Below are 144,179 nucleotides of genomic sequence, written 5' to 3' on the forward strand. Positions count from 1 at the left end.
TTCCACTATCACCTTGGAACTTAAAAACCCGACCGATGGCAGGATAACCATCCAACTGCTGGCTTTGAATTACGCAGGCTGAAGACGGGCAGCAGCGTTTTCAGTGCGACAAAGCCAGAACTGCGGTCATCAACCCGCCTGCCCAGCGTGGTGACTATGGGCAACACACATGAGTTCACGCCATTTTTGGAACAAACTTGTGGAAGTCTATGTCCACTAGTGGACTGCGATAGGCATAGGTGTGTGGGTGTGTGTGTGGGTGTGTGTGTGTGGGTGTGTGTGTGTGGGTGTGGGTGTGTGTGTGGGTGTGGGTGTGGGTGTGTGTGTGTGTGTGTGTGTGTGTGTGTAAAACTTTTTAAATATAGCGTATAACCGGTTTTAAAAGTAACAAAAATTTCAATTTTAAAATTAGAACATCAAACAGTAAAAGTCGCAGTACGCAACGTTAAAGATAAATCAAACACTACTCATCAGATCTTACTCAAGTTTAAATGAAACCACATGATAAGCACCGGCTTTAACTGATTATATTATATATAGAACCATCAAATTAGTACACCCAGTAAAAAGTTACGAGATCGCACATATAAAAAGAACTACAGTCGAATTGAAAAACTCCTCGATTAGACGAGATAGACGTGAGACAACCAAAGTTTTGAACTTTATTATAACTTATAAATCATGGTATTATAGAGTGGAGTAATAATTTGGCATAAATTTCGCATTACTTACAAAGTTTACAATCCACATTAAACGTATTTGCACATCAAATGCTTTCCCCTCCGGCAATCGTAAAGCTAATACGAAAACCAATAAACGATTGAGGTTTTGGTTTGTTTATTTCTTTGATCTCTTACAGATTGCCAATATTAAAATTGCACTTATATATATATATATATAAATATATATACACTGGCTGCATCGCATACGCGCTGCCGAGCCTATCGCCAATCCCCCAGGAGCTCTGGTCGTCTTACTCACGAGAGCTTCTGGGAGGAGTTGGGGACCTAGTTATATAAAAAAAGGTAGACGAAAAAATAATCAAGTAAATACGCGTTATCAAAGATTACTCCAAAATAATCATAAGATTTCGATCAAAAAAGGGACCACAAGACAAACATAAGGTGTCGATCGAAATAATAATCATCAAAATCGGTATACTCAGTAAAAACTTCTGAGTTAACATACATTAAAAGAACACAATTGAATTAAGAACCTCCTTCTAAAGAGTAAAAAGTAATAAATTCATTTATTTTTATGCGCGTAGTAATTTTCCACAGGCCATACCTTGGTCGTGTTGACTTTGAAACAAAAAAAAAAATTCTTTGAAACCCCAAAGACATACGATACATATTAAATACCATAAACTAAAGATACCGTTCGAAAATATGACCTTTGTTGTTATCCATTAAAAATACCCAATAAAATAACCATATTTGTATTTTTTTAAACATTAAATGTGTTTAATTTAAGACTATTTTACTACCCAATTAAATACAAAATAACTATAAAAAATTGTATCTTGATCCAAACGAGCGTTATAACATTGGAACAGTTAAAAAAAACTAAAATAGTCTCAAAAGAAACCAGTTTTAAATATAGCGATTTGAATACAATGCCGTTGGTTATATTTAGAACTCGCACCTTAACCTTGCTAACCTAATATAGTATATGATTAAGAAAATGAGACGTCACTATTAAATGGTTCATGACGCACACGGCAGAGGTACTTTGTGTTCCAGGTTTATAGATTTAGTTCCCACTTCGTGTTAGGTGCATATGAGAAATTATTTTTATTTGTATAATTTTAAAGTATTTAGATATGAATGAGTAATATCTGTCGGCTGTTACCTAAAATACAGGAAATTAAAGTTGTGATTTTTAAAGTGATTTTATGATTTTTATCTTTATTTATTATTGCTATCGTCGCCGATTTTAAATTTGAATCTATTTATCTAAATTTATAAATGAATTAGTTAATATTAACACTAAAATAAATATTTTAAGCTATTCTTTATTTTTGCTGGTGACCGGTTACTTTGGTACCTACTGTTACTTATATTTTTACCAATTTAATAAAAAATAGGTTTATGCTAATGTTTGTTGAGATGATGTAATAAAATATAACCAAACCAACCAAAAAATATTATATTCTAGGTATTTATCTGGTGACGGATTGAATTTATTTATTTATTTATTTTAAACCAGTATATTTAGAAAAGCTATAAAGAATAATACTATATTTTTTTAATCGAATTTTATACGTGAGTTTTGACTGCAGTAGTTGAACAATAGACGATTTCTGTTGAACTATAAATTCTAAAATTAAGATTATTAACACTTATGCCGTCGTGAGCTAGATAAATATAAAGCTCTAACCTAGTTACAACTTTTTTTAAAACCGTATTTTTAATACAATAGTTCATTCTAATTGTAATGATTGATTATGTAACTAGAGACAATTATAATTATCGAATGTTAAATACAGTAAGTGCCTTTGAATTATTTAAACCGACGCACGACAGAGTAGAAACTATTTTGTTTTATATTTATATTAGACGAAAAAAAAAAGAAACAGATGAAAAGAGATAGATTGAGAAGTAGATAAAAAGGGAGAATAGATAAAGAGAAAGAGATTAGTATATTTCGTAGATGACGAACTAAATTTGCGGAAGCGATTTAACTTAAAATATTACATAAGTAAGTCATTACAGTGACATTATTAATAGCGGAACGATAACCTTAAATATCAACACGGGTGAAATAACGAAGGACGTCTTGTTGACTACACAGGACATAGTCTAGTATTTTTTGCATAAAACATGTCGTAACAAATCAATTCTAATGGACACAGATCTTATGAATATCTCGAAAAATATAGATTCGTATAACTAAGGATGGATAATTCCAAGGCTAAATGAACTATGTAGGTTTATTGATTATGCAAAGCTATTGGAAATATACAATAGGTGAGACTAAATGTTACAAGATTTAATAATACAAGACGAACTATTTTTTTTTATTCATAACTAGTTCGACAAACAAGCGTACGGCTCACCTGATAGCAAGCGAATACCGTAGCTTATAAACGCATGCAACACCAGCAGCATCGCAAGCGCGTTGCCCACCCTATTAACAATTCCCCCTATGAACTCTGGTCACCTTAATCACGAACAGGAACAAAACACTGCTTGAAAACAGAATTATTTAGCTGTGATCTTCTGTAAGGTCGAGGTATTACCCCAGTCGGGCTGATCCATATTTTGAGCAGGAAATTTCATGCTGTGCAATTAACATTCATTCCTACCTCAGTTAAATAAAACTCTCGTCGTAATAAAAGTATCTTCACAACAAGTCTAATCTCAAAGATAAGTTTACGAAAAAGAGTATATCTAATGATTAGTCTAATGGTATTAAAAACGCACAATAAAAACAGCGACGAAAACAGCAACACTACATTATTTTATTTATAATTTTTTTTTAATCTATTGAGTTCTTTATGTAGTAATAAAAAAGGTATTTTCGGCTATGAAACAAGTTTAGACTAATAAAAAAACTGCTTCTATAAAAAGAAAGAGACACGAGGTACGCCACTCCGAATCAATCATAAATATTGTATAGATGTATTTCGGACATCGAACCGTTAATGGTACATGATCGTATTTTCGTCCGTGTTCCGCTACCGAATCGCTTAATCTTTTAGAATAAATCTAATGTAACTTTTTAATGTATCTTTATAAATTATAAGAGAAACATTGAAATTTGGTTTAAAGTACTGTGAAATAAATTGTTGAAAACAAGCAAATCTATTAATTTTAATAAGTTCTTAAGCTTACACGGTCACATTCTTAGTTTCACACGAGTTTCAAAGGTAAAATCATTAAGTTTTTATCGGCTTCTTTTAGCGAAAGCTGAATTTTGAATTCTCTGGTAGCTTCACATTACTAGGCGATGCGTATAATTTCACTCGTGTCATATAAACATAATACACACAAAATTATCGCTTCAGCAAACTATGATCTAATACATAAAATTCTCGTGTCGTGGTGATTGTAGTTAAACTCCTCCGAAACGGCTTGACCGATTCTCATGAAATTTTGTGTGCACATCGGGTAGGTCTGAGAATGGAACAACATCTATCTTTCATCCTCCTAAATATTAAGGGTAGATTACCCCAAATTTTTTTTTCATTTGAAGATAAATTATTTTTTTATGATACAACATTAAAAAATACATACAACCCTAAATTTTCAACGCTCTACGATCAACCCCTATTTTAAATACTGTTTAGCGGCAAGACAACGTTTGCCGAGGCAGCTAGTAAGTTTATAAAAAAGAGTATACATCGACAGCTTTTTGCTTAAATGTAAGTAGTAATAAGTAACAAATTAAGTAGGAACGCCTTTAAGAAATAAAAACATGAGTTCACCCGACGGATCATCAATAAGTTAACAAATAACTAAATATGTTTTTAGTTTACTTACAAATTAATTAATAGCGGGTCAAGCGTCAAGTTCATCTGTAGTGCAGCACTTCTGATGAAACCACACCTCACCTCATATGAAAAATTTTGATCCGTACTATGATTGATCCGTTGGCGCAGTTGGCTGTAATGACCCACCTTTCTACTCCATCGTGTTGTAAGTTCGATTTCTGCTCCAATTATTTGTGTAATTTTTGTAATTATTTACCTATGTATTATGTATATGTACATTTATTTTAAAAGATACATACATAAATATGTATATTAGTCAACGGTTACATATAAGACAACCATTAAGTTGTCTACATACTATAATAAGAATGTCAGATCAGGAAACAAATTATTTTTATTTGTATTTTCTTAAAACTCATCAGCCTGGGGGTTTGGATTCACTTCTAATTAGGATGCTCTTAAATAAACACAATACACAAGTACAAAAGTCCAGAACACCACAAACACGTATGTATGGTGTAGGTATGGCCCATACAAATGTATGATATGTGATCGAACCCGCAACAGCCATAAACCAGTAATTGACTATTGCGTGAGCGCGTCGTCGAAATAAGACGACCATGTGAATATGTTAAATATATAAAAAATACATTATTTATACAATTGAAGATTTATTGACTTTATGAAAAAATGCAAGTCTCGTACTCCTAGCACTATTTTTGAGATAATCGAAATCATATTGACTGTATCAAAACGCTCATGTATCATAAAATTATAATTAAACAGCGTAACTATAATCTCTAATAAGCGTCAATAACATAGTGACTCATTGCTGTCACTTAACTTAGCCATGCCCCGTGACGAATTAAACTATCTGTGTTTAAATTAACTAATTGAAGTAAGCTAATCAGATTTAATTGTTGACTTTTTAGACTTAGATTCAGATTTCATTGGCGACTCACTATTTTCTAAATTATAATTGACTTTTTTATCTGAAACACGCACAATAAAACCTGATGAAAAATATATACCTAGGTAACAATTTTAGAATAACATTTCCTTAACATCAAATGATTCGATGATTTTATAATATAAGTAATAAAACTCATCGTGTTTGATTTATGCTTTTGTAATAAAATTGGAGACTTCGAACCGTAAACATCGCTTTTTTTTAATGATGTGTTATTGCATATTACAAGAGAGCTATTTATAAAATCTTTTTTATGATTTACGTATCAAAATAATATTTTTAGTTTTAAATTTTTAAACAATAATTTGTATGATAAAAAATATAAAGCGCATATGGCGCTATTTTTTAAATAATATTTCATAATTTACATGAGAACAATTTTGTTGAATATATATATATATATATATATATATATATATATGGTCAGGGTCAGCTCGACTGCACTTTTGGGCACAGGCTGTACGTTAGCTTGCAACCAGGCTTTCGGCACATGTCCTGTCGCTAGAGAAAGACGAAACAGACGCGTCAGGATTAGAGACACACACACACACATATATATATATATATATATATATATATATATATTTATAATAATTTCCTGATGATTTTGGCCGATTAAAAATGTGCATTTCTATTTTGAATAGTAGTACACGAAAGTGCTTACTACAAAATTCTAAATTGTTTATGTGTAAATGTCGTCATGATGCTGAATGGGAAAATGTGTGTCAATATATAATTTCTCATACACAAGTGCAATATGACACCACTGGTGTCATTGTACAAACAATATTGCGCAGTATTTTCTATACTTTACTAGGTTGTCAATGTACATATGTCATAACGCTAGGTAAATAAATATACTAAAAGAGATAATTTGGACTATTATACGCTTTGTAGCTTTGTTACTGTCAAATTTGAGAATTAAAGTACACGGTGTTATTGTTTGTAGTCAAATATCCCAAGTTTCATTTAAATTTATTAAGAACTCACAGAAATGACACTCATAAACAATGTTTATATTTATTAAGCATTTACTTTAACTAGTCGTCGCCCAATGGTGGAAAATTGACCATAAATATTTTAAATTGTAAGTTTGAACATTATTAAGGTTTTAGTGAATTTATTATGATTATGTATGACATTTAGTAAAGACTTTAATAAGAAACAAAAGAGTATATGTGTGTATGTGTCAAATACATGGTGGTGTTTTTAAATAAAAAAAAAATATATTAGCACTCTGCACTCTTTCTCTATATAAACTTTAAGTGTGCGAAATTTCATACTCCTCTGTCCGCGCTATTTCCGTAAAAAGAGATACAAAGTTTTTGCTTCACGTATTACTATATAGACATATATAGATATAAATTATTATTAAAAATAAAACACTATAAATCATATAAGATGATTATCTTGTACTTTTAAAAATCATAAAGCGGAATAAACTAACATTTTATCACTATATTGTCACATTTCTATCTAAGAAATGTGTCGCTCTGCATTTCAATTACTGTGCGAGCTGCTACTATATACCTACACAGCCTTATAAAAGAGTATTACTGGACTTCTTCTAGACTTTTGAGTGATATAAAATGTACTACATCTCATACTAGTATATTAAAATTGGCATTATATTCACATTCACATTCTTTACCACTGTAAAATTTAAATCTAGCAATATAGCCTATAACTAAAGCTAGATTACCTTTCCTATTTTCAGAAAACTATTCGTTTTGATTTAATAATAATAATAACAATAATAATAATATTTATTTAGATGAAGATTACATTATGAGGAAAATAAATTATAAGTAATTTTTACACAAAGTTTCTTATTAAAATTATTATGTTATTTAAACGTTATATAGTGTTAAATATTTAACACGTATGAAATTTAACGTTTTGTAACAAGACGAACGTTTTCTGAATAAAGGGACCGAGTTTTTGGGATGAGGGCTTCTGGATTTTACACTGAGAAAAAAACCAGTAGTATACTTAAACACGTTGAAAAACTTTCCGTAAATTCAAACAAAAATAATCAAAACAGAGAAGAAAAAATCTAATTTGTAGAATCTAAGGTAGTATCAACCTTATCGACAACAAAATTGTACGAAACCCAATAAGGAATCTCATTAGGACTTTCTTTAAGTTGATAATATTTGCTCTTAAAACGAGACATCGCCGCTTGAGAAGGAGGCTCTTGGGCGTTATCACTTGTCTTTATGAAGGGGGAATTTCCAGAAAATAAAGTTCTATATATATTTTACAAATAAATAATAATTTACTAATCGAGATTACGTGGCATAAGGAAGTTAGCAAATATATGTACATACCTATATGATTATTTTCATAATATCACTTAATAACTTATCGCTCAAATCGCCCTATGCTGCTGTTTATTTATGCGTGAGATATTTATGAAATACTGGACAAACGTTACTAATTAAATTCTTAAAAAAAAACGACTTTGGTAAAAAAATTAATAAATAACATTGTGTACATTTTTCTTTTCTATAATATGAGTTATTATCTAAAACACTCAATCAATTTTAAAAAATCTTTTTATGTGACTTGATCGGCAAATAAGCGTACGGCTCACCTGATGGTTACCGTAGACTAAAGCCACCAGCAACAGCAGCCAGAAGTTGAGGTTTTCTTATGTTTACGCAAATTCACTCATTATAATAAAATAACTTTTTCCGCTTTTATCGCGGATTATTAAGTTTTTTAAAAGCCCGATGTTTCGGATACTTTACAGTAACCATGGTCACGAGAGATTCTCCCGTTATGTCTGTTCTCTCTGTTCCTATGCTTGTGTCAGTGAGTTTTGTTTAATCGCACACTACACTCAATGCATTTTAGTACGATTATAGATTAAGTACAACATAGACAATACACTTCCAAGGATTGAACAATTAAGTACCGTCAAATTTTTAAAACACTGAATTTTTAAAACTTAATTATCTGTGATGTATGTTTTCTTGCCTCGAAGTATTTTTAACATTTTTCGTACACATCAAATACACTACCAATAGTTGTTATAAAGTGGCGGTGAGTACATTATGAATATCTGTATTTGTAAGACTGTGTTTTTCTATACAATATAATATACACAGTTTTACACCAGCTGACCCGTGCCCACTTCGTTGGCCGTTAATTAATATTTATGATGCAAATATATAGTAAAGTATTTATCTCGCTCGCATTTCTCCGTCTTGATTTACATATACCATTATTTTTCACTGAATTTTTTTGTTCAATAACAATAAAATAGCCTATATCACTCCTGAGGAGTGTAGCTTTCTGTTAGTGAAAGAATTTTCATGATCGAATCAGTATTTGCGAAGATTACCCCCTACATACAAACAAAGTTAGAAACTTTTCCTCTTTATAATGACTTTTAAATTAGTATAGATATCAAAAAGACAATTTTTTCCAGATTAATAACATAAAATTAACAATTAATAATACTAATAAATTTATGTGTACAAACTTTGTCGACAACATGTTTGCTCTTAATCGTGCAAGCTACTTAAAAGACAGAAAAATTTAGATGTTATTTTTTTCAAACTTACGAGCTCTACATTAAATTTAACTGAGTGATTATTATTTTATTAATATTTAATATTGTTGAAGTGCATTTGTAAATATGCCATACCGTATATATTTATTAATATCCATTTGTAATATTTATTTTTAATTGATAACAGCGAAGTCAATAAGGTGAATTTTTTGAACTGTGAGTAAATATAAATGTGTAACGGTACATACAACCGTGTAATTACTATAAACAACACGATTGCAATAAATTATAAACAAATTAGTCATGATAAACTAAAAGTAATTAAAACTTAACGTCGATATTAAAATAAATTCTATTATCTATATTTAAAAATAATATGTAATGATCTTGACTCTATGGCTGTGTTTTTTTAAAAAAAATATAAAAAAGTTTAACGCTTGAGCCTGTAATATCCCATTACTGGGCATAGGCCTCTTTCCCCATGTAGGAGAAGAATCAGAGCTTAATCCACCACGCTGCTCCAATGCGGGTTGGCAGATATATTCCCTACTATGAGTAACAATCGCTATCAGGTGTACATGATAATAACCGGGACCGACGGCTTAACGTGCTCTCCGAGGCACGGTGGGGAGACCCACAAGGAATGCACATACACCCAGATGACGGCAAACACCTGTATGGCCAACACAAATGTTTGTCATGTGCGGGGATCGAACCCGCAACCGCCAGCGCAACCGGCACAATCCATGGCTGTGACCGTTGCGCCAACGCGGCGTCATCGTCTTAGTCTTAAATTAAAAATAAAAAAGTTTGAAAACTTAAAACTTTTTTTATAACAACATTCTTTGCTAAAATAAAAAGCAAGCAGCAAGTAAATGCACGCGTGTAGAAAAATGACTGTAATGTATCTAACAGAACCTAAGCCACACCATTCAACTAGGCCGAAATAACTTCGAGAAGGAAGGTAATAGGATCACTTCGAAGATTTCGCAATGCTTGAAGACAAAACTCTTCGGGCAACTCATTCTGCCTATGTTAACATACGGTACCGAGACGTGAACACTGACAAGGGACTGGTCCACAAGTTTAAAGTCGCTCAACGTGCAATAGAACGGGCTAGGGGTTTCTTTCAAAGATAGGATCAGAAATGAGTCAATCCGCGAGAGAACAAAACTAACCGACATAGCCCACAGAATTAGCAAGTTGAAGTGGCAGTGGACTGGTCACCTGTGTCGCAGGACTGATGGCCGCTGGAGCACATTGTGGGACGCCTCCGACCCTCTGGAATGACGATTTACGCCAGATTGCCAAGATTGGTGGTGGCTGGTTGAGGATTGCGGAAAACCGGGATGTTCGGGGCGAACTTGGCCTATGTCAAGCAGTGGACTAGGCTGAAGTGAAGAGAACAGGAACTTACAGAAACTTAAGAGAAATATATTACGTACTTAATTATGAAATATAAACGATAAAATTAGTTCCTCCTGTATCCAACGTCTGTTATATCTACGTATTAATTATTTTTAACGTATTTGATTGTCTTTATTACAAAAATTAATATCGGTTTTTAATTACAGTCGCATTTCCTATTTATATAAAATATTTATTTATTTTTTTTTATTTTCATACTGAACAGTAAACAATTAAATTAAATACAAAAAAATATACTTTATTGTTAAACCAGAAACAATACATGTAACATAAAATATGTAAGAAAAAAAAAACAAAAAAGAAATGTTTAAAAAGGCGGTCTTATCGCTAGAGAGCGATCTCTTCCAGATACCCTTTAGAAAAAAGATATGAAAAAAGAATAAAACGGCATAGAGGTATACTTTAAAATAATATATATATAAACACAATATATAAGATACAGACACTAAAATAGATTTACTTGCAGGCATGAAACTACATATACATACATATAAAAATATATATTATATAAAATACATATTTTGTTATTGTAATTACTTTTTTTTACGTAATTTGTGCCGACTTTCGCTATTTCGTAAGCTTTGAAATTCTCATCTCATTTTGAATAAGCCCTTGTAAGCTCTGTGAAAGGGATTTATTGAAATTGGTTTAGTAGTTTCAGATTAAATCGATTACAAACAAATAAAAAAAAATACTGTAAGCCTTACACATTTGTTAAAATCAGTCATGTTTAGGATTTAAAACAATATACCACATATATCGACTCTACCGTCCTAGACTACAAACAACTACGCCTGTAGTTATTCAGCGTTGAGCATGAGCTCCAAATTTATATTGCCTCTAATTCTATATGTCTTATATACATTATTAATTCCTGATTTTTAAAGTGTTAGAAATCGGATGTAGACACATTTAATTTTCAAATACATATATAACAGTACTTATTTATTTCATTTAGCTATATGTTATGTAAATATAAGGAGCCGTCGAATTTCACTTCTTTGTTTGATTATTTGGAAAGAGTTAATACCGTAATCTATAGCATAACTAGGATTATATTTGATTCCTACTATTAGTTACTATTACATACTTATATGTGTATATATTTATATTTCTTGTTAAAATTTTCAAAAGATAATAAAACTTAACCAAAATCAAGTTCGAAAACATTTATTTTTTTAATTGAAACGGATTACGCTTGATGTTCATACAGTTTTTTTTTCTTTTCAATATTCATTTATTAATTAAATTAAATTTAAAGTTTTTTAAATTAGGAATTGACTTTACTTTTTTATATTACATGTTTCATAAAACAAACACTTGTTCAACGAATATATCATTATTTGTCAAATGTATTGTCATTATACATTGTCATATTTGTCTATATTATTATCATCGCTATTATATAACTTTGTAAGTAAACTGAAAAAAGAATCAAATTTAACTTTGTTGTTATAAAAAACTGTTCGTATTTTAATGCGTATTTAAATATACAATATTTCTTTAAATTAAATATAAAATAAAGCGGCTTAACGTAAAAGTTTTTTTGCTCGTGGACGTAAATACACACATAATAGATTTATTGTACCACGTTTAGGTAATTGAATAGGGTTCTTTTTAGTTATTGTTGGTTTATTTAAAAGATCATAAGTTGTGATTTAGGTTTTTTACTAACAGATGTATAAATTTAATTCTATTAAAGATAACTAGATACTTGTTTCATTCAGTCTGAAGGATCGCACTGCTGCAGGACATAAGCGCTCTCTTATCCACGTGGGAGAAATATATAATATAATATATATAAATATCTTCTGACATTCACACACGGTCGTCTGTTCCTAAAGTAAGCATATTAATGCTTGTGTTATAGGTAACAGTTGATCGATACAGCAAAATATTGTTTTTGAAACAATACATAATTATTTAAACTAGTTTAAAATTGATATTAAAGAAAACCAAAAATAATGAAAATAAGAAAACATTTTTTAAAATTTTCAATTTGACTACAGACTTTGACGATCGACAAAAAAGTATAATAAGCGTGTGTGTGTCAAATATTATGTAGTAGTAGGTAGTAGGTAGTATGTCTAATATATATTTTTTATTGATTTAATGTACTTTTTATGCATATTTTTTTTTTGTTTTTTCATACTCCTTCATACTTCTCCGTCCGCGTAATTTTCATAAAAAGGGGTACAAACTTTTTGCTTCACGTATTATTATATAGATATAAATGCAAATATTATACCCAGACTCAAGCGGTAGTTGAACATACAACCCGCGGAGCAAAAATCAGGGCCACTACAAACTGCGCCAACGGCTAATCGAAACGTCGGGAGAAGGGTGGGATAACATATTTATATTTACATATAGGTATATATATTTTATACTGATGTTCCGAATCAGATAACATTAATGAATGTCACATTTTTTATAAAAAATACAAGCTGCCCGGACAGACTTCGTTCTGTCAAAAGTTAATAGTAAAAAAAAAATATTTTTTTTTTTTTTAGTATAAACCCTTCCGTGGGCCTTAAGGAATATACAAAAAAAAAATAGCCGTATTGGTCGAGCTGTTCTCGAGTTATGCGCTTAGCAACGTTAATTTTTATTTATATAGATGTCAGTCACTCAGTTCAGCCTATTACAAACACAGTCCACTGCTGGACATATGCCTCCCCAAGGTCGCACCTGATATCTCGGTTTTCTGTAATCCTCATCCAGCCTACACCGGCAATCTTATGTAGATCATCAGTCCAACGGGTCGGAGGACGTCCCACACTGCGTTTGCTAAGACGCGGTCTCCACTCCGGGACCCGTAGTGGAGTAGAGTAAATGTATACGGGTATATATTATATATATAAATATATTATATATACCCGTATATAGATTACCATGATAAATTTACAATATGCACGTGTCACGTGTTTGTTACGGCGTGTGTGTAAATCTTATGCTTTAGTGTGTATCTCTAAAATATATTATTTAACGAATAAAAATAGTTTTTATTATATTCGTGTATAAGATTAATATGTAAATACTAGCATTTCAGACATATTGTTTTTTTATGAATATAGAACTAAAGTGTAGAATAAATTAATTACAATTGAATTTAAATAATTAAAATAAAAACAGCTATTAAAATGTTGATACTAAATATATAATTATACATGACTCGTTATTTTGCAGCAATAATGATGACTTCACGTTTGTTTTAACTGTTGTCAATTTTGTTTTTTTTTTTGTTTTTTTATTATTTTAAACTGTCAAAAAGTTTGACGTATTATGTTATTTTATTTCTTGTATGATGGTAGTTAAAAGTGCATATTTTTCTGTAATCTAATTTTCACTAATAATAATCACACAAATATATTTTTTCCTTGAAACGTCAATAATTATAAAAGTACGGTTACTGTGATTAGAATTCGGATAAAAATGGATTATAGCAACGTCAAGAGAGTTTTGTATTATAGTGCAACATAAATTGTACTTTCAATGTCGGTTTAATATACCTTATCTAAAAATAGAAGAAATTTAAATACATCGACTGTGTGAATTTACATTATAATCGACAAGGCAGCCGCCGTTGAAACACATGAATTTTATTCAAACCCGGTAAAAAATACCAACGATAATCGCTTTAGGTGTACTTCTAAGTATAATTTTTCTTTTTTTAGATTCCTCGAAAAACAATCTTCACTCACAACACACAAAATCAACACGTTTTCACTGTATCAAACACAAGCAATATTTTTTTGTGTCTTTTGCACAATATTTTTTCGCATCCAAATCTTCCCGCGTAAAAGAACGAGCAGCGCGTGCACTCTCTCCGACGGCGGAATGATAACTAGCATTCTGTTAGCATCGGACACGTTAAGTATGACATAAAGTTCAGATTCCAAAACTCTGTAAGCTATATGATTAATTGCACTATTAGCGATAGGTGTTTTGAGGTAATGCATACATTTAGAGGTATTTAATATATCGAATTGCTTAGACGTAACTGCATCGAACTCGTTATATTGTGTGTGTATCGTTTATCATAGCATTCCTTGCATGGTTTTTTTACTTGCTTCGATTTTAAACGCTCGTTATACCTACGAATAGTTAGAAGTGTTGTGTTTATTATAATTGTGAGCAAAGAATAATTATTCAATAAATAATTATTTTGCGCTTCAGCCTGTAATATCCCACTACTGGGCATAGGCCTCTTTCCCCATGTAGGAGAAGGATCAGAGCTTAATCCACCACGCTGCTCCAATGCGGGTTGGCGGATATATTCCCTACTATGAGTAACGATCGCTATCAGGTGTATATGATAACAACCGGGACCGACGGCTTAACGTGCTCTCTGAGGCACGGTGGGGAGACCCACAAGGACTGCACAAACACCCAGACCACGGCAAACACCTGTATGGCCAATACAAATGTTTGTCATGTGTGGGGATCGAACCCGCAACCGCCAGCGCAACAGGTACAATCCATGGCTGTGACCGTTGCACCAACGCGGCGTCATAATTATTCAATAAATAATTATTTAGGGGGCTAAATAATTATTTATTGAATAATTATTATTTGATAAGTAAGATTGCCGGTGTAGGCTGGATGAGGATTGCGGAAAACCGGGATGTCTGGCGCGAACTTGGGGAGGCCTATGTCCAGCAATAGGCTGAACTGACTGACTGACTGACTAAATAATTATTTTATTGATTGTTTAATTTATTCTGCTTACAACATCCCACTTATAGGGCTCTTTCTCCTCGTAGGAGAAAGGTAGGAGTTTAATTCACCACACTGCTTCACTGCGCGTTGGCGGATATATTCGTATTGCCTACTATGAAAAGCGATCACAATCAGGTGTCTTTCATAACAACTAAGACCGACAGTTTTAGGTCCTTTACGAGGCACAGTGGCGAGCCTGACCTCGAAAACTACATTTAAGCAAATGACCGAAGCTAGCTTCAGCCTGTATTACCTATATTCCACTACTGGGCATAGGACTCTTTCCCCGTCTAGGAAAGGGATCAAAGCTTAATCTTACCGAAGTCAATTGGTAAAGCAGAGAAAAGAAATAAGAAGAACATATTTAGAGGGTTCAAATCCAACTTTTCGATAACTCGGAATCACTGTATTCTACACAAAATTATGAGAATAATGTAGTGTCATTTCTAGTAAATTATTTTTATCAATGTTAACTGTGAGGAATAAATAAATAAAAAAACAGCATATGTAGGTGAATGAACGAACACGATTTTATATGAAATTTAAAATAACTGAATTAAAATATTACACATGAATATATGGATAAAATTTTCTATTGTAGTGCAGTATTACATGAATATGAAAAAGAGTAACTTGTTTTTTTTTATTTTCTGAGCTCAATCAGATCTTAAAATTAAGTTTTTTTTTCGTTTGAATTCAACTTCAGTAGTCGTTAAATATAAATTAAAGTTTTAATTTATTTATTTATTTACTCATATTAATTAATCATTACATAGTATAAAACAAAAGTCGCTTCCCGCTGTCTGTATGCTTAGATCTTCAAAACTACGCAACGACTTTTGATGTGGTTTTCTTAATAAATAGAGTGATCCCAGAGGAAGGTTTATATGTATAATACATGCATAATATAATGAGTAATACTGATAGTTAGTTGCTATCGTGCGAAGCCGGGGCGGGTCACTGGTAATTTAATAATATATTCGTACTACATCGCTCTGTTTTTGAGTTGATGATATTTCCCTATATAGCGTGACGATTGTTATCAGTTGTTTATGATAATAAAGGAAACCATGATGCTATATGCCCTCTAAAGCATAGTGAGGAGATCTACTGGAGCCAATACCAATCATTTATTTAAATATAAATAAAAACAAGTGGACAGAATTAAAGTACTGCTATAAATAAGATAATATATAATTAGACTAATTAATTTCATTTGTCATCACTACGCCAAAACGTTCAGCAGTTCTTCTTTTGTAATCTACCATTTTTAGAGAACTAAAAGTCATTAATCTCAATTACACGTAACTGTCACGGGGCGATACATCTTACTTAATAATTTGTTACACAAATGTATATAAATATATAAATTTTATAAGTACTACAGTTGACTTGATTTCATCTTTATTAGATATTAGAAAGTTTTTTTTTTTCATTTTCACACTTAATCTACTAGATTGTTCTAAGATAAAAACTATTTATATACCTAATAATATACTTTTTTATTTCCTGAATTTTGAGAAACATTTATAAATAAATTTAATTTTATATTTATATCAATATTAACTCCATAACACAAAAACCTGATACAAAATGCATCCTTGCATTTATCCATCCACCAGAGAATCTTGTTTAAAAACTTCCCGATAAATTGAGCATTTATTTCATATTTACAAAATCGTATTTTAATTAAATATATAATCTATAATATGTAAATTGTATGTAATTATTTATGCAGCTTTGTTTATTATAAGTTACGCAAATATTATGATAAAGCTGCATTTATAAATTGAGCGTTTATATATTTTTACAAATACGTATCTTAATTAAATATATTATCTATACATACAATGTAATTGTTTATGCAGCTATATTTATTATAAATTAAGCAAATATTATGATAAAGCTGCATTTTGATAGAGAACGACTACGCTTGTTTTTAACCGACTTCAAAAAAAGGAGGAGGTTCTCAATTCGACTGTATTTTTTTTTTTTTTTTTTTTTTTATGTATGTTACATCAGAACTTTTGACCAGGTAGACCGATTTCGACAAATTTTGTTTTAATCGAAAGGTGGTGTGTGCCGATTGGTCCCATTTAAATTTATTTGAGATCTAACAACTACTTTTCGAATTATATCTAATAATGCGTTTTTACTTGACGCTTTTTTCGTCGACCTACGTTGTATTATACCACATAACTTTCTACTGGGTGTACCGATTTTGATAATTCTTTTTTTGTTGGAAAGAGGATATCCATAGTTTGGTACCATGATAAGGAAACCAGGATCTGATGATGGAATCCCAGAGAAATCGAGGGAAACTCTTGAAAATCCGCAATAACTTTTTACTGGGTGTATAGATTTTGATAATTTTTACTTTAATCAAAAGCTGATGTTTATCATGTGGTCACATATAAATTTTATCGAGATCTGATAACTACTTTTTGATTAATCATTGATAACGCGTATTTACTTGACATTATTTTCGTCACCCTACGTTGTATTATACGTTATATCTTTTTACTGGGTTCACTGATTTTGATCTTTTTTGTATAAATCAAAAGCTAATACTTGTCATGTCGTCCGTTTTAAATATGATTGAGATATAATGAGCGATTTTTGAGTAATCTTTGATGACACGTATTTACATGACGATGTTAAGACGACTATGGTCATGTTAAATACTTTGCCACAACGCCATCTATGAAAATTTAATGAAATTACTTCGTTCACTATCGATCAAATTACAATATTCCACTAGAGTAGAGAGTAGCAGTTTATTCGTTATAAATATATTTGAACTTTTAATTTTTGAGTTATCGCTAATACTGGGTATTTACCTGGCTATTTTACGTCGACCAACGTTATATTAACCTCATTACTATTTTACTGGGTGGATCGATATCGATGATTCTTTTTTTAATCGATAGGTGGTGCTTGTCATGTGGTCCCATTTAAATATAATTGAGATTTGACTCGAACTTTTTGAGCTATATCTGATATGGCGTATTTACTTGACTATTTTTGGAGTTTTCTCCTTAAGAATCGATTTTCATTTAAGGCCCCGGAATGAAAAAATTGAACAGTAAAATCTACTGAACGAATGACCTTGTTAGAGATGGCGTTCAGACGTTTTCTAATAACGCAATTAGGTTCCGATAGATGGCGTTATTAGATTCATTTATTTACAATTTGATATAGTAATAATATATTTCTCAGACTAGTAAGCCATTTTGTGCCTATTTAGACAGTTGATCTGAAGGGGTAAACTCCAGTCGTGCATCGGAGCTGTGTGAAAACATGAACAGTACATATTTTTAATAAAAAAGACATAAACCGTAATACAATGTAAATCCGCTTCAAGTAAAAAACCCGCCGTAATAAGCGATGTCAGCGCTTCGCGCGAATCGACGACGGGCATTTTATGAAATTTCTGCCTGCAATCGCTAACAAAATGTTAGAAATAACAGTAGAACATTATATAATTCTACAATTTTATAATGTCGCGTTATATGGAATACGAACAAAGTATTACTATTTTTTCGTCGATCTACGTTGTATTACTCTTCGATGTAATTGAAATCGGTTTTTTTTTCGTTTGCGAGCAAACACAATTATTTACGTATCCATTTATCACTATCATGTTCTTGCCTTCGTAGGTATTTTTATATGATTCGGAATCAGCTATCTTAGTGTAATTACACTAATATAATTATTATATGTCCGAATAAGAATTGTATGATTTTGATGACTGTACTTCTAATAAATTGTTAAGACATCACATTCAAATTTATAGATGCTACCAATAATGAATATATCAAGAGTATCCTTGTTTATTCTTATAATTAAACAGTAATAGAAGAAAATCATAAATTACATTTTTTTATGATTTTTTCCTGTCAGTGTATCTGTTTCTTTTCCACGTATGAATCCCTAACAGTTAAATCGTTTCAGTTTTTTTATAGACAGTCCAGATTGAAGCTCATACTTCGAGCTAGAAATTCGTTAAGGTTTTTGTGGGAAAGGGGATAAAAGTCAAGATGAGTAATGACGAAATATCTTAGTCTTAAATTTTGGTTCAATTTAGTTTATCACTTTGGATTTACTACATAAATTTGATGAAATTATGTATTTTTTTTGTAATAGCTTAAAATTTGTATTTATATATTTATATATGTGTTATTTCTATATATATAAAAATAATAATAGTTAGGTTAGGTAAGAAACTTAATGCTTGTGTTACAGGTAACAGTCGGCTGTTACCTGTAACGAAAGCATTAAGTTTCTTAGCATAGGAACAGACATCCACACGTGTGTGTGTATGTTATAAGAATAATTAGAGTTTTAGTGTGTATGTTATAAGAAGAATATATTATGTCTAACAGTTTCTCCGGAAATGCTATGGTCCTCGGTGTGTTCCCTTTAAACGCCAAGCACGAGATGAATTTAAAATAAATTTAATGTAGGAAATTTCAGTTACTTTAGAAGCAATTTATATTGGATTATATCTGTTTGATCCAATATCTACATTCTCATTGACAGTTTCTTTGTGAGTGTAATATAAACTAATTTTGGTTTCTTTTTGTGAGACTTTTAATATTATATCAAGATATTCTTTTAATACTAGCAATCACGAACGAAATTATTTTATTGACAACATTTTGAATTTTCCGAAATATAATATACGGACTAGATGCCGCGTTGGCGCAACGGTCACAGCCATGGATTGTGCCCGTTGCGCTGGCGGTTACGGGTTCGGTCCCCGCACATGACAAACATTTGTATTGGCCATACAGGTGTTTGCCGTGGTCTGGGTGTTTGTGCAGTCCTTGTGGGTCTCTCCACTGTGCCTCGAAGAGCATGTTAAGCCGTCGGTCCCGGTTGGTTATCATGTACACCTGATAGCGATCGTTACTCATAGTAGAGAATATATCCGCCAACAAGTATTGGAGCAGCTCTGATCCTTCTCCTATATGGGAAAGAGGCCTATGCCCAGTAGTGGGATATTACAGGCTGAAGCGTTTTCCGCCGGTAACTGCTCCCGCACGATCTATGTCCACTTGAATTAAATAGAGCCTATCTTTCCACCTTATAATATTAGGATACCAACCTTTTTACGTTCTTATTTCTTATTGTACAAGTGTTTCTGATATAAGATTTTGAGATTTCCTGATTTTTGCATTAAAATATAAATATAATTTTTAAAATGCTAAAATCAACAACTAAACAGTTACGAAACGATAATTAATTTTCCTTCAGCATTATCTAAATCAATATAGCTAGCTTGTTGATTGTTTATGAAATTACGCTAATCTCATAAAGAGTTGATCCCCACGATGGGTCAAAGAAGTACGTCTAATCACTGTAAACACTGATTGGTAAAGTTATAATAATATAATCGATTTCAATGATATCAAAGCGCACGTAATCGCGTGATTATGACGACAATCATCTTGGGTTCGATTTTCTCCTCGAGCATATACTAGGTATATGTATTTGACTAACCCGTAAGCGCAGTTGGTAGTAATTTTGATGTGTTTGTGACTTCCATTGCTACCCTGAGTCTGGTTGAAATATATATATGAATATATATTATCTATTTATATATCTATTGTCATTGCTCTGGTTAAGTGGCGCGTGTACCGTGTGAGAGCTCACACTGCGATTGCGGGTTCGATTCCCGCTCGGGATGGTTGTTTGTCTGATCTGTACAAATATTTGTCAATCTCTGTCTGTACAAATATTCCTGTCTCAATGACCTGTACAAATATTTCTTTCCGGTCTAGTTGTTTATCCTTGAGGGTCTCCCAACCGTGCATCAGAGAGCACGTTAAGCAGTCAGTCTCTCTTACGTGGAGAAAAAGCTCTATGCTGAACAGTGGGATATTACAATCAGAATTGTAATCGTATAAAATAATAATAACAAATAAACATTTACACCACAAACATTTACACGGTCATCTGTTCCTAAAGTAAGCAACTTAATGCTTGTGTTATTGTTAACAGCCAAGTGGTATAGCAACATATTTGTACATATATATATATATATATATATATATATTAGTAGTACTTAGTTTAGGGGCAGACGACGATGTGTTTGTTGAACAATTAATAATTATTATTACGTTTATAATTACGTTTGTAATTGTATTTAGATTTTTTTTTCGTCTTTTGGTTTTTTAGGTAGGGTAATCCTCTATCGCCTTTAGGGGTAAGTCCGCCCTTCCCAACAGTCATTTTACTAATATTTTTGTATGTGTCTTTTCAGTGCAATAAAGAATATATAATTAATATTTTTATTTTTAAAAATAGCTTTCTAAGTTTCAAGTCTGCGGTTTTTTTCTTTATCTTGGGTGGTAACTCTAGATTGCAGTAGTAGTCGAAGTCGGTAATGCAGGTTGTGTATAAATTGAAAAAGCCCATGTTAGCCTAAACTCACACAATATATATATATATATATATATATATATATATATTTAATTTAAAGAAGAATTAATTTGAAAATATCTTAGAACTTCGAATCTTAGAAAATAATAAATTTATTTTTTTGTTTTAATTTTTTTATTGAACTATAGGTATATATGTTTTTTCTTTTTTTAACCGACTTCCAAAAAAGGAGGAGGTTCTCTTTTTTTTATGTATGTTACATCAGAACTTTTGACCGGGTGGACCAATTTCGACAAATTTTGTTTTAATCGAAAGGTGGTGTGTGCCAATTGGTCCCATTTAAATTTATTTGAGATCTAACAACTACTTTTTGAGTTATATCTAATAATGCGTTTTTACTTGACGCTTTTATCGTCGACCTACGTTGTATTATACCGCATAACTTTCTACTGGATACACCGATTTGAATAATTCTTTTTTTGTTAGCAAGGGGATATCCCTAGTTTAGTACCATGATAAGGAAACTAGGATCTGATGATGGGATCCCAGAGAAATCGAGGAAAACTCTCGAAAATCCGCAATAACTTTTTACTGGGTGTACCGATTTTGATAATTTTTAATTTAATGAAAAGCTGATGTTCATCATGTGGTCACATTTAAATTTCTTTACGATCTGATTACAACTTTTGGAGTAATCTTTGATAATGCATATTTATTTGACTATTTTTTCGTCTATCTACGTTGTATTACTTGTCGATGTAATTGAAGTCGGTTTTTTTTTTCGTTTGTCTGCAAACACAATCATTTGTAATTATTTGTGTATGAAAATTTTTGTCTATGATTTATTTAATTTCCCAAATAAATGTATTTTTTTTTTCTTTCTTTCTATACATCCCGTGTTTTCATTTTTTAAGTCTACATTAATATTATAAATCTTAGGAGTTTGTTCGTTTATTTGTATGAACGCGCTAATCTCAGAAACTACTGGCTCGAATTAAAAAACTCTTTTTGTGTTGGATAGTCCATTTACCGAGAAAGGCTATACTATATTTTTAGTACGTTTTTCTTTCAAATTATGGCAAGTGAATATTATTAAACCGCGAAGCGCATCTAGTTAAATTTATATACTAATAAATAGGTATAAATTTTTGCTATCCAAGCGCAAACGCTGTATCGAATTAGGAATTCAAGTTGCTTAGAAAGTACAAAAATCCTTAGGTCACAGATAAGAAATCCCAGTCGAACGATAACACTATTGAACCAATTGCTATTTACAATTTTGCGCTCTCTCAGCATCGTGTTACTTTTGTACTATAAAATAGTACATAGCTTAGTAAATAAATATATTTTTTAAATATAACGCTTCTCGCCTAAATTTTGTATTATTCAGTAAAACTTTTCCACGTTCTTTGAAAGAAAAATTTAAATTTATCAGACAAAGGTATAGCGATTGCTCACTAAAATCAAGACAATTGCGATTCGTGCAATAATTGCACAACTATTCTATATAAATTACATTATATAATTATACAGAGACATTGCACATTTTGTAGGTATAGATATATTGTTAGAAATATGTCTTACTAGCTGTGCCCGCGACTTCGTCCGCGTGGATTTTAACAAAAACGTTACAGTTCAGTTTTCAGTAATAAAATAATAAAATTAAAATTAAAATAAAAGTAACCTAAGTTATAATGACTCTAAAATTTTCGTAGAAATAAGTGTAACAGATTATAGAAATAAAAAACTAGAATTAGAATAGATAGTAAGATAAAATTGTAATATAATAAACGGTTATCATACGCTTTCCTCCCTCACTGTCCCCGAGTTATAAGAATTTAAGCAAAGAAAGTACGAGCCTTCAGCCAAAGTTTGAAAGAGGAAGGATAAAAGAAAGATTAGGTATGCGGCATGATAGTGGAATGATAGCGAGAGCTGTTATGAAAGAGAAATTGCATATAAAATAAAAAAAAATGTAAATACAGTCTCAAGCTAAAGCGCGAGGTCGAGACAGTAAAAAAAGTTACTCCTTGTTACATCGGCTAAGCCAGTGAATGTCCCATCAAAATCGGTCCAGCCGTTTCAGAGATTAGCCGGAACAAACAGACCGACAGACAAAATTGCAAAAAAATGTTATCTTGGTATATGTACCATATATACATCCATATGCATTTAGTAAAAAGAGGTTATTTTAATATTACTAACAGACACTCCAATTTTATTTACTTGTATAGTTGTTTTAGAACTCGTCCTATGCTCATTGACTGTTCTTGGTCAACTTTACGGCTAATCTTGACCTATGGCTATTTAAACTATAAAATCAAATTTATTGTGCATGAAAAAATTTCATGAGAACCTTATTTCTCTAAAACTGGCTTTTTGCTGTTTTTTTTTATATAGTGCTGAATTATTTTTTTATACCTACTTAGACTGCTGACGTAAATATGACGGAAATATTACACTGTATAGTTTGCAAATAAAATTTAATTACCTCTAAAAAAAGACAATAACTTTGTACAGACTAATTATAAGTAGTGGTCGGTCAATGGTCGAAATCAAGTATAATTAATTTAAATTAAAAGGTTGAACATTAAACAAAAGAATATATTTGCGTGTGGGTGTCGAATAAATGTTAGTGTGTGTAATATTCTTTTTTTTATTGATTAAATGTATTTTTTGCGGATAATTAAAAAAAAATATTAACATTTGGCAATGAAATACACAGGCCGTAGATGGGCAGCAGCGTCTTCGGTGCGACAAAGCCAGCCCTGCCCACCCCGCCTCCACCAACCCGCCTGCCCAGCGTGGTGACTATGGGAAATACACATTAGTTCACGCCATTTTTGCCGCGAACTTGTGGAGGCCTATGTCCAGCAGTGGATTCTGATATGCTGAAATGATGATAAAATGATTAACACTCTGCACTCCTTCTCTATATCTTTATATATATATATATATATATATGTGTGTGTGTGTGTGTGTGTGTGTGTGTGCGTGTGTATGTCACTGAACTCCTCCTAGACGGCTGAACCGATTTTGATGAAATTTTTGTGTGAGTTCAAGGGGAAACGAGGATGGTTTAGATTCACAATTTGGTCCACTGAAAAATGTTTATTTAACCAATTTTTCATTTATAAGTAGTAGTTAATTTTTGAATGTTTTACCTTGGATCCGGTAGACTGCGCTACCATCGCAGCATCAAATGTTAAATATTAATCTATTTTAATTTCAGTTTATCCCGACAGTTGGTGCTGCGATCAAATTGAGAAAATATTTGAAATTTTGTGTTATGGCAAAACAACGTTTGCGGGGTCAGCTAAATAATAATAATAATAATGTTGGGCATAAAGAAATCGGATAAAATAAAAAACAAATACATCAGAAAAATGACAAAACTTGAAAATGTAACATATACAATACGCAAAAACAAATGGAGATGGACAGGACACATACTGAGAGGTTCAGAGAAATGGAGTAAAACGGTTATGAACTGGTATCCCATAAATAGAAAGCGAAATCGAGGAAGGCAGTACAAAAGGTGGGAAGATGACATCAAAGCAGTCGCGGGTACTGTGTGGTCGAGAATAGCTCGAGAAAGAAAATATTGGAAGAAGCTGGAAGAGGCCTATGCCAACCAAGGGCAAACGGACACGGTGTCGATAATTTAGAGATAAGTTAGTTAAGTAAGAAAAATAATTGCAAGTGTCTGAAATAAAAGGCTTAGGTATATTATTACTAGCTGTGCCCGCGGCTTCGCTCGCGTTGAAATCAGTGTGTCACAAAGTTTTCCCGGTAAACCTCCAGTGAAACTATCATCAAAATCGGCTTAGCCGTTCCGTAAACCTTCCTCTTGAAGCCCTCTCTCCATTGGTGAAACCGCATAAAAATCCGTTCAGTAGATTTTGAGGGAATCGATCACATACACTTTTGGCGACTTTGTTTTATAATTCCTGTTACTACAACTGTTACCCGCGACTACGTTCGCATAGTTATGAAGATATGTACTGTTAAGATTTTTAACGCAAATTATTTTTTTAAATAACCTATCAGGCGAACTTATAGCTGCTGTATATGTTTCATACAAACTATCAACCCCAATCAAAGCCCCTTAGCGGTGGAATATCGCAAAATCCGTTCTTAGCGGACGTCTACTAACTATAATCTAATTTCAAATTTAATCTTTGTCCATCCTGGAAGGATGGACCATCCAGCGGTTTTTGAGTTCTTGTGATGAGTGAGTCAGTGACCTTGCTTTTTTATATATATAGATTACGATGCATTATTTGGACCCCTCCTCACCATCTATAGAGCATACCTTTTAAATTTCAAGTCTCTTACTTCAAAAACATAGGACTTTCATACAAACTTTCAACCCCACTTTTAACCCCTTAGGGGTCGACTTTCATAAAATCAGTTCTTAGTAGATGTCTACGCCCTATAAGGAACCTACCTGCAAACTTTAAGTTTGTGGCTGTTATAGTTTCGGAGATTCCGTGATGAGTGAGTCAACCCTACCATCACCCGTTTTAACCCCAAAAGGGAGTGGATTTCTAAAGATAAATTATTTGGACACCTTCTCACCATTTATAGAGCATGCATTTTAAATTTATAGTCTCTTACTTCAAAAACATAGCACTTTCATACAAACTTCCAACTCCCGTTTTACCCCCTTAGGGGCCGAGTTTCATAAAACTCGGTATTAACAGATGTCTACGCCCTATAAGGAACCTACCTGCCAGATTTCAAGTTTGTGGCTGTTTTAGTTGCGGAGATTTCATGATGAGTGAGTCAACCTACCATCCCCCGTTTTAACCCCAAAAGGGAGTTGATTTCTAAAGATACATTATTTAGACACCTTCTCACCATCTGTAGAGCATACATTTTAAATTTCAAGTATCTTACTTCAAAAACATAGGACTTTCATACAAACTACCAACCCCCGTTTTACCCCCTTAGGGGTGGAGTTTCGTAAAATCCGTTCTTTACAGATGTCTACACCCTATAAAAAAACTACCTGTCAAATTTCAAGTTTGTATCTGTTACAGTTTCGAAGACTTCGTGATGAGCTAGTCAAACTACCATCCCCCGTTTTGACCCCAAGAAGGGGTTGATTTCTAAAGGCACATAATTTAGATATCTTCTCACCATCTATAGAGCATACATTTTAAATTTCAAGTGTCTTACTTCAAAAACATAGGACTTTCATACAAACTTTCAACCCCCGTTTTATCCCCTTAGGGGTCGAATTTCGTAACATCCGTTCTTAGCGGATGTCTACGTCCTATAAGGAACCTACCTGCCAAATTTTAAGTTTGTAGGTGTTATAGTTTCGGAGATTTCGTGATGAGTAAGTCAACCTACCATCCCCCGTTTTAACCCCAAAAGGGGGTTGATTTCTAACGATACATTATTTGAACGCCTCCTCACCATCTATAGAGCATACATTTTAAATTTCAAATCTCTTACTTCAAAAACATGGGACTCTCATACAAACTTCCAACCCCCATTTTACCCCCTTAGGGGTTGAGTTTCGTAAAATCCGTTCTTAGCGGATGTCTACTTTCTATAAGGAGCCTACTTGCCAAATTTCAAGTTTGTAGGTGTTATAGTTTCGGAGATTCCGTGATGAATGACCTTTCGCGTTTATATATATTATAGATTATTATTATTATTATTATTATTATTATTCTTTGATAAATCAAGATACGTTTGAAAAGATTGTTAAACAACAAAATATCAAGGTTCATGATCAATAGATATAAATAAAATTGTAGTGTCTGTTTGTGATATTAAAATAACCACTTTTTACTAAATGCATATAGATGTATACACGGTACGTATACAAAAACAACATTTTTTTTATAATTTTTGTCTGTCTGCCTGTTTGTTTGTTCCGGTTAATTTCTGAAATGGCTGGACCGATTTGGACGGGACTTCTACTGGTAGATAGCTTATGTAGTAAGGAGTAACTTAGGCTACTTTTATTTTAGAAATTTATTTCTTTTATAACTCTGCGAACTGAAAAATAACTTTTTTGTTAAATTCCTCGCGGACGAAGTCGCCGGCACAGCTAGTATTAATAAAAATAACGTAAATTTATTGTTGAATGTTTATTGTTTTTCTATGTTAAATTTTACAGATTTCGCTTTTGTATAGAAATATATCGGTTAGCTTTCAACCAATAAATATTTACGACCTTTATTTATTGTTTAAAACATTAGTAGTTTTATTTTCATGATAAAGGTTATACATATACTAGCACTTAAAAATAAAACTATAAAGCAATAACTAAATTCGTTTAAAACAAGTCTTATGAGATAATTGTGTTTGCTGGCAAACGAAAAAAAAAATTCAATTACATCGAAAAGTAACGTAGGTAGACGAAAAAATAGTCAAGCGAATACGCATTATCAAAGATTACTCAAAAAGTTGTAATCAGATCTTCTTTTTTTGAAATTTTAATGCGACTTCACGATAAACATCGGCTTTCGATTAAATTAAAAATCATCAAAATCGGTACACCCAGTAAAAAGTTATGCGGATTTTCGAGGGTTTCCCTCGATTTCTCTGGGATCCTATCATCAGATCCTGGTTTTCTTATCATGGTACAACACTTAGAATATCTCCTTTTAATTAAACGTTCCAAAATCAAAATCAAAAATCGGTTCATAAACGACGAAGTTGTCCCCGTACATATATATATATATATATGTATACCGTCGAATTAAATGACCTCCTCCTTTTTTAAACTCAGTTAAAAAGAATTATAACACTTAAAAAAGTTATATTAACTGAGTATCAATAATATTTCATAATTTCAAAATTAAAGCTAAGTTTAATATGTCATATATCTACAATTAACAAAATTTCTCTATCGATTTTTGTTTTTTTTTTTATATTTTCTTTACTTTATATAAAACAAGTTATTTTTTTGCATAATTTTGCTCGGTATAGCTCGTTCGTCGCTGATACAAAGAAATGTGATCTGAATAAAGAGCTTGTAAAAACCGAAAAAATAACAACGTTATTATACCGACGTTCTCTTATATTTTTACTGCCGCGGGCTCCTAATATTTTCTAGGTTACCAATGTGTAAAGATTATTCATAAACGACGAAGTTATCCCCGAACATACATTTAAAAAAAGTCGAGTCGAATTGAGTAACCTCCTACTTTTTTGAGGCATGAAATCAAACGTCGCATACTACATACCGTTTCAAAGCTGAGACAAAGAGATCGTTAAATAAAAGCAGTATTATATATTTCAACTCAACTCAACTTTGTCTACCTTAACAGTGAAATTTAAATAATGTAAAATCTGAAATTAGCTTTTGTTTGGATGTTCTTTATAGGTATAAGAAACATAAAATATAGCTGTAGGCTTTTGTAAAATAAATAAATAAATAAATAAATATATATAGATATTAGCCCGTTGGCGCATTTTGTAGTGACCCTGCTTTCTGCTCCAGTGGTTGTGGGTTCGATTAAGCATTTAGTTGCTTACTTTAGGAACAGACGACCGTGTGTGTATTGAGTAGATATTTATTTGTTTAATTACTTATGCTCTATACAAAAAACCAGTCAAAGCAAAGTAATGGTATAGGCACAATACAAGTTTACAACCGAACTTATACTATTATTTCTATTAGACTAATGTTTTTATATCGCTTAGAAATAGTCAATACTCTGGCTTACACACATCCGCATTATATGCAGTGCGTATATCTAATTGAAAATAAGAGAATTACACTAATTGAATAAATATTTCTGAGAAATAAAATTCTTTTTCAGTAGGTAGAGTCATATGGATAGACTTGATCTTTATTTATTTATTTTTACACTTTCGCACGACTAATACAAGGTTTTAACAGTATTACAAATGATATATAAAAATAGAATTTGCATCAATTGCAAAAGGCGGCCTTATCGCTGATACAGCGACCCCTTCCAGGCAACCTTTGGACAGAGGACTATCTTTAAGGAGGATATTTGTATAACTTTTTCGTTTAATCGTTATGATAAAAATAATTCAAAATCGATTTCATTGATTAAATATCCTCTAGAACCTCCCTATTTCAATACATACAATCGAACAAAGTTCCTAAGGGAAGTTTCGCTCTCTGTACAAATAAACCTTTTAAAATTTATCTATTAGAAATTCGGTAGTTATTTACCGATCCAACCCCTATCAAGTTCAATCAAGCGTATATTCATTTCAGATACTATTTACCTAAAACAGTGCCTCGGGACGAAACGCACATTTTCAAATCAAACAATTTAATTCTTTGAGGATTTCTAGGGTTGTCGTAATGATAATTTATCTACAATATGAGTATGCATAAGCAATTACGGGCTTTTTAATTACATTTTTACGCTTTTAGGTTACTTATTAATGTTCTACGTAAATAAATAATTATGAGCCGACATTTTATATATTTTTTGTATTCGAAAAATGTCTAATCAAATATTATTAAGATATACTATAATTTCAAACTAAAAAATAATAATAACTATTTATAACAAAATAACTTTTTTTCTCTTTTTAACCGACTTCCAAAAAAGGAGGAGGTTCTCAATTCGACTGTATTTTTTTTATGTATGTTACATCAGAACTTTTCACCGGGTAGACCGATTTTGACATTTTTTTTTTAATCGAAAGGTGGTGTGTGTCAATTGGTCCCATTTCAATTTATTTGAGATCTAACAACTACTTTTCAAGCTATATCTAATAATGCGTTTTTACTTGACACTTTTTTCGTCGACCTACATTGTATTATACCGTATAACTTTCTACTGGATGAACCGATTTTGATAATTCTTTTTTTGTTGAAAAGGAGATATCCCTAGTTTGGTACCATGATAAGGAAACCAGGATCTTGTGATAGGATCCCAGAGAAATCGAGGGAAACTCGCGAAAATCCGCAATAACTTTATACTGGTTTTACCGATTTTTATAATTTTTAATTTAATCGAAAGCTGATGTTTGTCATGTGGTCACGTATAAATTTTATCGAGATTTGATAACTACTTTTTGAGTAATCTTTGATAACGCGTAGTTACTTGACTATTTTTTCGTCGATCTACGTTGTATTACTCGTCGATCTAATTGAAGTCGGTTTTTTTTTCGTTTGCGAGCAAACACAATTATGTTATCTTTATCTTTGTATGAACTTGGACAAAACGAAAGTTATGTTTGACAACTAAGTCATACCGAGACCGGTATCGTTCGATGGTATCCTTCTCGAAGTTGTTCAGGATTATATTTACCTAGGCCATACTATCCAACTAGGCCCCAACAATTTCGAGAAGGAGACCGATAGGATTCGGTTGGGCTGGGCGGCGTTTGGCAGACTTCGTCGAGTCTTCACTTCGGAGATTCCGCAATGCTTGACGACAAAAGTCTTCGAGCAATGCATCCTGCCTGTGTTAACATACGGAGCTGAGACGTGGACACTAACGAAGGGACTGGTCCACAAGTTTAAAGTCACTCAATCTGCAGTGGAACGGGCTATGCTTGGGGTTTCTCTCAAAGATAAGATTAGAAATGAGACTATTCACGAGAGAACGAAAGTAACCGACATAGTCCACAGAATTAGCAAGTTGAAGTGGCAGTGGGCTGCATCTGTGTCGCAGGACCGATGGCTGTTGGAGAGACGGGTCCTGGAGTGGAGACCGCGTCTTGGCAAACGCAGTGTGGGACGTCCTCCGGCTCGTTGGATCGACAATCTACGGAAGATTGCCGGTGTAGGCTGGATCAGGATTGTGGGAAACCGGAATACTACTTACTTTTTAAAATTGACAATTATTCAGTGTCTAAAATATGTAGATTAGTTTCGAAAACTATCTCTATTTTATAAATATAAAGTAAATATTAAATAATAATAATATTTTTAATTTAATAAATAATATATACAGTTAATAAAAGAAGTAATACGGTATTAACTTGTATCTGATGCTAATATCACGAGTATATTATGAATCTGAACATTAATTATAATTGTTGCACGCGCTTATTTTAGGAACTACGGGGTCTAAATAAAATCTTTAAGCATTTAAGAGCTTGCTAATCGATAAATGCTATGGGCTATATTTATATCACTGTAGAGTCAATAGGAGCAGAGAGGAGGATGTTACAAAACCGACCTAAATTTATTTTTAACCGACTTCAAAAAAGGAGGAGGTTACTCAATTCGACCGTATATATAAATATATAGTATGTTCGGGGATAGCTTCGTCGTTTCTGAACCGATTTTGATAATTCTTTTTTTTTTTTGTTAGGATAAGAGGTATCCCAGGTGTGATACCATAATAAGGAAACCAGGATCTGATGATGGAATCCCAGAGAAATCAAGGGAAACCCTTCAAAATCCGCATAACTGTTTACCAGGTGTACCGATCTTGATGATTTTTAATTTAATCGAAAGAATGGGGAATTAACAAAATACAATTCAAAAAATTCTATGCGAACATGTAAAAATTTCTACGCGAACGAAGTTACGGGCAGCAGTATTATGTATACTAGCTTTCCTTTATATAACGACGTTCTCGAGTTAGCAAAGTTCTAGCAACTCATCAAGAACTATACATATGTATATATACCATGTATATAGTGTTTACATCATACAAGATATACATCAGTATACGCTTGCGTATACGGAAGTTTACTATGGAACTAGTTTTCCTCTTTATATTACAGTATTGCTTATGTAAACAAAACAACCTTGATGATATTATATGTGGATTATGATAGGCTCTATCTAAATTTGAATCAAAACATTGAGCCAACGAAATACATTGGAACAAAAATGACACAGACTTATTTTTTTTAAATGTCCATCCGTACCTTTCACAACTAAAAAAAATAATAATATGTAATATCCCTCTGCTGGGCATAGGCCTCTTTCCCCATGTAGGAGAAGGATTAGAGCTTAATCCACCACGCTGCTCCAATGCAGGTTGGCGTAATAAAAAAATAAAAATATCTTCAGACAATCAATGAGACTAATTATGTTTTTTGAATCAATAAACCAATTAAATTTATTTGGAAGCGTTTTCATTTCATTAAGTACAAAGTGTTTCTAAATGTTTAACCAAATATTTTTTTAAGTTATTAAAAAAATTGTCTTTGCAAAAAATATTTTCTATTCGTATTTTAGGAATAATTAATATTAATATTTCTTGTTTAATCTATATAAATAAAAATGAAACTTGCTAAGCGAATAACTCTAAATGGCTCAACCAATTCGAACGAAGTCTGTCCGGGCAGCCAGTATATAATATGTTTAATCAATTTTCAAGTATGCATAATTCGTCACATTGCGACACGTAGGCAAAGAAGATATGAAATAATTTATTATTATATGATTTAATTTAAAGTTAATTTATTTTTATGCAAATATTAAAATCTAAAACAATTTTATGTAAAGCGCAAACCCTATACAAAACTTTTGATACACTACGCATTCAACATGTTGATTATTTGTTGAACTGTTTTCACTTAGTTTGTTGTGCGTCTAATTGGAAGGGGTTAATTTGTCTTTCACTCTTTTATAATTAAATAGGAGTTACTTGCTTTGTCTACGAGTGTCCACACAGCTGTAAGGGTAGCACTTATCGGTCGACCGTGCGATGACACTTATTTACTTCACGTGTCGTTTTCGATTTAATTAAGAGTAATAGGCTCTTTCTACATATAAGCTACATATAGACTTTAACAGCGGGTGCTAAAATAGGCCACTAGGGTCAGTTAAATCTCAATTAACGAAAAATACAATTGCCAATAATACATCATAAATTACTATCTGCTTGATACCGTCATACGTAGTGTCAACGAATTGATTAGATAGGCCCTAAATAATATATGCCAACCCGCCTGCCCAGCGTGGTGACTATGGGCAAAACACATGAGTTCACGTTATTTTGGCGTAAACTTGTGGAGGCCTATGTCCAGCAGTGGACTGTATAGGCTGTAATGATAATGATAAATAATATATAAATCAATCAATTTAAATAAGCTTAACATACACACACAGTCTCAGTCTAACGTACAAGACTAACTAAACACCTGTAATTATTATTTATATTTGACCGACAACTTCTTTTTTAGATACTGAGGTATGTGAATAGAATTCATAATTCCTGGAGCAGAATACAGGGTCACTGCAAATAGCCCCCCCCAATGGGCTAGACAAAAAGAACAGATAAATTTATAAATTTTTTTTTGTAAAAAAAACATTAACAATGTGTCTTCGAACTAAATCTACTTTAGACGTGAAATCGGTCGTTCATTTAAAGATATAATCTTAATTATTTCGTTAATGAACTATCCTTTCCTGTTCAGCTTGTCTTATCTTAGGGATGACCAAACTTCTATCTAACTTTCAATCTGATTTAGTGCCGTATTTGAACAACTAAATTTAGTTAACAATGTACCTATTGAATACTTATATATATAAACCTATATACAATATATATATATATATATATATATATATATATATATATATATATATATATATATATATATTTAATTATTTTAAAAACAAATAAAGGTCGTGCCTAAAAATGATACGTAATTTTTCCTAAACAACAAACAAGGAAAATTTTAACAAAATACAAGTTTAATTATTATAAAAACTACTTCTTGTACCTTTCAAAATTGTAGCAATGTACCTTTTTGTCATAGTTTTATAGCAATAATATTATAGTGCTTAAATATATATTGTAAATGCCAAAATTTGTGAGGACGAATTATTTTTTGTTATTATCAAGTACTTATTACTTTTCTTTCCACAAACTTTACGATACTATACTTTGTACACAAACCATACTATACCATACAAAATCTCACACTTTATAATATAAATCTCACGTTTAAAAATACTTTAACACTTCCTATATAGTATATACACATTTGTTAATGTCAATACAACTTTTTAATTTTTTTTTTTTGGACGTCAACGCTACCTCAAAATATCACATCATCGGATCACACAACATCGGAAACTCAGAAGGACCGACGGCTAACACGGTAAGTATTTTTTGTAACTCTATCACTCTTATCTACTGCGATAATAAACTCATATATTAATCTATTAATATCACGTTCATTTATTAGATTCGTTAAAAATATGATTTAAATCTGAATAACCTGGCAGCTGGAATTTAAATCCATTGGAACATATAATTATTAATCAGCTCGAATATACGTTGAAACAGAGCTGAATTTTAAGCGTAAAATCATATTGAACGGATTTAAACACACAATCCGAGCGTAATTGGATATGATACGATAATTCCTATTTCTCATTGTCTGCACTTTCCAATATTTGTTTAAATGCCAAATACCTTTCTATTTCTCTTTCAGTTCTGTTTAGAAAAATAATTTACTATTTAATTTGGCCAAAACACATGAGTTCACGCCATTTTTGGCACGAACTCGGAGGCCTACGTCCTGTAGTGGACTGCAATAGGCTGAAGTGATGAAAAACTGAGTAGTGGCGGCAGCATTAATACAATTTGTTCAAAAGAGTTCGGACTATTTGAGCGCCAAAATGAACGGTCCTTCTAAGATAAAGCTTATTAATTTCGTTGGAATAAAATGTTTTTTTTTTACAAAGTAACGTCCAAGATACTTGCAAAATGTACAATGTAATAAGATGAATATTATAATACTATTAATTATTATATAATACTATTATTTTGTTATTTGGATGTTCATTCTTATCTTATCGCCAGTTAATAATAAATCGACTTTCAATTTAGTGTACTTAATTTATTGTCATTTTAAGAGCAAAACTGCAGCTTAAGATGTATTTCCAAGGAAAAATACGTTATTTAAGATAGAGCGGAGTAGAAGAATGGAATAGAAAAGAGTGGAGGAGAAGCAGAGCGTAAAAATTACAACAATGCTTTATTAGGAGTTATCCAAGTTCACACACGGTCGTCTGTTCCTAAGGTACTTAATGCTTATGTTATAGGTAACAGCCGACTGCTAAGGTATATTTTTTTTTATAAATTTACACCCAGACTCAGTCGGAAATCAAACCTGCGGAGCAGAAAGGGGGTCATTAAAAATAACGCTAACTAGCTAGTTAAAGAGAAAAGCTACAAGCTTTGTAGACGGTCTAGTTTATTTGTCAGCTGTTTTGATAATTCTGAATAACATTTATCCGTAAAAGACAAGATTGGAAAATTTCAAATATTGACGAGCGATACTATAATCTTGATTGCTTCATTGAGAAAATATTTATGCCTTCTATAAATTCATTATTGTATTTTAAAAAACTGTATATAAATTATGTTTACAGGTACCAGTATACATGGTGGTGAGAAACCTTGCCGTGGGGTACAGTAGTGCAAGAGTGATAAAATAATAAAAAAAGGATAATACTAATTAATATAATATAAACTTTAAAAAGTTATTAACGTTATTTATTCATCTTATATATAAAATTCTCGTATCACAAATGATTAATGGGGCTTATAACATATATGGCAAAACAACGTTTGTAGGGTCAGCTAGTCTTATTTATAAAATTCTCGTGTCACAATGTTAGTTACTATACTCCGAAGCAGCTGGACCGATTTTTACGAAATTTCGTGTGCATATAGGGTAGGTCTAAGAATCAGCCAACATGTATTTTTCATACCCCTAAGTTATAGGGTATCAAGGGGGGTTAATAACATATATGGCAAAACAACGTTTGCGGGGTCAGCTAGTATACATAACTATAATATTATTATTTCTATAATACATGCATTCAAAATTTGGGAGATTTTCGACGTTAACTGAAATCAGAAAATGTGCTGTATGACAGTGACACTAAAAAAAACAAAGTCATTAAAAATAATTTTAGCTTAAACATTAGAAGACCGAAATTGACGCATTTTCAAACTATTAAACTGAAATATAAAAAACGAAAACATTACACAAAAAATTAAAAATAATTCAAAACTAATATACAGTACCTAACTAACCTACTAAAATAATTGTTTGCTGGCAAACGAAAAAAAACCGACTTCAATTACATCGACAAGTAATACAACGTAGATAGACGAAAAAACAGTCAAGTAAATACGCATTATCAAAGATTACTCCAAAAGTTGTAATCAGATCTTAAAGAAATTTAAATGTGACCACATGATAAACATCGGCTTTCGATTAAATTAAAATATTCAAAATCGGTACACCCACTAAACAGTTATGCGGATTTTCGAGAGTTTCACTCGATTTCTCTGGGATTATATCATCAGATCCTGGTTTCCTTGTCATGGTACTACACCAGGGATATCTACTTTCCAACTAAAAAAAATATATCAAAATCGGTTGATAAACGACGAAGTTATCCCCAAACATACATTTAAAAAAATATACGGTCGAATTGAGTAACTTCCTCCTTTTTTGAAGTCGGTTAAAAATAGCATACATACTCACATCCGTTTTCATTTCACAAATTTTAATAATAAATTATAAACCTATCTAACACAAAATTCCCTAAAACATTTCTCTCTGAGGAAAATCGTGTACATTACTAAAAATTTACATGACTGCTTTTACGAAGTCGTTACATTCGAAATTAAATCCGTAACACATTTATATGTCTTTTCTAAATATCCGTTTTGTCTTTCACGTTAATTTATGACTACTGGCGCCTGTATAGATTGATGAAAATCGAATATGGCGTCGAGCTACATCTACACAGATAATATTTGCTTAAAGAAAAATAATAACCTAATTAAATAAAGTCTTAAATAAAATAGACTTAAAAAAATATGTGCATTAGGTGCATGTTTCAATTATCTTAAAGAGGTATATGTTTGCGTTTATCTTGTCGATCGATCGATCGATTCAGCCTGGATCGATTCTCCTGGAGATAGGCCTCTTCCTTCTTATTGTAGGTAAGGATTGGAGCTGCTCCACTGCGGTTTGGTGGATATACTGCCTACTATGAGTAAAGATCACTATCAGGTATTTATGATAACAACCGGGACCCTTAACGTGCTCTCCGAGGCTCGGTGGAGAGACCCACAAGGACATCGAAACCGGAAAGAAGTACTTTCAATATACATATATTTTTTTTCTAATAAACATGCATATTGCTGTGTGGCTACGGGTGCTGTGTGGCTACGGCACTAAAGAATTTAGCCACCCCCTCTCTTCCCGTGGGTGTCGTAAGAGGCGACTAAGGGATAACAAGGTTCCACAACCATCTTGGAACTTAAGAAGCCGACCGATGGCGGGATAGCCATCCAACTGCTGGCTTTGAAATACACAGGCCGAAGACGGGCAGCAGCGTCTTTGATGCGACAAAGCCAGTACTGCGGTCACCAACCCGCCTGCCCAGCGTGGTGACTATGGGCAAAACACATGAGTTCACGTTATTTTTGACGTAAACTTGTGGAGGCCTATGTCCAGCAGTGGACTGTATAGGCTGTAATGATGATGCATATTAAATCTGTTAACTCTAGTTTTTTTTTTTTTTTTTTAATTGTAAATAATGTAGAAAATCATTATAAAAATGTTAATGTTTTCAATATTTATAAAAACACGGAACTGATGTTAATGATAAAGTTTTTGTTTGTTAATTGATAAACTCTGAAGCTACTGAACTGAGTTTAATTAAGTTCGATCGAGATTCGATTTGATAGTTATAAAACAGGTAAACAAATATGTGACGGTTTTTTTTTGCGCCGCAATTGTAAGAACAGACTAATAGCCATAAGTATCCGATTAAAACCGTTATAAGGTTGTGTTAATGATGAAATTAATCAAGGCAATTGATTTGTCACTCAGTCATACGCTCTACGTAATTATATAAAGTTATATATAACTAAGAAAGTGTAAGAAAATGCAATAAATTGTTTAACATGGCATAAATTAAAAAAAAAATACGTCTTATTCACAGGGTTTGCAGAATAGCCAAAATATAGGAATATTAAAAATTACAATCCCGTATAAGTATTGATTGTATACGTAACGAAACTTACAGCTTATATCAAAGTTATAATTATAGTAAACACGAACAATGCCATTTCTATTTCACTGTTCTAAGGTAGACAAGCCAACGACATAACTTTATAACTTAACTCATTTCATCTGCCATTCGAAGTTTTATATGAGATTCTGCAGCTCAGAATGATATTGAGACAGATCAAATTGGGAGATATTACGCTGAGGCAGATTTCAAAACTTTTATGACCAGGCCCTTAAAAATCTGTTGTAGAAAATATATGTATTTTTTTACAAAGTATTAAAACAGTTCTGAAGAGAATATTTCAATATTTCAATAATTTCCATTACCATTTAATCAATTACTTTTTATTGTTATTCTTGGAAGCTTTTTTGAAACATTTAAAGATTCCTTTTCGATAATTTTCACCTTAATAACATCATTATTGCTCGTTTGACCATATTCTTCAAAATTTCGAGTTCCTCACCTTTCGACGTAATTTTTTTTACTATTTACAAATGAGCATTTAATATACACTGATGTATCCACAGATACCTTGTCTAAATAAGATCAAAACATACAAAACGGAAATAGTCTTTAAAAAATTAACCATTAAAGAAACTAAGTTCAACTTTTTCAGAAGAAATCTATGAATCTCTCTCAGTCTTGGGAGATCATATCAAAAATCTTACAGAAATGTTAATGTAATATAACTTTGTTTGTTTGATAAAGTGGATTATGTCAAGAGTAATCTTTTTCATATAAAATGAAAATGATGCTAAATAAAATATATTTCTCGAAAATTTCTCTCGAGAAATGTTTCCTCACTTCTGTTTTCCTCCTTCGCGGAAAAGGAAATGAATTATTAAACAATCGTACTCAACAATAAAATATATGTAATAATAAATTTTTCTCATGCCAATAAACCAAACTATATTTAAAAAAAAAGTAAGATCCACTTCGAACTTTAAACCAACTTACCATGTCACATAAATGTAATTTGTTTATTATACGAAACAAACATCCCTATTATTTACAAAATATCAAAATTATCTTTATATATCTACTTTAAACAATATTTTAATGACAGATAAAATAATTGTATTATTTCGTATGATATTGTTTGCAATAATCGAAGCCTATTTTCTGATTAAAATACGACAATATAATAGTCATTTGAATTACGAATTAATATGAAACACGTTTTTCCAATAAAATGTCACGGCTTTACCGATATCACATGTCATGTCATATCGCTGTCACGCTACCTCAATATGAGATAAATTATTTTCATTTATACGAGCTTACTGATGTTAAAATAGGAAAATATTTAATCATAACCAAACCAAAAAAAATTTTTTTTGTTTTGATGAAATATTGTGTAGATACTACGACATTTATTTATTAATACAAAAAAAAATTAAAACAACAATATATCTAGTTACAAGACCGACGATAATGAAATTCGCTACTCAAAAAATAATTACTACTTAAAGCCTAAGCAGTTCATGTGTCATGACATCGAACGTCAAATCGAATATTTTTTTATTAATAAAATAGAGTAATATTTAATTTCTACGTGACATTGGCGAAACCATCTGTGCTCATTTGGCACTACTGAAAGCCATTTTAACCTGAAGAAGAAGAAGTAATATGTGATGGCAGTAGTCAATAAATATTCCGAATAATAGCAGAATTGGCTTAATATAAGTAATTATAAGTGGTATTGTAACCACTATGTTCTAGTTTTAGTGAATAAAGCGAAGTGCAAAAACCCATTCGTGTACAGTGCAGCATATTTTGTATATTATATTAAAAATCCTTTTAAAAACCTTGAACCAAAATCGAACCCCAAACAAAACTCACTAGCAAAGTTGACGCCGACGTTTTGTATCAAGAGATCTTCGTGGCTTTGCATAGGTTGCAATTCGCGACCGAACACGTCAATACCTTCTATAATCATGTAATTATGTATTGTGCTAGCCAGAAAGAACCCACCCCTGGTTCCAACCACATCCTTGTAACTGGGCGTATCATACAAAAGTACAGCTCGCTTCCAGTTATATCTGTAGAAATTAACATATTACAGTTTTTATTAGCGCCATCTAGCGTCGAGTAGATTGTGTAAATAAAACTAGTGACATCTAGTGATAAGTGGACCATTTTGTACAACTCCATCTGTATAAGGGTTGACACAATTACAAACGTATTTTCACTATTTACAACACAAAAATAGACTATTGTTAATTTTACTTACCATGCGAATTCCAAGTCGAGTTAAAAAATTAAGTCTAGTCACTTACTTGTGTATTTATATCCCAGATAGAATTTTAAGTTTTCGGTGTAGTTGAGACCGCCATCTGACGTCGTGTCCCAGGGTGTGTATATAATGTCTTCAATTTTCAAGTAGTTCGCGAAAGTTTTCATCATGAGGAGACATGTCCCTTTGCCAGCGACGTCAAGCTGCGCATCTGGTTCGTTTATGAGTAGCAGTTGCCGCCACTCGAAGCTAGATGGCGTGGAAAATATAGTGTTAGTGTAAAGCCACACTTGTGCATGAAATCGTGCAGATGTCACTGTGTATATATATATCTTAATTTAAATCAAAACATTTTAATATAAAAACATGATGTTTTCAAATAAATTATCCATAATTATGTTCGTGGATTATTCGAATGAAAATTGTTTCTCGAAAGCACAATATAATAATATACAGTTTTTTGTGGACCAAGTGCGTGACTATATTACTCACAATACCTGGGATGTTTATGCTATAACAAATATTGAAGTCTCTGTTTTTAACCAAAACATTATTGTGTTTGTACATCTCTATATTTATAACAATAACTTAACCCAATCCTTTTTTTATAGTATATACGAAAGGTCCAGCACATAAGAGCTTTTTTTGTTACCGAATAAAGTATAATATGTAAAACAACTATACGTACCTATTTCTACTTTATTTGTTTTTTTGCGTATTTCTTTAGAACAATAATTATTTTGAATTTAAGGTAAAAGAAAATTATTTTTATTTTTCAACTAATAGGTAAAAGGTTATAAAGTTATTAACTGGTGTTGAATATTGAATTTGGCGAAAGCCTAAACAGGACGATTTAAGGTAAATACAACCTTAAAGTGTGGTAAGTAGGACTGATATATGAATAAATATATTCTTTTTTATCAAATACTTCTTATAAATTTATATATAATACTATCTTCAGCGGTACCTGGTAGGATATAAATGGTCAGGGGTCCGGAAGCACACATCAAAGTCATTAACGCTCAGACCACTACAGATATCTGTATGACTTATATGTACAGATCTTGGTCTCGTACAGGGTCGAACCTGTGACGAGTATACATCATTCATACCGTGACAACATGCGAAAATGTAGATTAAAACGTACGTTTACTAACGTATACTAAAATAATTGAAGACAGAATCATGTAATAGGTAATCATTATATAAGAGTACTCAAAAAACATTGGAAAGTGCGCTCCTTAAATGTGTATGACAAATCGTTATTTCTATACATTATGTTAAGACACTTGAAAGCTACTACAGTTTGCGTCAGGCGCCTTTAAATTTAATGTTTTCCTTCGTGAAGTACTTTTACACTTTAAAACGACATTTGTATATCGTCGATTTTCCAACATCGCATAAGTAATTGCCAGTTTTAGTATGACAACACTCGCTTCAAAATCAAAACACGTCATTTATCTAACAAGACACAATTATCTGATATACAAAAATCTCGTGCCAAAATTATTTTGTTTGGGCAACCCTTACTTTATTCAACTTAGAATCAATTAAAGAGGTGATTTTTGACTGAGGTAGTACCTCGACCTTTCAGAAGATCACAGCTAAATAATACTGCTTTTAAGCAGTGTTCTGTTCCTGTTGGTGAGTAAAGTGACCGGAGCTCCTGGGGGGAGGGGATAGGGTCGGCAACGCGCTTGAGATGCTTCTGGTATTACAGGTGTCCATAAGCTACGCTAATCGCTTACCATCAGGTGAGCCGTACGCTTGTTCGCCGACGAACTAGTTATATAAAAAAAACATTCAGAAATACAGCCCTACAAGTTCTTATAGGCATGGTGGGAAGATCAACATGGACATACATTCAGACCCGAAACGAATATTTGTACAAATAGATACAAACTACTTGTACGAAAAGAAACCGAACTGACGCCATTATGCTGAATACTCGCACCACTATAACAGTATTTTTGTCAGCTTCATCCATTTACTGAAAAGTGACTGCGATATCTCAAAACGTAGTGAAACAAACAAAATAATTTTAAATAAATTAGCTAGGTGGTGAAACGGACTGCAAAGATTGCCTCAAATATTTACTGTACCCACGCTTAGAAAAAAATGGACGAACATGAGTCAGACTCATACTTAGTGGGTTCTTTACCACTATTAATAAATAAATTAAAAATTACATATTTATTCGACTGTTTTTATGGTAGGTTTATCCTTTTTTTAAGGTAACAGCCAGCTGACAGAACTACTCAATTTTTATTGCCTAGTAAATGTTTATATAAATAACATATATAAATGTATATAACATCCGAGAACGTACACCCTAGACACGGAGTTGGAATCGAACCCATAACATCCAGAGTACAAGTCACTCCAAACTGCGTCAATGGGTTAGTCTAACATTTATTTGTTAAATAGTGAATTTATTTTAAGTTTGAGTCAAAAATGTAAAAAAAATCAACAATATTTCTTGTACATGTACGTAACACACTTTTATGTATAAAACTTATTATATTTATAGTAACACATGACCAAGTGTTTATTACTATAGCTGCAAATATCGGCAATGCAATTTAAGCACTTTCTGTTTTTAAGGACGAGCCACTCTTAAATATCCACAATATTATATTTCTACTACTATTTTGAGCTTATTTTTACTACTTTTTTTTTCTATAATATTTAACATACATCCATACTCTTCATTTTTGCTACTCTGTATATCTCGGTGAATCATGATACCGTAACATTTCTTGGAAGTGTTTATAGGTCCGTGACGTGTGAAATGTCGGACGGACGGACAACTAAATATTTATAATAGGATTCCGTTTACACCCCTTACCTATGGAACCTTAAAATGATGGAATTAACAAGATTTGAGACGAGATGACCCACGCGTTTTAAGTTTCATTTATTTTAGTACCTTTTTTTCCAAACTTTCTCTATTTAGAGAGTTAAAAATTAAATTCACAGACATATATTTGAAATTTTATGTATAAAAAAATGCGTCACTTAATAATAAAAATTTTATAAACGAGATTGATACCTTCAATAACATTTACTAGCTGTATTATTTGCTGAATGGACAACTTTTTACTATATATTCCAGAATCGATTTCACACATTTCCCCCGTTTCCACAGTGGCATAACTCACGCTAACATTAATCTACCAGTATCTCTTAAACTATGCGTCACAACAACATACTTTTCAAAGCAAAGTTTATCTTGGTACCATGATCTTTATGATTAAGTAACTTATTTTTATGGGGATTAATATGCCATAGTTAATAATTATTCTCATAAATCACGTTCAAAATTTTAATCGATATAATGCGGACTTTATTTCGGTCTACTTAAGACTAGCATTAGTAATGCATTACTGCAGTGCATTATGATAAATTACTTACCATTACGTCAACGTAAGCTAATAAAAAAGCGCATTAATTTTAGTTTGGGTACTTACTACTAACATGGTTTATGCGTATTGGAATATATTATCGTATGTATTGTATTATGTATCGTATATGTGTATGCGTGTATGTATAAGTATAAGTATCGTATTATTTGTATCTACGTGTGTATAAATTATTATGTACGTGTGCATTTATGTATTTATATTATATTTTTATTATCTATATGTTTAGAGTGTACACACTAATTTTGCGACTGTTTTATAAGTTTCCTGTGGTAGGACTACTGGAAGAGATTCCATCATAGGATAAGTAGTACCTTTGTACCAGCATTGTTTATAAGAGCTATTTATTTTCTTTTGCTATCCTAGTGTACATAAATTGTTAAATAAATAAATAAATAAAAAATAAATGGTTTTATTGTTTATCTTTAGCTAACTAGTTGATTGAGTGCTTTAAATAATTAAACATTACATATTTTTTTTAATACTTTTTCTGCCGACATATTTTACTTATGTATTCTCCCTTTCTTGGAGCTACTTATTATTTCGGAAATGAAATATTCAAGTATAATGTAACTTTGTATTACTTAAACAGTTTTTATATTCAGTTCAATAGTTTCAGAGATTATCCCTTACAAATCCTGCAAACAAATTGACTAACTTTACCTCTTTGTAATATTAGTAATTTATTCAAATTTAAATTGATCTGTAAGCCCTTTTAGGGACAAAATGTGTAAAGTTATAATACGTTTTGGTTGCCATTAAATTAACGGATTAGGCACGAAACGGATTGAAGGATTAATCGACTTTACCGTTTAGTAAATTAATTTTATAAGGAGATTATATTTGAGCCGTTGTTTTTATTCATTCTAATCCTGTAAGAGTAATATTGATTTTCTGATAATCAATAAACCTTAAGACAAAGTAAATTGTTAGAAACTTACAAACATATAACAAAACCGAAATGCCAGGAATCGTAATTAAATTAGATCTTTTCTTATCTGAATATTATTATTTAAAAAACAAATAAATCATGAATTTCAGGTATATTCGTATATCAAATTCTAATGCATTCAACCTGTATCATCCCACTGTTGAGCATAGGCCTCTTTCTGAACGTACGAGAAGGATTGGAGAATAATCCACCACGCTGCTCCACTTTAATGAATTCCTATTGGTTTAAAGTACAACATGTTTTTATTGATTTATTGAATATTTCTTAAAATTTTAACGAACTGTTTTCAAATTTATATACATTATAAGAAAAAAACATTATCATCAACGTTCATCATAATAACCATAACTACAACATAATTTTTGCATAGTTTAAAGAAACTTTTAAAGTTCTTAAAGGCATCTCCTTTTTTTTATTTTTAAGTATGTTAAGAATTTTATTGAACTTTTTTGACCGACTGAGAACTAATTATTACAGACAATGAATGAACTGAAATAATTTTCTGCAATTATGAAACTTTTACGATAACAGGACGAAATTTTTCTTTTACTTTTTCCATCCGGTGTTGTAAGCTGTGTAAGTGTGATTCTAAGCTGGACGTCTTCTATCTAACTGTCAAATCAATTGAATTATTTCTTGACCTTAGTTCCGTTGAAAAGCGTTAAAAATATATTTTATTTAGAAGCATACTAGGGATGCGCTATCGGAGTGAATAATAAAAAGTTTTCACTTCACCGAATTGATGAAGTATTACGCAGTCAGTCTCATATATTTCGCTTGATCAAATTATTCTAGGATAATTTTATATCGTTTTTTACCTGCTCAGCTCGCTGAATTATTACTGAAATGGATTATTGGACATCCTATCCATGGTGCAAAATCAGACTTCAGCCTCTATCGTAAATATCGTTTTTTAATTAAACGTTCCTATATTACAAACTGCAAGCAAACAAAAACAAAGCGCCACACCCGCATTGGAGCAGCGTGGTGGATTAAGCTCTGATCCTTCTCCTACATGGGGAAACAGGCCTATGCCTGGCAAACTGGAATCAGCTAATTTGCTGCACTAAAAATTTATTAATTGTATTATTAATTTATTAGCTCTATAATATTTATTTATTTATTTATTTTCACTGGAAACAAAGAGTAAACAATAATTTTTACAAATTAGCACATATTTGGAAAATCATCACCAGAACAGTTTCCAACGACTATAACAAGTACGTGGCGTAGATGCGCCTCAAAACAAAGCAAACTTACATGAGTCAATGAGATTAAAGAGAGTGTGAAACCATCCAATTTATAGATTACATCAAAAATACCATAAATAAAACAATTGTATCGATCAATAAGAATGTCAACTAAAATTAAAATCTACTATCGTCTTTAGACAAAATATCCCTAATATGAGAATTAAATATGGTCAATGAAAGATTAAAAATATCACAGTCCAGAAACAACCTGTTGTACCTATTACAACTTCTATTGATAAATAAATTTCGTGCGAAATTAGTTCTGGTCGCAGGAACGCAGAATGTCTCCTTACGTCTAGAACTAATTCTTGGACAATGGAAAAATATCTCAAATTATGTTAATTTTCAGTCATATCTTCACAAGCATTTCATAAACATTTTCAACTTAACTAAATATAAAGTAACTAAATGAAATGTAACTAATGTATATATTTTATATAGTATATGAAATGCAAGCAATATAATTATTATTTGCAACGGAAATTAAATTATTATTTGCAGGTTAAACTAATATACAAATCATAAATCAAAATTGTTTAATATTCACGCTCGATATGTATATGTAATTAATATTTTATGATAGTTTTAGTGTATATTTGTACGATGTATTTATACTTTTATGTATTATTACGATTATTATATAATATAAAAGCGGTTTTAACCTACGTCGACTACTAAAAGTTTTATTTGGGGTGATTTTTTTTAGTCGTATGTGTCTGTTCTTCTAAGGTTATTGACACTGAACCAATTATCGTAATTTGTTTTTATTTCAAAGTAAATCAACAAGTCTATTCCATAAATAGATCTCGTAATGACCAAACGATAAAATATAGAGACATAATTATGGTAAAATTCATAGTAATTTTATTTAACTGAGGTAGATCACAGCAGGAAATATCCTGCTCAAATATGGAACAGCCCGACTGGGGAAGTACCTCGACCTTACAGAGGATCACAGCTAAATAATATTAATTTCAAGCAGTGTTGTGTTTTTATTGGTAAGTAAGGTGCTCCAGAGCTCCTGGGGGGAATAAGGATAAGATCGGTAACGCGCTTGCGAAGCTTCTGGTGTTGCAGACGTCTATAAGCTACGGTAATCGCTTACCATCAGGTGAGCCACGATCTAGATTTATAAAAAAACGCTTAGAAATATAGCTCTACAAGTTCTTAAAGACATGGTGGAAAGAGCCACAAGGACATACATCCAGACCCGAAACAAATATTTGTACAAATAGATACAAACTACTTCAACGAGAAGATATCGATCGAAATAAAAATAAAACTTAATCTTCCAGTGCACTGCATACACTATTTTCAATAAATACTAGCGACCCGCCCCGGCTTCGTACGGGTGCAATCCTGATACTAAAGATACTACAGAATGTCTTTATTTATAGTGTGAAGCTAGCTTATAACATGGTTATTAACATAATAACAACAACATTCAAATATGCGTCATTAGATTACACGTTGTTACAGAATGCGTTGAAGAAATAAAGGTTCACTGCTCGTTCCCCGTTGGTGATAGCGTGATATTATGTAGCCTATATGTTGACCCGACTTCTTAATAATATTCGTGCCAAATTTGAAGTAAATCCATGCAGTACTTTTTGAGTTTATCCCGGACATACATACAGACAAACAGATAAAAATTCTAAAACTATATTTTTGGCTTCGGTATCGATTGTAGATCACACACCAAATATTCTTTTAAAAAAATATTCAATGTACAGTTTTGACTTTCCTACCATTTTACTATATGTATAGATTTAGTACAAAAACACTATTAAACATTTCTACATTTAGCACTAACAATACCTAACGAAAACATTTTCCACTTTTAAAATAAAAAATAAATAAATATACATCTTTATTAGCATATCTTTTTCCACGGTTCCTAAATAAAACAGTCTCAAAGAGCTTATGATGTGTCATTAGATTACAATATACGAGGTACTTGATATAAATTGTATTTTACTAGATTCGCATTATTGTTTCGACGAATCAATACCAACTATTCCCGAGTGAGGCTTCGTCGTTTCAAACGGTTCAAGAAATACAACCAAACCAATATTAACATAGCGGAACAAGACTAACAAGATGAAGTCTAAGGTTATGCGTGTGATAAAGCATAGGAAAAAATGAGTGATTCATGGTGGTTTCGTTTTCGATCCCCGCACATGACATACATTTGTATTGACCATATAGATGTTTGCCGTGGTCTAGGCGCTTGTGCTTGTGTACTGGGTGTTTCCGGAATCCCGACACAGGATACTACTTAGGGCCGTTAAGTGTAAGGCGTTTATTTATTTATTTGTATAGGGTATGCAGATGTATGCTGGAATGCATTAATGGAATAACGATTTTATTACGTAAATAACAAAACAAAACCCTATAAAAATTCGTTCATAGCAAAGGCTGTTTTGAAATACCGCCTGAAGTTCATTGACCTCCATCTACATAATTATGTACATTTACTTTGAAAACTCAAATTTACATTTGATAAAACTTTTCATTAAGTAATAAAGGCGTATTAGACATAATTTATGCGTCACGTTGATTGTCCGCGATGGACTCCTAAACTACTCAAGCGATTTTAATTATATTTGCATACCGTGTGCAGTTTGATCCAACTTGAAAAATAGGCTATATTTTCTTTTGATAAACTTAATTATTATATCGAAGAAAAAAAATAAGGCGGCAAAGTTCGCCAGGTCAGCTAGTATGATATATATAATAAAGATAAAGATCCTCTAGAACTCATACACGCTTACTAAGCAACATACGGAACTCTAATGTTATGATGATATGGGAAACGTCTGTGCCACGCTGTGGGTTTCCTATTTCGCCTGAATAACAATAATAAATACTCTTTATTGTACACCACAATGAAACATTGCAAAAATAAAGTGATTCATACAAAGAAAGATGTACAATACGTTTTACTTTATCGTAGCATTTATTCTGATGAATAAATGGGAATCGAACTCCAATTATTTATATCTAAACAAGACTAATTAAAACTTCAGTAGAGTTTTTAAGGTTCGGGATCAGAAATCCTTTGCGGAAAGTGTTTTTGCTTCGATAAATAGTTATTAATTAAAATCAAGTTTCTCGGCTAAAGTACACGTGAGAATTTCTCAATTGAAAGTTATCTTGTTAAAGTATCTCAAACAGCGTATTTTAAGATAATAGATCTTTAATAGTATGTCTAGGGCGAATTCTTACTTGTTCCAATATAACGACGACGCGTTGGCGCAACGGTCACAGCATTAGTTTTGTGGCTGTTGCGCTGGCGGTTTCGGGTTCGATCCCTGCACATGACAAACATTTGTATTGAGCATACAGATGTTTGCCGTGGTCTGGGTGTTTGTGCAGTCATTGTAGGTCTCCCCACCGTGCCTCGCCCCTCGCAAAGCACGTTAAGCTGTAGGTCCCAGTTGTTATCATGTACACCTGATAGCGATCGTTACTCATAGTAGGGAATATATCCGCCGATCAGCATTGGAGCAGCGTGGTAGATTAAGCTCTGATCCTTCTCCTACATGGGGAACGAGTCCTATGCCCAGCAGTGGAATATTGCAGACTAAAGCTATTCCAATATAAGTCAAGTTTAAGGGTACCTTTATATTATTACCTACGATTATATTGTATTTGAGAATATTTATATATTGTATCATTATGAAGCTCGATATTTTGATTGAGCTATTAACAAACAAGAAAACTCGTACGGTTTCACTAGTTTTCGATTTCGATACTTAATTAATTAATTATCATTTTTGCTTTCTTATATAATATAAGCCTATAAGTTAAAATTTTGCGTAGCTTTTTAGCTACACCTTTTTCTTTGTGAGACAAAAATTGCTCAGCATACATCTGACTTTCTTTATTAGTAAATTCTAAGTATTGTAAGAATTACTATTTCTATAAGACACATTTTTTTAGAATATTTAATGCAATGGAATATGTGTATGTAGAGTGATATAAATATAAACAGATAAACAAACAAAGTATTTTGAAATATATATATATATTTTGCTATTTTTATATTTTCGGAACAAAGTTTTATAACATAAAAGTAAATCATATCATATGGTCAGATACCAATAATGTTTCCGCCCACCACCAACCCCACCAAGCGATAAATGCCAATTTCAATTAAATAAATACCTTACACCTTCAAATAGCGTGTTCATATTTTCAAGATTAAAAAATTAATGTTCACTAAACATTAAAAAAAAGTAACTGTACCGCTTATTTGTAGTTTAGATGCTAAGAGACCATTTCTTTCGTCAGCCTCCAAAAGAAAATATCTATTTAAGTAATTGTACTTACAATGAACTGTGCTTATAGCAAAAGATGCGCCGAAAATCCTATTCTGGTTCAGCTTCCAAACTGTTTCCACTTACCTTTACATACTTTTTAGCTTTTCTTTTTAATAAAATTACTTCAAAACATACTTACTGTCGCATAACATCTATCAGGAAATATGCCAAGTCTTTGAACCCCATCGCACCAGTTCGCACCATCATGTAGAACTCGTCCTGGCATACTTTCTTTGGGTTAACGAAGTCGAAAGTTAGGCCACCAGTTGTTAGGAGCGGCGTACCCGTGTTCCGTAGGAATTTTGTTAATCGAGCCACGGAAGCTGAAAAGAAAAGAAACTTTGTATGAGATATTAACAAAGCACGTTACTTCAATAATAATGCATAGTGTTTTTTTTTTTAAGTCACTAGGTCGGCAAACAAGCGTACGGCTCACCTGATGGTAAGCGATTACCGTAGCTTATAGACGTAGCTCTTGTTGTATTTGTCGTTTATATTATTTTATTAAACCTTAAATTAGCTAACAGAGATTATTTTCTTAAATCATTTGTCCTATTATACTATAAATAATCAGGTTCATAGTAACTACTTGTATCCCGTGTTAAGGAGATTCAGGTCAGAACTTTCTTCTAAATAGGAGAAAAGGCCTTTATCAAACTATAGATCATTTCGCTTCATATAAATTTTATGTCACGGAAATTATTTAATACAAAGTGAAAAAAGAAAATAGTCTGCATTGACCCTAGACGATTACAGAACTCCTTAATATAAATTTCGTAATTCATTTATCTTCCAAACTATAAAGAAATATTTTAAGTAATATTTTCGTTATATCAACATTGCTCTAATTGGAAATCTGATACTATACCCATACTGTCATCGAAACAGTGTTGATTGCAGTGTAAACACAATTACATGAAGAGGAGCCACACCCTCGTTGTTTCATGAAAATTATAATATTTGAACTCTAATTAATTTAATTAAAATAAAAATCTAAAATACATCAACACGAGGAAGGGCAAAAAGTGACTAACTTGCTCAAAATCTGGAGCCGCTCCAATGAGGAAGTTCCTTACAGAAGATTACAGGAATATAATGCTGTTCTCAATTAGTGTTATGTCCCTGAGATAAGTAAGGAAGTCCGAGCTCGTGAGAAGGGGGGAGGTTTGGCGACACGCCTGTGATACACCTATAATTAAAGGTGTCCACAGGCTAACCGCTTATATACATGTACATCGCTTGTTTGCCATCTCCAGATCCATAATAACCCCCCGTACACTAAAAACCTATGTCAGGTTTTTTTACTTAAATGCTTTATGTTGAGTTTATTTATTTTATAGGTACATCCACAGAATACATATAAAACATTATATATGAATCATTATTACATTATTATCTAATACGTATCCCATTACGGAGTACACAACATTCCACAATATATTTATGTCATAATAAAATTACTTCACATAAAATTTTTAAAAGTAAAAATCCTACTTATTAACAATAAAAATTTTTCATGAGTTAAGTGAAACAAATAAGAGTTTTGAGATAGCTAATAATATTATCGTTATTATGTGAAGGGTAATTTTGAAGCCTAGTTACTTTTTATTACACTTAATAAAATCAAAATTCGATTGTGTGTGTCTCTTTAAAAATTTAATTTACTTCTTTCAATACAGATTGGAAAGAATTGTTGACATAGAAAATAAATAATACAGAAGTACACAAACATATACAGGATACATCTATCCATAAAGAAATTCATTATACTGTCTAGCTCTACATAAGCTACGTAGACGAGGGATGCCCAAAAAAGTAATTTCTATAAATACATTGTATCGTAACGCACGTGCATTTGTAGCAAAACATGATATCATCGAACCGTTATAAGGATAGATACAATATTCTCGGTTATGTACCGACGAAGCCATAGGGTTTAATGCGGTACGTCGATACGATATTTAATAGGAATACGATCGCACCGAATCGTATGGTTATAATATATTTTATTTCAAACTATCGTATAGTGCTGAATCGCAATTCGTATATTTAAAGCTATAAACAAAAAAAATAACTAAATATTTCTTAATATATATTATAGCTACATATTTTTTTGTAATAAAAGTACATATAAATAATACATCCATCATCAATCATTACAGCCTATACAGTCCACTGCTGGGCATAGGCCTCCACAAGTTTACGCCAAAAATAACGTGAACTCGTGTGTTTTGCCCATAGTCACCACGCTGGGCAGACGGGTTGGTGATAAATAATACAATATACATATTATATATCACACCCAAACTGTCAACGGGTATTGAATCTACAATGAATGGAGCAGAAAATAGGGTCACAGCAAACAGCGCTAACAGGCTAGTCGAGTTATATTGTCATAGTATTTTAAACAGTTCATTCCATATTCAAGATCGTTTCTGTCCTTGATACTACGCAAGCAAGTAGCAGTATCTCTATGATCACGTATATTACTTGAAGAATAATACAAAACGATTATACTTTATAACAAAATGTATGATATTATATTGAAATTCGAATTCGAAACGCTGAATTTGTTTTAGACCATTCTAAATGTAAATTGAAAGTGTTCAATAAAATTAAATCAAAATCATTCATAGGTTTCCATCATTCGACTTGTTGCATTTTTTTTTTTCTTATTTTCTATTTGACTAAAAATACTTTTTTTATTTATCAAAAATCTTGCTGAAATTTATGCACTAATACTTATTGTGCTCAACTACAAAGACAAAGCACACACACGCACACGCTTACGCACACGCACACGCACAAGCGCGCGCGCGCAGACACGCACGCACACACACACACACACACACACACACATTTAGAGGAATCAATACAAAAGAACAGTGAGCAGAAGGACAGTAACAGCAGCAGAGTTCGTTCTTTAACCGTTTTATTTTAAATCACATCCTTTTTCGTCTCATGAAAGTTTTAGGAGTGATTTATTTGACGAGAGGAAATGATTGGTTTTTAAATTATTGTTGTTTTTAAATACCTGATATATGTTTTAATATTAAGATATTAAATCATATTTACTTATGGGAGTAATGTAATATCTATAAACGTAGAAAAGCAGCTCGGGCCACCACTATTTAAAAAAAAACACCACAAACGAAAATAAAAGCTCTTATTTAACAACATTTCAAACCTATTTTCGTTAACTTAATAAAATGTCTAGACTTTGAAGAGTTTTAATTTACATACCACTGCATATGTTCTGAACAATTTACATCATTAGGCTTTAACGTTGATTAAATCGACACCATCTTGTTCCGTGTGTATCGCGTTTTCAATTCAATCACTCCTCGAACGTGATGGCTTTTTAGATCTTTACATTGTGACGTTATACAGCTAAATCTTTATGGCAGCTTGTTGTTGGCTTTTTTGATTTCTATTCTGTATTGTTTATGGTTATTATAAGCTGTAAGCTTTCCAAATAAAATAAAATATACACTTTGTGAATCTTATTATTATTTTAATTCACCGAAAACACCAAAAAGCAGTAATAATATTATAAGCCATGGTCCTATAAATTTTGGTACCTAGGAGTTCAGGTTAAAATTCAGATTGTTTGTTTAAGTTTTATCGCGTTTTGAGTGGTTAAACGACAATGTGTTGTAATGATATCAATTTTTAAAAGTACTTGTGAAATTTATATTTCAACCTGCAGTAGAGCAGACAAAATTAGTCCCGATTCTTCTCCTTCTTTTTATGAAAGGAGTTCATGCCCCCCAGCATGACAACTGCAGATTGTTACTGTAATTATCAAAAAAAAGTATTATGACTAACATAAATCCCAAAAAAAATGGTTGTCTGTAAAATTGATTTACGGGCAATAGTTTAACGTGTCAACGTCATAACAAAACATCTCCTAGGACGCATAGGCCAATACAGTGGCAGAGAGATAGATACGGCGCAAGCGTACAATGAGCGTAATGGGACAATAAGTCATCCTTTTTCGTGCATGAAGCCGGCGTTCATTGATTTATTAGACGTTGTCACGTCGAAAAACTTCATCTTTAAAAGTTCAACTACAATAAAAACAAATTTACGAAAGTCTGTACTAAAGACATTTATCCAAACATCGGAGTGGAAGTAGCGACTACAACTGAAGAGGACCCTTTTGCGTTTCTTATCCTCCTTTATCTGATTTCCCTTTATATATCTGATTTCGTTTCATGCCTTTCAATATTTAACAATAACTTGCCTGTCTATTTTATGATGTTTTCAACAATAGAAAGGAAAAAAACTGTATAAGCTAATAACGTGAAATCCTCGATTTTTTCCCGCTTCAGTGGAGAGATTATCTTTTTAAAATATTTTATCAGTTATTTGCAGTGTAAATATTAATACTTTTATAACTTTACCGATACAAAATGCGTGAAATAATAATTTAAAAGAGTAACCAAGTGATATCTTGCCAACTTTTTAAGTAACTAACATTGTCTACTTTATAACTGTATATACTCGTAACAACTATAAACAACTATTAAATGGTAAGTCGAAATTACTTAGAAAATTTAACTTAAATTAGGTAGTTCTCGTAAAATCTCGTTAAACATATAAAATTGCAAGTTTAATTATATTTATTTATTTACTAGTTGACCCGACAAACGTTGTTATCCCATATATGTTAATAACCCCTTTGACCCCCTTTCCTTATAACTTAGGGGTATGGAAAATAGATGTTGGTCGATTCTCAGACCTATCCGATATGCACACAAAATTTCATAAAAATCGGACCAGCCGTTTCGGAGGAGTATTGTAATTAACATTGTGACACGAGAATTTTATATATTTAAGATTTAGATGAAAATGATATTTAAAAAAAAATCAATATGAGTAATGACTGGAACTCATCGTTGACACTGGACTAAGGCAACTCCTTATCATATCACTGCAGAGCAAGGTCCCTTTACCATACAAAAAGGGGTTCAAACTTATTATTTTACATTGCGTATCATCTATTACAGGCTTGTTTATAAAAATTTATGATAATGTGCTGAATTCTTATTTTAACGTATTTATGAAAAATGCAATAGCTAAAATGTTCATTATAAATAAATTAATAAATATCTACACAATACACAGACGGTCGTCTGTTCCAACAACCGACTGGTATAGATAGCTAAATTTTTTTTTCGATAAACATACTTACGAGTATACATAACACATGTATAAATAAATATTTATATTACACCCAGACTCGGGGTGGGAATCGAACCCACTGCGCCAGCGAGCTAGTCAAATTATCACCTAGTAGTCATTATCACCTTAGAAATATTAAATGTAAAGTAGTGTATGATTGATATTTTACTAAGTTTTTAAGGAGGATAGTAAAATGTAGAATAAACCAAAAAAACCTCATGTGTCCATGGTTTCTGTAAAGTATCCGAAATGTCGGGCATTTAAGAAAACTTAATAAGCCGCGATAAAATCCGATAAAGTTGTTTCATTATAATAAGTGAAATTTGCGTAAAAATACATTTAAAAAAAAACGAATATATTTAGAAATTTAAGAAATATGAGTGGGTAGTATAATTTCAATGTAACTAAAAGTAAAAAGTAAAATAATATATGTATGTTCTTTTGGAGCCCTTAGACTTTCTTAATGCGACGCTTGTCACTAAATCCGTTGTTATATGACGTTTATCTCTGCCAAATTTCAAGCTTGTAGCACAAAAATCAAGGACTTTAATATAAAATCGCATAAGCCCTAAGACCACCTTAATCCGGTCCTTTTTATACGTCGTAGACCATTACTAGTAGTAAATACTGTTTATATTATTTTTAGGTGCTGACATAACATAGACGAAAAAAAACATTAAGTTAACAGAACATAGCTCATTACGCTTAGTAAATCATAAAGTAATAAATATAGAAGAGAACTTTAGTTCTGTTACATAACTGTAGATAAATAAAAAGAGAAATATGATATAAGCGCTGATTAAATATACTAAGTTTTAAGAACTTTATTTCCTCAAGAACATTACAATTCAGTTACTCGTTAGAGCGTAATATTCACATATAGATACTTTATTAAATAAGTGACAAAGTATGATAAAGAAAATTTTTTTTGAAGTGAAACTTCTTTACGGACGCTTGACTTGAGGAGTAAGCTGGTGAATGCGTGAAAAGAGCGTTAGGAAAAGTGTGATCGGGTGGGGCGAAGGGAAGTTGAGAAGGAGATATAAGTTAGATGAAGGCTTACTTCAATCGTGTGTTCTAAAGCACACTCGTTTTATTTATTTATTTATTTATTTATTTTTTTGTAGAATTTGCTCTTTCTCCATTTCCTTTAAAATATTCGAACCACGTTTCGGAAGATATAGTCGATTCGTAAGCCCACCAGTTTCTTTACCTTTTCGGAACATTTCGTCTAGACACGTATCAAGCAGAGTTTTGTCTATAGGAAAAATCGTTTTCATCATAATGATAGAGCGATATAAAAGAATAATAAATATTTCTTTACTTGAAAAATAGTTGTAGTCTAAAGGTAAAAGGAATACATCTAACGTCTTACAAAGAAGCGAGCACTACATTTAAATTTACAGAGTTATTCAATTTCAAATAATTACATTTTTCGAACATTTTATCGAACATTTTAATTTACATTTTCCTCAAGTCTAATATTATACTAACGTTCCATTACCGTGATTAATAATAAACGATATTTGCTTTCCCAGAATTAAATTTTTGTAGAATTATACTATACTATTCTATTAGAAATTATTATTTTCATTTTTTTTATAAATGTTGCATGGAATTTTATATATTTTGACTATTTAAACGTTGAAAATTTTTACTATTTAAATTTTTAATGAGTTACTTATGAGACATATGCGATATTTGGTAAGCTTCGTCTCGTCTTCACTTCGAAAACTCTTGCAATGCTTAAAGACAAAAGTCTTCAAGCAATACGTCCTGCCTGTTTTAACATACGGTGCCATGACGTGGCCGCTGGAGCAAACGTAAACGTGAAGCGTAAGTCCTCAGACAGATTAGAATCTTGTGTCTGAGTATAAGAACACATGTAATTCAACACGTAAATGCATGAAAAGTGATCGAATGCGTGACGAGACTAAAGTAATATAATTATTTAGCCCTATTGTGTTAATTATTCTCAGTATGCTGACGTTTGCTTTAACTTTCTACGATAAATCAAAACATTACTACGATAATTTCACATATTACATAAACTAAATTAATTTAATAGTTTGTTAGGTCCACATTAACTACTCGAAGGAGAAATGTACAAATAAATTAAATTGGAGTGTCTGTTTGTAATATTAAAACAACCACTTTTTACTAAATGCATATGGATGTTTATGATACATATAACAAAATAACATGTATTACAATTTTTGTCTGTCTGTGTGTCTGTTTATTCTGGCTAATGTCTGACACGGCTGGACCGATTTTGACGGGACTTTGACGGGAATATAGTAAGGAGTAACTTAGGCTACTTTTATTTTAGAAATATTTATTTAATAACTCTGCGAACTGAACAATAACTTTTTTGTTAAATTCCACGCGGACGAAATCGCGGGCACAGCTAGTCTAAAATAAACACCTGTGTGAGTGTGTTTTTAATCCAAGGATCTATTGTGTCTTGTATCCGTTACCGTGTTAGTTTTCAACAATGAGTTTTTTTATTTTTTAAAATGCCTTAAAAAACATTTATGGGCAAACAGGCTTTCTAGCGTCAATAAATTTCTATAGGCTGTAAAACGTCACGCAATGACAAACTTACTTTTAAATGGTTGATTCGTTTACATACAATAATAAATTTTATTTCTTTTTAATAGATTTATCAGCATATGCTTCAAGAGTCACATTAGGTGAATCATATTTAAATTTAATTTAGAGTCGATAGAAATCGACCGAGCTACGAAATGGGACTGCTTTTTAAAATGAATGAAGCCTTTTGATCTTAATAAATTTGAAATATGGAATAAAATATTGCAAAAAAAATCTAAAGTGAGACTTAATTATGTTTTTCAAGTGCTAAGTAAAAGTTGTATAAATCTTCTTTATTTATCAAAAGTGAAACATTTAGAAATATATAAAAAGCATAAACAATGTTGTCCCGGAGAGATCGCTATATGCGATAAGATTGACATTGCAAACTCATATATAATTTCATTTATAGTTTCATTTTTAATAAATTTTTTCTATGTGTGAAATAAAATTTTTTTAAATCAATAGGTATTAGAACTACATTCATTTAGAATGTAGTTAGCAATTTAAAAAGCTTTTAGATAGGTTTAGAATAATTTTGTCTGAAGTTTCCAGAAGTTTTTTCTAACTGTAAAGGTTTTTCGATTACATCAATCTTTCCTGTGAGTTTTGTTGAAGTTTTTAACGGCAATCCTTAACTTCCTGTTCAATAATTATGCTGAGTTACCAATGATCAAAGGAAAAGAAAGAGGACCTTTTTATTAAAAATCCGATATTTCGTAAGCGAAATTGGCATGGAAGTAAAAAAAGGTATCGAGCTTAATAACTAAAGTATCTGATCTATGCGATCATTTAATTTGGAAAATATTTTCCAACTCAATTAAGTTCAGTATCTATTGGTCTTATTATAAATTTTATAAAAAAATTTATAGTAAAATATTCAATAGATTTATTAACGAGTTATGTTATTGATACGGTTTCAATAACAGTTACTAGTATACACGAAATTTCCATACACATCAATGAAACAACACCGCGCCAATATATTCATTTCACACATTAATGACGCTGGCTGTTGCGCTGGCGGTCGCGGGTTCGATCCCCGCTCAGTATAGACATTTGTATTGGCCATAAAGATGTTTGTCGTGGTCTAGGTGTTTGCGCTTGTATCTTGTGTGTATTTCCTGACCCCGGATACAGGAAAAAATACTACTTGGGGCCGTTGAATGTGAAGCGATTTTAAGACAAAAATAGCTTTCAAAATTCTTCTACTGAATCTTAAATACAATGATAGATTAACGAAACAATTATTTGTGCACTGCCCTGTTACTCGTGGGTCTCAAAATTGCATTGTTTTTATCACCGTCGACTCGTCACTACGGCATTACACTCGCTAATATTCAAATGCGAAGTATACCAGAGAGAACGTAAACGTACGAGAGTTTACATAAACTTTGTAAATAATATACATTTCGACAAGACGAATTTTAATCCTGCTATAAAACTAGTAGCTCAATGAAATAAACGTTAAAAATTGATGTTGTAATTCACTTACGGTTTATATATTACATCAAAGGATTTTATTATTCAAAAATTAAAATAAATCTTGTCAAAATAAATAATTAGTTAGATTTAGATTAATTTAATGTATACGTCGTTAAGACTTAATAGCTGAACTCGTGTGTTTGAACGATATTTTTAATATAAAATAAGATATTAGCATTATGATGTTGAAATTCAATGATCTGTATTTAACATGACGCCAGCTTATCGTGGTTTTACATCCGATAATACAATTTTAGATCGAAATCTTATTATTAGAGTACAAAGGCTCTGTTTAGTGGTAGAATATTTAGACACTATTAGAAAACATATGGAATAAAGGACATAAGAACTAAGAAAAAAAAATGACAATAGTTTATTAAACATTATACATATTTACAATTCACAACTTAAGAACTAAATATTTACAGATAGTTTTGGTATAAATCATGGCCGCGTGGAATTGTGCCAAGAATGCTGGCAGCATTTCACCGTTGAATGGCTATGCCGATTCTCTGGGCAAAAAATGCACCAACCCTCTTGTCACCAGTGGAGGCAATAAGGCGAGGAGTTATCTCGTTAAAAAAAATTTAGCACTGCTACTCCAAGGTCCAAGTGTTTCGACTGCAAACGGCACAAAGATGTAATTTGGAATACTACGAAATGATATTTATGTGACCATTATTGCTTATCGTAATGCAACAGAAGAATACCAAACCACATACAGATTCATTTTATTGAAATTTAAAATTGTTGCTTACCCTCTATAATCACATCGTGATTTTTTTAATTTGTAACAATCTACATAAAATGATTTTTTAACACTGAAACAGAAAGTCAAAATAGGTGATCATAGAGAAATGTGTACGTTCAAGAAAGAAACTGCACTTCATTGTATACTAATATTAAAATAGACATATTTTTATATACTCAGATATATGCCGGTGTGCGGGTATTCAACAATGATTTTTTTTTTTTATGTCACTAGGTCGGCAAACAAGCGTACGGCTCACCTGATGGTAAGCGATTACCGTAGCTTATAGACGCCTGCAACACCAGAAGCATCGCAAGCGCGTTGCCGACCCAATCCCCAATCCCCCCAGGAGCTCTGGTCACCTTACTCACCAACAGGAACACAATACTGCTTGAAAACAGTATTATTTTGCTGTGATCTTCTGTAAGGTCGAGGTACTACCTCAGTCGGGCTGCTCCATATTTTGAGCAGGAAATTCCTGCTGTGCCCTACCTCATTAAAGATTTTTGTCACACCGTTGAATGCTAATGCTGTTCTTAGTTAAGATTCTTTGTATTTTAAATAAATAAATAAAATAATAAAGTCAGATCTAATATATATTTAATATACTAGTAAAAGTCAGGTTTTACTAGTAATATAATATACATCTCAATTCGTATTCATCGTTGACACTCAGCAAGCATTTTATAAACATTCCACGAGTACATACCATGGCTTATGCGCATTGCTTTCAAACGTCAAATTACAAATATTTGTTTCAGTCTTGTGTTTTGATTATCTAAGCAAATAGTATAATATTTATCTATTTCAAGATTATAAAGGTAAATATAATACTGAACGCGTAATATTGCTATCTACTTGTTCAGTTTTTTTTTCTGTAGAGTTATTGAGAGTATATTAAGTCAATTTGGATAAAACTGATAAGAGGGATCATGTATGGTAACAGTCTTGACGATATGACATATTTATAGTATTTTTTTTAATAAATTCCCTATTACGCTGTTTTTATTTTCTTTTATGCAACGATTACAGTGTAATGGTGAAGAAAGTTCTATTAACAATATCATATCACTCACTCAACCGAATATATTTTTTATTAATATTCGTATAAAATATTTCGTTGAATAAATACCGTCGAATATTATTGTAATACGTATGTAGTAACCAAAGGAAAGGTCTACCATAAATAAATACGGAATATCAAAAATCTGTATTATAAACAGAAATTAAATTATATGTAGTCTTTCGACTGAATTGGAAGCTCGTTTTCTATATTTGCAGGGCGCGGGCGTAGGTTATACTCGCACTCTTTACAATACTATGTAGGTAGTACTTAAAATGATTATAACAAAATTGTAATGCGATCCGATCCAATCTATCGTGTGGCATAGGGAGTAACTCAGAGCAGTGCCTAGGACTTGCGACCCAGGTGTAGGTTTAAGGAGATCTCCTTTGAGATACGTATCAACGCTCACCTTCACTGCTCGAGTTATCCGCCATAATATGTAACAATTAATTCGTATGCACAAATTAATTATCGAATGAGTCTAGGTTAAGCTACTAGCAGGATACAACAAGTGTATCGTGCCAAGCCAGAGCCAAGACTGCCTTAGCCGAGGTGACACCGTTCGTTTTATACATGTCAGAACAATTCGAGTAATATAATAAATGAGGGTAGGTGACTATCGAACGATGTGCTAGGTGGCGCGATCGTTGCATCTGTTGTTTAATAATTCCTTTCTAATTGCGTAAGACAGCGCTAATGCCGACATATACAAAGAAACTCTATATATTCCGTCTTTTATTTAATATTTCGTGTTATGGAAAATTGTATGAGACTATTCATCATCCATTCACACATCCCGCTATACAAGTTTTTGTATTACAGAAAAAAATTATGTAGTTCGTTACAGGTCGTATATTATAATTTAGACACAGACCGTTGCAAAGTAATCATTCGAAATGGCAACAGTTCGAATAGATAATTAAGATTCACATGGAAAATACAAGCGTTATTGTAAATATACGAACTCTGACATAATCAATCAATATATATAATAAAAATATAACGTATCGTTGTCTGTTCATGGAAGATATATGAGAAACAATATTATTGGGACCTTTATCAATGCAAATAGTACCCAAAACAATGATTGTTATTGAAAACAATGAACTAGACTTTTGTATGAAACCGAATGAAGCAGAAATTACGCGACTGACAACTCACAAAATTGCGCTCGTTTGGCCTTACCATTTCACGCTGAATTGAGAAATCTCGTTAATTCATTTGGTTTTTCTAAACGTATGGATCAAAGTATCGACAACACGTTGACACAAGGATCACAGTACCGGTTTGTGGCTGTTGCGCTGGCAGTTGCGGGTTTGATCCCCGCACACGGTAAACATTAGTCTTAGCCGTCGTTGTCGTTCAAATTTAACATTTGACAGATTAAGTTCGTGTCACTGGTACACGATTCTCACTTTTTAGAAGTCAAATACTTTCTTTATGTTTTAAAGTTGAACGGACTGACAAACGGAATTTCCTTAAGCTTTCCTACAACTTGGTTTCAGAACTTTTAAAACTGTAACAGTCCAAACGAGATCTCTCTACATTCTATTATTAGAAATGTATTTATAATGTAATATTTTAACCATGAAAGTTTACATTAAAACTATATTGTTGAAGTAGTTATTGTTATTAACATTTAATAATTAGTTTTAAAAATGTATTCGTCAATAAACCTTGCAATATAATTGAAATTTGAAACTTTAAGAGGTATATTAATGGAGTTGTTCACATAAAGAATGTTACAAAAGGCTACTACCAGTTACTGAAACAAGAGACATCTCCTCAGTTTTTTAATGTAAGGTAATAAACACTTTATTATTCTCAAACTTAAGAAAAAATTGGCTAGTATATTTAATACTAAGTACATTTCAGAATTTTTAATACTAATATAAACAATGACAAAAGTTGTATTGCATCTTGCATATGAAATATCAATAAACTTGTACATCAGAAAAAACGTGTTAATATATCTATTCGCGACTTCTCTTATATAAGATATATAATATATTTACTACAAAACTAAAACAATTTCCAATAAAAGGCATTATTGAGCAATCTCGAAAAAAAACCTTTTACGAACAAATATGATCCCTTCAGAATTTCATCATAATAAATGTATCATTTTCATGAAAAAGTATAACGATTTCCTAAAAGAAATTCGCTTTGTTTCTTAGACGATTTTTACTTTAACATTTATATTTTTTCCGCCTTTGTTTTGATATAATAAAATATTCTCAATCACTATACGCATGACTAGCTAAAGGTGCTACGAAATATTTTTCCTGATGTTTAGTTGTGTAAAAAGTTCAACAAGCATAGAACAAGTTAGGTGCTTGGAGACACGTGAAATAAACTTTAACTGTATACGTTTAAAATATCTTCTTTCGTTCTTCGTTTTGTATAAAGTTTAACATATGAACGTGTAATATATTCTATATGATTATTTAGAACACGCGATTATAGTACAGTGAGATGAAAAATGACAGAATGAAAACCAAGTACACGCCCATAGCTTCGTAAAAGCTATACCTACGACATTTTAAAAAAAAGAGGAAAAATTTTGACTTAACCTTACCTTAAGGTCTGAGGTCACATATTATATATATCACATATTTACATTACATGCATAAAAAAAATTACAATTGGATTGACAGCCTCCTTCTTTTTTGAAAGTCGGGTAAAAAGGCACGGGCAATTAAGAGCCTAATGGGTGATATTTATTCTCAATAAAAAGTACGCATAAATTGAATTCGATGGCATTTGATTTTAATTCGTAATTACACCAGTAATAAGACTTCAAATTACAATGACACAACTTATTTGGATTTTATCGCAGTTTATTAATTCTTTAGATACCCGCCGTTTTAGATACTTTACAGCAACCATGGTCACGGGGAAACCTCCAAACCATCAATTTCTAAACCGGAAGACTTCAAATATTAAATAATTGCCTATAATTTTTTTTTGAGCTCAACACCGTACGACCGTTCATAATGGCCTTTACCTCCTCCTGTTCGTGTAATTGTAACTTATTTGCAGGATAACCTTTATCCACAACAGGTAAAACAGAACATAAGACATTTATATCCGTCAGTTAGTATGTACAGTTATTATTGAAGCGTAGCAGACAGCTCTATTTTTATCCCCGAAAAACTTTTACTGAGGAGTAAAACATTTACCATATTTTAAAAATATTTTTGCTTCTAACGCATATTTTTAAATGTATAAAAATAAAAAAACGAGTGTGCTTTAGACCACACGACTGAAGTAAAACTTACAAAACGTAACTCTCTATCTTTCTGTCTTCACTAACTTACATCTCCCTATCAACTTCCATTCACCTCGCCTGATCACACTTTTCGTAACGTTCTATTTTTTCATATTGAGAAATAATTAAAATCGGCTAAGTATAAGTCAAAGAAATGTAATTACGAATAATTACGCACCGCACATAACTTAAGATTACATTCTTAAGGTAAAATTTTTATCAGATTTTTTTTATGTTAATTTATTTTTGACTAAATTCTTTTGCGAGATAGAAAATTCAACAATTCGAACTTTTGTTACGAAGTACTTACTTACAATTCCAAGTTGATAAAAGAATAAATGAAGTGGATAATAATCCAATTTCTCGATTTACATAGAAACTTTGTTCACAAACCTTCCAGACAATTCTATTATGGTTTTAATTCTACTATTAACGTGATGAAACATTTGAAATTTAGACAGTTTAAATGTTAATCTAGTATTACTTTGAGTAAGAACGTATCGAGATTTCAAAAAGAAACATATGAAGACTTTAAACTATAGATTTATCGCTATTATATATATATATATATAGTTCTACATTTCATCTGTGACAAGCTTAAGCTATATTAATGTAATTTATTTGTAAGTAATTCATCTTCATAAAATAGTAATAATAGTTGGAACACTATAAAAATATTATATAAATAAAAAATTCTCAATATTTGATACCTCTTTCTACAGTTTTTATTGGTTTACAACGTCGACGTAAACGGGTTTCCGTTAAACGTCAAAACTCGCAGTTTCCAAACAAGATAATAAAATCAAGCTTCAATCAAATATTTTAATATGAAAAATATGAGAAAGAGAAAAACAGAATCTCATAATCTTTAGCAGTCTTGTGTTTTGAAAACACTCTACAAGGTGAAGAATAAAGTTAAGTAGGTGACCTAAATTAAACGCCATACGCGTGATGCGTGTCGTAGGCAGCTATCCCAATAATTCGGCTGTAGGGTAACAATGGACTTTGACTATTGGGACAATCTCATACATTAATACATAAAAGTTAACAACAGAAAATAAGTCTGCTGAGAATAAAACAAAGAAAGTATGCGTTTTTTTATGTGCTTTGTATTTAAAAATAAATTAGTATATAGAATTTGTTGCTGTTGTACAAGAAATATTAATTTAACTCCCAGTTTGCGATCTTTTTTTACAAGTGATGTAATGTAATGTTTCTATCTTTTGTAATAAGTTTTAATTACCAATTTCAATACATTATCTATTATTTATACATAAAAAAAGAGATGAGTCAATATAACATCAATTATAGCTTTCTTTTATACTCATCTATTTGTGATTTTGAGCCCAAAGTGATTAATGTATCCTCGTCTTTTTATAATCTATTACTCTTGCTATCATATTGACTTATTTCATAAAGTTTTTGGTAACCAAAAGTGTAAACTATTTAATAAACTTATTTTATGTTTGTCCGTCAAAATAAAATTTGATAGTCAACATACTTGAAATAATCTTGGCGCCGTTTAATTCCAAATAAGTGTAATTGCGTGGAACAAGCGAGCGGTATTACCACCATTATATTTTCGGAAAAGAATTCGAGTGTGATTGTGGACAGTTACAGTCAGACATGGATAAGGGCTTAAGAGGAAAATCTTATTGGGACAATCAGCTCTACCTCATAAAAATGTACGATTTAGGACCGACTGGTGGTAAACTATACTAATATATAAGAGCTAAAGATATTATTTGTTTGTGTTTGCAGTCTGGCGATTATGGGCAACACACATGAGATCACGCCATCTTCTGGCGCGAACTTGGGAAGGCCTATGTCTAGCAGTGGATTGCGATAGGCTGAAGTGAGTATAACGGTGAACGCCAATATCTATGTTTTACTGACCGTCGAAGGAAAACTGGTTCAAAAGCTTGTCATTTTTTTATCTTATTAACTCTTGAGACATTACGACAAAGGATAATAATAGAGTAATTACTATTACTTATGACACAATAACAAAGCATAAAACAGCTTTTTTTTCTAATCACGGAAGAAGTACAATTTTTAATTATAAACAAAATACTTTTTAAGATATTAAAGTATTTTTAAGTGCTACAGAATTGTAAGATTTATCACCTACCAGGAGTGTTTGTCTTGTCATTTGTCATTTCAGTGAGCGTACTTAAGTGTTAGTATTCAGCGTCATGCATGATAAATGAGGGATTCCACTTACTCCTCAAATTGTTTAACTTAACAAGACAATTTATTTTCTTTGAAGATAAATTGTCGTGTTAAGTTTCATGAATGCATTTATTTTTGTATGAATTACAATCATAAATATAACCAAATTCCTCTTTTTCAATCTCCAATCTACGTACTAAGTACATACATTGTAGACTCAAATAGGGATGTAGCTGTATGTCTACTATATTTCAATGTAAAACACAGTAATATGGCATTTTTAAGCGTATTTGATAAATTAAATGCATCCAGCGTAGGTCGGGCATCCGGTAGATTTGATTCGCACTGGCGCTGCATTCTGGCCATAGGATTAGTTGATTATTCAGTCTTACATTAACAAATAATGAGCGATTGCGATCGAGTATCATAGTAACATATAACAAGTAAAGCACAGTGTACATAAGCGGTCTTATCGCTAGAAGAGCGTAATGCAAGTATTAGCAAATGTACACACACTGCAAAAAAAAATGTACAAATAATAATCGGAGCGGGAACCGTACACGTGATCGCTAGCATTTTAGTCAATTACACACACTGTTTCATCAGAATGGCTATCATTGAGAGAGTATATGTTTGGATGTTCGAATTTCATAGCACATTAAGTGGATAGGTTATAATTTGATCACCAATTAGCTCCGTCCTTGTGTACACCTTGCTGTTGACATCATTATGTCAAGATATATTGACGTTTATCTTGTACTGTATTAACATTGTGTTATATATGTATAGAACGTGAAACAGCTTAATAATGACGGTAGTTCCATAAATGACCACGACTGATTCAGTTTGTCTCGGTTAAATACAGCCTTTGTCATTCACTGGTAACGTAGTATTCTCTATTTGAAATAAACAGACCGAAGATGGGCAGCAACGTCTTCGGTGCAACAAAGCCAGTCCTGCGGTCAAAAACCCGCCTGCCCAGCGTGGTGACTATGGGCAAAACACATTATTTCACGCCGAACTTGTGGAGGCCTGTGTCCAGCAGTGGACTGCGATAGGCTGATGTGTGTGTGTGTGTGTGTGTGTGTATTCTCCTTGTGAAAGAATTTTTAAAATCGGTCCAATAGTTTTGGTCTTAACCAATTGGTTCTAAATGGGTTCTAATTGGAAATTTAGATTCTAACTAGAAACAAACAAAGGAACTAATCTATAATATAAAAATGAGTCGCTGAATGTGTTGCTAAGCGCAAAACTCGAGAACGGTTAGACCGATTTCGCTAATTCTTTTTTTAAAATATTCCTTGAAGTACGAGGATGGTTCTTACGGAGAGAAAAATTCTAAAAAAAAAATTAAATTTCCTGAAAAAGTCTAAAAACAACACTTTTCTATACTCCCATACATAAGATTTGTGATAATACTTAAAAGTCAATTTGAACTTCAATACCATACGATAAAGTTTGTGTTAGGCGATACGAAGTTCGCCGGGTCAGCTAGTTTCCATATACAATATTAATATAGAGAAAATCTTTGATAATATATAACGAAATTAAAAATATAGCAATAATTATTACGGTATATTTAACTAATTAATTAATTTAATCTAATGATAAATAAAAAGTTTTTTTTGTTGTTGTTGTTGTTGTAATAAGCTATATATAAACTGAGGTGAAATGTGATGCTTAGTTACCGCTTTACGAATGACTCTTGAAAAGAAGAGGAATAAGAAGCTAAGGAAGGGAAACTGAGGACCCCACATCCGGAAGCCAACATCCGGCTCGCTCATTCATCTCACGTAACATGACTATTTTACGACAATATTTTGTAATATTATTATCAAGCTCGCCATAAATTAAGTATTGAAAACTTAACTTAGAACTTATGATAAATCAAAATAAAAATGAGTTAATATGTATATTAAAAACTTAACTGTAATGAATTTGACAATTTTTTTTAATGAAAACAAAGCAATAATTGACAATTATCACCAGAAGTTTAGCAAGAAACTGACAGTTTTTTTTTTTTATTATTCAAGACTTATTGTTATCAAAGAATAACTTTGATACAGCAAAATTGTAAATGTCGACTTTGAAGTACAATCATCATCACCACGGTAAAATCACCCACTGTCTGTTACAGCCTCGTAATATCCTACTGGCAGACAAAAACTGTGATTTGAACTTAATCCGTTGCTGTTTCACTTGGGTTTTTATACTTCTCTGATTTAAACTACTTTCAATATTTACATATTTTCTAACGACTGCTCCTTTCCACGACTAAAATTAGATATATATTTAAGCTTAACTACTCAAAATCTGGAGCAGCCGAACTGGAGAAGTACCTCGACCTTACAAAAGATCACAGCTAAAAAATACTGCTTTTAAGCAGTGGTGTGTTATCGTGGTGAGTACGGTAGAGCTCCTGGGGGGAAGGAAGGAAGGGATAGGGTTGGTAAAGCGCAAGATGCGTCTGGTGTTGCAGAAGTCTTTAAGCTACGGTCATAGCTAACGATCAGATGAGCCGTACGCTTTTTTGCCGTCCTAGTTGTTTATAAAAAAGCTTAAAAATTAAAAATTCAACATTTTTAGCTGAATTAATTTCATAACCACCCAGCATTCTCGTGGGCTGTCTCACTAACGTCATTGTCAATTACTTGCAGAGCTTTAGTATTGACTATCAATTTCCAAATGAAATATTTGACATTAATTTAAAGACATGAGAACGTGATTTTTTTATTACATGAATTCTTTGAAATTAAGAGGTTAAAATAAACATTTGTATTAATATGAGACGAATGAGAGGGTGAAAAAAATTAGTTGAATGTTGTGGTCATAAATCGCAAATTTATCTTTGAATTTCCCAAGAGGTTTTATATACAATTCAATTTTGAATAAATATAATTGAAGTGACTGTCTTCGATTTCGAAGTTGAAACGAAATTACGTTTTTTTTTTTCAATTTGACGAGCTTGTCTCAGATAAATAAATCACTTTGTTAAGTCTTTATCTCTTAAGATTATTTTAAGATGAAGTAACATATTTTATTAACGTAATTCTTTTATTAGTATTTATTTCTCGAAATAGAAACATTTTTTTAACCGTACAGGTTTACCTGCAACATTTTAAAAAATATTCTTTCAAATAATATAGTGTTGAAATAGTTTCATCGCATATAAATATTTAAATTGGAATCATGCTCGACGTTTATTTTTTTATTGGTTTTGTTTTTCATAAATAAAGAAAATAATAGTCATATTTATTTTTCATACTATATTTGTTTATTTTAATCAATATTTTATTCATTGATAGTAAATGTCTGTTAGCTATGATATTCTTTTTTTAATGTAATTTCAAATATGGAATTAAGTGTTCAATTAAATAAATAATAGGTTGTCTGGAAGTAATGGCTAATAAGACACAAGTCTGCCCATTGTACTTCAATAATAAATTCTTAAATAAAATTATGAATATCTATTGTTTTAATAAAAAATACTTTCACCTCCCAGATTATTTTTTCGGAATTGATTTAAAAGACAAATAAATAAGTAAATAAACGCCTCACATTTACTGACCCCCGGTAAGATTTTCTCCTGTTATATATATTATCAGGGGTCCGGTAAGGTAATTCCAAAACATCCTTAAAATATTTATTCATTTATTGTATATAATAAAACATGTATAATATGCACCCAATAGGGCTAAATAATATTAACCTGACTTTTATCATCACCGCGTAAACATTATGACAGTCATAAAACACGGTATTATAGTAGTATATTCGCTATTAAAGTCACGTAGCCGCATTGTAAATAATATTTACGATTATTTATATTAAAGTGAAATGAGTATATGATACTAGAAAACCTATAAAATCCCCATCTAAAATTACAAGTCAATAATTTTTACTGTTTAACCCCTGAAAAGCTGCACCCTAAATCTATCTATACATATATAAAAGCGAAAGGTTACTCATCACGAAATCTCCGAAACTATAAGACCTACAAACTTGAAATTTGGCAGGTAGGCTCCTTATAAGACGTAGGCATCCGCTAAGAACGAATTTTACGAAACTCGACCCCTAAGGGGGTAAAACGGGGGTTAGAAGTTTGTACGAAAGTCCTGTGTTTTTAAAGTAAGAGACTTGAAATTTAAAATGTATACTCTATAGATGGCGAGGAGGCGTTCAAATAATGTATCATTAGAAATCAACTCCCTTTTGGGGTTAAAACGGGGGATGGTACTTTGACTCACTCATCACAATATTTCCGAAACTATAAGAGCTACAAATTTGTCATTTGGCAGGTAGGCTCCTTATAGGTCGTTGACATCCACTAAGAACGGATTTTACGAAACTCGACCCCTAAGGGGGTAAAACGGGGGTTGGAAGTTTGTACGAAAGTCCTATGTTTTTGAAGTAAGAGACTTGAAATTTAAAATGTATGCTCTATAGATGGTGAAAATGAGTCCAAATAATGCATCGTAATCTATATATTGTATAAAAGAGAAAGGTCACTGACTCACTCATCACGAGAACTCAAAAACCGCTGGATGGTCCATCTATCCAGATGAAATTTAGCAGGGAGGTAGATTATAGTTAGTAAAACGTCCGCTAAGAACGGATTTTTTGATATTCCACTGCTAAGGGCGTTTGATTGGGGTTGATAGTTTGTATGAAACATATACAACAGCTATAAGTTCCCCTGCTAGGTTATTTATACTGCAGCCTGAAAATAAAACTAAAAATGTGGTGTATTATAGAGAGGTTTTATAAAAATAACTAATAAATTATACTAAATTGTGCCTTTTAAAAAATTACTGAAATAAAAAAATAATTTGCTTAAACATCTTGATAGTAATGCATATCGTCATAACCACGCGAACGTAGTCGCGGGCAACAGTTAGTGTATTATAACAATAAGTCCCCAAAAGTGTATGTGATCGATTCCCTCAAAATTTACTGAACGGCTTTTCATGCGGTTTTACCAATGGAGAGAGGGCTTCAAGAGGAAGGTTTACGGAACGACTAAGCCGATTTTGCTGAGATTTTGAGTTTCACTGGAAGTTTGCCGGGAAAACTTTGTGACTCACTGATTTAAACGCGGGCGAAGCCGCGGGCACAACTAGTAATTATATATAAATATATTGTTATATTGCGGAAAACCGGGATGTCTTGCGCGAACTCAGTGAGGCCTTTGTCTAGCAGTGGACTGACTGACTGACTTGATATAACGCTTAAACAGATAGTCGATTCCGTGTTCATCATCATCATCATCTTCACTTTAGCTTGATACAGTCTACTGCTGGACATAGGCCTCCGCAAGTTCAAGCTCCTGATGTGTGTTTGCCATAGTCATCACGGTGGGCAGGCGGATTGGTGACCGCAGGGCTGGCTTTGTCGCACCGAAGACGCTGCTGTCCGTCTTCAGCCTGTGTATTTCAAATGCAGCAGTTAGATGGTTATCCCGCCACCGGTCGGCTTTTTAAGTTCCAAGGTGGTAGTGGAACTATGTTATCTCTTAGTCGCCTCTTACGACATCCACAGGAAGATAGGGGGCGGCTATATATTTTATTGCCGTAACAACACAAATATTTTGTCCAAATGAAAGTCCAGTAATAAAATAAAAAATAAATAAAACAACTACCGCAGGTTAGCTGGAAGAGACTTCTTCTAGAATTATCTCTACTGGCTTTCTACATATAAATTATATAATGTGTATAACGCCTGACTGAGCGCAGTAGTCAGTGGTCGTCGTCCGGGCTACATCTGACGCATTCATTGCATATTGGAAAATGACTAAAATCGGAAACATCCACATTTTTTTTATTGTCCGCTTAACTTAAACACGCCAATACGCCAACACGCCAACATGCCAAAACTCCAACACGCCAACACTCCAACATGCCAACACGCCAACACTCCAACATGCCAACACGCCAACACGCCAACACGCCAATGTGCCAATACGCCAACACTCCAACAGTCCAACACGCCAACACACCAATACGCCAACACGCCAATACGCCAACACGCCAACACTCCAACACGCCAACACGCCAACACTCCAACACGCCAATTCGCCAACACGCCAACACGCCAATGTGCCAATACGCCAACATGCCAAAACGCCAACAGTCCAACACGCCAACATGCCAACACGCCAATACGCCAACACGCCAATACGCCAATGCGCCAACACGCCAACACGCCAATGTGTCAATACGCCAACATGCCAATGTGCCAATACGCCAACATGCCAACACGCCAACAGTCCAACACGCCAACATGCCAACACACCAATACGCCAACACACCAATACGCCAATGTGCCAACACGCCAATACGCCAACACGCCAATACGCCAATGCGCCAACACGCCAACACGCCAATGTGTCAATACGCCAACACGCCAACACGCCAATACGCCAACACGCCAACACGCCAACACGCCAACACGCCAATACGCCAATGCGCTAACACGCCAACACGCTAAAGTGCCAATACGCCAACACGCCAATACGCCAATACGCTAACACGCCAACACGCTAATGTGCCAATACGCCAACACGCCAACATGCCAACACGCCAATACTCCAACACGCCAACACGCCAACACGCCAACACGCCAATGCGCCGAAACGCCAACACGCCAATGTGCCAATACGCCAACACGCCAACACGCAAATACGCCAACACGTCAATACGCCAACACGCCAACACGCCAACACGCCAACGCGCCAGTGCGCTAACACGACAGGACGCCAACAAAAATAACAAACCTGTTTAATAACGAACCGTTATTTATGATATTATATACTATTATTTATATATCTGTCCAGGTCCGGAAGAAGCCACTTCGCCATCTAAGGACATCGTGGCAGGATAGGAAATTGACTTACCCTTTTTATGCTTGATAAAGCTCCGAAAAAGTTTAGGGTTTGAAGACAAAGTTGTTTCCAGGCTATTCAAATACAATTTATAGTTTAGATTATGAAGCTTCGCGCAACGCTCCCTGAGCAACTTAAAAGTAATTAAAACACGAGGGTTGGCATTTTTAAATTTTTAAATTTTTCATATTTAAATTTTTCATTGATGACTTTTATCAGTGCTGCAGAAAACCATAGCGGATATTTACTAGACCGTGTTTTGGATTTGGGCACATGTTTAGCAATGATAATTCTCAGAACAGCAATCATAACTCGACAATTTCTTCTCCCAAGAATATTATTCAGGGCACTTGTAATTTTTTCATAGTCAGCTTTGTAGAAGCGAAACCTAGGCCCAATACAAGATTCGAGCTTTTCCTGAAAGTTAATTTTAACGGAAAACTCAATAGGAATGGTTTCAGTTATTTTATGATATTGAAAAATTAAAACGAAAAAGGTCCAATGAAAATAAAAAAAAATTACATTTAAGTTGTTACATAGCGAGCAATGCCGGGATGATGACCGATGGCGGGATAACCATCCAACTGCTGGCTTTGAAATACACAGGCCGAAGACGGGCAGCAGCGTCTTCGGTGCGACAAAGCCAGTACTGCGGTCACCAACCCGCCTGCCCAGCGTGGTGACTATGGGCAAAACACATGAGTTTACATTATTTTTGGCGTAAACTTGTGGAGGCCTATGTCCAGCAGTGGACTGTTTAGGCTGTAATGATGATAGCGAGCAATGAACACTTTGTGACTGTCACAAACAACAAAAAAAACTTTATAATTATTATTTTATTTATTTATTGACAATTGACTTATCTCATATATAAAATTCTCGTGTCGCGGTGTTTGTAGTTAAACTCCTCCGAAACGGCTTGACCGATTCTCATGAAATTTTGTGTGCATATTGGGTAGGTCTGAGAATTGAACAACATCTATTTTTCATACCACTAAGTTAAAAGGGCTCCCCCTTATTATGATTAATGAGGGGGATTAAGGGGGTTAATAAAATATATGGCAAAACAACGTTTGCGGGGTCAGCTATTATATACATAAATTTACGCGTGGGAACAAAAATTGTTCAGCTGACTTTTTATTATTTTGTAATAATAGTAAATAGTAAATAATAAGACGTGGATTTAGAATATTGATTCAAAAAAATTAATAAGGAACCGTAACATAGTCTCGTAGGTGAATTTTTAAAAATATATTCTGATATTTATTTTTTTGTGACTTTAAAGAAAAGTCACCAGGAAGAGCATGTATATCGTAAGCGGTACTTTACGTTCGATAAAAAAGCTACGATGCGGACATTTCATTAGCCACCGAGCTCTTAATTTTGCCAAAGAGATGAGAGAGTCATTTCATTAAGCTTCCAGGGGTTCTAATATCCGAATTTCAATTATATTTTTAAGAGTTTTTATAATTGATTTAACACAAATTATTGTATTAACTTGTTAATTAGATTTTTACCGGACTGTTCACTCAACTGTCAAAATCTGACAATAAGTTAATTAATCTAAGTTCTCTTGTCTTCTCTGATTAAGTTTTTGACTTTAATCAGAGCAAACTAGCTGTAATTTTATTTGACTTCTTAATCGTTTTGTTTCTATTCCTTGCTAGACTTGTCTAGTCGAGTTCAATTATTTTCCTACCCACTAGAAAGGTTAAGAATGGTCAACTAAGCTCACTCGTTGTTTCTCGTTATTATATATACATATTAAAATTATTGTATCATTACGATACATACATACATCGAGAAAGTTTTTTTTTTACTTCACACTCAATGTGGGTGACAAAAAAGAATAAACTAGAATCTTGTCCTGCGTCAAGAGTCCGAAATCACACACGATACTTGGTTTGTACTTGTGTTTGCCGAAACATTTGTATGACCAATAAAAATGTATGCCATGTGCGGGGATGGAACCCGCAACCGCCAGCGCAATAGTCATAAGCCAGTGCTGTGACCGTTGTGCTAACGCGTCGTCAAAATATGTTTTGGAGGTTTCGATAATGATTTGACGCAGAAGTCACAACAATGGGCTCGTACACCAGCGATCGCTGGTTTCATCATAGTATAACTTTGGAACTACAAAACAGACAGTAAACTGGAGAAAAACTGAGAGTATATGTTTCATTGGAGGCACACTCAGCCACAGACGAATATCACAACCAATTTGCTTATAGTTCGGACCGACTGACTGAAAATACAACAAAAAAAAAGTGTGTAAAGGTGAAATTCATCCCACTGGGTATTGTTGACAGTATAGCTTATATAAGTACCTACAAAAATAATAAATTATTACTTAATTCCATAAGACCCTAGCGCAAATAGAACCTTGTGAAAACCGTTTTGTATTTAACTTTTTTTATTTGAAACGTCTATAGGCGAGGGTAAACATGTTTGTTGGCGTGGCGATACAGGTCGTGGCGACAGATCGCCACGCATATGATGGAATACATGTTCTAAACTATACTATATAATAATTGAGTTGTCACGATTCTAAATAAATGTTTTAAATAAAAAAATTCGGATATAAAAAATGTTTATTAAATAATCTGTCATCATTTTCTGGAGAAAATTCGTAATATTGTATTTTTTCATCATGTCATATTTAGTTAATGTCATAATCTGTAGTTTTATGCCTATTACTTGTACAAAATTATTTCGATGTTTCACATCTGCCAGTCGTCACAGGACGAGTGACATTTTTTCTTACTTGGGAAACCATAAGTACAAAATTAACATTTTAAACAAATAACCGTGGGCTAGGCTTCAGATGAAGAACCATATTTTGAAGTTAGATAGGTTAGGCTTTTTTTTGTAACCAAATTATGTCGATAAACAGTCTAATTTGGTAGTTAGATAGGTTAGGGGCTTTTTTTGTAACGAAATTATGTCGATAAGCAGTCAAATTTTGAGCTTAGATAATTCAACGGTTCTTAATCTGAAGCCTAACCTAACCATGTATTAAACAATTTACTTATATGTCACTTCAGTATATGTACAAATAAGAAAATAGAGGCGTGTAAAAGAGAAGTGGCGATGTGGATTCGTAGCCGCAGATTGAAAACGTCGGTAACAGTCGGATTGTTAAATTGAATCACATCGTAACTGAATATTCTGAAACGGTATAATGTTAAATAAGTGTGGGTTTCATGAATTTTAAATTATTTCTGAAGTGAGAGAAGTAAAATATACTTAAATAAATAAAATTAATATATATACATAAATTTATCCCTATGTTATGAAAATACAAGACTTATTTGTACTTGTACGAACTCCGACATATTATACTACACTGACAATCTTAGGATGATAAATATGCGCTCACTGTGTAATTAATGTTGCATGCTGCTAAAAATACAAGCAACGCTTTCTTGTCTATTCGTATCTGACAAACCATATCTAATATATAAAATACTCGTGTCGCGGTGTTTGTAGTTAAACTCCTCCGAAACGGCTTGACCGATTCTCATGAAATTGTGTGTGCATATTGGGTAGGTCTGAGAATCGAACAACATCTATTTTTCATCCCCCTAAATGTTAAGGCTAGTCCACCTCTAAATTATTTTTTTAATTTTTAGATAAATTATTTAGTTTTTATTTTATTATGATTTGGCGTTGAAAAATACATACAATCCTAAATATTCACCCTTCTACCACCAACCCCTACTTTTAAATAGCGTTTAGCGGCAAGACGTTTGCCGAGTCAGCTAGTAATCATATAATTATTTTTTTTATACAACTAGGTCGACAAACAATCATATGCCTTACTTGATGAGAGATTACTGTAGCTTACAGACGCTTGCTACACAAGAAGCATCGCAAGCGCGTTGCCGACCGTACCCACGACCCACCAGGCGCTTTGGTCAACATATTTACCACAGGAACAGAACACTGCTTGAAAGCAGTATTATTTAGTTGTGATCTTCTGCAAGGTCAAGGTACTTCCCCAGTCTGGCAACACCAGACTCTAAACAGTGACCTACACCAGTAATGACTTTATCCATATAATTTATATTTCTTTTTAAATTTTTAAGATTTGCAGAAGGATTTTCTCGCTCGCGATCACGATTCAACCTTTAGCATCCCACTGCTGGGCATAGGCCTCTTTCTTCAAGTTGAAGAAGGATAGGAGCTTAATCCACCACGCTGCTGAACTGCGGGTTGGCGGATATGTTGCGGCTCTGAGTAACGATCGCTATCAGGTATTTATGATAACAACCGGGATCAACAGCTTAACGCGCTCTCCGTGACATTGTGGAGCACTTTTTTGTTCAACTAAACTGTACATAATGTATAAATGTCAATCAAGTATATGAAATGCAAGCGATAAAATATAAACACAAATGAAATTGTTGTTTGCAGATCAATACAAACCACAAATCAGATTGTTTAATATTTATATTTATTTATGTTTATTTGTACATGAAAACGGTATTTACACATTATCAACACATTATTATACATTTAATTTTTAACCGAATTAATGTCTATACATCTATACAAATAAATAAAATTGGGGTTTCTGTTTGTAATATTAAAATAATCGCTTTTTACTAAATGTATATGTATGCATACACGGTACGTATACCAAAATAACACTTTTTACAGTTTTTGTCTGTCTCTCTGTCTGTTTGATCCGGCTAATCTCTGAAACTGCTGACCGATTTTGACGGGACTTTCTCTGGCAGATAGCTGAGAATAAGAAGTAACTTAGGTTACTTTTATTTTAAAAATTTATTTATTTTATAACAGCTAACTGAAAAATAGCTTTTTCGTTATTCCTCCTGGACGAAGTCGCGCGCACAGCTAATTTTTTAATAACTAATGTAATTGAGTGAACTATAACATCACAGCATCTGGTTCTTGCGCTTATAGTCACAAGTTCCATCCCCGCTTACAACAAATATTACAGTACCTTATATTACAGTTTGAGTCTTTTATCAACAGCTAATTGAAGAGACAACCAATTTGTCTGTCCCCTCTCGCCTTAAGCAACTCAAAAAGCTGTGATTTAACTGAGAACTAAAAGGTATACCCATTTTTCCTATTAAACAAAAGGTCTGGATCGTAATCACGTCAGTCGGTTACAAAGTAACAGATCGCTAGCTTCAGCCTGTAATATCCCACTACTGGGCATAGGCCTCTTTCCCTATGTAGGACAAGGATCAGAGCTTAATCCACCACGGTACTCCAATGTGGGTTAGCGGATATATTCCCTACTATGAGTAACCATCGCTATCAGGTGTACATGATAACAACCGGGACCGACGGCTTAACGTGCTCTCCGAGGCACGATGGGGAGACCCACAAAGACTGCACAAACACCCAGACCACGGCAAACACCTGTATGGTCAATACAAATGTTTGTCATGTGCGGGGATCGAACCCGCAACCGCCAGCGCAACAGGTACAATCCATGGCTGTAACCGTTGCGCCAACGCGGCGTCGAAAGTACGGCAGTACGGCGGCGAAGTAACAGATACAACATTATTTTACATGTTTATTTGATTCTTTAGCAATATATTGTGAACATAGAAAGAAAAAAAGAAAGATGTTCTTATTTTTTTTCTACAAATCACGATCACGATTCTGTATTAACATTTCACTCCTAAGCTAAGAATTCTTTCTCCATGTACAAGTGTACAAGAAGGGTTGAAACTTAATCCACCTCGCTGATCCACTGCTGGTTGGTGGATATATTATCTACTATAAGTAACGATCGCTATTAGGTGTCAATGATAATAACCGAGGCCAACTGCTTAACGTGCTCTGCGAAGCACGGTGGGAAGACCCACAAGATCAACCAAAGAGACCGGAAAGAAATGTTTGAACGAATACAAATCCATCCCGAGCGGAAATCGATCCCGTAATCGTCGGTGTGTGAGCACCCGTACGGTGCACGTACCACTGCACCAGAGCGATGTCAAAGATTCTAGAAATACTTCTGAACAATTTTATTTCATATAACAATAGTAAAAACTAGTTAAAACTAATTATTTCATCAATACATATAAGAAAAATGTTACGGGTCGCTGTCTGTACATGGAAGATATATGAGAAAAAATATTATTGTGATCTTTATCAACGCAAATAGCACCTAAAACAATGATTATTAGAATTTTTGTCGCTTTGTCTTTTTTTCTATGCGTTTGTGCACGCTAATCTCAGAAACGGCTAATTCGACTTAGATGTGGTTTCACTAATATACGCTAAGCTTCGCTTAGCATTACGTGTGTTTATGTCAATCGGTTCATAAATAAAAATTTTATGCCAATTTAAAGAATCACGTTGAACATGTTAATACCAAAACACTGCTAATTAACTTAATAAGAGAATATGGCGATCGCAAATAAAATTACATGAATCGGTTCATAAATAAAAAATTTATACCAATTTAAAGAATCACGTTGAACATTTTAATACCAAAACACTGCTAGTTAATAAGAGAATATGGCGATCGCAAACAAAATCACGTGTACAGACAGCTATGGTACAGCTATATTAAAAAACCAATTCATTTATCGATTTTGACAGAACCTTTAATTTAATCACGAGCAAAAACAAATATCACCGGTCTTCGCACGATAAATTACACCAACGAAATTGGTACGATTGTAAAGTAATCAGCGCTAATTGTCAGTTGGCACTTTGACAAAACGTTTTTCAATCGATTATTGATTGAGTAAACAGCGGTTGACGACGCTTTCTACAATTTCTAATTAATATTGTGTGTTTTAAATATATTTTGTTACTTACATCTCTGTAAATATTCAATCCTTGGGCTATTTCTTATACAGGAGAGTTAGAAGTTTAAAATAATATGCTATCCAACTGTGAAGACGGTACGCGGATACATACACACTCATGAACAAACACACATCCACATATGCAAATAAAACAACACTGATAGTAAATCGATAATTATGACAATATAAGCCAAATCGGTTGTTTATTTTTGTTTCTTTTAGCTTGCTAATCGCAGAATTTAATCCAATAAGATAATTTTCTTTTTTAACCGACTTCGAAAAAGGAGGAGGGTACTCAATTCGACCATATAGATTTTTTTTAATGTACATATGTTCGGGCATAACTTCATCGTTTATGAACCGATTTTGATAATTCTTTTTTTGTTGGAAAGGGGATATCCCTAGTTCAGTACCATGATAAGGAAACCAAGATCTGATAATAAGATCCCAGATAAATCGAAGAAAACTCTCGAAAATCCGCATAACTTTTTACTAGGTGTACCGATTTCGATGATTTTTAAGTTAATCGAAAGCTGGTGTTTATCATGTGGTCACATTTGAATTTCATCGAGATCTGATTACAAGTTTTGGAGTAATCTTTGATAATACGTATTTAGTTGACTATTTTTTCGTCTACCTACGTTGTATTACAATTATGTGAGAATCATTTTAATGTAGTCATAACAATGCTTTAACTAAAATAAATTGTCGAAAGTTCTTCCCCAAACTGAAACGTCGAGCACATAAAGTCATAATTCCAAGTTTTTTTTTTAAATTTATAATAAACAAAAAAAACTATAGTTACAAATCTTGGAAGGAAAATTATCTGCCATTGCATTACATAAGAAAATGAAACGCTGTGAGACATTCGCAGACTGTTTTGATAGATTCAAATAATAATAAAAGTTTTAAAGTATCACGCCATACCTAATTTACAAAAGCGTATTAATAATCATAAACTCTAAACAATCAGACAAACAACGAAATTTAACGAAGGTAAAACCTAATAGAAATTTTAATGAAATTTATAAACAGAAAAAATTACCTACAGCTTACGGTTCATTTTAAAAATATGAAATAGGGGCGTGCCGCCACATAAATTAGTCTAATAGGAGTAATTTTAATTGCATTATTCTCTGTTGGAACGTGATGAGTTGCCCTGGATTTGAATACATGGATCTTAGTAGTATTGTCAGGTCTGCGCTAGTAAGTGTTACACTGGCGGTCACGAGTTTGATCACTACTCATGTCAAATATAACAAACTGTATATATAAACATAGATAATAATGACAATAATAATTAAAGTAAGGCGCAATATAATAAAAAAAAAATGAAAAAAAGTCAATGTCTTTTTGCATGTAAGATATCAATTAAGTTAGCATAATTTTGGTCGGTGGACTCACGTCTGCATTAGGGATACTAAAACAGAATAATGGGTTCTCTTAATGTAAGCTGCAGTAGTGTACCAACTAAACGATCAGTAACAAAACTAAACATTGGAATAACAAAAGCACGGGCATTATAAGCCTGTGGACATAACTTTATATATATATATATATATATATATATATATATATATATATATATATAAAATATAACAAACTAGGCTAAACAGGTGCAGGCTGGTGGTTTGCCGTAGTCGGAACGTCTGTGCTACGTATTGTGTGCTTGGCCTTATAGTATGCGGGCCTTTATATATTTATTTAAGCTATAATATACCTACTAAAGTATAAGTTAAAAAAACACATGACTACTATGATACAGCTTGAGAGCAGTATGATATAATATTATATGATATTTTGAACAAGATATTTATATTTGATGATGAGACTTACTACAATAACTTCAGGAGGCCCGTAAACATTTAAAGATACAACTTTTACGATGTATTTAAAAAGTGGCGATAACTCATCTTACGCACGGGGAACCTATTCGTTTACCAAGTAAACTTAATCTCCTTTGAATCAGGATCGTTCGACAGCCATTTTACCCTAAATTAAGTTTACGAAGCAAAATTGAAATACTACAACGTCAACAGTCTAATACATTTGGAAGGTTACTGAACGTAAATCTATGTATATTTCAGTATTGCTGCAATGTATTCCAACCAGTTGTAAAACTATTTTTGGGAAATTATTTTCGGAGTTTGTTTTTTTTGTATGTGACTGTGAAAAACTTTCAAAAAAAGTAATGCTTCAGAAAAGTAATGCTTTAGAAACTTTCTAAAAGCATTACTTTTCTGATAGATATTGGTACGTTAATTTAGAAGTTTCTTCACAGTTACGGAAAAATTGACTGGTTTTTTTTAAAGTATATTTTCTTTACGCACGCTTGACTTGGGGAGTAAGCTGGTGAATGCGTGACGAGAGCGTTACGAAAAGTGTGATCGGGCGAGGCTAATAGTGCAAGAGGGAGAAGTGCGAGCACAAATTTTCTTTCTCGCTTTCTCTCATAACCAGTTAAGTTTCGTATACCTACGAAACAGTACAGGCCTAATGCTATAGAAGTTTTCCTTCAGTCATGTAGTCTAAATAACAATTGTTTTTTTTTTTTCTAAGTTATTAACAAGTTTACGACATTTTTCTTTTATGGTTTTAACCGATTAAAAATAAATTAATAACTTTTCTGATTATTACCATAAAAATTAAATTTTCAATCCTATATTTTAAAATATTTACCTAGTTACCAATTCTTTGGTTTGTCCAACTTTAGTTTGGCAAACCAAATAATTGGTTAAACGGCAATTATATAATATATAAATAATTATATATAAATTTACCTGAATTAATATAACGTAATGCTAATTGGAATAATAAATGGTAGTAAATTGAATTTTTTTCTTAACTTGAAACTTGTTGTTAATGTATACTGTAAGCATTATAAGGTAATCAAAATAACTGTAAGCAAAAAACGTAAATATACTAAAACTCGACTACAATCATGGAAAATAATTTCTTAAATTTTATTAAAATTTAAAAAAAAGGTATAAAATTATTAGAAAACGATATTTTATATTTATATGTTATTAGTCCATCGCGTTATCGTGATATTACGTACGTCGCGTGTGTGTATGTTATTAGATATTTATTATTTATTTATTTATTACTACTAGGTCTCTATCTACTTTTGGTTTCGGAGCATTTGGAAACAATTTATATTAATTTACTATTAACTAACTTAATTTAAATTAAAGAAAATGAAAGACATGTAACCGATTTGGAGGTTTTAATGTCTCTGCTTAACTACTACAGTCTTGGGCCCAGTGGATGTCAGGGGGGGCCGACCAGACGCTGAGTTTGCGTCTCTTGCTTATTCTATGAATTATTTTATATAACTTATTCTATGTACCTTATTCTATGTATCTTAGTCTATGTATAATATAATTATAAGGCGGATGGACGAGTCGTAATTATAACTATCTTATATAAAGTTGACGTGTTGTGTGGTCACGCTAACTCAATATCGACCGACACCAGCGAGTGATGACAGTTGTTCAATCTTTCCTCATAATAATAGTCATCTCATGCTATGTCAAAATTTTCTTTTCCTTATAATCAACTTACTTAATGCATGACTATAAAAGACTATGACAGTAGTATTCGTTAGCAGACATATCAAAAGTATTTGATTGTTTAAGAGGTGATATGTGTTTGTAATCCTATAACTTACCCAGGGCATAATCACAAGATGGTCCAAAGAAAACATGAGCGCAGTCGTTATATGCGTCGATGGCTGAGATGACAGCATACGCAGCATCGCAGTCCGTGACGTCATACGTCATCCACTCGAATGAAAGCCACGGCGGGAATAATTCGCGAACGGTTTCGTCTTGTAAAGCTAGCTCGAAGACTGGCTCCACCTGCGGAAAAATATATTTTAAATAGCAAGAAATACAAATACAAAGATTTTCATTGTAATATGAAACTTTGAATAGTTACGGGTCTCTGTAAAGAACTCACTATAGACGGCGCCACGGTTCGCTTAAACCGAAAAATAAAAATCATCATATCAAAAATTTTCGCTCTAGCGGGTACATCGTTCCATAGCTTAATTGGCTAGAGCGCCGACACGGTCAGTCGGAGACGCGGGTTCGAATCCCGCTGGAGCGGTCAATTTTTGATATGATATTCAAAAATGTTTAGAATTCCTAATGTGAGGGTAACACAAAAATAAAATCGTACATATTAAGAAATACAAATTCTAATATATTTTTTTTCTTCGGAAATTATAGATTGTCATCCTAATAATAACAATTGAGAATGAGATATTATTACTTATAAAAAATATAAGACTTTTATTAAGAATAAATAAAAAAAAATAACTTAGTAATATCACTATTCATGGTAAAATATTTTTAACAAAGCCTTTGGTTTTAAATTTTAAAATCTCAATTTTATTAGATAAAGTTATAGTCTCAGTATGGTAATACACTGTGGATTAACGTAGCTTAGCACAATGGAAATGGCCAGGTACTTTATTTAATTTAATCTAGCTGGCGTCTGTAGCTTTATCTTTCTTAAACTTATTTTGAATATAAGTGAAGATAGAGAAATATACATGTATTTGAAATATAAATTTAAAATTTTTTACTTGATAATAAACATTGTCGAAACAGAACACAACTTACATTATTTGTTTAATCTTCAAAAAGCTCTGGATTATATCGCTTTTGCAAAGATGGCGTTTAGAAAACCTTTGTGGAAAAAAAAATGATATTAAAGTGTTCTATTTTCTTTCGTAATTGTCTGTTTTATTTGTATTCTTTGGAAAGAATAGATTAATTATGATTTAATATCTCTCTATCCTGTCTCTTAATCAAATGAACCATTAAGTAGAACGAGTTGTCACTCAGCGGTCGAAATTCGACTATAAGTAATGTAAATTATAAGTTTGAACATAATTAAAGTTCTGTTGTCAAAGACTATACTTCTATAACAAAAAAGTATATATATATACGTGCGTGTGTCAAATAGATGGTAGTGTTTGTAATGATTTTTTTTTTGTACTGTATCAGTAGATTTGTTGTATTTTTATGCATAATTAAAAAAAATAGAATTCTGCACTCTTTCTCTATATAAAGTATGAGTGTGCAAAATTTTATACTTCTACGTCCGCGCTTTTTTTTTATAAAGGGGTACAAATTTTTTGTTTCACGTATACATAGCATACAAATTAAAATTCGCCGAGAAACTTTATGAAACAAGATATATTTTAACTTCGAATTAAATTAAATTATTTTAGTTATGTTATTTGTCTATATTATGTTTGTTAGTTTAATAATGACACTAGTCTTCCTCCGACACAATCGGAGACTATTATAAATAAAAATCTATTTAACTTATTCCCGCTTTTCGCTTCCCTTGTACATACTTTACTTCAGTATACTAGAATTTTTTTGATCTTCATTAACAGTAAGTATCACATGAGGTAAGATTCCCCTTTAATAGAAAAAAAAATCAACTTATTTCGTCAAGTGTTCTCGCGGTATTTTGCAATCCGTTCATCCAAATAGTTGCATTCAGTCTATAACATCCCAAAGTTGGACATTTCCTCTTTCTCCATGTATGAGAAGGATTGGTCTTATCTACCACGCTGCCCTATACAATAAGATTTGATCCCTACTAGTAGTAGTAATAAAATAAAAAATTTATTTTATTAATAAATAAAATTTATTACTAATAAATTAATTATATAATAAAATTTATTACTATTTTTTTTTTATTTTTTTTTATTTTTAGTAGTAGTAGCGATCACTATCATGTATTTATGATAACAACCGGGACCGACGTCTTAACATTCTCTCTGAGGCACGGTGGCGAGACCCATAAGGACAGATATCCAAACCGAAAATAAATATTTGTAAATACAATTACAAAAATCCATCCCGAGCAGGAAGCGAACCCTGAAACCGTCGGTGTTTAGGCGATTATTCGCACCCCTACACCAGAGCGGCTGTTACACCAAATAATTGACGTCCACCATATAATTTAATTAATTGATTCTTTTTCTATAATAGTGTTCAAAAGAATAGTTTGATATGTAGTATGTATCGCTTCAACCTGTAACATCCTACTGCTGGGCATAGGCCTCTTTCCCCATGTAGGAGAAGGATCAGAGCTTGCAGAAGCAGAATATTACAGGATGAAGCATTTTTTCGTTTGCAAACATACACAATAATTAATAATAATCGTCGTATGACAAGCTACGTTGATTTTAAGTATTTTCTATAAAGTATAATATGTTTTAATCTTCAATTTTATTACGGTATCATAGAAACCCTATTACAAACCCTACATTAAATTGAAAATTATCTTTGAGAACGAACATAAAATTTTCTTCTTAAAAGGTAATTTTTTATAGAAGCGGGATTACGTTAACATTGACCCTTCGATCTGTTTGCGAATAAACGCAACTGTTATCATGTCCTAACCTTTCTAGGCAGTCTTGGGACTACTTTTTTAAAGTGCCATAATCATAAAACGAGCTGATAAGAAACACATTTCGTTATGTAGAAAAAAGGAATGAACAACTATGATCCAGCGGATGTTGTGATACTTAATAATAAAAAACATGTTGTGTATGCTTATTATTTCAATTTAACATATAATTTAAAACCACCTTACAACCAGGCTATTCATATAATGTTGTAACCTACTTTGGCTATATTTAATTTCACCCGTTGCTCTGTTCGAAAGGAGCAATTTAGTTGCCAGGGTAGACAGTTAATCAAAATGCAATTTAAACATATTAACTGCTACATATAAAACAAACAAAAAATAAGCATGAACAATGAACAAATAATTAATTACGCTTCATAAAACGAAGAAAGCAATGTAGATTCATATTTTATTGCTAATAAAACGCTGAAAAGAATTAACTATTACAATGGAAACATTTCATGTTAGCAAACTACGTACGACTACCTACAATATTTTTTAGCAAAAATTATAATCCACTTGTATTTTCTCACCAAAGAAAATAACCGTATTTTGTTATATCTTTTGTTGGCTGTATTGTAATTCGCGTTATCGTTATCTGCTTCGCTTCTATACGACTATCATAATATTTTATTATTTTAACCCTAGATCACTAATCATTCGTCTCACAGTCGACAGACCCCTTCCGCATTCGGTGTGCAGGTGTTCCCGACGTCTCACTGCGCTGCCCACGTTGAGCACCTTCCTTATTGATTAATAATTGTCGCATGCTGAAGCGACCCGGTTGTACCCATACCATTTCCGGAGATATTGCGAATTATTCGACCCACAAACGAATGTTTAGTGACACGGTGTGAAAAAAAATCCAAATACTCGTGCTACATGTGTAAGAAAGCCGTTAATACCCGGAGTACGTGTTTGTTTGACCGCGCTAATCTCAGAAACTATTGGTCCGATTTGAAAAATTCTTTCAGTTTTAGATAGCCCAATTATTGAGGAAGGTTATGGGTTGTATATCATCACGCTAAGATCAATAGAAGCGGAGCACCAATGAACAATGATTCGAAATCAGGGTTTTTGTCCTTTTGAGATCATCTGCTGCGTGAGCTGCGTAAACAGTTAAGGTTTCGCAAAAATCATGTATGACAGAATTGTTTCTATTCCATGCGGACGAAGTCGCCGGCAGAATCTAGTACTAAATATAAAATAATGACTCATCCGTGCCATATTGTTTTTTTTTCAGAAATATAATAAATAAAACAAATATTTTTAGTTTTATTTGTTAATCTGTCAGTCGAATGTTTTGTGACATAGTAACAACGAAATATGTTTAGTGATCTAGGATTAACTAAGCTAAGCTATGGCGCTTGGTTTTATTTACGTCACCCCTTTCCGAAAGGTTTTCGTAACAAAAAATATGTATTTGTTACTCTAGAGCTATTTAAAAGGTAATTTTCTATTCTAATCCCAAATTTTAGTTCCAATAAAATAATATTCGAGTTTAAATTTGAATGACCCATCCAAAAATTCATCCGTCCATACATATATTTATTTATTTATTTTATAGGCAATCCGACAGCGTTATGTTACAATAGTATATTACAATACAATGTACAAATATGGCCACAATAGAATCACACTTGTCAACAATATTATATCCGGTTATCATGTAATTAGCTAATAAAACTCGTACTTGGTTGCAAATGTAGTTTAAAATATAATAATGTTTTATAATAGTAAAATAACATAGATGTAAGCTAATTTTCCTTTTAATTATTGAACACGCAGGCATGGCGCCATCCCCACCCTTTCTATATAAAATGGAGATGCCGCCATTGCCTCGTGTCAACAATATTGTTTCCATTTATTATGAGGTTAGCTAATGAAACTCATACTTGGTTGCAAATGTAGTTTAAAATATTATAATGATTTTTAATAGTTAAATAACATAGATACAAGTTAATTTTCGTTTGTATTATTAAACACGCGGGCATGGCGCCATCCCCACCCTTTGTAAATAAAATGGAGATGTCGCCATTGCCTCGCCAGTTCGTTTCGGACGTTCGAGCAGTGAAGACTTAATGGAATAAAATTGTGTTTTTCTTGATAAAATTGTATACGATCTGACTAGTTATTTATTTATAAACAAAGGCAATTCATGAACTAACAGATTTAACTTAAATATTATTGCATTCTATTTACAAATAATACATAAATAAATAGATTATAATCACTAAAGTCTTTTATTTTCACACACTGATATATAAAAATATTAATCATTATAAAATACACAATTAGACACTATATTTAAAAAATAACAGAAAGTAATAAAAAGTAAACTGCTATGTTCCGTCACCTCTACTGCAGTTGGAGGTGAGTGTAAGACATGAAAAGGTGAATGTGTGTTCGTGTAAGACGAAGGTGTATTAGTGTGGGTTTGTGTATAAATCTGTAGGTGCTGGTTTTGAATATTTTTGATGATACTACGAAAAATGCATGATTTTGATTTTTTTTTGTGCCGTCTTCGTTCTTAGGTAAAACAGGTCTAAGTTTTGATACTGCGTATTATACGCATTGACAATACGACAGAGGACCGTATATTCATTCATTCTTACAAATTTCACGTTTGTAATGTAACTAGGCAAATATTAGCAAGATAACCTTCCTAAGCTTTACAACGTGAATAGGAGTTACTAAATTCGACATTCGACACGGTATGTCGAAGACGCGGGTTCGAATCCCGCTGGAGCGGTCAATTTTTGATATGATATTCAAAAATGTTTAGAATTCCTAATTGTGGGTAACACAAAAATAAAAATCGTACATATTAAAAATAGCATGGTGTCGTCTCCTGTCAAAGATTTTCATTGTAATATGAAACTTTGAATAGTTACGAGTCTCTGTAAAGAACTCACTATAGACGGCGCCACGGTTCGCTTAAACCGAAAGTAAAAATCATCATATCAAAAGTTTCGCTCTAGTGGTATATCGTTCCATAGCTTAATTGGCTAGAGCGTCGACACGGTATGTCGAAGACGCGGGTTCGAATCCTGCTGGAGCGGTCAATTTTTGATATGATATTCAAAAATGTTTAGAATTCCTAATTGTGGGTAACACAAAAATAAAAATCGTACATATTAATTACATTAAAATTATTATTTATATTTAAAAATAAATAAAAGAGCTATGTTATATTCATCTAAATAAATAAACTAATCCTTTGTGAATGAATCAATTGTTTTAGGATTAAAAATGATTCTAATATTTTAATCTATAATATATATAAAAGCGAAAGGTCACTCATCACGAAATCTCCGAAACTATAACACCTACAAACTTGAAATTTGGCAGGTAGGCTCCTTATATCTTAGACATCCGCTAAGAACGGATTTTACGAAACTCGACCCCTAAGGGGGTAAAACGGTGGTTGCAAGTTTGTATGAAAGTCCTATGTTTTTAAAGTAAGAGACTTGAAGTTTAAAATGTATACTCCATAAATGGTGGAAAGGTGTCCAAATAATGTATTTTTAGAAATGCACTCCCTTTTGGGGTTAAAACGGGGGATGGTAGGTTGAATCATTCATCACAAAATCTCCGTAACTATAAAATCTACAAACTTGAAATTTAGCAGGTAGACTCCTTATAGGGCGTAGACATCCGCTAAGAACTGATTTTACAAAATTCGACCCCTAAGGGGGTAAAACGGGGGTTGGAAGTTTGTATGAAAGTCCTATGTTTTTGAAGTAAGAGACTTGATATTGAAAATGTATTGCTCTATAGATGGTGAGGAAGTGTCCAAATAATGTATCTTTAGAAATCAACTCCTTTTTGGGGTTGAAACGAGGGATGGTAGGTTGACTCACTCATCACGAAATATCCGAAACTATAACAGATACAAACTGGCAGGTTCCTTATAGGGCTTAGACATCTGCTAAGAACTGATTTTACGAAATTCGACCCCTAAGGGGATAAAACGGGGGTTGGAAATTTGTATGAAAGTCCTATGTTTTTGAAGTAAGAGACTTGAAATTTAAAATGTATGCTCTATAGATGGTGAGAAGGTGTTCAAATAATGTGTCTTTAGAAATCAACTTCCTTTTGGGTTTAAAACGGGGTATGGTAGGTTGACTCACTCATCACGAAATCTCCGAAACTATAACAGCTACAAACTTGAAATTTGGTCAGTCGGTTCCTTATAGGGTGTAAACATCCGATGAGAACGAATTTTACGAAATTCGACCCTTAAGGGGATATAACGGGGGTTGGAAGTTTGTATGAAAGTCCTATGTTTTATAGATAATGAGAAGGTGTCGAAATAATGTATCTTTAGAAATCAACTCCCTTTTGGGTTTAAAACAGGGGATGGGGTTGACTCACTCCTCACGAAATCTCCGAAACTATAACAGCTTCAAACTTGAAATTTGGCAGGTACGTTTCTTATAGGGCGTAGACATTTGCTAAGAAAGGATTTTATGAAACTCGACCCTTAAGAAGATAAAACGGGGATTGGAAGTTTGTATGAAAGTCCTATGTTATTAACGTAAGAGATTTGAAATTTAAAATGTATGCTCTATAGATGGTGAGGAAGTGTCCAAATAATACATCGTAATCTATATATATAAAAGAGAAAGGTCACTGACTCACTCATCACGAGAACTCAAAAACCGCTGGATAGTCCATCCATCCAAGATGGACAAAGATGAAATTTAGCAAGGAGGTAGATAATAGTTAGCAGACGTCCGCTAAGAACGGATTTTGCGATATTCCACCGCTAAGGGGGTTTAATTGGGGTTGATAGTTTGTATGAAACATATACAGCAGCCATAAGTTCGCCTGAAAGGCTATTTATACTGCAGCCTGAAAATAAAACTAAAAATGTGGTGTATAGAGGGGTTTTATAAAAATAACTATTAAATTATACTAAATTGTGCGTTTGAAAAAGTTACTCAGAGTGATAAGCATTTCAAGTGACTGAAATAAAAAAATAATTTGCGTTAAGCAGCTTAATAGTAATGCATATCTTTATAACCACGCGGACGTAGTCGCGGGCAACAGTTAGTGTATTATAAAACAAAGTCCCCAAAAGCGTATGTGATCGATTCCCTCAAAATCTACTGAACGGATTTTCATGCGGTTTCACCAATGGAGAGAGGGCTTCAAGAGGAAGGTTTACGGAACGGCTAAGCCGATTTTGATGAGAGTTTCACTGGAAGTTTGCCGGGAAAACTTTGTGACAAACTGATTTCAACGCGGGCGAAGCCGCGGGCACAGCTAGTACAGATTATAAACTTATATTAGAGTGCCTTGCTGAAATAAATGGACAGTGTTTATTCAAGGATTGCTTCTAATACTGAAATCTTGAGTAGGTTTTGTATCATGTTATACAAGGTTATATATATCATGTTTCATTAATGTAATGCTTGTAGAACATGCAATACAGAGCTGTACCAGAAAAGCAAAATTAGAAATACAATTTTTATATTACGTCTTCCGGTATACATCATTCAGTAAGAAAATATATATTATATATGTAAAACAAATAAATAAATACCTCTTAATTAACGATTATCAGCAAAAAGAAATCATATATCGTTGGTTCGGAAAATACACAAAACAAACACAAACGCCCCGTCCACATAAACATTTAATTCGGCTAAGCTCTACCCCTAGGAAAAACCGAATTATGGGGTTTTTGGGTGTGGAGGGCGGAGGGTGTAGGGGAAGCTATACAAGGTAACACTGCCACACTTCGAAACCCCATGGTTATGGAGATATCCAAAGTTTTGAGATTAGAGGAAGAATTTTAAATTTTTTTAAGTCTGACTTCACCTTAGCTCCGGCGCTGCGGGCAGTGCAACCCATACGCCGTTTCGCAACTTTATAAGTTATTTTCGAACAGGAGTACGTAAACACGATCTCGACTCCAAGATCAACAAACGATACAACTTGCGGTAACCATGCTTAGTTCCAAAGCTTTCACATGTAATATTCACATTTCGCACTTGATATTAACATTTCAGACGTTAAGTTATTGTTTTCACACGGTTTTTTTAACAAACGATACAACTGATGTTTAATGACTGAGATATAGATGCTTTAAAAAAAATGGCGCGCCACTTATCGTTTCGCTCCAAAGCAATGTAAGCATAAATTTATCTTTTTTTAAATAACTGTAGAGGCAAAAGTCTAAGACCATACAGCCTTGTTTCATGTTATGTTTTTTAATTAAATATATTTTATTTTTATTTACTGTTATAAAATAACGTCGATATACGGTGTAGTTTTTAAATTAAATAGGTTAGGGTTATTTTTTTTTTGCAACAAAACTATGTCTATAAACGGTGTAATTTTTAAATTAGATAGGTTAGGGTTATTTTTTTTTGTAACAAAACTATGTCGATAAACAGTGTAATTTTTAAATTGGATAGGTTAGGGTTATTTTTTTTTTGTAACAAAACTATGTGCATAAACGGTGTAATTTTTAAATTAGATAGGTTGGGGTTATTTTTTTTTTTTTTTTAGTGACAAAACTACATATGTCTATAAACGGTGTCATTTTTAAATTAGAGTTAGGGTTTTTTTTTGTAACGGAATTAGGCCTATAAACGGCCCCTTTCTGAAGTCAGATAGATTATGGTATTTTTTTTATTCATGTCATGTTTTTCACTTCATTATATTTTATTTATTTATTTATTGTCATATAAAATGAACTAAAATTTTGAGTATTTTTCGTTTATAATAGTAAATAAATAAAAATAACATATATTTAAGTAAAAAACATAACATGAAACAAGGCTGTATGGTCTTAGACCTTTGCTTTTACAGTTATTTAAACAAACACAATGAATTTATGCTTACATTGTTTTGGAGCGAAACGATAAGTGGCCTGTCATTTTTTATTAAAACATCTATTTCTCAGTTGTTAAACATTAGTTGTTTCATTTGTTAAAAAACCGTGTGAAAACGTTAAATTAACGTGTGAAATGTTAAAATCAAGTGCGAAATGTGAAAATAACGTGTAAAAACTATGGAACGGAACATGAATAATGCAAGTTGTATCGTTTGTTGATCTTGGAGTCGAGATCGTTTTTATTTTAAAAATAACTTATGAAACCTAAAAATAACGTGTGAAATATGAAAATAGCGTGTGAAATGTGAAAAAAACGCGCGTGAAATGTGAAAATAATGTGTGAAAGCTGCGAAATTCTTGTTCTAACCTCAAAACTTTAACCATGGATATCTCCATAACCATGGGGTTTCTAAGTGTGACAGTGGTAACAGGGGTAGCGTTCCCCACCCCTCACGGTCCCGAAATTCGGTTTTTCCTAATCTAAAGCTTTACCTTAAATTCTAAGGCATACACATGTCATTCATGATTGAAGATCGAACTTGCAGTCATTCTGACTTCATCAATTCATCGGTGAAATGAAATAAACGAAAATATGCTCTCATACTTAATTTTCATGAAAGATGAATACTGCAGACTTTATTTTATTTTATTTACCTTTACATTCGATTTAAATGGCTGACTTATAATTTTATGGTTGAAGATGTACAGTTTTTTTTTGTTGATAATTTTATTGGGTTATTGTAGTTGTAAGTAAGAGAATGAATTTAAGAATCATTCTCATCATATGAACAAAATTTTGTGTAGAAAACTCTAAATTCCTACTAAGAAATTTATACACTTAAAAATTTTAATATCTCTTCTCTAAATAAGTAATAAACTACAACCGAAAGTTATCAAAAGAAAAACATAGATAGAATATTTTTTTTTTAATTTCATATACAGCATAAATAAGCCCTTTAACTTGTTAACATAACTTACTTGGCATGTAAAGAAATGAATAATAACTTGAGAAACGTCTTAAAAAACATGTCTAGTACGAAAAAAAAATTACAATATAATACAATACAAATATACTTTATTGCACAACCAGAAACAATACATGTAACATAAAAATATGAAAGAAAAAAATAACAAAAAAAGAAGTTTAATAACTTCAAATTATGGTCAAAAACATGACTGCACTGTTAACTATTTAGCTTGCAATAACGTCGAATAATTAGATATAAAAAAGTTTTAAAAGTAATAACTTACCACTGGAAGCGATGCATCATATGTGGTATTCTTTGGTAACAGTAGCGCTGCACGAATCCTGCAATTGCCATGTTTATCACATACATTTTCACAATCCCTATCCCGCCTTTCTTCTTTTCGACAATTCTGACAGCTGACAATAGCCGCCAAGCCAACCAATATAAACAACACGGACCATCCCATGTTATCGATACTTTATCACATACACATCACTAGCTAACCGAAATGCACTTTTTTATTCACTACATAATTGCTTATATCACATCATTAGTTCACCTGTAACAAAAAAAATTGAATATTAATTATCGGTAAAATATAAATTACGATTAAATTCGATATTCTTATTACATACATTGGTAATTTTTGTTTTATTCTCATGTATTTTTTTTTATACAACTAAGTTGCAATCGTACGGCTTAGCTATTACAGTAGGTTATAGAAGTCTGCAACGCTAGAAGGATCACAAACGCTGCCGACCCTACCCCCCTCCAAGAGTTCTGGCTACCTTACTCACCACAGGAACGCAACACTACTTGAGAGCAGCATTTATCCATCCATCCATCGGCCCATAACAGTCCACTGCTGGACATAGGCCTCCAAGTTCGCCACTCCGTTCGGTCCTATGCCCCATGAATCCAGAGAGAATCTTGATTCAGAGAAGTACTATTTAGCTGTTATCTTCGTATTTTAATATATAAACCTTTTTTTTAATTAATTTTTTTAAATTTATTTGTTAATAATGTTGATTTTATTGTTTTCTAATGTTTACGCGAATTTTACTCATTTAATGAAACAACTTTTTTCGGATTTTATCGCGGTTTATTATTAACTTTTGATTCCCGACGTTTCGACGTCTGACACCTCAGTCCTCCCGTGACCATGGTTGCTGTAAAGTATCCGAAACGTCGGGAATCAAAAGTTAATAATAAACGGCGATAAAATCCGAAAAAAGTTGTTTCATTAAATGAGTAAAATTCGCGTAAACATTAGAAAACAATATGTGAACCAGTACGGACTGGAAATCGCAAATAAAATTCGCCGCCTGGAAGATCTTATGAAGAGATGCAGAGACCAAAATCTTATCCCTACGTGTGTCAAGATTTCACCAAAAAACGACATCCTAGGGAGCGCAAAAGTCTTAAACCAGGCGAGTAAAAAGTTATTACGGACGGTGATATATCAAAATCGTTCCAATCTAGCCGCCTTAGAAAAAGAAATCGGATGGGTGACCGCCGCGTTAAAGATAGTTTTAACGACATTTGATTTAGGTAATTGCATAAAGACTCTGAATAAGCGCGAAATATCAAAATATGATAAATGCAAAAAACGACAAATTTTAAAATTCGATAAGTTAAACAGCAAATCAAATGTCATAAACAACAAATTGAACACCACAGACAATGACAGCTCACGCGCGGTTGTCAATCTGTCAAAATGTCAATTAGATGTAAACACAATAAAAGTTTTGGAAAAGGGATTAAATTTCGCTGTTACACCTCGCAAGATACCTTTCGAAGAAATTATTTGTAACGTTGAAGACTGCCTGTCGAGAAACAATATAAAGAAGGAAGATTCGGAGGCTATCAGACAAGATATATCGTCAGCATTACGACGAAGTTCTGTGCCGAAACTAAATCTTCCCCGCGAACAATTAAAAGCTTTATTAGATCTTCGAAACAGACGTGAATTAACGGTTCTTCGTGCAGATAAGGGTAATGCAACGGTTGTGATGGATACGTCAGATTACAGGGATAAAATTCAACAACTATTATCGGATGAAAACACTTATACAAATATCAAAGCTGATCCAACTAACAAAGTTTTGAAAATAACTACTAATCTAATTAAAAAGTACTCCGAGTCGTTGAATCTAGACGTCAAATCTTTGATTCCTTCTTGTCCAAAACCACTTAAGCTGTATGGTTTGCCAAAAATACACAAGGCTAATGCTCCACTCCGTCCAATTGTAAGCCAGATCGACTCACCAACCTACAGACTGGCTAAAAATGTTGCCCATGTACTTTCGCCACTGCGTGGACAAACCAGAGCACATACACGGGATTCGTACCACTTTGTTAATGACATCTACATCTCAGTGACAATGAAACTATGGTTAGTTTTAATGTGCAATCACTCTTTACATGCTTACCAGTTGAAGATTGCATTAGTATTGTGTCAAGAAAGCTGAAGGAAAATGACATGCCGATAGAATATGCTGACCTTCTCAAGCATTGCCTTACATCTGGCTACATGTTGTGGAATAATCAGTTCTACAAGCAAGTTGATGGCGTAGCGATGGGTTCACCAGTATCCCCCGTTGTTGCCGACATATTTATGGAGGACTTCGAGGAGACTGCTCTGCGTACCTCGCCCATAACACCCAGGTTCTACAAACGGTATGTAGATGATACTTTCACAATATTACCATCTGATAAAGTATCCATATTCTTACACCATCTTAACTCCATAAATTCCAAAATTCAATTCACAATGGAGTTGGAGGCAAATAAATCTTTAGCTTTCTTAGATGTATTAGTCATCCGTAATCCCAACAATACCTTAAGCCATACAGTGTATAGAAAGCATACCCATACGGATAGGTACTTAAACGGTGAATCACACCATCATCCAACACAGTTAGCTACCGTGGGTAAATCTTTGTTTCAGAGAGCACGAGGGATCTGCGATGAGCGACACCTGGAGACCGAACTTCAACATGTCAAGCAAGTACTGCGAGACAACAAGCTTCGGGTACCGCGTCCTCATCGCAGTGAACGTGTGAAACCAGCTACCGTCGAACGAGTACCTGCTGTGCTACCTTTTATGAAACGGGTCACTGACAAGATTGGCTTCATCTTAAAGCGAGCTTCTATAAAAACTTTTTTCAAGCCGCCAAAAACGATAAGTCAATTTTTACCATCTGTCAAGTGTCATATACCCTTACAAGATGCAGGAGTATACAAGCTTGATTGTGACTGTAGTCTCTCTTATATAGGACAAACAAAACGATCGATCAAAACTCGCGTTAAGGAACATATAGCTGACTTAAAACATCGTCGCTATACTAAGTCCGCAATCTGTGAACACAGTCTAGACACAGCTAGCTATTATATTAGATTCGATAAACCACAGATCCTCGCAAAAGAACACCGATTCCAACCAAGGATGATCCGTGAGGCTATTGAAATTAAAAAACATCCAAATTTCAATAGAGAAGATGGCTGGCAATTACCACCTGCTTGGGACCCCATTAGTAATATAATTAAATCAAAAACCAAGCATAATTCACCACAGATTAAAGACTCAATTAGCACATTCTGCGTAGATAGGACTATATAAGATATTGATGTATGTCGGGTAGTTTCGAATAACTTTGTAACGTTGGGACTTCTGACACCTCAGTCCTCCCGTGACCATGGTTGCTGTAAAGTATGCGAAACGTCGGGAATCAAAAGTTAATAATAAACCGCGATAAAATCCGAAAAAAGTTGTTTCATTAAATGTTGATTTTGAATCTTAACATAATAAGAGAAAAGATAATAATGTTATAAATTCCTGAGGTTTATTTGTTTTCGGTCGATAAACTTCAAAATATCCCAACTACGACTTTTCGTAGCGGAAACGAAGTACTTCTTGTATACAATTTCATATCATATTTTGATATGATAATAATCGACCATTCCAGCAGGAATCGAACCGATCGAAGCGATATAGACGGCACCACGGTTGCTTAGACCGAAAATAAAATCATCATATCAAAAACTTCGATCTAGTGGTTACATCGTTCCATAGCTTAATTGGCTAGAGCACCGACACGGTAAGTCGGAGATGCAGGTTCGATCCCCGCTGCAACGGTCGATTTTTGATATGATATTAAAAATTGTTTAGAATTACGTAATGTGTGGGTAACACAAAAATAAATCATACGTACTTCTTGTATTATATTTTTATTTTATATTCTATATATTCTAACAAAAGTTTTTTTTTTAAATATATTTCCTCAACCTCAGTCAGTAATCAAATTCCTTGCAAAATCAATTAACACTCTAGGTCTTTCCTTTCATAGCTTTTTTCTACACCGCTTCAAATAAAAGTGTCAATAAGTAAATATTCAGTTGCTGACGCGAATACGCCATAAAAATAAAATTTATTATATATATATATATATATATATATATATATATATATATATATATATATATATATATATATATATATATATATTTACTATGTTTTGCTATTGCAGCTCTCTTTCTACTTCTTGGAAATTACTCCTTAATAATCAATTTTCGTATAAGGCCCCCGGTATCAAGAAAATATGAGGAGTACAATCTACTGAACGTATGACCTCGTTACGTTTTTGTTAACACCATCTAACCTAATTGGGTTCCGATAGATGGCGTTATTTGATTCATTTATTTACCATTTGATATGGTATTAATCTTTTTCTTAGACTAGTAAGCCTTTTTGTGCCTATTTAGACAGTCGATCTGAAGAAGTCAACTCCAGTCGTGCGTCGGAGCTGACACACACACTTTCTTTTTTTTTTTCTTTTTTTGTTGCTAAATTACCATGTGTGTAGTTATCTATAGATAATAATATGTAAGCACTAATTTCGTCATTTGATATGACTCATTCTCCCGTATGGAACATGTTGCTTAAATGAATAAATTGCAGTCTAGTTATTTTATTATATACAACTAAGCCAGCAAACAAGCGTACAGCTCACCTGATGGTATTACTGTAGCCTATAGATGCTTACAACACCATTAGCATCGCAAGCGCGTTGCGAACCTTACCCCTAATACCAGCCAGAAAAGAGCTCCTGAGACATACATAGACTCACTTTACCCACCACAGAAGCACAACGCTGCTCGAAAGCAGTACTACTCTTTTTTCATATTTCATCATTACAGCCTATACAGTCCACTGCTGGACATAGGCCTCCACAAGTTTACGCCAAAAATAACGTGAACTCATGTGTTTTGCCCATAGTCACCACGCTGGGCAGGCGGGTTGGTGACCGCAGTACTGGCTTTGTCGCACCGAAGACGCTGCTGCCCGTCTTCGGCCTGTATATTTCAAAGCCAGCAGTTGGATGGTTATCCCGCCATCGGTCGGCTTAACTTTTCATATTTGTATAAATACAAATATCCATCCCGAGTGGGAATCCAAACAGCAACCCGATGATGTTTTTGGTGTCTACACGCACCACTGCTCCAGAGTGGTTGTTATTGCTGCATTATCGCATATACTAAAATAAATCAACTTAAAATAAATAAACAAATAGACAGACGGATAGATAAATGAATCAATCGACAGTTTAAAAAAAACATTCATATAAATCCTAAAGAAGAGAACCGCGAGGTCAAGTCACGTTCCTATAGCGGTCAGATAGAAAATTCGTTCACAATGAATTTCACCAGCAATATATCAAACACCCTAACTTTTCTGTATCCTTATAAAAATTCAATGCGCGCTAAAATCGCTTGGTCAGGGTTACATGCGAAGGATTATTTATTTTTAACACTATAAAGTATCTCAGTGGCTACGTATGTGTTGACTTTTCGAATCTTTTCAGTCATTGAAGTTTTTATGGTCTGATATTTCATAATTAGAACATTTATTATTTCATAATTAGAACATTAATAACATATTATCATTTCATAATTAGAACACATTTAATAAATTTAATCCTGTTCTATTCAGAAGGCAAGTAATCTTGGATGACTTAAAGCTGACTTTCGAAAAATTTAATCTTGTGGCACTCAGAAGAGCCCCTAGTAATTTTTAATCGAAAACTGGTGCTTGTCGTGTAGCTTAATTTAAATTTGATCGAGATCTGAAGACTACTTTTTGAGTTATAACAAATCAAAAGTATTTGGTTGACTGTTTTACCTACATCGTAGGTTAAGTTTTCTTTTGAGATCTTTATTCGATAGATTAAAGCATTCAGGTTCACTAAGAGAGTGAGTTTATTTAGAGATCATTCTTAGTAAATATGCTTAGTGATAGAAGAAATAAATAGAAAAAATAACAGACATCATTAACGAGTACATACATTAAACAGTACGTAGATTTCTCATTGATCTTGATTTTGTATATAAACAACATATTCTTTGTTAAATATATATCTTTCAAGTGAGCACGATGAATGATCGGATAAAAATTATACAGTATCAGATAAGATAAATAAATATAGTTTAGAATTAGATGACTTTGTAATACATCATTTCAAAACTGTTTTTTTCTGCGCTAATGTTATATTTAAAAGTAATATTTCAATTTCAATAGTAAAATCGGTTACCATGTTGAGTATATTCTGAGTGCCCGTGTACGCACGAGTGCGCATGCATCCGTGTGCTTGTGTATGTTGTGTTTGTGTGTGTTAAACATAATTTTATTGACTATGCTCGGGATTTCTCTCAAAGATATTATTACAAATGAGGCCAAAATAAAGTGGCAGTGGACTGGTCAACTGTGTCACAGGACCGACCTCGTGCAGCCAAACGTAGTATGGGACGTCCTCCTGCCCGATGGACCGACGATCTACGTAAGATTTCCAGCGAAAGGTCGATGAGAATTACGGAAAACTGGGATGTGTGGCGCGAACTTAGAGGCCTATGTCCAGCAGTGGACTACAATAGGCTAAATTAACTAACTGAGTGACTGATTTTTATTCGTGATAATGTCTCGAAATTACTAAATGTAAATTTGATGAGGTTTCTTAAAAGCAATTAATCGCTAAATAATTTGACGATAATAACAGTAGAGTAGAAAATGTACTTCTGCTTTAACATAAGAAATCGTACCTTCATAAGGGTAACAAAATAAAACAGACGAGTAAATATTAATTTTTTCTGACAAACTTACCCTAGAAATCAATTGAAAAGCATATTATAGTAAACTGACTGTACGCGTCAGTTTATTTACTTAACGTTTATGTACGTAACACTAAGACACGTTAAATGAAAACGGATCCCTTTGCAACAAATACCTATACAAATACGAGTATGCCTTTATACTGACATTAACCCAGTTAATAAAAATGGAACCTGAAACATGATACTAAGCACTAGTACGCAAATACTCTCTATATTGATATTTATATGAAACCTTTTTGGACCGAATACTTTTTGTTTGCTTATTGCCTTCTCAAATCATACATACCATTATTTCACGTTTACTCAAGACAAACTCAAAGTATTTACTCAACGGAATATAAAACAACGCTGCCGTCGCTTTGTGAATTCGGAAATTCAGAAGTTGAGTGGAAGAAAATTTATCGGGCTAAATAACACATCAATAAAATATAAGTTAGGGAATATACATATATGAGAAGCAAATAGGATGTTTAAATAAATAACCTAATAATGATAATGAGAAACATTTGTAACTGCTATTAGCTTGTATAGTTTATTATAATTATGTCAAGTAGTCGATTTATTATTTTACCCCTGCGATACACCAAATCATTAAACATGTCAATAATTGTGTTTACTCACAATCCAAAAAATAACCAAACTGTATATCGACAAGAATATAACATTTGTAGACAAAACGATATTCAATTAAATCCTCATAATCGTCAAGTCTTGATCGAATTTAAATAGAACTAGATGACAAGCACCAACTTTATATTAAAAAAAGAATCATCAAAATCGGTAAACCCAGTAAAAAGTTATGGGGTAACACACATAAAAAAACAGTTTCATTGAGAACCTCTGCCTTTTTTTGAAGTCAGTTAAAAATTAGCGGGACCTCCAGTAACACAACTAGCGAAATTTCAATTCCCTTAATATTTAAAAGTAACGCGGTAGCACCACACGAAACCAATTGGCAATAATTTTAAAACTTTTTCTTTTTGGCAATAATCTCCTTTCTTCAAAAGCTTAGCTGTTATCGTAACTCATAGTAGGGAATATATCCGCCAACCCGCATTGGAGCAGCATTGTGAATTAAGCTGTGATCCTTCATGGGGAAAGAGGCCTATATCGTCAACTTAGTCTAGATATGAAAAAAAATGGCTCCTAAGATCTAAAAAATAAATAGCGTTCCGACAAAGTCACAATAGGCTTTTATTTACCAATTGAATTACGGACTGTTTATCAAATTATGTCACGAACATCGCCTTACAAAAAAGATTTTCTACAACTGAGGCTAATCTTTTTATTAATGCCTTTTTATATGTGTATAAACTTTAAATTTATATTGAAACAGACACGACATGGCCTTTGACCTGAATGTAACCTTTGTTATTTACGATGATCTTCGTCTTTCTAAATAAACATCTCAATAACTGGTTTTTTTTTTTCTTTGTTATTCATATAATATTTTTGATGTTTTATTCAGCTTCATACTTTATTATACATGAGAATTCGCTACTCCTTATGAATATCTTGGCAGAAAAATGTAAGTAACCAATAAAAATAATCATAATTTAGTTCGTCCCTGGACGATTTCCTCATTTTGACCAGAAAACAAAATTAATTATGCTTAGAGATCCAATGAAACATTAATTGTTTATGTGGAATAACAAATGAAAGTAAATCGATATACATATTTTTATAACACTGACGTGGCAAACAAGAGTACGGACCGCCCGATTGTAAGCACCTTTACCGTAGGCTAAGGACGCCTCACATCACGAGTAATTCAAGCGCATTGCTGAAAGTAGGTTACGTAGGAAACATAGGATTTGACTAGCCCGTTAGTGCAGTTTTTAGTGACCCTGCTTTCTGCTCCGGGGGTTGTGGATTCGATTCCCATCTCGAGTCTGGGTGTAATATATCTTTATTTATATGTACTATTTATACGTATCTTTATCGAAAAAAAAATGTAACTATACCAGTCGGCTGTTACCTATAACAAGCATTAAGTTGCTTACTTTAGATACAGACGACTACACGTATGTTGTAGATAATCATTAATAATAAGAACTTAGGTGAGGGTAGTCCTACCCTCTTTAAGAGCTTTGGTAGCCTATCTCACCACAGAAACAAAATTCTTCTTATTATTTACAGTGTTTGGCTTACAGTGGCTTTGACGACGCGTTGGCGTAACGGACACAGCACTAGTTTTGTGGCTGTTGCGCTAGCGGTTGCGGGTTCTATCTCCGCACATGACAAACATTTGAATTGGCCATACAGATGTTTGTCGTGGTCTGGGTATTTGTGCAGTCCTTGTGGGTCTCTCCACCATGCCTCGGAGAGCACTTTAAGACGTCGGTCCTGGTTGTTATCATGTACACCTGATAGCGATCGTTACTCATCGTAGGAAATATATCCGCCAACCCGCATTGAAGCAGCTTTTTGGATTAAGCTCTGACTCTTCTCCTACATGGGAAAAGAGGCTTTTACCCAGCATAAGGATATTACAGGCTGAAACGTATTTGACTGTGATCTTCTGTAAGGTATATATATAAAGTATATATATGATGTAGGCTGGATGAGGATTGCGGAAAACCGGGATGCGTTCGCGCCAGAGCGTGAACTTAGGGAGGCCTGTGTCCAGCAGTGGACTGCCATAGGCTGAAGTGATGATGATGATGATTCTGTAAGATTGAAGATCTTCCTAAATTGTGTTGCTTCAAATTTCGAGCATAATTTTTCCGTAATATCATATCTCAATAAATTGATGTTTCCTATCAAAACAAATATAACATCCAAGCATTAAAAGTTCCATAAAGCATACGAAACATCAAGATAAAATTTTAATTACACAAAAAAATTTTGCGGAAAATTTTGAAGTGAACACGTATTTATTTTAATGTTCTTAGCCAAATCTTATCCTCAAGTCCATGAAACGTTTACTTACAATCTTCTATTGTTGTTACACGATAAATTTGGCGCCCTATCTAAAATTTAAAAATAACAATAAATAAGTAAACGATATAAAGTGTACTATAATATAAAAGTTATTTGTACTTTCAAATTTCATTTTACACATTAAAGTCAATTAGTCAAAGTATGTGGTGACAATTTTGAAAGTTGATGCAAAATTACAATATTTTTTTGTACTGCTAACACAAGCCTGTTATGTCATAATGCTTATTAATATTTCATAGCTTTGATATAAATGTTAATTTTATATCCACGAAATAAACTCCCAAGGGTTTATAAATGAGTATTTTTTGTAATTGTTATATAGAGGCTTTTTCTTTCCTAATTAATAATTCTATTCCATTTTAGCTAATTAATCACCCGATTCATGAATAATATTGAATTTCTTTTCAATCTAAAACCATTTCTTTGTGTTGCGTATTAGTACCAATACTAGATGTGCCCGCGACTTCGTCCGTATGGAATTTAGAAAAAGAGTTATTTTTCAGTTCTCTGAGTTATAAAATAAATAAATTTCTAAAATAAATGTAGCCTAAGCTACTCCTTGTTACATCAGCTATCTGCCAGTAAAAATCCCGTCAAAATCGGTCCAGCCGTGTCAGAGATTAGGCGAAACAAACAGACAGATAACAGACAGACAGATAAAAATTGTAAAAAAAAATGTTATTTTGGTATATCTACCGTGTATACATCACACATACGTTTTAATATTACAAACAGACACTCCAATTTTATTTATTCGTATAGAATTATAGATGTATAGATTATTTGACGACGCGTTGGCAGCGGTCACAGCTGGCTATTGTCAACGGTCGCGGGTTCGACCCCCGCACATGAAATACATTTGTATTGACCATATAGATGTTTGTCTGGGTCTGGGCGTTTGTGTTTGTGTATTATGTGTGTTTCCCTGACACAAGACAAAATCCTACTGGGTGCTGTTGAATGTTTATTAATTTATTTTATTCTGTTTATAAAAAAATACTAGCTGACTCGGCAAACGTTGTCTTGCTGCTAAACACTATTTAAAAATAGGGTTGGTGGTAGAATGGTGAAAATTTAGGGTTGTATTTATTTTTCAACGCCAAATCATAATAAAATAAAAAATAAATAATTTATCTAAACATTTAAAAAAAATTAGGGGTGGACTACCCTTAACATTTAGGAGGATGAAAAATAGATGTTGTTCGATTCTCAGACCTGCTCAATATGCACACAAAATTTCATGAGAATCGGTCAAGCCATTCCGGAGGAGTTTAACTACAAACACCGCGACATGAGAATTTTATATATTAGATATAGTAATAATATTAGCCTAACTGCTGCGTAGCTGCTGGTTGACCTCGCCTCGACTGTATTTTTTTATCTTTATAGGTTAGTCACTGATCTATTGGCTATTAACTTAGAGTATGCTGTAATCACTCTTATTGATTAAATTGTGGATTGTTTAAAAAAGAGTTTCAAATTTAGGAAGAAGTTTTTTTGTACTTTATTAATAAAGATCAAAAAAGTATATTTTTCAATATTAAAACAATTTTTTCTAGGCCTTTTCTATTTCCACGAATGTGCAATATACTTTCTAGAAAAGGCCTATGATAGAATGGTGAGGAATGAATTATGGTCAGCATTGTCCGTGAACGGTGTAAGCAGTATCCTCATACGAGCATTGCAATCTCTTTATAGGGATTCTAGTTTTTGTGTAAGGATAAAAGGGGCATACACTGAATGGTTTAATATCGTGTTAGACAGGGGTGTGTAGTGTCACCGTGGCTGTTTAATCTGTTCATGGACAATTGTTTGACAAATTTAAGAGAATGAAAGTGGAATGAGAATGAATGAGTTACTCGTCAAATGTCTTCTTGTTCTTGGAGTTGCAGGAGATGGTAACTGCTATGAGTGGAGCTTTTGTAAGAAAGGGAATGAAGATTAATGTAGAGAAGACGAAAGTGATGGTGTTTGAAAGAGATGAGGCAGTAACAGACTGCAATATCGTTGTTGGAAATGAACAAATTGGACAGGTGAATTAGTTTGTGTATCTGGATTCAAAGTTTACAAGAGATGGAAAGTGTGAGAGTGGTATTGAAAGAAGAGTGAATGCAGGAAACAGGGTGAATGGAGCTTTGCACTCCCTTATGAGCAGTCGGAAGATGTCTAAGAAGGCTCATTTAACTGCATGAGGGGGTGTTGGTTCCGACACTCATGTACGGAAGTGAAAGTTGAGTATGGCAGAAGAAACATGAAAGCAGAATAAATGTAGTTGAGATGAGAGCGTTAAGAAGTAGGATAGGAGTTAAACTGGGTGTCAGAAAGAGAGAAAAGAAAGAAGTTAAGAAACGTTGTGGTCTAAAAGAAGATGTAGTAACGAAAATTGAGAAAGGTATGCTCAGATGGTTTGGCCATGTCGAGAGAATGAGTAAAGAATGATTGACGAAAAAAGTGTATAAGGCGAGTGTGAATAGAAGCGTTGGAAGGGGTAGACCAAGGAGGACGTTTTGAGGTCTAATAAGGGACGTCTTGAAAAATGCCAGGTCAAGAGTACCCCAAACCGAAGAGCATGTATGAAGGGAATAATGAAAGTGGACGAAGCGAAAGAAGTATGTATGAATCGTAGCAAATGGAAAGAAGTGATCTCTACCTACCCCTACCGGAAAAGGACGTGATTATATGTATGTATGTAAAACAATCCTGTTAGTACTTATCACAATATTATTAAGTTATCACTAAATTATGATTTTTGTATGCATTTCTTAGGTATAAGACATAAATATCATATTCAAACTAAGATCAGTGAATTAATGATTATACTCATATAAATTTTCCTTACAAAATCTAATAATTATATTCGTCTTTACTTTTAGGAAAAGTTTACCTTTAAACATACTTCCTAAATGGTTTTTTTAGCCTATAATTTACAGTTTCAACTTTGATATATATATATATATATCTTTTTAGAGAATTCATCTCTCGTGGCAACACACAGCGATATATCTATTATTATTTATTAATATTTAGATTGCCAATTATGCTATCTTCTATTACCGTTTATTTTTGAAACGGCTACAGTTACGAGGTCTTAATACTCAAACGTATAACGAAACGTATTTTTAGACGCGGGTAAATATTTATTTCTCATGTCAATGTCGAACCGTAGTTGAGAGATTTAAACTGTCCATGCGGCGCTTTGAAATAGCGTTTAAAATATTATAATTACAAACGATTTAAAAAAGATAAACGGTAAACAAAATCTATAATTGAAAAGAGCGCTTTAAAATAATTATTTCAATATTTCATAATGATTTACATTCTAAATAGATGTGACCAAATATATTTATGTATGCCGCGTATATTTATTTCGTTCGCTCGGTAAGGACACACTAAATAAGCTGAACTGTAATAACATTTCTATATTTTTAACTGTAATAACGACAGAATCGTTACAAAAAACTTAATACGCTTACATTCAGTTTCTGTAGGGTAGATTCCGCAAAACCTTACATTGTATAAAATTTCGTAAAATGAAAAACACTTCAACGTTTGCATGTATAAATTAATTCTTATTATATATTATTTTTAATGTATACGTGTAATTTGCTCATTTAATTTAACTACTTTTTCGGATTGTATCGCGGTTTATTAAGTTTTTTAGATGGCCGACTTGTCGGATACTTTACAGCAAACATGGTCACGGGAGGAATGTCCTCTTATTATATATTAACTGTCCACATTTGAAAACGACAGAGTTCCAATGAATATTGTTTTCTTATTTTATTAGGTACCTTAAAGTTTTAAATAAAGATAATCATATAACTTAATAATTTTAAGGAGAACTCAAAATACTTATAAAATGGGAAAACTTCCGTGACAAACATCATCTCCCGTTTCACCCCATTAAGGCTTAAATTTCACAAAAACGACGAAACAGTTTTTATCAATCTCTAATCAAGAGGGCAAAAATAAACTTTTAGGTATCCATTTATACTTTCAGAAATGGAAAAGTGAAAAAAAGAACTTTTATACCCTTTACCCTTTTAGAAAGGCAAACGTTCGAAAAGGTAGTGATGATCGCTTAACATCAAATAACCCATTCGATTATTGACGGACTATATCCTCATATAAAAAGTTGTGAGGATGATACAAAAAAACATTTGATTTCAGAAGAGGGGTCTTTTTATGAAATCAGTTAAAAAATGCTAATCAACTCCTATCACCATCGTTAACATTATTTAAATAGAAGTAATTAAGAACACGGGATTTGAACACGGTTTTTAAGCATGTAGAACTGGGAAACTACCATTTATTCAAAACTTAGTTTACGATTTACTTGAATTTCTAAATTAATTTGAGAAAAAAAGTACTAAAATATAATATAGCCTATAGCCTTCCTCGGGAGATAGACTATCCAACACAAAAAGTTTTTTTTTTTTTTTTTTTAATTGAACCAGTCGTTCCTGATTAGCAAGTTCAAACAAACAAAAAAACTCTCCAATTATTATATTAAATATATATTAACACTTCAATATCGAATATATATCAGATCTAAAGGTTATCACATTGGTATAAAATTGGTCATATTATCTTTTTCATGCACGCACTAGCATATCATGCTAGTGCGTGCCGACAACTACTTTGTTAGAAATTCTGAAACACAAATATGCGAAAAAAGCGACTAGTTCAAGGCATGCCTTAGTCATAATTTTAATTTAATCCGTATTTTGAAACAAGCTACAGAAAGTTAGAATCAACAATATTATATCAAAATGTTCAAAACATAATTAATTAGTTTGAATATGTTTGCATTACTGGTTAAATGTATTCTCTATAATTCTAATATAACGTATATATGTCTGTGTATTCAGTTATTGATTTAATTTCTTTATTAATTCTATATGAAATGAAATGAATTGAAATGAAATTTATTAAACAGAAACAGAAAATATTTTTACAATTTCAGACATATATATGTTGTAGTTACGTTATAAAATACAGACAAAACAGTATATATATAAGGAAGCTCTGTTTCTAATCTTTTCATACGTATTTCCTTAATCCTTTAATCATATTAATTTCTTTTTAAGTGCTCACTTATACTATAAAGAACCTTATTGGTGTCTTGGTGTATATGTATATATCGTATGTCTATGCATGTATGTAAACCATCAATATATCATTTCCTCTTTCGTAAAGTGCCTAGAAATGATCAATAGCGGTAATACATACGTATAAATTTGTATATATACCTACGTATTTTTGTTCGTATATTAAATTACTTAGTGTAGAAAGTATTATGATTTTATTGTTACAATTTTATTATTGGTTTTATTATAAAATATTTAAAACGTAAAGTAATAAAATAGAGAAATAATGTCAGTTTTTATTATTATTATTATTATTAAACTAAAAACCGGATTTTGTTGGAAAGTATTCTTGGACGTAAAATTGCGAAATATTTGACAAGCTACATAAAACTAGGTAGTTCTAATGTTCTTCGTGAACCAACGAATTCACCTTTCTAAACGTTTTGTAAAATATAGCAATATCATCGTTCATACTTCGAATATTTTTTTCCAGACAAAATTTCTCTGTAGAGTGAAAACAATTTTTGAAGCCATATCTTGAGTTATTTTTACTTTACATGTACGTTGTTATTCGCGTCGTCTAATATTAAGTTGAAAGATGCTATTTTCATGGAATTTACATAAACTAATGATGTTCAATTGAATATTATTATACAAGAAAATTGTGTCTTGTAATGAGCTTTTCTTTGGAACTCCATAGGAATATTAAATCACATAGTACTTTTTTTCTAAATTTACAGCCTATTTATATATTGATTTCAGTTATTTAAATGTATGAAGCACTTAAATGTACGAAACGTTTCATTTATGTATAGTATGTATATACATTGTTTTTCAACTATATTCCGATAAAAAAGTAAATCTAAAAGTTTTTAGTCTCTAACTTGGCTAACGTAGAAACACTATAAAAATATCAAGATATTTTATAGTATCTCTAAATTATAATTCTAATTTCAAATGAAACAATGACAAATAATTTCTTTTTTATTTGCCATTTCTGTTGTTTAAACTGTCCGTCAAAATCAATACTAACATGTCATCGACTGTCAAAATAATAGTTATTGAAAGCGCGTGCGTTCAAAGGAAACAATGCGACTAAAACAAAAGTACCGTATTTATATAACGATCCACGCGCCTATTTTTCACAATTCCATCTAAACCATAATGGATCTTTTGTTAGATTCCATTGAGACTGCTGAATAAATTCTAGTTATCATATAAGTAGATCACTTTTTAATTCATATGACATGTCATTAAATATATATAAAAACAAAATAGACAAAATGTAATAAGATTTTTCATTTTTAGAATGTTTTAATGATTATTTTATGTGCAATTATGAACATAGCTTTTGTGTTGTAAACGAAAAATAATCTTAATTTATTTTTTTAGGTTTTTTTTTTATAAGCTTACGCTGGCTCAAGTTTCTCAATAGCTAACCTTATTCACCTATTAAACAGCAAACGAAAGTCAGAGCTTTAGTTTTCGATAACGCATTTGTTAACACGTTTGACGACAATCGTATGGTATAGTAATATATACCTACGTATACATGCGTTAGTGTATTTGTACATCGTAGACGTCGAGATTGTTTCAGTTTGTGTTAATGTTTGCGTCTAAATGAAGGTCGCTGTTTTACGAACGTTCCGTGTAAAATTACATTTTTTTATCGTACATGTAAAAATTGTTAGATTCTTGTAATATTTCACGTTTTAAATTCCGTTAGTCTCGGCTAAACCAAAACAAAAACTTTTCTAAAAGGTCTTTTGCACTAAATTAAAGGCAATCAGTAGATTTTAACCAAAACTTTACGCATTTATACTTTAAGCTCAAAATAAAATGTGCCTATTGAAATATACTTTAAAAAACACTGCCTAAATTCCAAGTTCTAAATTTAATTAAAAATTTACCTTAGGCGCATGGTTAAGGAAAATACCATCAGGAAATATGCACGTTACGGCATCCGGCACGACGTGACAGATTAATTCAGTCCTTCTTTCTAATACAAAAAAAAAACATTTTCCCGGTAAAGAAGTATTTTTAATAAATTAGATTAATAAGATTGTTGTTCGAAGTTAATAATATATTTAAAATAATAATAACTTTTTCAATATAAAAAGAATTTTGATACTATTTTTAACTTAAGTAAATAGCACACAGAAGAGGCCTTCCCATTGAAACACGCATCAATAAATAGTTATATCTTCCAGAACACCCTATAACAATGAGATAAATAGAAAAAAATATATAATAATTGTGTTTGCAGACAAACGAAAAAAAAACCGACTTCAATTACATCGACAAGTACAACGTAGATCGACGAAAAAATAGTCAAGTAACTACGCGTTATCAAAGATTGCTTAAAAAGTAGTCATCAGATCTCGATAAAATTTAAATTTGACCACATGATAAACATCAGCTTTTGATTAAATTACAAATTATCAAAATTGGTACACCCAGTAAAAAGTTATGCTTATTTTCAAGAGTTACCCTCGATTTCTCTGGGATTCCATCATCAAATCCTGGTTTCCTTATCATGGTACAAAACTAGGAATATCTCCTTTCCAACAAAATAAGAATTATCAAAATCGGTACATCCAGTAAAAAGTTATGTGGTATAATACAACGTAGGTCGACGAAAAAAGCGTCAAGTAAAAACGAATTATTAGATATAACTCGAAAAGTAGTTGTTAGATCTCAAACAAATTTAAATGGGACCAATTGACACACACCACATTTCGATTAAAAAAAAATTGTCGAAATCGGTCCACCCGGTCAAAAGTTCTGATGTAACATACATAAAAAAAAATACAGTCGAATTGAGAACCTCCTCCTTTTTTGGAAGCCGGTTAAAAATATACGATATTATACTATTTACTAATACGATATTTTAATTGCACACATCAAAAATAATAGTGTGGGACATAATTATATGTACTATAAAATTATAATCTCATTTTCTCGTACCACTAGTGTCAAAAAAGCACACGGGTCATCAGACAATAATATAAACGACTGCTACAATTTATTCTATTGTAGACCGTTTTAAGAATCAATAATAATCAGTTACAATTTAAACATGCATTTTGTACCTGATTACGCTTCAGCATTTACAAAACTAAGATTTAAGTGACACAAAATAATATTGTTTCGTTGCATAAAGACAATTTCTCTATTCTTCTACTCTGTGAGAATTTGTTAGTAAATACAAACTGATCGCTTTAGTCCACCATTGCCTACTTAGACATTCTCTTTAATATACTTCAAAATGTATCTACAATTATCGAAATCTTGTTAGGAAAATCAAAGTATACGCTATTTTAAGCATTTTATATTTCACAAACGCAGGATCTTGAGCTGCCTTTTGTAGACATTTTTAATGATCCCTTTACCGTCAGCTACGAACAACTTCGTTAGAAAAATAGAAATACATTGAACAGATATACAATAATATTTTCCTGTTACATGAATTGTCTTTTCTTGTTTATTTATGAATATATTTATGTATAATTTACTCTTTTTTTTTTCAATTTTTATATTTATCATTTTTATTTTTAGTACATTTTGTATGTTAATTATATTTTTATACTGTATTAGCGGGTTGTTTTATAGTTTGTCTTATTTGTTCCTATTTGTAATAATATGTAAGTATATAAAAATAAAACTATGACAAATATCTATATGACCAATATAAATGTTTATCATGAGCGGGAATCGAATCAGCGACCGCCAGAGCACTAGTCAGTGCTGTGACCGTTACGCCACCGCCACGTCCCACACACATTTTGTGTTTACTATTTACCATATGTTTCTGTTTGTTTTTTTTTTTCCATAAAAAAATAGTAACCTAATTTTCATTATGAGGAAAAAACTACAATGGAATTGAGAACCTCCTTCTTGTCGTGAAATCAGATAAATATATAATTTGTGATACTCAAAAGCTTAAGACATCCGAAAATTAATTTTGTTTAAAAGGTTACAAGACCTTCATAAAAGTTTTTAATTTGTATGAACATGATCTCAAATTGCTAAAGGTCATAGCTATTAATAATATTTTCCTCGAATGTTATATATGAGGAAATATCAGAAAAATATATTTTTCATTTTGACAACAATTAAGTAATTTTTATATTGCAACATTTTATCGTTTTTTTTTTTTTTATTGAATATAAATGTTTAGCTCAATGAATAAAATTGTATGAAAGAACTATCTTATTATGTTTTAAACAGTATTTTGTTTTAAGATAAGCGTTTAATTTATTTTATATAATCATTACATTTTCGTATAAAATTTTACAAATATCTAGTTAAAGACGTAGTAGAGTAATAATGACAAGAACGCAGGAAGAATATCTCCGTTGATTCTTAATTAATATTCCTTGAATGAAATGAAAAATGAGCCAAGCTTGCTGTCACTAGGGAAGGCTACGGACTTCTGGGGTTTATTATTATGTACTATATGATACGGTGAATTTTGTATCTCCAACATTATATTTGACAAATTAGAATTAACCAAAAAAATTTAAAATTAACCAATTTGGTCCAGCCATTCTCGAGTTTTAGTGAGACAAACGAATAGCAGCAATGCATTTTTAAACAGATAGATATTACTTAAAACATTTTTTTTACTGTACATTCATTTATTCATTATATAAGGCTTGATTATGGGATAACAACTATATTTAAAACAATACATGTAACATAGAAATATGCAAGAAAAATAAACAAAAATGTGTGCAAATGGCGGTCTTTTTGCAAAAGATTAAATATTATATCTCTCAGACAAAATATAATAAACTTTTACGATGTAAATATATAACTTTATATTTGTTTTGTAAAACATATACTTTAAGTAATTTTTAAAATATTAAGCTATTTTGACGTGAAGTTACGCGTAAGGTACTTACAATATGTATCTCTACAAACGTAACATGAATTGCGTATATATTAGGCAATAATGGAAATTTTCTAGATTGTTCGAAAGTCCTCCAACAACAAACTAACTACTAGTCTCGATACTATTTACCTATCACTCGAACTGAAGGAGCTCGCAACTTGTATAACTGAAATTGGTTTGTACGAAAACACATTACAAAATTTCTTTTTAATACTGAAACAATTCAAAAAACATCGTTTTCTACTGCTTTTCTATTGTCAAAAGAACCATAATACAATATTAATTACAAATATATAAAACTTTATAATTGTTTTCTACGACAGTTGTTTATTTTGTTTGATGTTTAATGCCACGATAAAACTTATAATGGCACTGTATAGCGTACGTTGTAGCTATTTTGATGCTCAAATGTTTATGAAACACGAATTTTTATATTCTACGTAACTGAATATCTGATAGCAGAAAATTCAATCCAAAAATTGAAAAAAAAAATTAGATTAAAGTCACTAATTGGAAAATAATTTGCATTAAAAATTTACATACAAGCAAATTATTTTTTTTTTTTTTTTAAATTTCAAAATGTAATAAACAAAAACGACATAAAAATAATTATGTATCATTCGCATCTTTATATAAAACATTCTAATATAAGAAACAACAAAAAAGTTAAGTGCCTCTTATCTATAACTAATATTATAAAGAGGTAAAGTTTTTAATTTTGTTTGTTTGTAGGGGGTAATCTTCGCAAATACTGATCCGATCACGAAAATGCTTTCACTAACAGAAAGCTACACTATTCAGGAGTGACATAGGCTATATTTTATTCTGATTAAACAAAAATTCAGTGAAAATTCTGATATATAAAATTCTCGTGCTCAAAATTTGGAGCAGCCCGGCTGGGGTAGTACCTCGACCTTACAGAAGATCACAGCAAAATAATACTGTTTTCAAGCAGTATTGTGTTCCTGTTGATGAGTAAGGTAACCAGAGCTCCTGGGGATTGGGGATTGGGTCGGCAACGCGCTTGCGATGCTTCTGGTGTTGCAGGTGTTTCTATAAGCTACGGTAATCGCTTACCATCAGGTGAGCCGTACGCTTGTTTGCCGACCTAGTGACATAAAAAAAAAACAATGTTAGTTACAATACTCCTCTGAAACGGATGGACTGATTTTTATGAAATTTTGTGTCCATATCGAGTAGATCTGAGGATCTGCCAACATCTATTTTTCATACAGCTGTTAAAGGGGTGGGGGGGGGGGGAGATTAAGGGGATTAATAACATATATGGTAAAATAACGTTTGTGGGGTCAGCTAGTCACTTATATGACACTTATACATTTATTTATTTACTAGCTGTGTAAATAATAATCGTAAATAATAGTAATCTAACAAAAAAGTTATTGTTCAGTTCGCACTTATAAAATAAATTTCTGAAATAAAAGTAGCCTAAGTTACTCCTTATTTCATTGCCAGTGAAAGTGCCGTCAAAATCGGCCTAGCCGTTTCAGAGATTAGCCGGAACAAACAGACAGACAGACAGACAGATAAAAATTGTAAAAAAATGTTATTTTGGTATATGCACATACATTTAGTAAATAGCAGTAATTTTAATATTACAAACAGACAATCCAATTATATTTATTTGTATAGATTTATTTAAGACATATCAATTACATATCACTTACATATTTCAATAGTAACAATGCCCTTAAACCCTTATTGGGTTTGACTTGGCACATTTATATTTGTAGTTCTAAAATTTAAAACTTACAATAAGAAAAGAAATATATTAAATAATTTGTGTGTGCTACAATCTATAAGTCACAGTTGTTCTCAATATTATGTAAAGGAATACAAATCAAAATATAAATAAACAACAATTATGCAACATATTGACGCCGCGTTGGCGCAACGGTTACAGTCACGGATTGTACCTGTTGCGCTGGCGGTTGCGGGATCGATCGCCGAACATGACAAACATTTGTATTGGCCATATAAGTGTTTGCCGTGGTCTGGGTGTTTGTGCAGTCCTTGTGGGTCTCCCCACCTAGCCTCGGAGAGCACGTTAAACCGTCGGTCGCGGTTGTTATCATGTACACCTGATAACGATTGTTACTCATAGTAGGGAATATATCGGCCAACCCGCATTGGAGCAGCACGGTGGATTAAGCTCTGATCTTTCTCCTACATGGGGAAAGAGGCCTATGCCCAGTAGTAGGATATTACAGGCTGAAGCGATGCAGTATATGGGGTAGGATAAAAATCATTTAAGAGATACAAGCATAATGTTTGTGCGCAGAATGCGAACAACACGCTCGCAGACAGGTTCTTGAACATATACAGTATGTTAACTTATTTAATATAGTTTAAAAATAGCTATATGATAAATCATTTTTTAATCATATATATTTATATACAAAGAGATATATTAAGTTTTACAACAAGATAAGGAAAACTAGAAGTAATAACTATAATAATGATTCAAATTCATTCCTAATATTTTGTGTATAATATTGTTTTCATTTGTATTTTACGTTCGTTACGCTTAGCTTGTTTCTAAAATTTACTGGCAATTTATTATAAAATCTTGAGCAATTTATTATAAATTCTTGTTTATTATAAATTCTTGAAACAAAATCGTACCTATTTTGCTTATACATATATAAAGGAATATATTCCTTTGAGTTTGTATATTTGTATTGTACCTTTATTATAGCAGTAGTAATATGTATTGTTTTATAAAGAGATTTTGACACTTCATAATAGTCACATATAAAAGAAATATTTAATTTTAATTTTATGTATAGGAATTGGTAAATAGCTTAAATGTCGTTTTATAAGACATTAGTTGATGGTTTAAAATTGGAATCGGAAAATTATACAATGTATTGCTCTGAAAAAACAAAGAAACGACATTTAAGCTATTTACCAATTCCTATACATAATAATAATAATAATAATAATAATACTCTTTATTGTACACCATTAAAAGAAACAACAGAGAAAAAAAAAAACATAAAATGAAAGATGTACAAAGGCGGTCTTATCGCTGAAAGAGCGATCTCTTCCAGACAAGCTTTGGGTATAGGACACGAAATAGAAACTGCAGTTAGGAAGTAAACAAACGAATGGTGTGCGAATTAGAATACTCGAACAAAGTACTAATAGACATTATATAATAATAATAAACATACGTAACACTTACATATATAAAATACACACACATATATATATATATAGTAAATATATATTATATCATACAAAGACGATATAGGCGATCATGACGTGCTTAGTGACAAATAATGTAGTTTAAGGTATTTTTTGAAGGAGAAGAGAGATTGAGCTTGTCTAATAGGAAGAGGAAGAGAGTTCCAAAGTTGGACAGCTTTAACAGAGAAAGAGAGTAATAAGAAGTGGTATGAGACGGAGTTTTAAGGATTAAATTGGTGTCAGATCGAAGGGAACGATCGTGGGTGTCGCAAAGAAACTCAAAGCGTTCCTTGAGGTAAGAAGGTGAATCAGGACGAAACAACACGCGATATAGCAGTGAGAGGATATGAGTATTCTTGCGGAAGCGGATTGGGAGCCACTTGAGTTGATTGCGGAAATTGGAGACATGGTCATATTTGCGAAGACCAAATATGAACCGTATACAGAGATTTTGGAGGCGCTCAAGTTTATTTAATTGCTCCTCCTTAAGGTCAAGAAAGCAAGTATCAGCATAGTCAAGAATTGGTAGAAGGAGTGACTGTGCTAACGCAATTTTGGTGGGCAGTGGAAGGAAATATTATAGTCGACGAAGTGAATTGATTACAGCAAACACCTTGCGGCTCAACTCGTTCACCTGAGGTGTCCAGGAGAGACAGTTATCAAAAATCACACCGAGATTTTTTACTTTGTCGTTGTTACGTTGGAATAATTTGAGCGTCTTTCCAAGAGGTAGGAAAAGTACTGGAGATAAGGGATTCGTTGAAGATATGGGTTATGACGGGCAGGATAGAATCTATTATGATAGGGATGATCATATTACGGCTAATAGAATCGGACCCTACTGCATTTGAACTAATGGCCAATATGCTCTTCTTAACATCACATTCAGATAATTGAGAGAAAGTAAAAGGAGAAGTCGAAGAAGCTGTAAGAGCAGAAAGGCGACTAAGTGTGTTAGACTTAGTTGTATGGTCTATAGAGACAGAAGAAGTAAAGTGCTTATTTATCGCATTAAGATCAAGTGAATTTGAGGTTAATTGATGTTTGGTTTTGCCAACTCCAAGCGACTTAAGGAATTTCCAGATCTTCGCAGAGTCTGGTTCCTCTAATACAGATTTGTGAATATGGCGTCGTTGTGCATCTCTACACGCCTTGTTGCAGCGATTCCGAAACTTTCTGTATTTCTCTTTATTTGAGGAACTAGGATCATATTTAAATCGAGCTTTAGTCTTGTTTTTTAGGTCCTGCAGTGCTCTTATTTCAGCCGTGAGCCATGGAGCGGGAAGATGTTTGATGCGTACCGGTTTTACAGGTGCATATACGTCGTACAACTGGGTTAGCAAGGAATTAAAAGCGTTTAATTTTTCATCCACCGCAGACGCGCTAAATACCTCAGACCAATCAATCTTTGTAGCATCGTCACGTAAGCAATTCAAATCCATACCCCTAAAACTGCGCTGCAGAAGAATTCTTGACTTAGCTTTTGGTGGTCTAATTTTATAAGAGAGATATATGAGATCATGGTAGGAAAATGCATCAGCTGGACATTGTCCATGCTTATCAACATGGTCTAAGGAAGAGACAAGAATGAGGTCAAGAAGAGAAGGAGAACAATTAGGAAAGGAATGGGTGGCTTTCAGAGGCAGGATATGCAAATTTGCAGAATTTACAATAGAGCTAAGACGTGAGGCTCTGTTATCTTGTTTAAGGAGGCAAGTGTTAAAATCACCCATCACCAGCGTGTGACTGTATTGAAGTGAGTATACTTCTAGGAGATTCTCCAAAGAAGCAAAGTAGTCGACAGCAAGTGATGGGCTATAATATACACCTAAAAGGAGTTTGGTATTAGAAATAATAATTTCTAGGAAGAGGTGATCTGGACCATACCCGTTGTGGGATACGGATTTACTAATAATGGTGTAGGGAATATGCGCGCGAAGGTAGATGGCAACACCACCCCCTGGACGTTAAATGCGGTCGTTTCGGATTAAATGGAAACCGGGAAGGGAATAGGAAGTTGATAGCAAACAAGGCTTAAGCCAAGATTCACTCACCATGATCGCATGAATATTTTTGTTATCAAAAGAGGACAACATATCGAGATAGTGCGCAGGAATACTTTGTGCATTAATATGAACAATATTCAAGTTTTTGGGAAAGTCCTGAAGTTGGAATTCGAGTGTTTCGCTAAGGGAGGGAATGCTGTTGAAACTTAGGTCACTGCTACACACGAAAATGAATGAAAGATATCGCCATCGTCACTATCCATAAAAATAAATAAAATTGAAGAAGAAAAAAGAAAAAAAAAGTATAATAAATTCATACCAAATGAAATAAAAATAAAAAAGTGCAGATGACTGGATTCAAGATAAAAAAAATAGCATTTGAACGATCTGTTAAGTCACATATATATAATAAGATGATATTTGATAAATATAGAACACATCACATACAAGTTTAATGAAGGTGAAATGGTATATGTCGAAAATGGGCACAAATGAAATAAAAAAAAATTAGATGAATTAAGGATTGGTCCTTTTAAAATTAATAAAAAAATATCAGATTCAATATATGAGGTTAATACAGCTCATAGAAAATTGGAGTCAAATTTATTTCACATTACTAAACTTATTCCTGTCCCTGCTGAAGAAGACAGTGGCGAAATGTCGGAGGAAATTTTCTAACCTAGGGGGGAAGATATAAAGGAATATATTCCTTTGAGTTTGTATATTTGTATAGTACCTTTTTTATAGCAGTAGTAATATGTATTGTTTTTATAAAGAGATTTTGACACTTCATAATAGTCACATATAAAAGAAATATTTAATTTTAATTTAATGTATAGGAATTGGTAGATAGCTTTAAATGTCGTTTCTTTGTTTTTTCAGAGCAACACATTGTATAATTTTCCGATTCCAATTTTAAACAATCAACTTATATCTTATACATATATACATACTGTGTGTATACATGGTACATAGATAGGTACAAACTAGTACGTGGTATCATAACTACTCAAGTATCTCTTACTTCAAGACTTCTTATATCTTTACAAAACACACAACAACAAAATTACTAATTCGTGTCGAAAGTAATACGTGTAAATTATACGCTCTACGAAGTTGAAAATAGCCGAATTTCTTTTTTCAAAGGCTAATGTGCATTATTTATATCTTGATATCATACTTATTTTGTTCTCGCGTATAAATTAATTCTATTAACAAAGAGTTCCTTAAATATTACTAATTTTATTAGCAGAACAAAAATTAAGATTCTTATTTTCTAACTTCAAAAATGACGAACTTACGTTACAAACTTTTAAACGTACGTAACGTAGAATTTCTTTAAACACCATAACACATATTTATTAATTTTTTATCAGTAAAAAAAAAGTTTTATGATGCTCATTATCGCTTACCCATATATACTATTAACAAATTCAGAGAAAATATAGAAGAAACAAATATATTTTTAAGCTAGTTCGAAATAAAAGAATGTTGACGGAGCGCCAACGTCACGTTTTGATCGGTGCTTACTTGATATTTCTGTGATGTTAAACAGTAAGCAATAGGCTTGTTACATCTATCGCACAGATTAGCTATATGATAGGATGACACCTATAGGATAAGCCGTACTTTAATTTGCACATGCTACAAGGCTTACTTTAAATAATTGCTTAAAACAATAGCAAAATTTTATAACCAAATTAAATAAATATGAGAAATTTTCTTCCGTAAAGATATTACTGAAATTACCTAAAATAGCTTGGAAAAGCTAAGGAATGTTATTTGTTGCACGACTGTTCTGTGAAGTGCAATTGCAGTAAGCTGTGCGAGCAGTCCCCATGGAGGAGAAGTCTGGTCTTTTCGCCGAGGCCAGCCTGTCGCTGGAGGGATCCTGTTGCCTGCAGATCCGGGACCCTCCAATTAAAGCGGCTGAAGGCTCCCGCAGGGGTTTAGGTCGGTAGTGCACCCCCAAGTGCTAAGCCGACATACGGTCTAGGAATGCCTACCCGGGCATCCTGGATATCACCCGTAAATGGGTTACCCTGCGATATCAAAAAAAAAAAGCAAGCTGTGCGAGCAATATTCTGGCAGTTCTAACGCACGAAAGGAGAACCATAAATATGGTACAAAGAGATCATGAATTGTTGTAAAATAATGATTTTACACTACTTTTACCCACTATGGAAATATTATCAATGTCTACGCGAGCGAAGCCGCGGGCAAACATAGAAACATATATTAGCTATCCGTAATGTTACTTGAGTCTAGTACTAAAAGAAAACAACTTTTTTTAAATGACACTAATATGGCTAGACAGAAATATTAAGATTACACAAAAGAAAACACTATTTAAGTATCAGACTTAAATTTTTTTTTTAGTTTTAATGATAAAATCCAATGATAACACACGTCCTAATTTGATTATATGCGCAGATTATTCGCGTATCTGCGTCAAAATTGTTGACGACGTCAAATTAAAAGTTTACAGAAACGTGAAATAATTCCTTTTTCAAGTACGAAAATTGTTGCATAATTAAATTGAATTACGAACAATTCAAAAACTTGGGATAATTAGACAAGTAGCAAGACCATTAACAACTTATTAAAACTTATTAATTTACTTGATAATACTTATTTAGGTAAGTCTTCTTCGTGTTTATTTATTAACCGACTTCGAAAAAAGGAGGAGGTTACTCAATTCGACCGTATATATATTTTTTTTTATTACAGGATAACTCTGTTGTTTATAAACTGATTTTGATAACCCTTTTTTTGTTGGAAAGGAGATATCCTTAGTTTGGTACCATGATAAGGAAACCAGGATCTGATGATGGGATCCCCGAGAAATAGAGGGAAACTCTCGAAAATCCGCATAACTTTTAACTGGGTGTACCGATTTTAATGATTTAAGCGAAAGCCGATATTTATCATGTCACATTAGATAATGCGTATTTACTTGACTATTTTACTTATTACTTGTCGATATAATTGAAGTCAGTTTTTCTTCGTTTGCCTGCAAACACAATTATTTACTTTTATTTTCACTCATTCATTTGATAATTAATACATATATTCACAAAGTTGTTTAATGACTATCTTATTAAAATATTAGCTGTGCCCGCGACTTCATCCGCGTGGAATTTAACAAAAAAGTTATTCTTCAGTTCGCAGAGTTATTAAATAAATAAATTGCTAAAATAAAAGTAGCTTAAGTTATTCCTTATACATCAGCCATCTGCCAGTAAAAGTCCCGTCACAATCGATCCAGCCGTTTCAGAGATTAGTCGGAACAAACAGACAAACAGACAGAAAGACAAACTAAAACAGATTAAAATTGTATTTTTTTTATTTTGGTATATGTCATTATGTACCGTGTATATATTCATATGCATTAATAAAAAGCGGTTATTATTAAAAAGCAACAAAAAAAGAATTATCAAAATCGGTTCATAAACGACGGAGTTAACGCCGAACATACATAGAAAAAAAAATTATATATATATACGGTCGAATTGAGTAATCTCCTCCTTTTTTTCTTCAAGTTGGTTAAAAATATGAGCATTCTGCATTCCCTCTGTATAATCTATAAGTGTACGAAATTCATACTTCTCCGTCCGTGCAATTTTCGTAAGAAGGGGGCAAAGTTTTTGTTTCATATATTAATACGAGTATATAGTTGTTGGCCTTGAACGATTTATTTAAATCAATCTGTATTTTTTTAATTTCTATTCGCTTTTTTATTTTACTAACTTTGTCTCTCAGTTTTATCTGACTTACCTTTTGAAAAAAAAACACACTAAATTATGATAAAGCCTATAGCCCCCCTAGGTAAATGGCCTATCCACCACAAGAATAATTTTTCAATTACTACCAGAGTAATTCCTGAAATTAGCAAGTTCAAACATATAAACTCTAGCTTTATAATAGTGTTTACATTGAATTTATTTTTGTTTTACTTGTTTCTACGCCATTTTGTATATCGTTTCATTTAATACACTTCGTCTTTATTTATTATAGAAATAAATGCTTATAATAAAAATATTTTATCTAATCTTTTTCACACTGGACTTTGTTATGATGTAACCGTCTCGAGATAAAATACATTTATCTCAAGTCCCGCTGATCGTGTTAGGGATAAAACTATCGGTATCAATTTTAATCATAGTTATTTTGGTTTTTCCATCTTGAATTTGCTTCATTTATCTGAAATACGATATATATTTAGTATTTCAAATATCTGTAAGAAATTATTTCAGATTACAATTGAAATTTAGATAGTTAAAGCGATTATCGCTTTGTTTCGATTGAATACTATTATTTTAATATTTTTTAAAAAAACATCGCACAAGTAAGTTTCCTTTCACTAATACGACAGACACTTTCTTGCGAACCGTCAAATACATGCAACATAAATTATAGTTACGTATTCTTCAAATTACTCCATGTACTAACGCGCCATACTTATACTTTTTCAGAGACTTATTACACTTTAGATTTTCATAGATACTTAGCTAACTTTATCAAACATTTTCGAGCGGTTCTTATTCAGTTGCCATAAATCTTTCCAATAGAAACTCCGGATTATACAATATGCTATTTCAAAAAAAAAAAATACTTTTGAAATAAATATGTATTTGACAGTGAGCATGTATCTATATGTTTTTACACAAAGTTCACCAGCAAGCCGGAAAGCGTCCTACACTGCGTTTCCCAAGACGCAATCTCTACTCCAGGACATGTCTACTCCACTGGCCATCGATCCTACGACACAGGTGACCAGTCCACTGTCACTCACTTCAACTTGCTAATTCTTTGGGCTATGTTAGTTACTTTCTTTCTCTCGCAAATAGTTTCATTTCTCATCCTAGTTTTGAAAGATAACCTAAGTATAACCCATTCCATTGCACGTTGAGAGACTTTAAACTTGTGGACTAGTCCCCTCGTCAGTGTCCACGTCTCGGCACCGTATGTTAAAAAATTGTTATAAAATATGTTAAAAGTATGTTTTTAAGCTAGGGCTATATATACTTATTTATTTATTTTTTACTTATAAACAGTGATAATTTTTAACTTGATAATTCTGTTATCAGTGATCTTGAGTGGTTCGCCTACTGGCCCGCTTACGTTGATAAAGCCCTAAACGTTTCTTACAAATTGTTAGTCGATCGAGAATATTTCTATTGCTTCGCAAACGCATGATAGTGTCACAAATAGAATGAATCATTCATATCTATAAATAAAAACAAGATATCGACGCACTTCGCCTTGACTTTGTTAAATTATTTATTTATCTATTTCTTCACACTGCAAATTTATTTAAGCGTATTTATTTCAAATAAATTAAGGGCATTCTTGTTACTAGGAACAAAAATTTATATTATCATTATTAAATAATTAACTGTAATAATACTGATTTACTATTTTGTTTTTTAACTTTAGTCTGAAACAAAAAAATCACCACATACGTAATTACGTATTATATCTTAATAAGCTTTATTAAAATATATTTACAGGAGCTATCTTGAAATTTATAAGGGGTAAGAAAAAATACATTTTAATTTGTCGATGCATCGTGACTTGCAGCATATTGACGCCCTACAAAACCATGTTGAATGGTTTTTATCAATCGACTGTCACGCGTAGACTGGGTCCAAGTATATACCAGATCTACAAAAAAAAAAACTTTTGTAATGCACTCACCAATCGACACTGATGCTAGTACTAACTGTAATTTTGCCTTGAAAATATTTCGTGGTAGTTGTTTAATTCGGAGATATATTCATCGCTTCATCGCTTCAGACTTTAATATCTCACTGTTGGGCATAGGCCTCTTTTTCCGTGTAAGAGAATTATCAGAGCTTAATCCAACACGCTGCTGCAATGTGGGTTGGCGGATAGTGATATATATTGGTTGGAGTTATTTTGGAATGTGTATATATTTACACACGAAGTTCGGTTAATGTTTTGAAGCAGGTTAAGTGACGCAGGTTCCACGTCATAAAGTGCTAAAATTATTACTACGTCATACATCGTCGAGTGAATAGGCTATTAAGTCTTCTGCAAGAAGGTTATTGCGATGACCAAGCAATAGCGAAGCAAAGCGTATACGCTGTACAGCAAGTGCACAATAATTGCATACATATATTATATTAAAACTTGACAAAAAAAATTTTCTTCATCATAATGACATGTCATTAAATAAAATAGCAGTATTTTAAAAATTAATATTTATAATATTTTTAATAATATATCTGCTCAAAAATAATTATATGAATTATTTAAAAAACTTACATTTGAATATTTACTTTGATCATTTCTACTTAGATAAGCTTTACTTGTAGACTATATTAAACCAATTCAAACAACTTAATTAATTTTTAACAGATTAAAATAATATGAAATTATTTTTTTTTTTTTTTTTTTTTAGTATAACTTTTACTATTATTATGTATTCACTAATATCACGTAAAAAAACTTTTAATCAAAATAGTATGAGAAATTTTGCGACGTGAAATGACAATTTAATGATAGCTCAGTGACAGTTCAGTGAAAGATGAAGTAAATTTGAACTTCATAACGGGAATAGAAGATAAGTTTAATTAGAAGTTAAAGTGGTGATTAAAGTGGCTGTGCTAAGATACTGTTTGAAGTTAGACCTGTGTTACTTTTATGTTTCAGTATAAAAATGCCAAGTTTTACTTAGAACCATTACGATACCGGTATGTCATTTTTTTATTATATACTTTATTGCACTTGAAAATACACGTAGACACATAAAATAATAATAACGTTTATGGAAAACGTGGACTTATTTCTGGAAGAGATTTCTTCCAGTCAACCCATGGTCATGAGTAAGTGTTTCATATAGCGAGTTTTTGTATAAAATAAAGTTGGTGCGTGTCAATCCTATTTAAATTTTTGATCAGTAGTTTTTCAGTTATCTCTAAAATGACGTATTTGAAGTTTTTTTTCTTTGATAACATATCCTTACGTTTACTATTGTTAGAATTTAGTCAGAAGTAAGCTAGTGCAAGTGAACTATGAAGGGTTTAGATTTTTGTGAGAGGCAAAAGTCCAGCTCTGGACGATTTATTTGTATCGCCTACATCAAAAAATATTTTATTTGTTCCCGTAAACATATATAGTTTACTATAGTTCTGGGTTCAATCATTTCTAATTAAAGCTGCATACGTTTATATATTCCGTTAAAAAAATATAGCAAGCATTAATAATTCTTTCTTTTTTTCCTTTTTTTTTTGAATAATATTCTCACTATATTAATATATTAATATAGTGAGAATTGTGAAAATGAAAACGATATGTAAAATGTGCAACGAATGTTAAGATAAAAACGCAACCATGCTAGAAAATAGGTATTTTCAACTTTTTTATTTACGTTTTATTTTGAATTACTTTCTATCCACATTGTTTTTTATCTGAGTGAACAATTCATGTATATATTAAAAATATGAATATTTGCTTTATTTGTTATTCTTACGGTTAAATCTGACTGAATTCAGAAAAATATATGGCTATTGTTCGATAACTAAAAATAAATATAAATTATTTCGCAAAAACTCTTATGGAGATAAGGATGATACTTTATGGAGTAATTCTCTTTAAGTAATTCTCTTTAATGAACTATTTAGGCAAAACATAGAGGAGATCGTAACACTGAGCTAAATAAAAATGTTCAACGTTCTCAAAGTTTACCGCCCCTCTTAACATACTCGTGAAGTACAATGTAAAGACACTGAGATGCTTATCCTTATATTTGCAAGCTCTTCGTACAGAATTTTAAGTCAAAATAATAATTTATTCAAATACTCTTAACCATTTGACTTCATTAAATTTGTTATTAAAACTATACTGTAAGTGCTTTTGAAGTAATCTATTGTCATAATATCATAAATATTAAGAAATTGCTCAAAACTTCAAAAAGAAATACATAATAACAATCAATAATATTTAATACTAGATTAGACTTATAAAACTAAAATTATAATTTATTATAAGTTGCTTTTTCAAAGTTTGTTTCTTGAAAGCTATTAAGCAAATAATTGTTGGAATCAAATGTCTCTAAGACATTGAAATAGCTATTAATACTTTTGGAAGTCGTAATTTAATTTAGTTCTTTGTGAATATATCATCTCAAATATATAATTAACGCATAAGTAAATGAAGATAAATGTGTAGTTTGAAAATCCACTAACTATATGCCATAGTAAGAAGGTAATCTAGGGCTGCTTGTTAACCGACTTCCAAAAAAGGAGGAGGTTCTCAATTCGACTTTATTTTTTATATGTATGTGACATCAGAACTTATGACTGGGTGACAAAAAAAAATTTAATCGAAAGGTGGTGTGTGTCATTTGGTCCCATTTAAATTTATTTGATTAGATCTAACAACTACTTTTCGAGTTACATAATAATGCGTTTTTACTTGACGCTTTTTTCGTCGACCTACGTTGTATTATACCACATAACTTTTACTGGATGTATCGATTTTGATAATTCTTTTTTGTTGGAAAGGATATCCCTGGTTTAGTACCATGATAAGGAAACCAGGATTTGATGATGGAACCCCAGAAAAATCGCGGGAAACTCTCGAAAATCCGCATAACTTTTTACTGGGTGTACCGATTTTGATAATTTTTAATTTAATCGAAAGCTGATGTTTATCTTGTGGTTTATCTTGCGGGTGGTTTATCTTGTTAATCATAAATTATTAATTATTTAATCATTTAAAATTACATTTATCGAGATCTGATAACTACTTTTTGAGTGATCTTTGATAACGCGTAGTTACTTGACTATTTTTTCCTCGATCTACGTTGTATTACTTGTCGATGTAATTGAAGTCGGTTTTTTTTTTCGTTTGCGAGCAAATATAATTATTTTAATAAGAACTTCAGTACACCGTATTGAGCTTAAATTTATTTTCCTTGTATTTGGTGGACAAACTTCTTTCAAAATACGTACCTGTTCTCGCCCTATAGGTACTTTTCAAAAGAACAACCAAGCGAGCACTTGTCGCGTTTTAATACAACCATTTAAAGATCCAGCCATATATGTTTAGATTTAAAAACAAGATCTTTGATTAAGATTTTATCGTTACTACTATCCGCTGTAGTATGCGGTTAGGCTGAAACTAGATACTAATATACATATGAGTAATTAACAGCTATTTCTATTACAAAATGTTTTATTATAATTGCCTCAGAGATCGCAGACAAGGGGATGCTTATAACTAAAAATACTTTGCAAAATGACAATTCAAAAGTGTAATTTGTGTTTCGTTTTACGTTGTTTCCGTATTGAAATTAAATCTATTTTTGTACTTAGAAAAGAAAATTAATAATATTATAACAACGTCGTTATTTTAAGTACGCGTGTGTTTGCCCTATTGTTGTGGGCGTCGGAAAATTTCTGTCTATTTGCAAAACGGTGAAAAAAATTATAACACAATTTTCGTCACCTGTACATTAAATGTATTTTATTTTCTTACCTATTTACTTATGAATGCATTTCAGTACATGTCTGAAGAAATTTTTTTTTCGACTACTTTGTCGGATATAAAAAAATGTGTCGAAATACTTTGACTAATTTTTATCTTAAAATATATAAAATATTTGTATATACTTAAATGTATCATTATATTTAACTCATTGTGTAAAAGTTGTAAAAGGACCATTTCAAAAGGAGTTCGATTTTGTACACAACTTATTTTTTACTGCGTATTTTTTTATTTCATAATAAATTAAACTTGAATATGTAAAAAATATATTGACCCATACTTTAAGCACTCCCCTGGAAGACTTGTTATGATAGCAGAAGTAAGGTAAATGAAGCACTGGTGATGATCGCTGCGTCGAGGCCGTCCGTGGACTACAGTAACCGCTTGTCATCAGGCGAACTGTATACTGGCTACGCTATTCTTCCAAAATAAGCCTAAGCTTTCATTCAAATTACATGACCGCTCTGTTGTAATGGTGCGTGAGCCGAGCTAGTGGAGCCATAGCCCAGCTGTTCACGGGTTTGGAGTAGATTTTTATGTTTGTACAAATATTTATTTACGGCCTGATTGTCTGTCCTTGTTGGTCACCCCACCGTACTTCGGAGAGCAGGTTAAGCAGGCGGTCCCGGTTGTTATCATATACACCTAATAGCGATGGTTACTTGTAGAAGGGAACGTATCCGCCAGCCCGCAGTGGAGTAGCGTGGTTGATTAAGCTACAATGCTTCTGCTACATGGTGGAAGAGGCCTATGCCTAGCAGTGGGATGTTAAAGGCTAAATCGTATAATATAACAAGTTGTTTTTTCCTTTTAATGAACATAAACAGGCATCTCATATTATATTGCTTTGAGTTGCCTTAAATTTTAACTTGATGACAATAAATAAACTGATTTAAAATTGAGAATAAAGTATAACGGTAGTTTTAGTTTTTGACACGGAATTTTACAGATGAGGAGTAATTTGTTCGAGATCCCTAGTAATAAAATACGAATATACTTAAGCTCAGGTTAGAATTATTAAGTAGTAATTAGTAAGTAGTAGTAGGTAAGAAAAAAAAAAAGTTAGAATTATTTAGGTCTGAGATAAAACCTCTTTTCCAAAGCGTGACAAAAAATAAATGATTTTACTTAAACCAACAAATAAAGGAATTATAAATTAAACCAAGTCGCACCGTGGTCAAAGTTTAGTATGTAAATTAATGAGGTAGAATAATATTCATATTAGGAACCTTTTGCTTAGCACAAGGGAATAAATAAGTATTAACAAAGTTATAATTGTTGTTTGTGTTTCATTAATGTAAATGAGTTGTTTAACAGAACATCGTTAAAAATTTTGCTTGTATGTCGAAAAGTAATTTTCTGTTTTATCTTCTCAACGGTAATGTTAGAATACAACCTAGTCTGTCTTCATGTGAATAAATAATTTTGCTCTCAAACAAAAATTATATCGAAAAGTAATATAACATAAGTAGTTAAAAAAACTGTCAAATACCCATTATCAGGGATAACTTAAAGTGCACTCGTCAGATTTCGCTCAAATTTAAAATAACGACTCAATAGGCACCCGATTTTAATTAAAATGTTGCAATATTACAAACTAAAAAAAATGTTGATATTTACAATAGCTTTAGAAATATTCTAATTTTTAATTTGTTATTTATGGAATATTAATTTATAAATTAAGATAATGAATTTCATTAAAATAACAGATGAAATAAATGAGCATAAACTCAAAAAGTACTCGTTAAATCTCGATTAAATTTAAATGGTATCGCATGACAAGCACCATCTTCCAATTAAAAAAAAAAACATCGAATCCGGTCCACCTTGTAAAAAATTCTGAGTAAACTCACATAAAAAATACAGTCAAGCTAATGACCTCTTCCTTTCTTGATGTCGATTAAAGAGATCCATTCATTAACTTCTATTGTATTACCATTTCAACAAGTAAAAGCTTTCTGTTTCATGTGACAGTACATGCTTTTGATTTAGGTTTATGGTTTATCTACACTGATTTTTTAAACTAATACAGCCTAATAATAATAATAATTTACTCTTGATTGTACACATAAATAGAAGTTTACAATTTATAACACAATACACAAAAAGAAAAAGAAGTTGCGGTGGCGCAACGTTTACAGCCATGGATTGTATCTGTTGCGCTGGCGGTTGCGGGTTCGATCCCCACACATGACAAACATTTGTATTGACCATACAGGTGTTTGCAGTGGTCTGGGTGTTTGTACAGTCCTTGTGGGTCTCTCCACCGTGCACGTTAAGCCGTCGGTCCCAGTTGTTATCAGGTACACCTGATAGCGATCGTTACTCATAATAGGGAATATATCCGCCAACCCGCATTGGAGCAGCATAGTGGATTAAGCTATGATCCTTCTCTTACATGGGGAAAGAGGCCTATGCCCAGCCGTGGGATATTACAGGCTGAAACGTAACACAAAAAGAAATGTACAACAGGCGGTCTTATCGCTAAACAGCTATCTCTTCCAGACAACCATATAATACGAAATTTTTGATAAAACTAATATATGAGCACAACATATAGTTACTCCAGTTTAAATATAACTTGTGTACTTTTTCTGTCTATTCTCAAATTTAAAAATAAAACTGATGGAAAAACAGAACTTTGTATGAGTGAAATATAATGAACAGTTCTATATAAAATTGACAATGCATTGTAAGTTAAAATCAAAGTCTCTTGACTTTTAATTAAGTTATAAATTGATCTCGCTTGTTGTAGTGGCCCTTTTAAAGAAACTTGAATAATTTTCGTGTAAGCACTTCAGCTTAATCTGTGAATTTTGCATTTCACAAGAGTTTTTTAAGCTGGTTGAATAAAATACTATGTTATAGAACTTTACATACTGATTGTATGACAAGAACTGTAATTAGTAGACACTTAAACAATAAATTAAATGAGCTAGATGTAAAGTAATACAAAAATAAATTAATTAATTAATTACGTACAAACTTAATTACAGGCGAATAAAATATAAAACATACTATATTTTATTCATTATTTATATACCATACATATATACTCGTACTTAACATATATATTACATAATGAAATACTTAAAAATACAATTACAATGCATTTTATGGACTTATAAATGGCGTTAAAGAAAGTGAATGAAAAATTAATAACTCACAAAGACAATATGCTTTAGCCTGTAATATCTCACTGCTGAGTATAAGCCTCTTTCCCCATGTAGGAGAAGAGAAGCTTAATCAGCCACGCTGCTCGAATGAATATATTATGAGTTACGATCGCTGCACAAGGAGTGCACAAACACCTAGACCAAGGCAAACTTCTTTATGACAAATACAAATGTTTGTCATGTGTAACAGCCACAAACCAGTGCTGTGACTATTGCGCCAATGCGGCGTTAGAGACAACATGGTTTGCGATCAATCTACGTCATTATAGTAATCAAGTTTAATGATATAAAATTACTAAATACTTAGTGTTTGTTTATACGAACCTGAAAACGAAAGTATTGCTATTTCTGCGTTTCCATAGATATATTCCATAGAAAATACTTTGTGCCTGTTAAATTTCTGTCTAAATATTTACTATCGGTAATCTAATATCGAAACTTTCTCTAATCTGGTGGAGATCTATACAATTTAAACTATTAATACATCTATTATATTATTTATCGCGAATCTCTAGAAGTTCCTTGAACATTTAGTTTACTAAAATAGAACTTCTAAAAATACACACAAGTTTCACTACGTGTTGGCAATTCATTTTTTATTCTTAAATCTATTTCTAATCGACTCAGTAAGCATTATTAATATTAGTCAATTAGCTAAACCAATTGTTCCGTTTCACAAATCATTTTTTTTTTCATTAAAAATATTACAGTATCAATAAGAAACAATGGTTTATGTGTAAAATAGGATATTTACTATGTTTATTTCAATGGAACCATATGACAATCTCTAATTTTCGAATATAATAAGAACCATCAATATCAGTACACCCAGTAAAAAGTTATGAAGCGTTGAATATACGAATACAGTTAAATTTAAAAACCTATTCTTTTCTTTGAATAAGTTAAAAAGGTTTTTTATGCAGTCAATCTCAGATCCCAATCTATAATCATCTTTAAAAATATTCTTAGCATTAATTATAATGACGTTAATAAAATTAAAAATTAATGTTTTTTAAATGAATGAAAAACGAAATACGCGACGCGACAGCTTTAAAATAAACAGACCGCAGTCAGTTTCAATTTTCGTTACCGTCGTTTTTTAGTTTTATTTTTTATTCAATTTGTGAAAGTAATTTTCATCAAAGGATTTCTGTTTTCGCGCTGAAATGACGCAAATGTTACGACTGTAAACGTTAAAGCCTTCTCACGAGCTTTGTAATTATATTTTTATCCAGTTTATATTTCCTCAATTCTGCTAATTTTCTATTTTGTTTGGGGCAAACATATAATTATTAAGACACTCTAGCCAAAATAATTTTGAGAGTGACAAAAATTATGTTTGTACAGTTAATTAATGATAGGAGATAAGTGGTAATATGTTTTTTCACCAAAACAAACGTCCTACCAACTCCTACAAAACCAGAAACATATCAAATGTGTAACTATCAGTTATACATACATACGCGAAATAGCACATTAACATATACACATACTCTATACATAAAATATTCAATAAAAAGTACAGAATAAAGAAAGAATAAATATTATTAATAAATTTTACTGCTATTTGCTATTTTAAATTTAAAAGAATTTAACATTTATCAATTCAATTTTATTGCAAATGCCATTAATAATTCGATATATTTTATTCTGAAAATTGAATTGTATTCATAATATGATAAAAAGTTATACAATTTAAAATTTTATAAATACAGTTCAATTGTTTCTGTACTCATTGGTTTTGCTAAGTACCACTCTTTCACTATAGGCTATATTTTATTGTTATTGAACAAAAATTCAGTGAAAAATAATAGTATATGTAAATCAAGTCGGAGAAATGCGAGCGAGATGAAAACTTAACTATATATTTGCATCACAAAAATAAGTAAAGCCCAATGAAGTAGGCACGGGTCGGCTAGTGTCTTATATAATGACTGAGAAAGTAATATAATCTTACAGAAGATAAAAAGCCAAATAATAGTTCTTTTAGATAGTATCATGTTCGTTTACTAAGAAAGATATACAGAGCTAGAGGGTAGTGATAAGGGTCAATAACACATGTTTACATATTGTTTTTTTTTTTTTTTTGTGTTAAGACTAGCTTTCATCTTATATTCTAATTACAATTAGTGTTATTAAATCTAGCAATGGGAACAAAAAAAACTTATAGTACTGTATGTACTAGCTTGATGTTATTTAATAGGTGGCCTAAAAATGGATAAGTTTCTGAATAGTTACTATAGATTTTTTTTAAAGCAGCATGTATTCTTGCACCGTCATTTACAAGGCTAATTTTAAAGATATATTTAGTGGATGAAAACTCACCTGTATGACGTGTCGCGGCTTGTGAGCAGTGTGAAAATCTGGTGACGATCCATTAGTTATATTAACAACACTGAATCGTTCGTTGTGTACTGTGTGGCTACGGTACCAAAGAATATAGCCACCCTCTCTCTTCCCGTGGGTGTCTTAAGAGGCGACTAAGAGATAACACAGTTCCGCTACCACCTTGGAACTTAAATAGCCGACCGGTGGCGGGATAACCATGCAACTGCTGGCTTTGAAATACACAGGCCGATGACGGGCAGCAGCGTCTTCAGTGCGACAAAGCCAGCCCTACGGTCACCAACCCGCCTGCCCAGCGTGGTGACTATGGGTAAAACACATGAGTTCACGTTATTTTTGGCGTAAACTTGTGGAGGCCTATGTTCAGCAGTGGACTGTATAGGCTGTAATGATGATGATGATGATGAATCGTTTCGGGTTTTCAAACTACAATCACTTGAATTATTGTAAAATCAAGCTCCGTTAAAATTAGTCACTGTTAAATTAATGCGTAAGACGTCTTAAATGTTTTGATTTCCGTCCATCAAACAAATGATTATGCATTACTCTTGTTATTTGTAACGATCATTAGTCTTCGATCTAAAAGCGTCTTCTGCGTAAAATCGTTTCAAAATCATTTAAAAATAAAAAATGGATTTTTTTTTTGTTTTTGCCAAAAGCTACAGATGTATTTCAATAGTTCTCTCAATTTAAATTCATTTTTAGAGTTTAGTAAATAGTTTTTGGGATCGTTTGATTTAAATTTGACACGTTTTAGTTACCTACATCATCAGGTCATACTTTATTACAAAACATAGGCTTTTTTCATATGTCTAGCCCCGATATAATAGTATCGACAGGAGGTTTTTTTTCATGATACTCATTCATTCGAGTTCTTGCATTTGTTTTGCTCGCACTTTCACATAGCGTAGGCTAAAAACAAAATACTTAGAACAACAAATTTGAATAGTACTTACACGATTTTATAATTTTATACTAAATTCAAGTAATCAACTACAGGGTGGACAAATTAACAGTAGATAAACGGAAAACGGTTATTTATTTCCACAGGAAACGATTTATATATGGCCTCAACAACCCTTCCATAGGTTCTTCCTTCAATGGTGTGCAAAAGGAAACCACTCGCTCTAGTAAAAATGTAATATTGTAAAGTAAGTCAGTATGAAACCGCATTGAAATGAAAAATTAAAATACTATATTTGCTAAAAATTACTTCTAATAATAATAAAAGTAAATTAGAGCATCAGTATATTCACAGCTATATATATATATATATATATATATATATATATATATATATATATACGCTATTAATTATATAGGTACATTATAATAATTGTGTTTGCATATTACTTCAAAAGTTCTAATCAGATCTCGATGAAATTTAAATTTGACTACATGATAAACATCGGCTTTCGATTCAATTAAAAATCATCAAAATCGGTACACCCAATAAAAAGTTATGCGGATTTCCAATTTTTCCCGATTTCTCTGGGATCCCATTATCAGATCCTGGTTTCCTTATCATGGATAGACACCAGGGATATTTCCTTTCCGATTAAAAAAAGAATTATCAAAATCGGTTCATAAACGACGAAGTTATCCCCGAACATTTTAAAAAAATAAGAAATATATATTCGGTCGAATTAAGTAACCTCCTCCTTTTTTGAAGTCGGTTAAAAGTGTGTCTCTTCGACTGGATCGCATCCGTTAAGATTATAAGCTGCGTCCTTAAGTCACTTTAAAAGACTTAAATTACCTTGTACGTATACTATAATTTAGCTCATTAAAAAATAATAATAAATAACAGACCGTTATCTGTTACAAAGGTAGACGACTCAATTCCTGAGTTTTAGGTAACAGCCAGCTAACATATGTAATAGGTAAATACGATTTTTAATGTTGTTTTTTTTTTTTGTTATATTTTTAAATGTTGGAATTGGTTCTTTTCTATTTGAAATTGGTTCTTGGAATAATTCAGCTCCATAAATTGAAAATAAAATAAAGCTCCGAAGCGAAATTTACTAGTTTTTTTAGATATATAAGTATTGATTTCATTATAAGTAATAAAATTGTAGTACGAAATAAGATTTTCTAGTTCTCAAAGAAATTCACCGTAATTCTAATATTTCTGTAGGAGCGCAATATTGATATTACCTATTCTACAAACCATATTGTTTGTTTTTACTCTATATCTCGTTACTGAGTGAGATTCTACTTGCTTTAATCTCTATGACTGTATTGCTTCCGTTCCATACATGTGAATTGTAGTGTGTTATTTTATCTTAAATATAAAATTATCTGGTCACAATGTTAGTTTACACACTCCTCCGAAACGGCTGGACCGATTTTTATGAAATTTGGATGCATATCGGGTAGGTCTGAGAATCGGCCAACATCTATATGATTTATATCCCTGAGTTACAATAGAAGTTGGGGTTAAGGGGGTAAATAACATATACGGCAAAACAACGTTTGCGGGGTCAGCTAGTAATCTTCTAAAATCTACATCTAAATAATTTAGTTCTCGAGTATTTTAAGAATAATTACATTGAAATTTATTGTTTCGAAATGAAATGACATCATATTTTTTGTTACAATTAGCTAAAACTAAATTTAACCTTATTTACTATAATAAAATTAAATGAACTCTTATGTTACAAAGAAAAAGTAATTATTATTGTAAACCTTTGTTGTGAAACAACAGATGCAATAAATATGTATTTCAAGTATATTTGAGTAACCTTTTCAAAAAAAAGTATTTACAGCACTGATTACAAGTGAAAGAACTTACTAGAAATTTGTTCACAACGATCTTAAGAAGTAAAGTCCTAGTTCATTAAATTAATAGTTACGCTGTTTTTATCAACGTCGAGACTAACTATCGTGTTTCATATAATTATACAAATATGGACTACATAGGTACATATTTTGAATATAGTATTTTCATTTTTATCATGACTGACAAAATAAAAGCGAAGCGAATACCCATTGTTTTGACATTAATTCCTAAAACAACTTTTTTAAATTTTATGAAGCTCAGCCCTTAACGACTAAAGCCTAAACAAATCCCTTTTGTGTACAAAAACATTTAATACATATCGTTCACTTTAAAGCCATTCATGTTATTTTTTTTTCTTTGCTGATAAAAAAACGTTAAGTACGATAATTTATTAAAATATAACACAATTCACTGAACGCAAATTTTCGAATTGATCTGATTTGGTTACTGGCATAAATCTGAATTTATATTTATAATGCAAGTTTGTTATGTAACTACATTACCTACCCGGTCTGGATATTTTTTTTTTCTTTTTTCGTTTACACCGTAGATCAAAGCAACTCTATTGAAAAAAACCTCATAAAAACATAGACAAATGCAGACCAAATTCTCATACCAAGTTATGAGAGGCTTAGAGATCTATGAAGCATAAGCTTAAGCAACTATATTTAAACTTTGGTTTTATTTGTGGTTTAAAATAAAGTAAAAATAAAAAAAAGCTCATGATCGGTCACACTTGTCACAATTGTACTCAATTGTTTTTTAAGTCACGTATATTCATCAAACCACTTTGAACTAACGTAACGGAAAAACTTTCAACCATTCTCACATACTATTACTTTTATAGGAACCATTATCTATTTTATTTATCGGAAATAAAATTAATAAAATCCTAATCGAAATCCCACCTGATCACTGACAATGTATTTTTCTGATATTGGAATTTAAAAAAAAAAACACTTAATACCGAAAGTAAAAAGCCAACACTTTGAATAGAAATTATAAGTCGCTTCCCGATGTCTATATGCTTATCTTTAAAACTACGCAACGGACTTTGATAAAGTTCTTTAGTAAATAGAGTTATTCCAGAGGAAGATTTATATGTATAGTACATGCATAATATAGTAGAGGAACACTGATAGTTTTTGAAACCGTGCGTAGCTAGGACGGGTCGTTAGTTATACGATAAATAAGAGCAGTAAGACGATAGTAACAAAAAGCTCTTGCACAGGCCATATTTGTCGTATTGCATGGGCCTGTATAAATTTAGACTTAAAACTGTTAAGCGCTATTAAAAAGTAAATTAAATTTCAAAACTTTACTTTAATACTAATAATGTTTCGTTACACAATTTTTCCCAATATATCCGCAACCAAAAACCATTTTGAACATGATACTTATAAGATGTTTCACACTCTACTTTCTTTCAAATTTCAAACAAAAATAGACAGAGAAAATCCTTTGAAAGACGATAAGTGGCGTTCTGAGAGCCCTTATTTGCTACGAACCCGCTACGATTGCATTGTACTGACCGAAATCTTGTTAAGTTGCCGTTGGTCAATCTATCAACCTGACTTATCGCTGGCTAGTAAAGGATTGATCTCACTTCAGATAGAATATTATAAGATACGAAATACACACATTTGGAAATAAATTAGCTGTTAATTGGTCCATCCGATTTATCTTAAGTAAAAAACGTTAAAGTATTTTGCGTAGTAATATTTTTCCATACGTTTCTTAAAGGACGCTGTTAAAATATAATTTTTAAGAAAATAAGCCTAATAAGTGTTTTCAAGACACATGAACTATATACTGGATCTTTTACAAACATCTTCAAAAAGAAATATCTTATTAAGACTAATACCTACAACTACGAGACTTCGATCGAGAACCAAATCCATGTCATGCTCATTAGTGAAACTGATATTACGAAGATCAATACATATTTTGTATGCTATTAAGGTGGCTACAAGCGCACGGTTCGCTTGATGGTAAGCGAATACCGTAACTTATGGACGCCTGCAACACCAAAAGCATTGCAAGCGTATTGCCAACAAACTTTCTTTCGTTACCTTAAGTTTAATTTCATTAACCTTAATATCTTATTTCTAATATCTATAAAGTTTTCCGATGTCCAATAATTTCAAAGAAACGAAATCCTTCACAATCAAAGCCATATATTGTATAATAGCCAAATATATCATCTAGATGTATCCCTCCAACATCGAATGTACGTAATTTATTATAAACGAGAAATAACTGACTTTCCTTACTTAGACTTTGTCATTTTCGTCTTCATAGCAATGAATACCTAATAAAGTCAACCTTTAATCTACATAGAACCTAAGACGAATATTAGTGACATAAAGTTAATTGGACCGTGAATACGAATTAGTCTTGAATACAACTTGTTTACAACTTTAATAACTAAACATGACCTTGATATAAGATTAAGTATATTAATTATTTTATTCATGATTTTATAACCCAAAAGCTCTGTGGATCAGCGAAGGCCAGGACGGAAGTTATCTAATTTTGATGAACCAGCGTTCTTGTTCTTGAATTACTGAAATAACTGAAATCTATAATAGGTCTTATAGGCTTGCATTAGCATACTAATTGTTGGGCCTTTGATAAGACTCAGTCGACCCTGCGATTACGAACCCACTAACCCAGCGTACTGTCTGTGAGAATCAATGCAGACACTTTGGCCCCTATTACCGGTAGTCACACTGTTCCTGGCTACGGCAGAAATTGCGATAAAGGAAGGTGCTAGCAATCATCTGATTACAGGAAGCTACCAACCAAGATATACCTGGCTACGTTTAATGAACACATACTACGGTTGGATCATCAACGCACCGAACTCCAAGTTTATCTAAGTTATGCTAACTCGAGTATACTGGGGTTGTCTGAAGTCCGAAGAAATGGCGAGGACACGTAATTATAGACTCCGGGGCACGGGGTTTCCTAAGCTGGCGCTAGTTTTCTTGTTTACAATGCTCTTGCTGAAAACGTTATAGAAGTCAGCAGTGGATCGACTACGGGTAGTGTATCTGATACTCAAATTTACCGACAGATACTCCGTGAAAGCTGTACAGATACATGCGTCGACATCGTAACGCTCTGACAATAAAGTCGAGACCATGTATGAGGATATTTCGAAAACCATACAAAGCGAAACTTCAGCCTTCTACAACGTTGTTACGAGATACTTCAACGCCAACGTAGGAGTAAAACACAGAGACGAATCGAAAATAGAACAGCACTGATTCGGGCGTAATAGTCACGGAACTCAGGTGTTGGTCAACTTCCCGAATCAGAGGAGCCCTTTTTTAATAAATTAGAGCGTCTTAAAAATCTAGTAAAATACGCTTTATCTTTGGTTTACGTAATATATTAAGTCATATCTTCCACTTTCATACTTAACTCCAGTTTATCTAAATCTACATTCACCGTGATAAACACATCCTTTCTTTTAAATATATGTAGTATATAAATTTATATTATTAATCTTGCACTATTATGCCCCGTTCTCATTACCATAGGAAGACTTATAAAGATTTCCTACAAAGATTTTATTTAGTGGCTGTGATAAAATAGACATGTTTCTCTAATTAGTTTTATTTTTGTCTCAGAGGAGGACATGAGGTGAGGATCCGCCCTTTATGTTCGTAAATTACTAAATTACCACAACCCAAGAGTATAAAAGTGATGTCTAACAATATTAAGCCTCCACTTGTAAACAAGTCATAAAACTTTTATTGCGGACCAGGAGTTTCTTCTTCTCTCTTAACTTAACTTTACTTTTTTATGTAAATTTGATTAATGATCTTTTTAAATGAATTTTATTGTTAACAAGTAGGATCTTTAATTTTAATTTTTAGGTGAAGTAATTTTAATTATACTTGCTTCATGACATTATATTGTGAAATGTTGTGTACCCCGTAATGGGATACATATTAGATAATAATGTAATAGTGAATCATATAAAATGTTTTATATGTATTCTGTGGATGTACCTATAAAATAAAATAAAATAAATAAATAGATAAATATAAATAATAACTATGTAAATATATATATATATATATATATAAATCCCTTACTAACAGTAACATAGGTTAAGTGTACATATATGATAACTACCAAATAAGTGTAAATATAGACATAGATAAGAAAAGTAATAATGTTTAGAAATTAGAAAAGCATTATATGTATACTTCTCCATAAACAGTATTTAGTAAGGAAAAAAAAAAACCGTCAGCGTCGGACCACGTCCTAGTTTTACTAGGCAGTCACAGGACTGTCGATCTGTAGTAATAAAGAAAAATCGCCTGTGGTATTATTATAATGCATGCATGATTAACAAAAGGCACGGGCATTTTAGGCCCGTGAATCAAAATTTTTAAATAAAAAAAATATATATATTATACTTATTATAAAATGTTAAAAATGTTTGCATTGTCGGAACAATGCAGAGTTATAACGCTACCTATGGTACAAATACTACTCAATACAATGCATGATTATTTTTACAAGCAATGCATTTTAAAATGAAATATAACTTGAATTGCCACAACTAATAACTTTTAACAAGCATTGATACAATAAAAGTTTCGTAGTTTACGCTTTCAGTAATTTTCGAAAGTAAATAAATGTAAATGTTGCAATTTCCAGCTGCCAATTACCAAAACCAGAGACTCGTAAACACACTACCTAACGCGATATGACACCCCCCTATCATAAATCAACAAATATTATATATATGTATATAAAGAAATCGAAATAATCGTAAAGCTTATTTTGAAGTTTACTTTATATTTAATTTCCGTAAACATTCATTTCAATTTCAAATTTTCATTTCATAATTCCGTCACATGGAATAACGTACTTTAAATCATCACTTCAGCCTATCGCAGTCCACTGCTGGACTTAGGCCTCCACAAGTTCGCGCCAAAAATGGCGTGAACTCATGTGTTTTGCCCATAGTCACCACGCTGGGCAGGCGGGTTGGTGATATATAAAAAATGTTATTTTTGTTATCTTATTTATTTAAAATCCTCGTGTTACAATGTAAGTTGCCATACTCCTCCGAAACGGCTGTGCCGATTTTAAATTATATGATTTATGAAATTTTATATGCATATCAGATAGGTCTGAGAATTGGCCAACATCTATTTTTCACACCCTTAAGTTATATGGGGGTTAATGGGATTTATAACATATATGGTAAGACAACGTTTGCGGGTTCGCCTAGTTTTTTATAAAATATTCTCAAAATAGTATATAATTTGTGTTTGGAATTATATTATGTTAAAGATCGAAAGTAACAGATCAAGTAAATATTTAATGGAGGATTATTATTTTTAAATTTATAATATAAAAATATGTATGGATAATGTAATCATATTTGCTCGCAAACGAAAAATAAAACGAATTCAATTATCTCAACAAGTAATACGACGTAAATAGTCGGTAAATACGCATTATCACGGGATAGCTCAAAAACTACACATCACATCTCGATCAAATTTTAATGGGACTATAGGAAAATTACCACTATTTTGACCAAAAAAAAAAATCATCAGAATCGTTTTACTCAGTAGTAAAGTTAATATCATTAATATAACACACAAAAAACACATTTGAATTGAGAATCTCATATATATTCTTTATTACAAATAAAAAAGAATACATATTTTTTGTTTCATGTTTCAAAACCGTTTAACCGCTCTAATCTCCGTTTTATTTTGTAGGAAAAAATCTTAATAGTTTACTATGTGTTGCTATAATCATTAATTTATACCGACTGAAAATAAAACACTCAGTAAATAAATAATGTTAACAAAATAATAATACACAATATTATTTTGTTTTAGTAAGGTAATATTTTACTTCTGTTTATTATAATATTTATAAGAAAAACATCTACAAAAACAACTATTACGAAGCCTTTTT

General features: G+C 32.3%; 1 protein-coding gene and 1 pseudogene across 1 annotated transcript; one reads left to right on the forward strand and one right to left on the reverse strand.

The window, feature by feature from the left end:
* Positions 1 to 40,372: 40,372 nt before the first annotated feature.
* LOC123664240 lies at positions 40,373 to 95,551 on the reverse strand. The gene is made up of 5 exons (XM_045598833.1): positions 95,369 to 95,551; positions 84,500 to 84,689; positions 50,765 to 50,948; positions 40,717 to 40,922; positions 40,373 to 40,479 (listed from the first exon to the last, which is right to left on the reverse strand). The coding sequence occupies exons 1-5, from the start codon at positions 95,549 to 95,551 to the stop codon at positions 40,373 to 40,375; spliced, it is 870 nt and encodes a 289-aa protein (XP_045454789.1).
* A 774-nt stretch (positions 95,552 to 96,325) lies between these two features.
* Positions 96,326 to 98,683, forward strand: LOC123664163 (annotated as a pseudogene).
* Positions 98,684 to 144,179: the final 45,496 nt, after the last annotated feature.

The sequence above is a fragment of the Melitaea cinxia genome, chromosome 21 (assembly GCF_905220565.1).
Source record: "Melitaea cinxia chromosome 21, ilMelCinx1.1, whole genome shotgun sequence".
In the NCBI taxonomy this organism is placed as follows: Eukaryota; Metazoa; Arthropoda; class Insecta; order Lepidoptera; family Nymphalidae; genus Melitaea; species Melitaea cinxia.

Excerpts from the sequence above, each read along its gene's own strand:
- LOC123664240 (XM_045598833.1), bottom strand. The coding sequence starts at position 95,551 with ATGGGATGGTCCGTGTTGTTTATATTGGTTGGCTTGGCGGCTATTGTC. Across the intron at positions 50,949-84,499 it reads ATCTTGTGATTATGCCCTGG|CTTCCGTGGCTCGATTAACA; the intron begins GTAAGTTATAGG and ends TTTTCTTTTCAG. Across the intron at positions 40,923-50,764 it reads CTGATAGATGTTATGCGACA|CTTCGAGTGGCGGCAACTGC; the intron begins GTAAGTATGTTT and ends CACGCCATCTAG.